The sequence below is a fragment of the Haemaphysalis longicornis genome, unplaced genomic scaffold, assembly GCF_048455015.1.
Source record: "Haemaphysalis longicornis isolate Haplotype H1 unplaced genomic scaffold, Haemaphysalis longicornis Haplotype H1 scaffold_2, whole genome shotgun sequence".
Lineage (NCBI taxonomy): Eukaryota > Metazoa > Arthropoda > Arachnida > Ixodida > Ixodidae > Haemaphysalis > Haemaphysalis longicornis.
The window spans coordinates 73300928-73445106 of NW_027526295.1; the positions used below are offsets into that span (position 1 = coordinate 73300928).

Here is a 144179-nt window from a genome sequence, read left to right on the forward strand (position 1 = left end):
TATCGAAGCGCAGCACAAGACGAGGAACAGAAACACAATATACGACACACAGAGCGCTCCTGTCTCTACATAGCTCTCTGTGTGTCGTCTTCTGTGTTTCTGTCCCTCGTCTTGTGCTGCGCTTCGATACTTCGTTACGCGAACATCATGGAAGCACTTTCGTTCGCTTGTGGAATACAGGGCCTCACGATACCATGTTCCCCTGCGCAGACGTTCATGAGCGTGCTGAAGCGCCGCTGCGTGGTGAGCAAGGAGCGGCTGGGAGTGGTGGACGACTCGCTCTACCTGCGCATGGTGCAGAACCGGAGCCTCTGGATGGGCGCCAGCGATGACCCGGACCAGCTGGGATTCGCCTGCGGAAACCTGCTCGCTGCCTAGTGCGTGCACTCGAAGAGCATCTGCGCTATGCCTGGACTGACATTGTGACCTCGCATTCGATCAATGACCACTGTAAAATTGGTTAACCAAGTTGGAACCGCTCATTGGCTAACACAAAACGTCCGACGTGGTTAGGTTATTGGAGAATCAGGAGACCAGGTCTTCGCGCTACTTAAAACAGGCTGAACAGATGAGTCAAATATTAAAAGGCAGGTCTCCTGCCCTGTGATTTCTAGTGCCTCGCAACAAGCTGTTTAAGCACTCTGATTACAGCGCGATCATGATTTTCGTTCGCTGAGGAGCTCAAGTTGGGGTAATAAAAGATCTGATATGTGGTGACTATGTGATTGCATATCGTGCCGATTGGAGTTTAACACGAAAACATTGTGCCGAGTGTGCGGAGCACTGACAAAAACAAACATGATGAAAGATTTTACATTATGACTTTTGTTCACGAGAACCTAGCACAACACACAAAATATATTGTCAATAACACAGTAACAGATTTCGGCAACGGCTAATCAGCACCTTACTACCATGCCCGCATAGAGGAAATGACTGCTTCCCCTCCTTTTAATACACTGCCTGATAATGGAGTGATACCCTGGAATAAAGTGCGCCGCTACTGACTGCTGCGGCTACTGTTATCAGTAAAGGCTTAGCATGAACGCTCACTATTCGATAGCGAAGGCCACGTACCTGGGGTGATTACACCTTGATTCTAGTGTGCTGAACCCAAACTTTGTTTTCGCGGGTCCCCGACTAATTAAATTGCGACTGCACAGCTGCCGCCAGTTCGAAATATTCAGAAAGAAACCTCCGCTCTTTTCAGAATGGGAAATGATCCGTTAGATTATTTGAACAAATTGATTGATTGTCGGTTTAACGCGCCGACGAAACGCAGGTGATCAGGCCCGCCGTAGTGGAGGGCTCCGGAATAATATTGATCACCTGGGGATCTTTATCGTCTCCCGAAATCTCGTGGACACGCGCCTTTTTGCTTCTATCCTACATCAGAAAAGAGACCGCTGTGACCGGGAATCGAACCCGTGTCCTCGTGCTCAGCAGCACAATGCCTTAGCGATTGAGCCACCGCGGCGGTTAGATTATATAAACCAGTCTATGCGAAATCAGTCGAAATCTGTACTCGTGCAGAGACTGTATTATTTCGCTCAGGTCTAATATGGCTGTAGCACAAAGACACGAACTGAAAAAAAAAAAAAAAGAAAAACAGCAAATACCCGCTTGGGTGTTACGGTTGCGGTGTTCTGTATTGTTATAAAGCCTCCCGGTTCTTGTAATCGCCTCTTTTCAACAACTGTCCTGGAGCGTACAATATAGCAGTGCGATAGGAGGAGAACCCATCAAAATTTTAAGAGTTTAGAGATGAAGCAGAGGACGTCCACAGCGCTGTGGTCGTCGTCTTCGTCTCTTGTTCATGTCGAAGTTTGCACTTCTCCTCTCCTTTTGCACCATGAACCAACCTACAAAAGCATCAACCCTCGCAATATTTATATCAATAAAGAAGGACTGAGAGGCTCTTGAAAAGTAAAAAGAAACCGTGCGAGTGATAGAGCACACATCAATACGAAATACGCGTAGAGATTACCACAGTGGTGAAAATAGCCTTAAATAACTCCGCTTACGTCCGCTTCAGGCGATAGGTGTCACACTCCAACAGTAGTATCAGACACATAATGCGCCTCTTTCTTATTGAAGTAGTCATTACCAAAATACTTCGTGTCATGTGGACATTTTTGCGCCGTGGAGGAGCCGTTCAGTGCTTTTTTTTTCAAAGGAAAGCATCAAGAATTACTCCTCATTTGCTTGCGCAGTACTTGCGATCCTGGATTTTCTTGCGTGGCTGTGGAGACGGTGGAGGAGCACCGGGTGTTCCCTTCGTACAACAACTTTGTTGACGCCCTTCTTACCACCTTCAACATATTCAGTCTCGACACCTGGGAGCAGCCGTACAACATGGTAAGGGCCATATTCTTGTCATTTGACAACGTTTAAAGAATGGTGGATAGATCGATGAAGTAAACTTGGTTCGCTGGATGGTAGTGTACAGGAGAAAACATGACGAGAATATAGAACAAGAAGGTTGATCGGGGTCAAGCCTTTTTGACGTGTTCAAATCGAAGAGAAAAAGTGAATGCGCTCACTCAGTTTTTTTAGATAACAATATTTGATGTACCATTTCATTAACAAAGTATGTTTCACAGCTTGTTAATTTCTGGAACTCACGTGCTGTTGTATTTAAAATGAAAAGCAAGACCGCAAGATTCGCTGCGAGATGACTCATCGGCCTGATGGATTTCACCCTCGGGGCGTAGTGTTCTTGTAAACACCTCCTCGTGTTCGGTGCCTCTGCGAGAAAGTTCCTACCGTTTCGTTAGGCCATCCGTAATCCCAGATGAGTCTTCTTCAGTCCGCTGCCTCGTCGTCGCAAAAACGAGGTACAGAACGTTGTCACGGTGAAAACGAAATCGTTCATGCATCCATGATGAAGCCGTTCAGGCGCAAAGTACCTAATGATTTGCAGAAAAGTGGACGTTTGCGCCCGCTGAAGGCGAATTGATGTGACCCGTATTGATTATTCTGCCGGTCCTTGTCACTTTAGTACTTGTGCTTATTCTTCATTGGTACATTGTCGTCACTGCTAGGTCTGGTAATCTTTATCATCATCGTCGCCTGTACCATCATCATCGTCACCGTGCCGCCTGAGCACCTAAAAAAGGTTGCCCCAAACAGTTGTCCTTCTCGTCTGTCTACCTTTCTGCCTCTCCCTTTGCACGCATAAATATGTAAGGGCAAGAGAATGCCTCCGCCGGAATTATTGACAGAACGTGAGCGGAGGCATTCCACACCCATGTTTGTGCACGCGTTAAGTGGATGTTAAAACTGCCACGCAACTCCAGAGGCTACGGAAAAAAAGGCACCTCACACTACACAGTTAGATGATAAGTATGAAGGGGGCTTTGGTGCAAAAGCCCGTAACGTTCAACTGCGTTTTTTAAATCAAGGAGACATATACTTAGTAATGAAGGAGAGCAAGTAATACAAGGCTTAGGTACAAGTACAAAAGCAGTATCAAGATCGTTGATAGGATCCATCCGGATACACAGTCTCCCTGCCGAGGGTGTATCCTGATGGCTGGATAATACACACGTTCGCCTCCTCACTGATAGGGAATACTTTGTCTATGTCATGATTCCTACGATGCCTGTGCCTAGAAATGATCTACGTAGGAAAAATAGGACACTAGGAACACAACCTGCAATGTAAAGCCACGAGAGCATGCCCGTCATTTTTTTTCACACCGCGCGTTAATGCCCCTCCAAAAAGAAAATTCTAGAGACTAAGCAGCATGAATTGTGAGATAAGACGTGAGTACTCTTCTGAGAATTCACCGCCACACGCACACACCCTAAAAGGGCCATGAGGACAAAATAGAAGATTGGTTCATTCGAAATATCGGCTCGTTAGGATCGCATTGACACCACTTTTAACGCACATTTCGCTTAAACAATCTACATAATTAGGAAAAAAAGGGAATGGCCATATGACCCACGAGCACATCTTCCACAACAGAACCTATGATGTCATATGAGCCTATCTGTGCGATTGGCTGAGGCCGGCAAAAGCAAACGCAAATTAGGCACGGCTTATAGGCTTGCCGAACGAAGTATTTGTGCTAAAATGCAATGGATATCCTTTTTTCAGCAGTAAAAATGGTGCGGTAAACAATGAAAGCTGCGAAAATGCCCGTAAGCATAAAAGTACCGATGTGCACTGCTGTTGGTAGTGGGCGAACTATGCTTGATTTAGCGTTACAGAACTTCGCCGCTATGAAGTTGTTTTGCAAGACACTGGCCTAATGGCGTAAGCGACGTTGTCTTACGTGACCCTGCTTGTCGAGGATACCCAAGTTTCACGGAACGATTACTTTCTACAGTAACGAAAGCAAGCCAGGTGCAAATACGCTCAAAAGCAAAGCAACGGCGGACAACGGTTCGTGGATGAGTATACTAGCGCCACCTGGGAGGGCTGACGGCAAGCAAGGCCGCAAACCCGAATGAGGCAGTGTAAGTTCAGATGAATACACGCGCTTACGACTTCATTGCTGACGTTACAAAAACACAATTTGGCGTTGAGAATCAAACTTTTGACCTAAATTGAATAATTTCTCAATGAATACGGCATCATTTTTTGTCGGACAAGCACTGGGGGTACTATAAAACGCGAAATCTTTCGAATAAAACAAACTTGCATTCTGTATTAATCGCCCCTTTAAGTAGGTTTCATTGGATTAGGCTGGCACTAGGCTTAAGTATCGTTTAATTATGCACCTTTTAATCAAATAAGCAGATATCAGCATTCAAAGATATCAGCTTAAGGGGTACCCAATACAACCCATGCACACCTACGGAGCGCATTGTGTCGCGTGATATGGATATGTTTACGGGCTGGCAGATTAACTAGGTATGGGTTCGACCAGGAAACTAGCTAAAAGAGGTTTGGAATTGGAACACCCCAACAAAAAAAAAAAACGTTTGTCAGGCAGTGCTTAAGTTAGTGCTAGCATTCCTTTTGAGGAACCTCCTCCCTTCCCATAACCATTACCCCACCCGCCGAAAACATTTCTTGCTAAGGCACGGGGTTGACTACACGCTTGCGCAGTACGAAAAAAATTGAGCGATTGCACTTTGTGCGTATAGGAAACCAACGCAGCTGTACTGAGAACTACGTGTTTTCGCGCGTATAACCGCACGGCCATATAATCTGTACTCCCAATTTCAACCCACCGGAAAACCAAAAAAATCCTCGCGTAATGCCCGCACCTTTGATACTGAAAAGGCTGCACCACAGCTACTACTCAAGCAACACCTGACATACTAAGTAGATAGAAAAAGCGTATACTTAGGATGTAGAATACACTGGCCGCAAGACGGAAGTCACAATTGACTTTGTGAATGCATAGGAGCTTCACGGCACAACACGATTGCCGTGAAGCTGCACCAAAAGGAAAAATCCTGCGTTTTATCCGCACCACTACTTTGCCACTGAAATTCTCGCATTTTTGGTGCGGGTTGTACGTGCGAAAATACGGTATATACAGGAACTCTATGAGCCGTGGACATTAAAAATTTATGGGACACTTAAGCCTGCTTAAGTGACTACGCTGGGATATTTGTTAAGAACTTTACTGCAGCATCGGGCTTGCGTCTCTTCGCTCGATTCGTTTCTTTGTCATTCGGTGGGGATCACGACTGACCAAACTTCAATCAACAGCTTTTCCATAATTACAGCTCCCGGTGAGTGGCGTGCACTTGTTTCGCTCACGTACGGTCACGTTCACTTATCACGCAGAGCGCAGTAAAATACCTCTCCTCAGCCACTGACAATGTGCCAGTATCGCTCACAACTGAAACACTGGGCCCTGAAGTAGAGACCCAAGTTCAATACTGACGCGAGCCCACGCGCCTGATTTTTTTCTTTGCTTGAGCGCTTGTCGTTTTTGCACCTATTGCTGGTAGTTTTGGCCGCTGGTAGTTGTGCCACAAACATAAAAAAATCTTTGTGAGGGTAGCCTAATACACCTCCGCTATAACATGCGCTCTTTCAATTTAGGAGTTACGATGCATTGAATGTTGCTCGTGTGTGTACACCCATGAGCTCTCTCGATATTATACTGTTTGATGTTACTTCGTTTGATGTCATATCGTTTGATATGACGCGGATCTTGCAAATGCAGGTAAAGGCTAAAAAGTGAATAAGGGCTTAATGAAAGAGAAAGGCGAGAATTCAGTGGCCTGATGATACTCTTCTGAGCTTTCGTACTCCTCAGTGGGGTTTGAAAGTTACTTTCGTGCATTCGAACATTTTAGATTGGAGTGATTCCATGATGCCAATGACCTGTGGGAACTGCGTGCGTTTTGTGGAGACCTTTGTTGAGACTTTTACGAGGAATTTTCGCTCGTGCGATCAAGTGTCCACATTTTAGCAGCAGTGCTAAAAAACCGCATGAAAGAGATAAGACGGATGGAGCGAGGTACTTGCACAAGTGAAAAATAATTGTAGAAAAGTATGTAAGTACTGCGGGTGCGTCGAGTGCCATTGTTACCTTAGGTAGCGACGTCTATAAAGCAGTGCTTTGATGAACCGTAAAGCATTACCTTGATGTGGTCCTTGGAAACATGCGCACAGCATTTAGCTCCTAAAGCGCTCTACAAAGTCAAAACTGAAACCTCCGCCGCCGTATTAGAAAAAACGTAATCATATTGAAGATATTGTTAACGTTGAGTAAGCTGAGTGGAGGAGGAGGAGGAGAGAAACGTTTATTGGAGCGGAAAGTGCTATGGTGGGTGGCCTTCCTAGTCCGGATAGCCGCGAGTCGTGGCAGCTGCTCTTGCCCGAGACACGAGGTTAACCTGCGTCTCTAGCAGGCAGCTGGTCAGCTCGCACTCCCACTGCTCCAGGGAGAGGGAGGGGATGGGATTTGGGTGGTAGGGGCAAGCCCAGACAAGGTGGTATGTGGTGTTGGGGGTTTTACAGGATGGGCATTCGTAGGGATACATGGTTGGTGATATGTTGTGTAGAATTGTTGTGTTGTAGTATGTCTGGGTTTGTAGTCGTCGCCAAGGGCGTGCGTCGTTGATGTTGAGAGATGGGTGAGGAGGAGGGTAGACGAGGCGATTTCGACGGTAGTGGTACAAGATGTCTGTGTAACGACTCGGGACTGGGGGGTGAATGAGGGATTCCGGTGGGTCTTCTCTGCCTTCAGGGAATTCCCGGGTAGTTAATTCGCGGGCAGCGGCATGTGCCGCCTCATTCCCTGGAAGGTTGGCGTGGCCTGGTGTCCACACGACGTAGATGGAGGGCAGCTTGTGTATGCGTCGTAGTATGTTGAGGGCTTGAGGCGAGAAACATCCTTTTTGATAGTGGCGGCATGCTTCCTGGGAGTCTGTGATGATGACAATGTAATGTGTCGTGGCTGTGGTTGCGGCTAGAGCTATGGCAGTTTCTTCTGCTGTCGTGGAGGTGGTAGTGGATAGCGTGGCGGACGTCAGGAGGGTTTCCTCGGTGTTGAGGGCTACAAGGGCATGAGCTTGGCGGTTATGATATGCAGCTGCGTCGGTGTATCTGGTGTCGGGGTCCTTCGAATAGCGTCTCTGGAGATAGCGGACTCGCGCTGCTCGTCGGCCTTTGTTGTAAAATGGATGCATATGGCGTGGAATAGGGGCTACTTTGATGTTGGCACGGATGTCGGGAGGGATACAGGTGGGTGCTTCTGCCGGAGTTGTGACGTGGCGGCCAAGTGTCGCGAGAAGGGTGCGGCCTGTAGGTGTTAGAGACAATCGCGTGAGTTGGTTGGCCTGTTGGGCTTCCAGTATTTCTGACAGTGTATTATGCAGGCCGAGTTTAAGGAGGTGTTCAGTCGGCGTGAAGGACGGAAGTCCGAGGGCTATTTTATATGACTTACGTATCAGAGCGTCAAGTTTGGAATGCTCTTTTGGTTTCAACTGAACATAAGGTGTCCCGTATGCTATGCGGCTTGTCAGCAGTGCTTGGACGATACAGCACGTGTCTTGTTCCTTTAGGCCATGGCGCTGGGTGCAGATGCGTCGAATTATATGAGTCAGTTGCGTAGTCGTTTGGTGTAATTGTTGTAAAAGTGCCGCCCCCGATCCATCTGTGTGAAATGGGACTCCTAGAATTCGGAGGGTTTGGACTTGTGGTACGGGAGCAGTGGAGATGGTCACGGTTGGGTCCGGCGCAGGTTTTGGGGGTCGACCCCGTGTTCTAGCCCGGAGTACGAGAAGGGCGGATTTGTTAGGGGCGCAGGTGAGTCCTCGTTGCTTCAAGTATTCGAGCGTGTCGTTGATAGCTTGTTGGAGGTTGTCTTGCTGTTGTCCAGAGGAGCCGGTTGTCGTCCACATCGTTAGGTCATCGGCGTACAAGGCATGGTGCAGGTCAGCAATGTTGGAGAGTTTGGCTGGCAGTTCAAAAATGGCGATATTAAATAGCAGAGGGGAGATTACAGATCCTTGTGGTGTTCCTTTTGCGGGAGTGGGAAAAGTGTCAGAATGGATTGGTCCGAGACATATGGTGGCTGTCCGGTTTGTGAGAAAAGTGCGAACATAGTTGTAAATTGCCTGTCCACAGTTGGTTGCTTGAAGCCCCTGAAGAATGGCTCTATGTGTAACGTTGTCAAAGGCGCCTTGCACATCAAGGGTAAGTATGCAGCTGGGCTGTGTTTTGCTGAGGTTATCAATTACTTGCTCCTTTATTTGGAAAAGGACGTCTTGAGTAGATAGGTGGTTGCGGAAACCAAACATGGTGTGGAAATACAGGTCGTTGTCCTCCAGATACGCAGTCAGGCGGTAGTGTACCATGTGCTCTAAAAGCTTACCGACGCACGACGTCAACGAAATAGGGCGGAGGTTGTCAGGAGTTGTCGGTTTGTGTGGCTTGGGTATAAGAGTTATTTCTGAATGCTTCCACTGGGGCGGAAGGGTTCCTGCTTCCCAGTGCTTGTTGTAGAGTGCGAGGAGAGAGGTGAGGGCCTGATTGTCGAGGTTGCGCAGAATCTTGTTTGTAAGCTTGTCTTTGCCAGGCGTTGTGTTTCTCGTCAGACGGGCGAGCGCTTGTTCCAGTTCCTGAATTGTGAAGGGGGCGTCGAGGTTCGGATTTGGAAGCCCCAGGTATGGGGGGGTGCAGGGGGAAGAGACTGGGAAGATGGACCAAAAAGTTTTTCGCGGACTTCCTCTAAGAGCTGTTGCGGTGGATGCTTGTAGCTGTGGATAAGCCGTCGAAGTTGCTGCTGCGTAGCTGTTTGGGTCGATTTGGAGCCCAGGAGACTGCGAAGTATGTGCCAGGTGCGCTTCGTGGTTAGCGTGCCTCCTAGTTGGTCACAGAATGAGTGCCAGGTGTGTGTTTGAAGTGTTCTGGCGTAGTTGGCTGCTTGTTGTGTGATTTCGGCGATTCGTCGTCTGAGAGAACGATTATGTTTACGTGTCTTTCATCTGTTGACTAAGCCGCGTCTTGCAGCCCACAGGTGGTCTAGGTGAGAGTCAACGGATGGGTTTTCCGGTGTAAGAGCTATGGTCTTGCTGTGTTTTTGTACTGGGCTATGAGCTCCGTGGTCCATTGGTCGAGATCTGAGTCAGCTGGGGGGAGGGAGGTAGGGTCTTCGCGAAAGGAAGGCCAATCGATGAGTGTTGCTTGTCCAATTTGGCGGCGAAGAGGGAGTTGAGGTAGAGTAATGGAAAGGATGTAGTGGTCACTTCCAAGTGTGTCTGAGAGGCGTGCCCATTGTAAGTGTGGTGCTTCTCGCGCCAACGTGAGGTCCGGGATGGTGTCTCTTGTCACGCTTGTTCCCTGTCTTGTCGGCATCGCCAAGTCGTTGCACAGAGTAAAAAGATGATGCTGGGTCGCGTGAAGCAGTGCTGTGCCTTTTTTGGAGGCAGTGGGATATCCCCAGGAATGATGCGGGGCGTTGAACTCCCCAAGCAGAATGAGTGAATTGGCGCCGGCGATCATGATGGATTCACACAGAAGGGGGTCAATTTCACGGAGAGCGTGCTGTGGAGGGCTGAATACGTTCAATATGAACAGGCTGGGCTGTCCAGGTTTTCGTGGGATCACTTCGACGAATGTATGAGCTATGGGTGATGAGATGTGATGCTGTTGAGTGGTGAGCGTTTGTGCTGTTAGGATTGCAGTCCTGTGTGTAGAGTCTTGGGTGTAGGTATCGTATCCTCGTAGTTGGGGCTTCGGTGTATCGGTTTCTTGCAAGGCGATAATATCGGGAGGCGAGGTGGAGATGTAATGCCACAGTTGGGCTTTTTTGCTTTTAAAGGACCGGCAATTCCACTGGTAGATAGTGACGGTGGAGGGGTCAACAGTCATCGATGGGTATGTGGTCATCGGTCGGTGATGCTTTGTGTTTCTTTGGCTCGGGGGGACATGTCGTTCTGTTTGTTTGCTCAAGGGCGGCTATGCGAAACGTGAGTGCCTCGGTGAGTCGTAGCAGCTTTTCGGTGGTGGCTGATATCATGTTGTGGAGCATCTCGGTGGTGGTCTTAATTTGATTGTTGATTTGGGGGAGGATTTTGGTCGTCATTGTGTTGTTGATGACAAATTCCGCGTGTTCGGCTGTTAAAGAGGTCGTAGGCGCTGTGGTTGATGCAACGGGTAGGGGCGCATTGGGGGTGGCGGGGGAGCTCTGTTGGCTCTCTCGAGGGCTTCTATTCTGGCGAGTGCGAAAATTGTTTCCGAGGCTAATACAATTTTTCATTGCTCATGCATTGTGCAAAACCGCAGTGCGCAGGGACGCAATCAAATGACATTTTCGTCTGCATCGGTACAAGACCTAAATACATGGAAGTATCGCTCCGTAACGAGGCCCTTTCCCGCACAGCTGCTGCAGGCGGTGGGTCCTGCCTGCTTCCCGTACTTCCTGTGCACGGTGATGTTCGGCTCGGCCTACCTCATCAACCTCATGCTGGCCGTCACCGTGCACACCTACGTCGAGGAGAATAGCCTGCAGCGAGCCAGGAGGACACAGGCACGCCGCTTTGATCAATCAATCAATCAATCAATCAATCAATCAATCAATCAATCAATCAATCAATCAATCAATCAATCAATCAATCAATCAATCAATCAATCAATCAATCAATTGCAGCTAAATGAATTGCGAAAAATGAAAAAAATATGGTCGAAGCTTGCACTTTGTAGCGCAGTACTCGAACTGCAGCGAAGCTGGAGGATTTGTTTCTATGTAAGCACTGAAGGACACACCACCACGCATCACATTAGTTTCGAAATTTTTATGCTCATGTTCCGTCGTCCCTTTTCATTGTGGTAGTAGTCATCGTCGTATCCATTGATATCTTCGTCTTCCTAATGCATGACTTGCATGCCCAGATCGTTTTGTCCGCAGGCTTTCACATTTTTCCTAAAGTGGAACGCGTCAGCACGCGGTAGAACCGCGGTCACCGGCTTCGCGAACTGGGCGTCGGTAGCGCGAGCTGTCTTGTACTCCCGTCTTGAGGTGCGGACGCCTGTGAACTGTTCCCTTGATATTTTTCTTCTCGCGACGCGTGCCCACGTGGGCGGTAAACGATGGAAGTAGCGATGACCAGGGATTTGCTGATGGCGCCGCACACATTACGGCCACCAACAGATCCGATGTTAAAATCACTAACCATCGCTTGCTTGATTTGTATTGCTCAACAAGCTCCCCTTTCTGCTGTGGTTCCGTTTTTGCAAGTTTCTCGGTTCGAACACTGGTGTGAGATGACTCCCGATTAGCTTTCTATTTTCAGAGGCGCGCAACACGGTGAAAGACAAAACGACTTGTGCCACTCCAGAGAAAAAACGCACACTCATATAGTTATACTGGCCCCAAGCACAATATCAAGTAGTAGCAACCTAACCTTTAATAATCATACCCAAATGTGAGTAGCCTTATAACAAATTTGAATGCGAGAAATCGTATTTGCACTTAGCTAGCCCTATTTTAGGTCACATAATCGCTACTTCCACAATTAGTCCATTGCGATGCTCTCGGCACGCACTATTCATTGTCAATGTCTTTATTTTTTCACCCGAAGAGCGTTCTTCTTTCTTTTCTCAAGAAGAAAGTTTTCGCAGTTGCGGTTTTTAATTAGTTATTTATGCAGATGCAGTTTATCTATTATGACTGGGTGCCATGAACCTGACGTACGTTTAGCATAATCTCTCACCACAGCTTTCTTTCGTTTTCGTCGCGTTTATCCGCGCTGGCAACTAACAGAGATAAATGTGGTATCAAATGATACTACTAGAAACCAGCCGGAGCAGGGGTTCTTGAGAATTCTGCTGCTGTATAACACGACACGTTTTATATCGCCACTAGCGCTACAGCAGCTCTTCATCTGATGGACGCAATGCACGAAAAAATCCACACGTATGAGTTGGTCACAGGTTAAAAGTTATCAGTGAGGCAAAACATTTATCAGCCACCGGTACGGTAAGCGTGAAATGTTATGTGTAGCTTCGTGGTTGGAAGGAAAATTCGTCATTCGTCATACGTCATACCTGGCACCACTTGTCATGCCCACAGACATTTAGTGCAATATTTTCATGACGAGGATCCTGCCAGAAGGACGATGTGCGAAGAGTAAAATTAGATGTTGAGACGAGATTTTCTTTACCTGAGGATCAAGAGATGCAAGACAATATCTTTCACCATGATGCGCCTATTTCTTATGACCGCAGTAAAAGCACAAAAACACACAACTTTTTCTTTTCTTGCTACCAAAATTGGGTGCTCAAGCTATACCCTCTAAAACTAGTGTATGAATACAAAAACTGCGCTACGCGGGTAAACGCCGGTTGTTGTGTTTTCCGCGCAGATATAACATTGACGTGCCGACGGCATAGAACACAGCACCCACAGTGTGGTGCAGATTGTGTGCCGCTGTAAAACGTGACCAAAATCGGTTATAGCACGCAGAGGATGCGATTTATTCGCCCCGTTGCTTCCTAGAGTTATTAAAAGTTATACATAAAACACAGTGAGAGCCCCTGCCCCCAAAAACCCAATTAAAACAACTATGCCTTCATCACCAGAGCAAAATGGTTTCCCATTGCAGAAGCGTCCCACGCAATCGATTTTCCCAGCTCTCCACGAGACTTTTTTTATTCCTAGAATTGTTCGCGTCATTCGGGCGCTTTCATGTCGCGCCACACCAACAAATGAAGCGCCCACTCTTCATTCCCACCAGATGGCGCAAGGGTTCAGCATGGACTTGGCATTGTTCCAAGAGATGTGCGACTTCGAGGCCAACGTGAACTACATGTACGTCCAGCCCTTGGTCAGCGAGGCGCAGATTCCCAACGAACAACAGGTGCGGCAACGCTCGTGGTGCACAATTACCGCTAGGCCTTTGTCCCCCCACACGTGGAGTTTCTTTTTCGTCGAAATGCCCTTTATGCTTTCTTTTCGCCCTACCCAAAAAGTTGTACAAGTATAGATAAAGCACGAAAGATACGTCCACGGTCGGTAATCTTCCACGGGCAGTAGACGGCACCACGGTGCTGCAGTTGGAACATAATGCACCGTCGAATGATTACAAGCAGCTTTTGTTAAAATTTCTATTGAAAGTCAAAGGTATAAGAATGACAAAGCAACTAGTTATCGCTGCAATTAAATCTTACAATTGCGTTCGAAAGAATTATTCGTATGCTTTCTAGCGCGGACCTTGGGCTTAACTCATACACATCCCCTTGATAGGTTTTGTGAACGATAGTTTGTTTCCCATTCTCCGCCGAATAGTCGTAATATAAGTTATGATTGAGGTACAGTCCTATGCTTCTGGAAAGTACCGTTACTTAGTCGAAAACGAAATATTCGTCATGCTGAGCAAAAAGCACGGCTGATTCTCTGAGAACCCGCCGTGCGCACGCTGTTGGTCGAACCAAGTGGGATGACCTAAAAAATGTTTACACTTGGCATAACCATCATTTTGACTGATGGATAACAGTAAAATATTCCACGTTGTCTGAGTGAGTTGCAACGATGCTTTAAGCAAGGTGCTCCATGAACAATGCTGACTGAGTACGGGAAGTCAGCATTGACCTGACCTGCCGTGCACGTGAATGTTCAGGTCCGGCAAGACATAAACGGGCAACGGGAGCGGTGGACAACTTGCGTCGCTGTGCCGCTTGGGAGCATCGTCGGAAACTAGAAAGCTGCGTTCGGGAAGAGAAAGAGAAATAACATTTAATCGAATGGGGCAGTGGCGGCGGCCCACAGGGGCGCCGCTTCTTCAAGGCCTCGCAAGGTGACTACCGCCTTGTCCGAGACCTCGGAGCAGCTCCGCATGGCCTGCTCCCAAGGCTGGGGGTGGTAAGGTGGATGTGGATCCATGGGGCACCTCGGAGGGAATTAAAGTGGGTGTCGAGTGCACCGCAGTGCGGGCAGTGGGGTGAGGGACACAGGTGGGGGTGAGAGTGCTAAGGTTTGTGCGATGGCGGAAGGTACGCACTTGGAGGATGCGCCACATGTGGGCCTCCTCTTGTGATAGGGTGTAGTCAAGGGGGGAGAGGTCTGACGATTCAGTCTTTGGTGTTGCGTAATGTCGGTGTTTGTGTATAGCGGGGTGGGGATGCTGTGGTTAGGAGCAAAGGAAGCAGGTGCCCGGGTAATGATTTCTCGTGCATATGAATGTGCTGCCTCATTGCATCCTAAGCCAGCGTAGGCTAAAGTCCACGGCCATAGCTTTATAGCATTCTGGGGAGGTTGTTGGAAAATGTGCAGGGAGATAAATACGACCTTTAGAGTAATTGTAGAGGGCATGCTGGGAGCCGGAGACGATGGTGGTGGGTTTGGGGGTATTAAACTATGGCGAGGGGAATCACGGCTTCCTCTGCCACCACGATAGAGGAGGGGAGGACAGGCATGGATGTGGGGTGGGGAGGGCCATGCATAGAAGTTGCGTAAATGCGATTGTTTGGTATTCGGCCGCGTCCACACAGACAGTAGTGGGCGAGGGTGGGTGGGAAATCCTATGGTGTTTGGTGCGTGCCATGCGGTGGGTGCATGGTAATAGGGTCTATGTTGCGACGAGGGCGTGTGATGGCTGTTTCGTACGGGTCCCGGGTATAGACAGTGGGGGTAAGGGCGTCGGAATAGGGTTGATATTGAGGGAGGCTAGGATGTAGTGTCCGGTGGAGGAGCGGAACGAATGGATGATTTGGGAGGGGCACTGCGTTTCGATGAGTTATTGTGCATTGTTGTGGAGTGTCATTGCTGTAAGGCGCGTGGTGGAAGTGCGGGCAGGTAAAAGCAACGCGTGGCGTAGGCTTTGCGTATGAGGCCGTCTGGCCGCGCGTGTTGGGTCTGTGTAAAGGGGGTGAAAGGCATATGGTTGGTTTATAGATGGATGAGGAACCTTTGGAGAAAACGTATGCGGTCGGTCTTTCCCGTGCCACGCTGACGATTTTCTTCCAGGCGGATAAGAGGAGGTTTGGGCCATGTATTGTTTTATGTGAAAGGAGCGACTATAGGTGATGTAGAAGCCTGCAATACAGAGATGTTTGGTTTGGGGGATGGGGGTGTCGTGTGCGAAGAGGCAGATTCTAGGTGCGGGGACATTTTGTGTGCCGGGAGGACGAATGGAACAGACGTGGTGGGGGAGCAGTGGTGAGTGGGGAGTTAGATGTGTTTGAAGGTGGCAGTGAGACCTGTCTGCAAGGTTGTCTCGGTGTGTGCATCGCTGCCCGAAGAAACCCAAGGGGTGATGTCGTCTGCATAGAGAGTGCTGAGGATGTGAGGGATAGCGTGGAGGGTTGTGGCTATGGAAATAAGTGCTATGTAAAAGTTATAATAAACAGACCCTTAAGGTATGCCGCGTCCTCGCATAGGGAAACGGGGACTGTAGGGTGCGCAGGCGTGTGGTTGGCGTTCGGGGGGAGAGGAAGTTGGGGATATCAGCGAAGTGTTAAGGCCGAGGCCGAGTGAAAGGAGTTGCCGTAGTTGGTCGGTGTGGGAAATGCTATTGAATGCGTTACGTAGATCCAGTTATAGAGGTGCCGCATTGAGATGTGTAGGTGTAACGCGTCTCACGCGGCAGAGAAATGAGGCTCGATTTGAAGCATTCGATTTCCACACAATATATTTACAACACCAAAACCTCGAACGAACGCGATCATAACGAACTCACAAGCATATCTTCACTATACACACAAAAACAAAACAAGCACAACCTCACACTATCAAAAATCTACTCCTAAAGTCACTATAACACATTAACTGTCTATGGCAAAGCAAAACGAGTCCCACCCTGTAGCACGTCGAAGCCGCTGCTATTCCGATGACGTGTCCCGCTAGGTAGGCTTGCGCGTTGCCGAGCGTCGCAGCACGTCGCGATGGCCCGTGCTGGTCGTGAATGGTCCGGATGACCGTGGTGCGATGCCACGGCTTCGCTGAGCACCGCGGCTCAGCAGAAGGCCAGCAGTGCGAAGCTGCTGGTAATAGGTGGCTCCGCGCTGCCCGCTGCCAGACGGTGCGATGCCGCTGGTGCGCTGTGGGGCACGGCCCGAACTTGCCACCGTTCCTCACAAGACCTCGTTCCACTTTCTGCGCTCCAACTTCGTCGTCCTCCTCTTCACCTCGCATTCTACCGTGTGAGACTCCCATTTGCTGGACCAGCTAACCTCCTCCTCCTCTTAATCACTCTATGTATGTTCTTCATTGGGCCCTTCCAAATCTGGTTCTGATTCTTCTTTTCCTTCGTCTTTTCTTTCATCATCTTCTCCTCGGGCCAATCCCCCTTCGGGTATGGGTTCTTCTTACCACATGACAGTAGGGTGGTAGTGTAACATATCGTGGTTGACCTGTATACAGCGTCCTGAGTTGAAAGATGCGGTCTAAATCACTGCATGTTTAAAAAAACATGCGGGAATTTTTTTTTATGTTTTGAAAAGCAAAAACATAACTTTGAAAACACAAAAAATGTATCGGCATGCAGAAACATTTTTAAATTGTTTCGGGGGGAAATGTATTCAGAGCGGGGGGATTCGGGCATGTACGACATGTTCAAGTCATTTTCCCAGGTGAGAGGTCAGAGAGATTGGACGGAGGTGCAAGATGCCGAGGGTTTTGTTAGGTTTAAGAATCAGTGTTATATCGGAGCGGTCCCATATGCTAGGGAGGGTAGTGTGATGCCAGCGTGTGTTGAGTACGGTTGTTAGCTGGTCTGTGGTGAGGTCGTCAAGGTGGTGGAGGAGTGTATTGGTGATCCCATCAGCTCCGTGTACAGTACAGCAGCGGAACATGAGCAACGCGTCTTTCATTTCATTAAACGTGATGGGTGCACCGAGTGCGTCATTTGGTGGACCAGTGTATTCGGGCTGCTCAGGTACCTCAGGAGCCTGGGAATGTAGAGTTAACTGCGCTAAGAAGTGTGTCGTGTGTCCTGATTAAGCAAGTGTATCAATTATTGTAACCTACCGTTGCCGTGGTGTTTGGAGTTTTCGGGTTATGGAGATTGCGTGGGAAGCCCCAAGTGGTTCAGTAGGAAGCGCTTTGTTGAGGGAGCCACACAGCTGGTTCCAGTTGGTGCTTGTGAGGGTTCGTGCGTGTTTCTGCATGTCGAGTTGCAGACGTGCTAGTTTACGTTTAAAGGTGCAGTTCTGTATGCCGCAGTAAGCTTCAAATACGTGTTGCACGCGGCAGTCAACGTATGGGGATAGGGTGGCAGGGTCTACCGTGTGTTCATGTTTGGTGCGGGTAGCCAGTTGTTCTCCAAGCCATTCTTCCAGTGCGTCGGCATCCGCAGATGAGGAAAACGAGAATCTGCGGCTGTCCTGCGGGAACACATCCCAGTTTGTATTGATGGTTGTTTCGATTTATGGGGCTGGTATGTTAAGGAGGAAAGGCCGAGTTCAATAATGTGGTGGTCGCGGCCTAGTGTATGTGGTAGTATTTTCCAAAGGACGAAGAAGGCGTGCCAAGAGGGGAATCATCACCATCATGAGCTAGTAGAAGAGGAAGATGTATTAAATATTCTTAGCAGTGCCATGGCTTTGGGTCCTGTTCCTCAACCGTGAGTTCTTGGTGGGTATCCCTTTGTATGCTATTGCCTATTAGAAGTGTCAATGTATATGGTGAGTGGTAGTTGTTGCGCGAGTTTCGAGAGAAGCCGGCGGACTTTGCGAGTTGTTCTCGGGTAGCCCCAAGCAAGGTTGAGGAGTTAAAGACTGCACTTATTACTATCGCGTTATTTACAGCAACCGTTTGTGCTTATTTGAAAAGTTAGGCAAAACTGGCGTGTGGGTCTTTAGAGGTGCTGTAGATGTTGGGGATGTGCATTGAGGTCTGGAAAGGTTTTGGCGGTTTGAAGGTAATGAGGAGGTGCGGAATTGGTGAGGGGAGGAAGCAAATGAACTTGCGTTTCCCACGACATATGTGTGTTACATGTCAAGAATCAGGCGGGCTTGTTGGTTTTACACACAAAAGGTTACAGCGCAGGACAACGTGAACGAAAAGGACGAACGAAATAACACGAACATTGCGTTGAAAACACCACATGTTTTGCTCAGCGCTCCTGTTGCTTCGTTGAAACGAGATGGCACTGGCTCATGGTTTGAAATGGCTTCCCCAGTGCATAATAGTGCGTAAGAGTGTTAGAGTGTCATGAGGATGTTGTGTTTCTATCATTTTACTCTTCATCCCCGCAGGTGAAGCAGCTCCGCCACCAGCAACGCCTGCGTCGCGGAGAGGGCGATGCCCTGACACACGGGCTCAACTTCGCTGCCTTCGATGTGGTGGAGGCCCCCAGGGTGCCGCAACAGGCCGCCCTGCTGGGAACCAGGCGCTCTTCCCGCCAGAGTGCAGCACACGCCGAGGCTGTCATGGCCGACGGGGTATGTGGCCCACGCCCTCAATTTGTTTCAACGGCTAGAATTTCCCGATGAGTGCTTTCATATCCTCTAGATCTAAGCTGGATGATTACTCAACGTGCATCGCTGTCCCTAAGCTAAGGCTGAACAAACAGTTGCTTCATGTTTCGACTGCACTCGAGCCTGGCTTCGATCTGTGGGACGTGGTACATGTTCTCAAGGGAATCAGCTGGCACTTAGACGAACATCAAAAAGACAAGAAATACAGAATAGGCCACTCCGGTATGTCCTGTATTACTTGGCGGCCCTTTGCTGTTTATCTATGCTCCAGCTGATTCCATTCCAAGGGCTTATCGGCGTTCCGCACAGCTTCTAAAATCTAGGAAACGTCCTCGCTTCTCTCTAGCTTCTCTGTATTCAGCATGTTGCTATGATAAATTAGCTTAAAACGCCACCTCACAATCATCGTTATTTCCTGTTTTCATATCAAGTTCTTTATTTCTATCATTCATGCTAACGCAGTTCAATGGCGACTTGATGATTTCCATGACTTGCTACTGTTTGGAATTGTTTTGTCTTAAGCTGGCCTCACGAACTTTGGTCTGTGTTCTTCCGCATGAATTGGAACATCTGTCACACACTCCGTTGAATCTAAGAAAAACAACAAAAAGGGAAATGGGCAACGGAAGAAATAGCACAAGACGGAACCAAATGCATGTTTCGCTGAGCACATATTTCTTATACGGGACTCGGCTGCAACTACAAAACATAAAAAAACGAGGTTAAAAAGAAGACATTCCCGTTGGCGTGAGCGAAAAGAACGCGCTTCACAAGCAGCAATATATACAGCTTCTTTGCGCACTCTAGCATAGCCTCCGTTATGCAAACGTTACTCTGTGCCTCACCGTTGTTTCACTATTGCGCACACTAAAAGTGACCGCACGTCGTGGAATAGTAATATCGTGTTCCCGCATGTCTTCGAGTTCGAGGAACTCGACCGTTTGCCTGAATATTCAAACTTATTAAATCCTACCAGACCTCAAATATCCCGCCGCATACCGATTGTCTTTTACCCCATTTATTAGCCGGTTCCGCTTTGCAGAATTATTACCGAGTACGGTATTTATATGAAGTCGGTGTTCATAAGAACTTTTGTCCCAGTTTCTGGGGTATTCAAAACTTAGGTGTGCGATGTTGGAAACGCTGGCACCTAAAATGTTCTTTTAACTGCGAATGCATTTCTTAGTCGGGGGTTGTCGTGCTCCGTCGGCGTGCGCCTGCATTCCTCCAGCGCGAGCGCACGTCAGCGCGCGCCTCGTAGTTCTGCCTTCGCCGTCGTCGTCGTCGTCTTTCCTCCAGCGCGAGCGCACGTGAGCGCGCGCCTGGTAGTTCTGCCTTCGTCGTCGTCGTCGTCGTCTCGGCGCGGCTTAAATGCGAATGCATTTCTTAGTCGGGGGTTGTCGTGCTCCGTCGGCGTGCGCCCGCAGGTGTTATCTCTCCGCGCTCCTCCTCGCCCCTAGCAACAGCTGTGGCGCGCCTAGCAGCCGGAGCAGGTAGTAGCTCGGGCGGGAGTAGCGGAGGGCAAGGGGAGAGTAGGAGCGCGCTTGGGCGTGTGAGGGCGCTCGCATCGCGGAGCTCGGGCGGAGTAGCGGAGAGTGAGTGGAGAGGAGGAGCGCGCTCGGGCGTGTCAGGGCGCGCGCGGAGCTCGGCGGGAGAGAGAGCTCGCGCGTGGGGCGGGCGTGTTGCGCGGGTCTCTCTCTCCTCTCCGCGTACCCTCTCTCCGCTCGCCGAGCTCGGAAAATACATATAAATGAAGTGGAGCGCACGCCTCTCTCCGTTACTGCTTGCCGCAGCGCACTCATCGGTGCACCCAATGCATTCGCATTTCCGCACGATCCCCTTCGGGGAGGTGGGGGGAGTTTTTTTAAAGTTGTGCCCGATGTGGGGAATACATATATTATCTAACATATTGGTGTTTCTAATAGCTTAAGACATATCACGAAGGAAAAGCAAAACGCCAATGTTCCCCAAAGATGTCATAAAAGAAAAGACAGAAATTCAGCAGCTTGGCCTAATGGGGTCGCTGCCTGAAGAACTGGGGCGAGAGGTTACGTGGAGAGTAATCGTTCGAGCGTCCACTTCTAACATCCGACGCGGAGTTTTTAACTTTATTGCGTACCGGCGATTAATTTGATTGATTGTAGGGTTTAAAGCGCCGGCGCGACGCAGGTGATGATGCGCGCCGTAGTGGAGGGCTCCGGACTAATTTTGACCACCAGGGGACCTTTAACGTACGCCGAAATCTCGTACACACGGGCGTTTTTGCTTTTCGCCTCCAGCAGAAAAGCGGCCGCCACGCCCTGCAATCAAACCCGCATCGTGGTGCGCAATGAGGTGGTAAATCGGCGGACTCTATTGCATTAGATTCGCTGTAGTTTAAATTCTGATAATTTGCACTTTTGGTTAATTCAAACAAAATTCACATTTTAGGTTGGCACGCTATTATTTTATTGTATTTAAAAGCAGCTTAATGAAAACTCCGTGATTTGGTTACTTGGTACTTTTAACGTGTCAATATTGGAAAATGTGTACTACTCTTTCACAACTATTTGAAAATTTGCGTGCTTATATAGTATTACAGTCTAAAAATGAAAAATAAGCGCCCCAAGCTTTCAAGGAAAAGGGCGTTGGTTACAGCGCAGATATACGAAGGACGACGAAGATAGTTACACCACAGGCGCTGACTTTCAACAACATTTACTTGCAAGGAAAAAATAGCATGTTATATAGCAAAAACCAAAGAAAACATTGATGTTGTGGAACCTTTGTCAGCTGTGAGCATTACCGAACATAGTCATGGACGCGTGCAGGGTCGCTGTAGAAACTTCAGTTTTTTTTGTCTGATAGCGCAATGGAGGAAGGTACTTACGCAGTGATTTTGCAGCCTGGCGATCTTGGTTGCCTCCATTGACTTGTTGGTTGACTTGTTAAAAGCGTGTTTGTTCCCCTCTCATGTTTTGACGGCCGTGAGTAAATTATTGGGTAAGAAAGCGAAAAAGCTTTCTTCCAAGTCTGGCAGACGAGTGGAAGAGGGGAGAAAAAATGAAAGAAGCTTACATTAAGGCGTAAAACTTCAAGGTAGCGAAGCTTTACGCAAGCTTAGCGACAATCACGATGGTTTAAGTCCACGATTACAGCCGATTTGCTTCTTCTTCGTGGCCGCAACGACCTTTACTCCATCTTTGTTGCTATAACGGCGAAGAAGACGCAAATCGAAGAAACAGAACGAACGAACGGAGAGAGAGAGAAACACTTTAATTGAGTCTTGTGGTTTAGCAATGCATGGAGGCCACCGGTTGAAGTCTGGCGGTGACGGTGGCAGCTCTTGTGACCAGGAGTGTTTGCACGTCCAGGTCCGAGCTGCCCAGCGCACGCTCCCACTGCTCATCACTGTTTAATACATGAAGGGATCTTGGGGGCATGCCCAAATGGAGTGGGCAAGTGTGGCGGGGTCGCCACAGAGGAGGCAATTCGGTGAGGGATACTGTGCGGGGTAGATGCGATGGAGTACTGCCCGAAAAGGGAGGGTATCCGTTTGCAAAAGCCGCCAGAGGCGTTCGTGATAGTTGGTGAGCCCTGGATGAGCGGTGGGATAATGGCGGCGGGCGAGGCGGTAATGCACGACGATGTCGTGATATGTGCTAAGTCGGTCCCTCGCAGATCGGGCCCCATGGTAGGGGGTGAGGCTAGCTCCGGCACGGATAGTGAGGCCTCGTGCAACATTGTGGGCCGCCTCATTGCCTTCCAGACCAGTGTGCGCCGGGGTCCAAATGAGTTCGACCGGAGAGGCCGGGGGAGTTTTGGAGAGGATTCTGGATGCCCCGAGGGAAATTGACCCACGGGCGAAATTTTGAATGGCCGTTTTCGAATCTGTGAATATAATTGTTGGAGTAGGCCGGGTCGTTAACGCAAGTGCTATTGCAGCCTCCTGCGCCATCGCTGGGGATGTGGCACGCACAATGAGCGAGGTAACAGGGTGGCTATTCGTGCTGTTGATGGCTGCGAGGGCATAGCCTTCGTGATGGCGGTATTCAGCCGCGTCGACATACATTATGTCTGGTCGGATGGGCAATTTCTTCGCCAGTGCTCGTGCTTGCTCCTCCCTGCGAACCCTATGGTACTCTGGGTGCATGTTCCGTGGGAGGGGACGAACGGAACGCGCACACTTTAACTAGGCGACCGCAGATGCAACGTGTACCGTATCACGTGTTCTTTGTCGAGTGCGTGGCCTGATTCCTCGCCCCGCAGTTACAGACGAGTGAGTAAGCCATTTGGCTCTCGGGTAAAAACGTATGGTCGTAGCCGAGGGATTGTTTGTGCCGTGGGGGTTAGACTATTTAGTATGCAAGAAGTTCGAGACAGTTGAGCATGTATTTCTAGACTGCTGGGATGGGGTTTTCTTTTGGGATGTTTTATAGTGCACGCTGAAGAAAGATTTTCCGCTGAATAGCCACGTTATTTGATACTTGGCTGTAGAAAACGAAGAAGGAGCTCCATACGATCTCATATTGCTGTTGGCCTTGCATGGTATTTGAAGGTCTCGACTGGCATTTCGCTACAGCTATGTCGACGCGAGACCCCGAAGAGAGTACTCTTTTACTCTTACGTTTGCGAAAAGTACTTACTTTTGCAAAAGCGTTCGCGTAATTGTAGAAGATTTAAGAGCACAAGCTTGTCTGCCTGACTGGTTGACTGTATTAGAGATTGTAACTAGGCTTGACACTACCAAATCATGTGCTAGTGTTTTTATTCCTGCTGTAAGCTTGTGTTCATGTTTTTTTGTTGAAGCCATGACCAAGCATCGAAGAAAAAAAAACGGCCTTAGCCGAGTGGATGAGACGACTGACTCCTTCTTCGTTTATGTAACAGACGCAGGTCCTAATCCCACCGGTGCACCTGATTTCTTTTGGTTACTTCGTTATTCTGAGTTTTGTGAAACGCGGAAATCAACGAATTGCTGGACACATTCGCTGTTAAAAAAGATTGCATGGATCCCTTACTCCGAGGATACTCGTCACAAGGGCTGAAGAGGTGGCCCAGAGATTTGATGTTAGTGTAATATTTTCTACTCCCCGTGAATTTCCGCTCTGTGCTCCCAAATCTCTCTTGCCCAGTATGATGGTCGCAATCGCAAAACGGTTCGTCAATCGAGGTTCACCACATAGGCAGCAGTTGTGGTATATCCATCTTGCGGGACAATGTTTCGGAAAAACGGGGGAGGGAGGGGGGGTTCTCAAAGAACGCCTTAGGCAGCACCGAACAACTTTTGGCGCTGGCACGGGAATCGCTTTAGCTTTGCATTTTACAAATGTAAAAATGTAAAAATTATGTCACTTGGTTTCACCTTGGCAGCACTATTGGCAGCGGGAGATTAAGCCATGAGCGGGAGCTTCTCGAAGCGTTTAATAAGACCAAATACAGTCGAACCTTGTTATAACGAAGACGTATCGGGACAGAAAATCAGTTGGTTATATCCGATATTCGTTATAACAGTTGAGGTAGAAATCGGCTGTAAAAAATCGACAATCTGGCTCGCGCAAAAATACTTGATACAAAAATGCATTTTTAGGCTTCCAGCCGGCTATAAACAACTTAACCCTTACCTCTCTCCTTGTTGCTTTTCAAGGTGAATGAGCCGTAACGTGAGTACGTGAAATTACAACAAAACAAGGTTCACATGACCAAACAGGCCTGCGCCTTTATTTATTTGATGAATCATGTGACCTTCATCTGGTGGCTACTCACAGCACTGAGCACCATGGGGTTTTCCGAAGTGCCCACGAACAAAAGGACCTTTTATAATTCTGTAGTGTCGGATGCCAGAGGGTTTTTCCTAGTAGCTTCTCAGCCTCCTGGTCAAATATTTCTTGGTTATATCTGATATCACGAGTGTCTCGCGGTTTCATTTGTGTTATTAGAGAATAAGTGCCATTGAAATAAACGTGACCAACCAAAGATCGTATTCAGTTTGCTATAGCCGATAATTCGCTATATCAGTGTTCGTTATAACGAGGTTGAACTGTAAACAGATTAGTGTCAAAGATCTGTCAGTTGTCACAACCGATAAGGAACATGTCTTTATCGCTAAGTTTATTTCTTCATGCTGGTCAAAGTGTGCGCGTGCACAGGAAAAGCACATAGATGTGCTGTTTCTCTTCAAGTAGCCAGTTGTTAGACTACCGGTGTTGCGTGTGCGCCTTCTCCTCTTGCCCTGTGCCCTTTCTGCAGGTTTCACTTTGAGTACACACTTTTGTTTTTGATTACTGGTATCTGCAACCATTTAGTGAGAAGAAATTTTCTGAACATTCGTAATACTGATTGATTGCGATGTTCAACAGGCCAACGCTTCACAGGCGATGAGGCGCGCCGTAGTGGAGGGCTCCGGATTAATTTTGACCACCTGGGGATCTTTAACGTGCGCCGAAATCTCGAACACATGGGCATTTTTTCTCTTTTCATTTCTATCAGAAAAGCGGCCGCCGCGGCCGGGTATCGAACCCTCGTCTTTGGGCTCAGCAGCACAACGCCTTAGCCACTGAGCCACAGCGGCGGGTAACATTAGAAAGAGAAACGGTGTATCGAAGGAGACGGCAACCCTTGCGCAATAAAATTAAAAGTAGTCAGATAAATGAGAAGAAAAGGAAACAAAGTTTTAAAAACCATAAATACACGCTATGCGACTCAAAATAAGCTACATAAACACAGAACACACTCACACTGCAGAGCGGTCAGTTTGCACATGATTTGGGGAGGGGCTTTCCGACTTTCATATACCAGTCTCAAGTAAGAAATACACCCTATACGCACGACCATTTTGGATTACTCTAGATCCATCCCTTTTTATTAACTATGCTGTACTCCCTGGCAGACAAACATATGTTCTCTCGCCGTGTTTTGGAGTATTTATTTGAAATTAAGCGGTAGCTTGGAAGCAGCACTTGCACCCGCTTTAGCGTCGACAGAACGTGTTTACAAAACACGCAATTCTTAGCAGGCGCTGTATTTTATTTGGCTACGACACGTTCCCTAGCGCATGTATATAGAAAATAAAACGAAAGATCTTGTCTGCAGGGATAGGGAGGCTCACGGTGCTGCAGGGAATTTGATGGCGAAGTTCTATCTTGTATGGTCTTTATGAGTTTGCTTTGTTTTTCAGACTATATATAATCAGCTAAACAGTCTACAGGTAAGCCAGGAACTCCAGTGTGTAATTAGGCAATGCTGTTGCGGTTTTCCATCTGCTCATCGGGATATGGTTAGCTACTAAAGGAAACAACAACACTCTAGATTGCACTCTTTTCAGTTCACCTTAAATATTATGCCCTCTAAGGGTCACGACATGCGCATAAGACGCAATAGGTGGGCATTCCGCTTACCTTAGTGGCTAGCAGCAGACCGTAAACGTAATAAGGGTCGACCAGAAGACTAGATTGAAGGATGCACTACAAAAATTTGGTGGGCAGACGGAGCGCTCTGCTAGCAGTCGATAGATGTGAATACAGATCTTTGAAGGGGCCTGCAGTAGACACAACCAGGTTGATAATGACGAAGATGAAGATGACGATGAAGATGGCGAGGAAGAAGAAGAAGAAGAAGAAGAAGAAGAAGAAGAAGAAGAAGAAGAAGAAGAAGAAGGAGAAGAAGAAGACGTAGAAGAAGAAGAAGAAGAACAAGAAGGGAAGGAAAATGAAAAGGAAAAGGGAAAGGGAAAGGAAATGAAAAGGAAAAAGAGAAAGAAAGAACAAGGAGAAAAAGAAAAGGAAACAGAAAAAAGAGGGGAAAGCGAAAGAAGAAAAAGAACAGGAAGAAGAAGACTCAAAGGAAAAGGAAAACGAAAAAGGAAAGGAAAAGAGAAACACAAAGAAAAAGAAGGCGAGAAAGAAAGGGAAACAGAAGAAAGAGGGAAAAGAGAAAGAAGAAAAAGAAGAGGAAGAAGAAGACTGAAAGGAAAAGGAAAAAGAAAAAGAGAAAGGAAAAGAGAAACACAAAGCAAAAAGGAGAAAGAGAAAAGGAAACAGAAGAAAGAGGGAAAGGAGAAAGAAGAGGAAGAAGGAGGAAATGATGGTGATGACGACGATGATGATGTGCATGCTGATTTGCATGGGTATGAATAACTTCGCAGCCTTTTAATACGGAGTGCCTTGTTGCTTCGGCGCGTTAGGCCTCGTGTGGAGCTATAACTTCACCAGATAATCTGACAGTACAGCGCCGATATTTATTCTATTGTACAAATCTGCTGTAACCGATGGGAGACATGGCACCTAACAGAAGGCTAACGTGGCTTGGGGATGTCACCGTACACTGTTCAGGGAAGTGTGTTCATATTTGGATTATTATGTTCACATTTTAGGGTGGTTACTGGCGTTCATGATAAGAATTGCGAGGGAGAAGTTGATGCGTAAAAATTACTTGACGAGCTACCATTTATTTCAAAAAAGATATTGAAGAAAATATAAGGGTCAATTATATTTTATGCTTGTTAGGCTATGTACGTCAGTATAGATCGGCATCCTTTAAGAAATCGTGTAACCCCCTGACGCTCGTGGCATTAAAGGTTGCGTGACCACAAACTTAGTGACAATGGCTTGTTTTGCAGAGGCCCGTCGACGCGCAGAGACCTCAAGATGGGCAAGCATTAGTGGAGTTTCGTCTCCGTGGTACGTTTCTCACGGTTCACGTCATGCTTATGTTCCCCGTGCATAAGAGACATGCGCTGCCAAAGAACAACGTTCTTACGGCACTCCGCTAACCTTCTGAGGCCCTTGCTGCAGATATTTTGTCGTTTTTAGTCCTCTGATGTACAGTGTGTTGCGACGGTAATTGGAACACTTTAAAAAATTTTCCTGAACGATCCGCCGCTCTGTTCGCGCTCAAACTTGGAAGGTCGCATTTTGTGGTCTATTTTGTTTGACACCAGAAACAACGGCGGTGCTTACCTGTTTATCCTGAAAATAAATAAAAACGAGTTTTGCCTATGGGAAAATGGCGGCGATTTGGACGTGCAAGCCCGAAAACCGGGTTTTCTGATCGTCTGTTAGCTCATTTCTAAGTACATTTTCTGATCGTCTGCAGCACCATTTGGCTCCGTACGTGAATCCCAAACGTGCGTTTCACTCTGCAGGTGGTTCCGTCGTTTTGACATCAACTTGCGCTGGCTCGCACGTCCAAATCAGCCGCCATTTTTCCATAGGCGAAAATCGTTTTTATATATTTTCAGAATACACAGGTAAGTACCATCATTTCTCCCGGTATCAAACAAAATAGACCACAAATTGCGACCTTCGTGGCAAGTTTGAGCGCGAATAGAGCGGCGGTTCGCTCAGGAAAATTTTTTAAGGTGTTCCAGTTATCGTCGCAACACCCTGTATAATTGCACTTCAATCTTCGTAGATATAATCAGAGGTTTAGAACCATCGCGGCACGTTTTGCTGAAGCCGACACTGTTCTTGAAAAGGCAACGCTGCGCTTCTTCAGTCCTAGATATGTATATAAAAAAGATGCTCAACGCAGGGATACTAAACCTCTGGGTAAGGCGGAAACACCGAAGTTCATTAAAAAACCAGTCAGTTTCGAATTTTGTGCAGATGAGAAAAATTAATCACCGTTACATGGAATAGAGCTGTCATAAACAAGCACACAACAGCTCGAGATCTAAGGTATTATCCTATTGGCAAATCCACTGACCGATATAAGGCAGTAGATTTCTATGCTTTGCACTCAAGAATTCGAAGAGAATGCTATGTGTGTTTGTAGGGCATCGGTCAATGAACGTGTGTGTTAGCCGACTTACCCTCAACGTGTGCTAAGGGCAAAGGTCAGATTGCTCATGTATGGAGCCCAGTGTTTGATTCGCACCAATATGTCCTATCGGTCGATATAACTGTCGGGTTAAATAAAATACAGTTGCTCAAAACATGAAGAGTTCAAAGCTGCTCTAAACCATTTCCCCTAAAACATCAAGTCCAATATTGAAAGCCCACTGGCAGAGCTTGCAGCGCCAATATTTCTTATTGAAGAATCAAAACTTTCTATTCCTGGCCGGTTACTGGTAAGACCGAAAGAAAAAAATGGTTGTGCTCGATCTCTTTCTAATTTTGAGTTGGATTTGAGAAAGGGGGAGAGAAAACGTTTATTCAAATATTTTATTAAATATGTTCTGTACTTTTTTTCCTTAATCGGTCAGTGCGCTCAGAAGCAAACGTATCGGAAACGTAGCGTTTAGTTCGAAGACGTCCATTCAGCGTCTCTGGAAGCTTTTCAGGGGTCATACGGCGGCTGCTAACAGACTTCGCCGTTCACGTAATAAGAGTAGGAGCAATCTTGCTGCACTATCCTTAAAAAATTGCAGCAGCTTGCACTAGTGGAAAAGGCTGTAAAATCAGCAGAACTGGCTGGCCCTCTGCTTTCGTGGAGACCCGGCTTTTCCACATCGCATGAATTAGCGAAGTGGCCGTTGAAAATTTTCCATGACTGGCAGGTCCGGATCGTTTTCTCCGCAGGCTTTCACATCTCTTTCAAAGTGGACCTCATTAGCGCGCGCTAGAACCTGCGGTAACTGGCTTCACGAGCTGGGCGTCTGTGCTTACCACTGCATGCACAAACGCACATGAACTGGAGAGGATAATAGCACCCGAAAAATCACGGCACAAACGCAATACTAGAGTAGTTGATTTCATAACGCGTGGGTTCCAGGTTAGATTCCGACCAGGGGAAGCGCCTTGTCTCCTGGTTCGTCTTTTTTTGTTGTTTCACGCGGCAGCGATCATTCTTTTCTTCTGTGCTTAATTTTAGCGTTAGTTCATTACTTTTTTGTTCTTTTTTAATTATTGACAACCTCCAAAACCCAAGTGGGCATTCACCTTCCTGTATAGGGACCGGCCAGCTGGTGTGGTGGCGCAACCACTCGGCGCTCCCCTCGTTAGTGAATGAGCCGGTCCATTCGGCTACGTGCGCAGCCTCTCGTTTTTTGCCGTGTTTGCTTTGGTGCTTTGAATGTTTTGGCTGTTCTGTGAGAGGATATGTGTGGTGCAAGGAAGCCTACACAGGTGTGTAGGGTTCTTAGATGCAATAAGGCTACGTAAACTTGTCGGATGCTTCTAAAGTTAGGTATGGGCTACAATGACGTGAGCGCTTTTTGCAGCGATCTACGCTTGGCTGTAGCCAATCTCAGTACGAATAAAACAAATATTATTATTATTCATTTCATCTTAAATGCGCTAACCGCTACGTAAACTTACTGGACGCTTCTAAGGTTTGGAGTGGACTACATTGACATGATCGCTTTTGGCAGCGCTCTGCGCCTGGCTACACGGGATCTGAGTAGGAATAGAACTATTAATATTAGTATTCACTTTTCTACCACTTTAAATTATCTTCACAAATATCAATGACTACTGTTTACACGCTAGCGGTAACGATGGGATACCTCGATACGTGTGCTTTGAAGAGAATTGCACTTACGTAAGATATCGACTAATGGGTGGCCGTGGAAACGCCACGGCAGTTTACACTTTTTTTTTGTAACCGCGAGCGTTATGCCTCCGCTTTCGGTGAGTTAGAGCAAGGATGTAGCCAGGCGGGGAGTTTGGGAGTTGAAACCACCCCCGATTTTTTTTCTGCTGAGCGCATACGCGAGACTTACTGTTCCTTTCGGCAAAACTGAGCCCTTCCCATAACTCAAAACCCCCTGCGAAAAACATGCCGGCTACGGGCATGAGTGACAGCATGGGATCCTGAGAGCACAAGCGGAACTTCCACGTTTCAAGAGCCAAAGGCATTCAACCACCCAACAGTCCAAGCTACAAAGCATCCCCCCTCGCGTTCCCATTTCACCGCCTTCGTGGAATAAAAGCGGGCTCTGATAGTTAAAAAAATGTGGCAGTGTTAACGGCAGCCTGTGGTTTTTAATGCTTAGTATTCTTTGCCGAGTAGCTTGAAAATCGTGTAATTCCTTGTGAAGAAAGCAAAAACGCGCGACTAGTTGCCTCAATTAGGGGGCATCAGCCCGAGTGCTCCAGCACAGACGCATCTTCAACATTCTAGGAGGAAGTTAGGATTTGGAGAGGAGTGCATGGAGGTGCAAAATAAACAGCCAAATCCAAATCATTTAGCCCCCCATCTAACGATGAGGATGGTTCAACGCGAAGCTTTCTTCGTGCGAAATAGAATGGGAAAGCGTCAAAGTCGAATACGCTGCCGTCAAAAGACCAAACTGCGTGGTGGTCGAATTCCAACCTAAAATAGTCCCAGTTTAAATCCAGAAGGCAATCAAGGAAAGCTACACGAGACAGCTTTGCGATAAACCATCATCGTCGTTAGACGGAGAAGTGCATGATTTTTAGAGCATAGATGGCAGCTTGTAAAACTCGATGGCAGCATTCAGTTGTGAAACTGAGGGCAGGTTTTTGGCACCCTCCTATCGTCCTTCACCTACGCAGGAATTGTTTTCTGAAAAACCATTAACCAAGTAGCCAGCAATCATTGCAAGTCTTGTAAAGCACTGCTTTTCCCCGACAACAGTATCGTTCTACTATACGGTATTTATTCTGTAAACGATTCCCTGATGACTGTAGTTCGCGTATTTCTGTTAAATTAAACACCGATGACTGTAGTAAGCGTATTTGTCTGAAATTAAACACGTTTGTTCCGAAGTTAATAAATTTACGAAGCGTCGTCCATCACAATTTCCGTTTTGGGTTAAATCTTCGAAGGCACCCTCCAACTTTGCCTTTCGCTTGTGCACGACGCGGTTTCGTCACCAACTACCAACGGCCAGCGCCGCATCATTCCTGGATCGGCTGCACACACCAGCTTTTTTGGAGCATTGAGCTTGAATATATTCCACGATACGCGAAACTGCGTGCAGGCAGCAGGCGTAAAAAATTTGCAGGAAGGAACAAACCTGCACTTCCAACTTGACTTCGACGTTGACTCATTGAGCGTCGTCTGCTATTTGTAATTACTGAGTATGGGTTGTAAATCCCACATATGGCGTGCCTCATAAAGGTAGCCTCTACTTTCAAGATTTACCCATCTGAAAGGAGTCCTTGTGGTTATTTACGCTTTACAAACTGCACCGCAGCAGAACGACAAAAAGCACTGCACAACTACGCTGCGCTGACCGCCGCCGGCATTCCACTGACGAGCGGTTTGCCACGGGCGGCGCTGTTTGCTGGAGCGACGGTGGTACCATACAACGGCCGCCCGGTCTCTATAGCCGTGAGGCGGCTGGGGAAGGCGAGATGGAATGGTTTTTGCACGATGTGCGCGCCTAAATTTCTTGTCAGGTTTATTTATTTGTTCCACTTCAAAATAACCAATTTGGCTGTAATACTAGTGAAAATTCCTATCAACCTTTTTTTGTTCTAGGTGTAGCGCACTGCGTGCCAGCACAACATTTTTTCTTTCGAATTAGCTGCACATGTTGTTGCTTTCCGCCGCTGCTAAACCCGTACCCCCGGGCCTATAGCGTGGCCCCGTTGTTAAGTTGCCAATTTTACGGCGTAAAGGTCCCGGGTTTGATTCCCGCGACCTACCAGAGCACATTTTCTTCTTGGGGCGCGCACTCCTATCCCCAGCTGATGGGCTCCTTTTCTCCTCGCCATTTTCTCTCACATTTCTTGGTCTAGCATTTTCTACCCTCTCCACTTCATCGATGATGGTAGTTTTATGGAAAACGCACCACGGCTGAACTAAAAGCTTAAACAGCCCTGCTGTTTAAAAAAATTATTGAGAGACATTGCAGCCTTCATTATGAACAATCCAGAGCGCCAACAAAAATGTGCGAACTGCGCAAAAAATTAAGAAAGCTTTTTCATCGTGCAAACATGTATCCGACTGACTTAAAGCAAGAGCAATTTCTGTCCGTTTCAGCGAATTCACTGCCAGATTTTCAAGTACATATAGCAGAATTTGAAAATCTCAAGTGAAAGCAAAAATTATATTTAAAATATGACCGTGTACGTGGTTTGGTATGTCCGAAAACCGTGAAGGAAGGATCACTTCAGGCAAGGTACGTTGGTGGGTTTATTAAAAGCCATGCTTATGGAAAGAATACATAGCTTCAGACAATCATCGAAGCATGGTAACATGTCTATGGAAATTTAAGCACAAAAAACACACCAGGGCTTACCGTTTTGTGCAGTACGCTAAGGCAACCACCTGGCGACAAATTAAAAAAAATCGCAACGAATTGGTTGTGCAGGGCAAGAGTGGTCACCGCTAAACGTCGGGGTGCATTGCACAGACAATTAGGGTAAACTCGTGGTACACTTACAGCAAGCCGCCCGCCAGGTCCCGTATGAAAAGGTGTCAAAGGAACTTTTTGTTATATGTCCCCTTGTTGTTTATGGTGCGACGAAATAAAAGATGTAAAACTGTTTGCACCCAAAAGAGTTGCAACTGGTTTGCAATCAGGTTGGGTTTGCATCGTTACGCACAGTCAAGTGTGGTGCTGTTCATGTGAGCGAGTTTGTGCATGTGGCCTGCGAGTTGGTCTACCGACCACATGGTGGAGGGCTCAATTCCTGGCCTCATAAGAACTCAAACTTGGGGTTGTTAGTACGTAAATTCAAAAGAAAGCGGCAGCGCAACAAACCAGACGAGAAGTAGACAAACACTTCGGCTTTGTTTGTCGCAAGTGTTTGTCTACTTCTCCTCCAGTGCCGTCTGTTGCGCGATCCATTTTTTCTTGGTCGCGGGAGCCTGTTGACAGATAGACGAGAAAAAAAGCTCCAAACTGGTCCGGTTTTGGTGCAGTGTAAAGAACCCGACACCATTCTTTCACCCCGCTGGTCCTAAATGTTCTCTGTCCCTGTAATGTGGCGTGCCCCGTGGCCTAATTGAAGCTTCAATGCGTCACAATCCAAATCCGAAGTTTCTTTCATTGCCTGAGTAAAACACTGCGTAGTTATTGTTTTTACTTCCCATATTGAACTGGCATTCACAACTGATAGTCTACGCATCGTCGATGTTTCACCACGACACTTATTTTAAACTATGTTGACCGCAGCGACTTTTCTACAAAGACGCTCATGTTTTTAAAGTTGGAATTGCGCGGAACAATTTAGCTGCTCAAATGAGAACTACGCTAGTATAGGTTCTTGTTTGCGGTGCCTGAACGAGATAGCTGGGCTTTCACTCCTGGCGTAGCCAACTGGGAGACGCTTCGGTTCATCTGCCGTGAAATGGCGGCCAGCCCTTTCCTGGACCTGTCCATTCATGTGCTCATCATCCTGAGCACAGTGTTCCTGGCGCTGGACGGCAGCTACGCGAACGCCGATCTCAAAAACCTAATCACCTGGGGAAACATGGTAAGTCTGCTCACGACTGGCGCATAAGGAGCGGTACGGCCACCTGCAACGGTGTTACATCCTTGAGTGGTAACCAGTGTGACGGAAGGCAGACGGCACCAAGAAAACACAGGAACGGCACTGGTCCCTTCGTTTTTTTTTGCCGTCGCCTGCGCTCCGTCACATTGGTTACCACTCAAGACAGCCACCCCAAAAACTAATTTCTTTCTCAGACAGAGTAAGCTGTAGTGCATCGAAAAGAGCAAGATATAAGGACCTAATGGAGAATGCGACTGGTGATTCGAAGATATGTAGCCGCAGAGGCGTCCACATCGCATTTTGTAATGCTATCTTAGCCTCTTGAAGCACTAAAAAAATCTTGCTCTTTGCGAAGCGTTGGTTTTCAGTTTTGTCGATCCCCACCGCTCAAGCTGAATAACTGCAATCCAGAGTTCTGGGTTTAGCAAGCATCAACCGCTTACCCTTGGATCATCACGCAGCGTCCCTGGCCAATTTCCTGTATCTTACCACCCTCCAAACGTTCATCTCTACACGAATGTATACGCGTATTTGATAGGGTCTAAAAGAGGACGAGTAATGTACAAATACTACAAGCGCCACTAGAGCGCATGTACAGGACAGATATTTTTAGTGGCGGTTCTTCATATGCTGAAACTTGCTATTGTCGATCCCTGATCTGGACACGGCGTGTCAGAAGACACATTTAAGCACGTCTTGTTGCATCACCACCGAAACTTGACATTTACTTTCCTACACAACTTAGTAGTTCGGAATTAGAGGCTACGAGTAATTACTAAAGTACCAGTTTTAATGTGAACGCCTTATATCTCTATTTCAGTGAGCTCTTAATGTACAGAGAAGCGTTGTGAGGTCTGCAAAATTGAACCGAACATCTGAGTGTGTACTGATAAAGGGAAAAGGCAGCGCCGGTGGAGGGTAGGCCACTGACGCACGTACAACACGAGCGGCCTTAAGAGGTGAAGGTTCCTACAGGGACGATGAGGTGACTCCTGGATACGGCGGGCCAATGAAATAAGCTTTGCAAGGTGCTGTGGAGTGGGCTCATCAAGTGGTGACAGGCACGGCCGCAAAGTTCAATAGGAATTTCAACAGCGGATCAATAGAATGTCCAACGAAACTTTCGCCTGCATATCGTTGGAGAGTTTTAAGCATACCCCATACTTTCTGTTTGCAAAGATTGTACGTGTTCTCTGAATAATCACTAGCGCTAGAAATTGACTCAGGAGTCTGCAACCCTGGCTGCGCGCAGGCTGCGAGCGTGGCGTTCTCGATCGAGATGGCCATCAAGCTGACGGCCCGAGGCTGGTCGTTCTTTCGCAAGACGTTCTGGGTGCTCGACCTCGGCGCTGTGCTGTGCAGCATCACTTCGGACCTGCTCGTGCTGTTCCGCTACGAAGTGGGCGTGCGCATGCGCTTTCTCCGCCTGGTAAGGAACTGGCGGGCTGGCTGATGTCGTTTAGAAAAAAAAGCGGCGGAATTGCGGGAACCAGGTTGTCGCCGCGGTTTCTTGCAACCGGCCATTTTACCCAGAAACGAGAGCGAGTCAAGCGCTCTAATACGCTCCCGTTCATCCCCAGCGCACGACCAAGAAAAACGCTATCCGAAGCAGCAGAAGGTTGATGTGGCGAATTCGTGCAAGATCCGCATACTAAAATTAACCCAATTACAGGACAGAAGAGCACAAGTCCAGCCGCCCGGTTCTAACTTCCGAATAAATTTTATTTCAAGAAGCAGATTTTATGCACTAAAATCCAACTGTACCATAGTAGCTTTCAGATTGACGCATCGAAAAGGGTATCTCCTTGTCGGCAAGTGTCACTGGCTTCTTTTGATTCTCGCGACAACGGCACGCCCTAGACGACGACCACGCCCTCCGTGTCGCGGATCAATACAAAAGTATCACCGATGAACCATTAACATCTGGATGCGTAAACGTACATGAGCAACAGCAGTTCAGGTGTGACATGCATCTATGAGGATTTTTGAGGAGCATAAGCCACTGGAGCGCTTGTATACCGGTCGTTTACAGCTCAGATGCAGGCCAACATGCCTACGCGTCAAGCTGGTGTTACCAGGGCCTGAATGTTTAAACCTCACCTTTATTTCAACAAAACACCGCCAATTGTTTATTTTGCAAAGTAGAGGACACATTACGTATCCCACTCTCTGCGAATCCTGTTACATACGCAGCTTCTATTTATAGCAACAGTGCAGCCTATAGCTTCTTTCTGCAGCAAGAAAACGGTCCCTTTTTATCAGACACGGGTGTTTGCAAGGGTGCTATTCCGGCCTGTTCTGCATGGCATAGATACCGTATTTACTCGCGTAATCAGCGCACTTTTTTTTTCCCGGAAAACGGAAGACAAGTTGGGGGTGCGTTTATTATGCGGGGTAATTTCAAAAAAAATATTCAGGAGTGACGAAAGAAGGCCACCGCAAAACAAAACAAAGGCCACCACAAAACAACCTACCTTTCGTAGTAAATATAAGCGTACACAATTGGCAAACACACAGCATTTTTATTGAACTGCACTCGTTCTCGTTTGTCAAGGCTTCACTTCGTCAATTCCGAAATTCGTCAATTCTGAGCACGGTTCCCATGCTCAACTGCGTGCTCCACAACCTTTAACTTAAAACTGGCCGTCTAACCGACATTTCGGCCCATCTCCGACTGAAAAGTGAAAGGCGAGCGGAAAAGCAAGCAAGTAAAAACGCTATCACGACAAAAAGTTGGGCTAGACGCTCAGTGGATTCAGCCGACTGAGTGTTGTGATTGACTGTCCCAAGACACTGCGCCAGAGTGTTTGTTCGCTTTTACTTCGAGAGAGGGCTCCAGGTTGCATGAGCGATCATCATCAGCGGGAGCGAGTAAAGTGAGAAAGCTGCAGTACGACAATTTGTTGGACTGCAGGGTTGATAAGTTGGGTGTGCATTTTTTTACGCGGTGAAAAAAAGAAACCTAATTTCGATGACTAAAATTCGGGGTGCGTTCATTATTCGAGTGTGTTCATTACGCGAGTAAATACGGTATTCACCTCGAATGTTCAAGCAGAGGAGTGTAGCATGCGAAAAAAATACTAATTAGAGCCACGCAAAAAAAAGACGGCTTTGTGCCAAAGCATCGTAACAGCAGTTTGACAGCGTGGTTGTCGATTGGTTTGTTTTTTAACAATATAAAAAAGATAACCCTGCAGTTCGCGGAAAAGCCTTATGACCAGAAATGACACCGTCGCTTGTTATACCATTGTGCTATAAGCACTGTCGAAAGATAACACAAAGACGCAAAATATTCTCTGTCTTGTACATGATTTATCAACAGCTGAAGTTAGCGCAGATTTCCTCCATTCAGCTCGTTTTTTTTTTCGCGTGAAAAATATTATGGGAAGGGATGTAAAATAATAATTAACTCGCTAAAATTATTACATGCCGCATTCGATTGCGTCTTAGGGCATGTCCTGATATCCACTGTCCATCGCGTTGACCTCTTGGATTTTGGAACCGAACAAACGCTGTATTTTTAACTGCTGCATTTAAAGCGGCTAAGGCGCAGCGCAATGAGGTAAAAGCAATTCGCAGGTGCACTTTGACTATGTTCTAGGTGTTGGATGCTGGAAGTACTCCGCTGAAGGAAGCCTAAGCTTTCGATAGCGCCTTCTTGGGGTTTGTTCATTGACACGTGTGTGTCGTGACGTCACCCCACCTCGTGACGACCAAGCTTTGCGTTCCTCTGAAAGTCGACCATCGCGAAATTGTGAGAACATTTCTACCTGCAGTACCTTGACATCGTGTGCTTCTTATCCGTGTGCTCCCCTTGAAGCTGTGATCGAGAGTACCTTTAAATCACTGGATGACACCACACGCGGTGTAATCATGGGCAAACTTTAGAAAAATAACGTTGCAAGGGGTCATGAGGTTTTAGCGAAGCGTGTAAGCTCTTTGCTGTCCGAGGCAGTTCTGTTCGGTGCGGGAAGGCTCAAGGCATACCGACACTCGATGTAAAGTTTGTTCGTTGTTCGAATTGCGGCTGTCAAAAACAGTGTATGCCAATGCAGAGCATACCGGCCCTCGTTACGGGTACACTGACGGAGAGATTGCGTTGGGAACGCACCTCCGAATGCTTTCACCGTAAACGAATGACGCTCATGACAGAAAGCATGTGCGCGCCAAGTGTCCTAGCCGTTACAAAAACATATTTAAAATAAATAAATTATATGGCCGAAGAACTGCGCAAGAAGCAACTAAAGCGATATTCTTGAAACCCCTTAAAATGACAAGGTCCCTAGTAGGCTAAGCTTCCTGAGAATTTTTGGTATAATAGGTAGTAAATAGTACTACCGTTTTTCATTTAACCTATTAGAGCGTTTGACGAATTCAGCCGTATGCTCAGCTTATTCAGCAATCGATGTTTAAAATACAGCTGACTTATTAGAGTAAGCCCGATTTGGTTGTGTTGAATTAGCGCTTTCTTGCCCTCCTGTGCGACCAGTTTGAAAGTAACTAAACGTACTTCTAGCAATGAACAGCCGTTAATGTGAAGTAGGTGCCGATCCTGAAGGTCATATATCGTTGCCGCTGTAGGTAGGGCGACTAAAAATACAAAATGTTGTCATTTCTTTGCACAATAAGTGTCGGCACTGCATCATACACTTGTGACTGAAGCGGCGAAAATGCCAAATTCACGACAAGGATGAGCATTGCACGCATATTTGATGACGAAAGGGGCCTGATGAGGTCGGTTTGCTGTTGACCTTTCTTACGTGCTCGCAGTTCAGGCTGGTGTACGTGGCCCGCACGTGGGACACGATGATGTACCTGCTTAACGTGCTGCTGTCTCTGCTGGAGCCCCTGTTCCACCTGCTCCTCGTCATCTTGCTCGTGGTCGTGGCCTTCGCGCTGGCGGCTGAGAACATCTTCGAGGCAGACGAGGACTCCGCTTCGCAGTCCAGGTGAGACTTCATCCACGCTGCTTCTGTCGCTCGGGGGCCTGATGTAAATATACGTCACGTGGACATTACCTGTTTATGCGGTGCAGTCACTAAGTATTTAGGATTTATGACTACATAATAAAAGTTGTATATACGACAAAGTTCCAATATTTACCCTAATGAATACACATCATGTTTTGCAGATCCTACACAATCGCAAGGAGTTGGAGTGATTTAGTAGTATCACATCACAGCCGAGGTGTAGTTTCTATGCGCATCAAAAATTGCAAACCAAAATGTGAATAAGCAATGGCGGCTCGGAGGTTGTTTTATTTTCAAAGCTGAGTGCAGCACTTCTCCTAATATAGTACAATGTAGCCTGTTCCGGAAGGTTACAGACACATTCTGATGTATGTGTGGTTGCTACGACTTCATCATGAGCTGCCGTTTTGTCACTACCAATAAAGCAATACACACACACTGAGCAATTATTCATCGTGTTCTTATAGCTATTCGTCTACAGACTCAGGCAATGCGGCCTTCCGCCATGAGACATTTACCGTCACTACTGAGGGGACGACCTCACCAAGCGAAGCGCTGGCTGCGCGCAGAGCATAGGCGTGATCGGCGTATTCTTAGGAAGACCGGAGCAGGCTACCTGTCGAGTATTATCAGTTCACGCATACGGCTCGCGTCGCGTTTCACCATAAAGAAATCATTGCTTGATTGTACACTCTTAGCCAAAAAGGACTAACGGGGCATCGGCGTTAGTCCTTTTGGGGACTAAAATGTGTTGCCACTAGCATTAGTCCTTTTTGGGAGTAACGGCAAGGGTACCAACTGATAGTCCATCTACAATTAGTCCCTTGATGGTTTCAAAGTTGGTCCACCATAAGGACTAACTGTTGGTCTCTTGCAGATCAACTGTTAGTGTCCCCTGTTAGTCCACTGGAGACCAACTGTTGGTCATCGGAGTGTCAATCGTCAATCTTTCCGATTACTGCCCCTAGACCAATTGATGCTTTTAAGACTAAATGTTCATTCCTGCAAATGCTCTCCTCTAAATTACCCGTGCATACTAAAAGACGATGTGTTGGCTCGTGCAAATACTCCATGGGGAGTGACTGTCTTTCCATTAGACCGACACTTCAGAAAGCAGGAGTATACAGACCAGAAACAGTATTTTTTGGCCACTTAAAATATTCACGACAAAGAAAATGTCACTTTCAAGCTTTTATTTCAACACTGTGTAAGCAATATACACAACACAAGTAAACCGTACTCCAGTCTGTATTTCAGAGTCTCTATTTCGAAGGCCTGTTTGGCACACTTTGTCAAGGCGATGCGCCCAGTATTTGGATATTCCGGGTATACATGGCTGCTGTCCTTGGCGCAAACTTGCTCCACTTGCACGAGGTACTTGTCCGTTGAGAGGAGACAACTATCCTCCGTGCCGCTGTTGGCAAGGGGCGCATGTCGTCACGCTCCTACAAGAATGAAATTGGGCAAGAAAACAAGTGTTATTTGTGGTAGGATAACATTCGTGGTAGGACGCAAAAATAACAAAAACACAGTTTCCAGCAGCCCTAACAAGCATCCGTAAATATATCCTAAACAGCAAAAAGATAAAAGAAAAATCAACGCTTTATGTAGTCCAGCCAAACGTGGCCTGTGAAGTGCACTGAGTACAAGACTACGGATTAATTAAGACCATGGCCACGGTCGTTAACATGCGAAACTGAGGCATTGTTGTTTTTCCTACTCCAGCAGAAAAGACGCCACTCAAACCAGCAACAGATCCTGGGGACTCATGCTCCCTAACTGAACGCATTGAACCACTGTATCAGGACAACAGAAAATGTAGAGATTGCTCATTATTCCCGTAAAAATTCGCTTTATGCTCAGAGGCTTACGTAGCACAAAACAAGGGCCCCTTCCCTCCCTTTCACGAGGCATGTAAGGAAAGAGACGCTTCCTGTCAGCACCAGCTCTAAACCAAATGGTTTGACTGCAATCAAAAATAAAAAAACAAGAAATATTTAGTTATTTGAACAAAAACCTGCTTTCCTGCGCTTATGGTGCAGGTTTGTAGAACAAGGTCATTATTGATTTTTGGCTGTGGTGTCGGTGTCGAAGAATGCGTTTTTATCTAAAAAATGTAATAAGTGCCAAATTTTCTCAATGTTTAACAAATAGCCTAGGGCGAAACAATCAAAAGGGCGTCCCCTCAGCTTGCTATGGGGAGTGGCTATGGCTGTACGTTTTTATATCCTCTTTGCGGACAGTTCACAGTGAGTTCGTACGTGCACACAAAAAAGGCTTTCAAAGGAAAGGGGTAAAAATGTTTGAGGCTGACCACGCTGCCAGCGCAAGGCTACCAGTCAGGAAGCAACGAAAATGACAAAAAGTGAAGGAAGCTATCAGCCACTGTAGATTAGTCACGCGAGCGGTCGCCTGCTACTGTGAAGTTCATGTGAAAGGCGCCGGTGACGGGTGGGTGCGGGAAGGACTGCAGGACGAGAATGTTTCGTGCACGAGTTCTTCGAAAGCCAAACAATCATTGGGGGGCGCCTTACTGCCAGTTTAGTTTCACCGTGGCGGCGACTAGGAGGACTGGAACTGGAAAAGGGGCCATAAGATAACACTGTATTCTGAACAGAAAAAGCTCGCCGGGAGGTGCAGAAAGATACTACGGTTCTGTTGCGGGCTTTTATTAGGGTGGTCAGACCACGCCTTCGAGGAAAACTTCATTTTGCCATTCTGCTGTGGTCCGGCAGATTACAAGTTTTGGTTCCGCAAAATATGGAGAAAAATGCCGTATTCAGCCAATCTACATTCGATTTTAACCGTTATTTTCTAGTTTTATTCTGGACGTAGTTGCGGTTACGAAGGTGCAACTATTTTTGCCCTAGTCAGCCTCAGAGTGTACGCGTCCCTTGCAGATCCGGCGTTTTGCCAGACTTGTTTTAATTTTTCTGCTTAAGATATCACGTTTTCATTTGAACTTTAATATTTCTGCGAGTAATTCTTGTACCCTAACCGCACTATGTTGTTATTTTAGTGTTCATGTGTTTGCCTAAAAAGTGAGAGCCCTTCAAGAGTCTCGACCACGTGTTAACCACGCTTTATGACATTTCTGGCTATAAATTAATTTAAACTGCAATTTCAAAAGAAAAATTCCCCGCATTTCCCCGAGGGGAAGAATGCGAAAGTGCGAATGCACGAGTTGAATTTGCGCGGGTCGGTAATGTTCGCGAAAGAGCGATCACACACACACACACAACTACAAAGAAAGAAAGATGCATTTATTCACAGACACCTATTTGTGTTGTCGTTGTACTTGATTGCTAGAGCGGATCTCAGCTTTGAAATTTCGTGTCAGTACTCCTTTAAGCGGGTGCATTAGCCCTTCTCACGCCAGATTCCTGGCCAATCCCCCACGTGGGTACGTGACATGTCAGCGGCCAGGCAGCGCGCGCCCATCTCCCCCCGTTGCCAAGGAAGACGAGGAGCACGCGCACCCGCAGCTGTTGCTATGCGGACGGCGGCGGACGCTTCAGGCTCGCTTAAGAAGTGCATTCGCACTTAAAAAAGTTAGTGGTTAGGTTCCTTTTTGTACGCTGCTCCTGCTGGGGCGGTTATGTATGCGGTTGGGCCGCTCGTTTGAAGAAAAATTGCGTTTTTACTATTTTAAGGTTAAGTAAAAAATTAGGTAAATATTGACCGAAACAAATAAAAATTAGGTCGTTGTCAGCAGTAACGCACAGCGAATGGACTGGCGTTGGTTTTAAAAACAACTGACACTCTGACGCTGAGGTACATGCTCACAAAAAAAAAAAAAACGAATGGGGAAAAGCCCCCGCCGCCGCAACTGACCTTTCGCATGTCCGTCCCCGCTGGCCGCCGAACAAGTAGAAACAAGTCGGAGGGCCGCCGCCAGGGGGAGCAACAGCAACGTTGCGGGGGCAAAGGGTGCTGTTAGTCTTTCCCTTCGTCCCATTCGCGTCGAGGGTACAACATTTGGCCCCTTAATTTTTCACATGGCCCTAATCTTGGCGCGTTTGGTCTCTAGGGGACTAAATGTTCTTCGCGAGGCATAAATGCTGTGGTTCGTCTTATTTTCTCCCATTTTGGCTAAGAGTTTAACATACCGACAGAGGAGCAAAGAACTGAATAGGGAAGGGCCGTATGTTTGGGGCATAAAAGGGGTCAGAACAACAGAAAGTTGGGCTAGTTGGTAGGTGTTCATCTTGGTGGAAACAAAAGCGCTCAAAAAACAGGGACGAAGGAAGAAAACAGGGACGAAGGAAGACGTGCTGTCTACGTCTTCCTTCGTCCCTCTTTTTTGAGCGCTTTTGTTTCCACCAAGATGAGCATAAAAGGGTTTCCCGCCAGTCTCCGCTTTTAGAGGGCCACACAAATGGTTTTAGTTGAGTGTATATCCTCCCGCTCTATTGAAAGCCAGTGTAATATATAGCGGGCTAACGACAGGGACTTTCCAAATGAACTGGCGCAAGTAATTGTTTTGCAACTCATCTTTTTTAAATTGCAATGATGCCGGTATGGGATGTTTAAACGTAACACTACTCTTCGTATGCACATCACGTGAAATAAAAATCTCGCTTCTACCTGAAAGTTTTATAACGGTTGTACTTTTGTTCTCCGTTGTTGCAAGCAATCCTTTCGCGACGCATCCGACGTCTAGCCGGAAGGTGTTTTTCGGAGCGTGTGCTTTCTCCAACTTACTTGCTAAAATAGTAAAGATGGCTGTCGTCATATCAAAAGCAGTAAGTAAAATCCCCATGCTCTGTTTTACTTCTAGCGTTTTGTGTATTCGTTCAGCAGGCCCCTCATTCTTTATTTAATGAAGCTGCTTTAACTACTAGGGCCACTTTTCTGGCATATAAAGCATAACAAGGGTTCCCTGCAGCCGTCTGCTCTTGACAAGCTGGACTCCCTCTCACCCTGAGTTGTCCGAACAGTGCTGGCCGCTATCCCCACGAAGAGGGAGTTTTTCTACTTTACAGCGTGTTAATATATTGGAGCATGTATGACTGATACTGTACGAATCGTAGAGTTCGATGCGTTTGAAGTGGGGCTAATTGGTATTCCGAACTCGCCGCGCAGCCTACAATCCATTTTCGAGTCCGTCTGCAGGTTCTAGTGACGTCCAAAAATAGAGAGGGGACGAAAAGTCAAAAGCAAAACAGAAATGTTAGTCCTCACCCGTAAAATCGTCAATTTTAAAAGTTATAAAGCGAAAGAGGAATGTTAGTCCGCACCCGTAAAATCGTTAATTTTTGTGGGAGATGAAAAAGTTGGAGTGACAGCTTAGTAAAGCACTTCTCGGGGCTAGTTGGTTCATTTAAGACTTTGGTTAGATTAATGCGCTACTTAGGCTTACGATGCACAGACGGAGACGAAGAAACACACAACACGAATGGGAAAGCGCAACCTAGCAACTGTTTATTCTTTGGAACTCCTCCTACGGCTGCACAAAAAAAGAGAACAAACAAAAAAGGGAGCGACGGGGTAAGGGGGGCAGATAAGACGAAAAAAGAAGCAGCAATGCACAGCAATTTTAACTCTGAAGTATTCAAGTGGAATGCGCTACGGCCTAATCTTCAGAATCCTCTGCGCGCGCACATTTGCAGGGGCAAAGGTGCGTCGTTTAAAACAGCGTTTCGCAAGAACCTAAATACGAGGATGGCGTGCTCACACATTCTGCGAATGCGCCTAATACGCAGAGGCTGCTCCAGGCTGCTTGAGGCTTGATCCAGGCTGCTTGCTGTACTACTCAGTGAGTCTGTAACATGCGACTGTCCAGGGAAAAGAAAGGAAGAGCGACGTGCTTTATAAATCCCCTACCTTACTGATAATAGAACTTCATCAGCCACACCTTTATCTGATGGAGGGGAAGACATTGCGGATAGTTATCTTCTTCGTGTACGCGACATCGCTTGTACAATGCGTTTAGTGCTGGAATAGGCAAAATCCGGGCTATTTGGTTTGGTATGTCTCGAGGGCGATCCCGGAGAGGACAGGAATCAAAACCCCCCAAAAAGGGAAAGAAGAACAGAGAAACGCCAAATTAAACACCGCGCCGAAACACCGAGGCATCATGGTCAAGTATGGTAGCGCATTGGTCAGCCAACCAGAGAACACCGCGCAGGAGACCTGTGGCGTGACGATCATAATGCCGCGAACCATGCATTGGGCTTGTTTGTTGTTTTGTTTCTACTGCCCGGCCGCGCCCGGCTGTATTATCTGTATCCCAAGCAAAGCGCGTGTTCCATTCTTTATTTTTATGGCGCACGGGTTATCTCATTCGGATACCGAGAGCGTTTCGCCCTAACGGCACTAGCCTAGAATAATCTTGTTTGATTTACAATGCTCTGGATGTAAATCGACGGTTCGAGAAACACTCGCACCGAAAGATAAAAGCCTGCCGTGCATACGCCGCGGTATTCGATTCACCAACACCAGCCTGCGCACGTCTCTTTGTTGACTGCTGTTTCGCCGCCTGTGTATTCTTTGAGTGGTTCGGGGAGCACAAGTTCGCTTCAATAAGCTTGTTTTACCCGAAGACAACTGCGTCGTCTGTGGACAATATATGGACACGAAAAGGCAAAAAGGCAAGGAGCCGATAAGAGTGCGCCGCGGTCAAGCCCAGAGGGGTTAAAATCCGGCCGCACAATGAGAAGGGAGAGGCAAGAAACCAGGAGGCGGTAGAAGCACGTGAGCCGTTGAAGAGTTTGACAAAACACACACTTCCTGCACACTTTAAACACTAACGCAAAGCACTCCCGAAATCAATTGCCCACCTTCGACAATTAAAAAACCTCGAATTAAATATCCCAAAATACACTTCAAAGCAAAGTCCTACCACACAATTATACACAAGTTTCAAAGTTCAAAGCAATCCATACAATAAAGTTAAACACAATTAGTCCAAATACACTCATTACATCCAGCCATAGTTATTCTCTTTGTACCACAAGTCCCTAGTTGTCGTACGACTGCGTCCCTAATGGACTGGCCTACCCCGCTCTTGTCGGCGCTGACATGTCGCACCCTTGGGTGGCCGCGACCTTGTGGTAGCCGTCTTCGTCTTGCTTCGATGCCGGCGTTCGATGATCTCGGTTGTCGTTGGACAGCGTGGGCTCCGCGTGTCCTGGTAGCCGCTGCTGCTGGAGGTGCCAGGTAGGCTCGGCACGAACGTAGCCTTTCGGCGCCGTCGAAACCAAGATCGACGGAGCGTAGACGTTGGCCGCAAGTGCCCGACCCCGCCGCTGGGGCCACGAATACACCGGTTCGTGGTGCGTCTAGAATGCCGCAGCCGAAGCGAAGTCGACCCGCTCCTGCCCAGGCTTGGTAGGCATAGCCATTGGCATGGACACGTCTCCCTAGCTTGTTCCTTGAAGCTCACGTGCTCCGACCGCATCTCAGTTTCTTGCCTCTCCCTTCTCTTTGTGCGCCCGGCTTTTAACCCCTCTGGGCTTTATCGCGGTCCAGTCTGATAGGCTCTTGTCTTTTCATGTCCATGTATGGTCGTCACGCCACTGATCTTCTGCGCGGCGTTTTCTGATTGGCTGAACAGTGCGCTACCATACTAAAACCATGATGCCTCAGTGTTTAGGCGTGGCGTTCGCTCATTGGTGCGCTCCTGGCGCGCCGTTGAAATTTCCGTTTCTTTATTCTTTTTTCCCTTTTTGGGAGGATTTGATGTCTGCCCTCTCCGGGATTTTTCCTTGACACATGACATGGTTCACAAATCACATGGTAGACTGGTCAGCCTACACAAAGTTACACTGGCAATAAAAATACGACGACCCACACCTTTGTGTGTCCTGACATTTTTGTTGTCGACGTAACAATTACTGTTATTCCTAATTGCTTTTTGATAGTCTCATCAAACATGAGCTGGCTTCCCTGCTTCTTAGCTATCTTTAGATCCCGTGATTGGTTCTCGCAAGGATTTGACATCTCTCCAATGAATTCATATTTCGCGCTCACCCGATGTTGTGCAGATGGCACGCCCGCGACTTCCCGCACAGCGCGCTGCTCATGGTGCGGCTCTTCTGCGGCGACATCTTCGAGCCGCTAGTCGAGTGCTTCCACGGGGGCCATGGCCGGCTGCGCTGCGTAGCCTTCTACAGCGTCGTCTTCTTCGTGGGCAACTACGTTCTGCTCAACGTGTTCCTCGCCTTCCTGCTCAGCCACTTCAACGTGGACAGGATCGTCGTCAGGGTAATTATGGCTTGCCCTATAGAAGTGGACAGACTGCACATACAAATTGTAGTGTATTCAGGCAAATGGGCTATGTAAAGAAAGACAGAGTTCTGCAAGAGCATACAAGGAACGCACATTTACAGAATTGTTCGTAGCTCCTTCGTGCATAACGAGGTGGCCCCGCGGATGAATAGGGGGCCCTGCCGCAATTAATCTGGCATTTGAAGGGTAAATTCATTGTTCCTCTGCTTGTGTCGATACAGCAGTGGTCTTTCTCACCACGTGCAGTCATGCTCACGAAATTCGTGTGCGGCAGCCCTTACTCGACCACAAGAACCTAACTGTGCCATCTGCCGAGCACTCCACTGAACACCAAAGCTAGCACGTTTTGCGCGCGTGTTACAACGGGGACCTGTAATACCGAGAGACATAGCCAGGAGGTGCAAGGTGGAACTGATACTAACAATAACAGCTGGAAACCTACAAAAACTAGTCCAGATAAGGTGGTGGGTAACGGGGTGTAGGATTGGTACCAATTTCGGTATCCCCAAACAATTAAAGAGGTGTATCAGAGAATGACCAACTTTACACGCTAGTAGTGAGATTGTGCGCTTCCGATTGTTACCGTTCGAGATAACAGCAGGGCTTCGAGACTCCGGCCAACGAGAAAGCAGAATCTGCCCGTTATTGTACCTAAACCTTCTAATCGGAGTAGGCATAATTCAGGCACACAGCAACATGTTTCTAGAACATTATTTAAAAGCCTATTGGTTTCTATATGGAACCGGGTGGTGTGTGTTGATACTCACCATTTTTCCCAGTGAACATTTCTACTTCAGCTATACGAAATAGGAGTAGCTGAAGAGGGGGTCAGAGGACCGCTCATGGGGTGCTTCGTACAACCTATGTGGCTGTTCTGGACAGCGATGATTCGACAGTCATTAGATTATACGGCTTCATCAAAAAAAATTACTCCCACCTCCCTTCGCGGGAACCCCTGTGTAGATGCGACGCATAGGGGGTTCCGTTGTTGTTTCCGTTAGGTTGATTCTCCCATCGCGTGAAACGTGCCGTGAACCCTCTGCCGCGGCTATGACGCAACGTGGCGCGGCTATGACGCAACACAATCCAACACACTCCACTTTAATCCAATCCAATCCAATCCAATCCAAGCCAATCCAATCGAATCCAATCCAATGCTCCTCGTGAGAGAGTGTTCGCTATCGGAGAGGAGAGGGGGTGAGCGGCGGAGAGCGCAGCTCGCGCGGCGAGGAGAATGGGGGAGGGGTGTGGACGGACAACGACAACGCCGTATGGAGGGACAAGGTGAGTGAATGCGATGCCGTCGCATCTAAAACACGAATTAATGAAATCACCCTCAGATATTTTTTGAAACCACAGATTGCTAGGTTGTTACATTTCACTTTTATTCATTACTACCCCCGGGGTAAAATGCGACTCTGCGCGAAGAGGACTTATGTGCACCCCATTTGTCCTACTCAGTGCCGTCGAGAGGTGTTTCAATTTGAATGATTTTAAATAGCAGAACGCTACCTCCCAGCCATTGATATTTTGCGTTATTATAACATTTTAAGCGTTTACCTGCCCAGAAAATGGTTGGAGTTTCTACAATTGCGGTACCCTAAAGGCGATTTATAATGTTGAAAAATCGATAGAAAGTACGAAAACTGTGATATAGCACGGTGAGCTTTTCTCAGGATGATTTTCTATTCCCACATGTAGAAGAAAAACAAGCGTTCAAGCTGCTAACCGTTTCGTCTTGGTGGAAACAAAAGCGCTCAAAAAACAGGGACGAAGGAAGACGTAGACAGCACGGCGCTTCGTTTTTGTTTCGTGTACGAAGGCCAGATTTCCAACGGAAATAAGTGGTGGTCGTTGAAATCAGTGGCGCTTCCTCGGTGCAACCGGCATAGAATCCTTCCTAGAACATCCTCTCCATCAACTTTCCCGGACATTATATTGAAGGTTCATGAGACCGGTCAGTAGTCAACATTTTGCAATCAACTCCGGAAAACCAACACGCGGGCATGTTTCTATCAGTTAAATCAAGAAACTCATGCACCTAGAACGAATGGAACTGACATGCATTGCTTGAAGTGGTTCGGATCAGGATACCATTTCGACTATAGAAGGCTACAGGTATTCTGAACGTGTCTCAAAGCAAGCATTAGGCATTTCGACGCAGCTTGGAGTGATGTAAACGTCCAACTAATCTTAAGTGTTTATAGGTGTCTACTTGTGCTCTTCGCCTGCCGTTGGTAATGAAGAGAAGACCTTAAGCACAACGTGAATCAGGGACGAATTTTTTTTAAAAGATCTCCTTTTCCTTTTCAACTTAGAAGGCTACGTAAAGCTAAAATATGGAATAAAAATCGCTAGTTAATAGCCTAATCATCAAGAAAAACTCACGCTAGATAGAGGGAAAACAGTTATGATATTCTCTTTGACCCGCCGCCATAGCTCATTTGCTAAGGCGTTGTGCTGCTCAATGAAAGGACACCGGTTCAATCCCGGCCACGGTCGCTGCTTTTCTGATGGAGGCAAAAAATGGCTGCGGCTTAGCTCGGCTAGGCCGCATACGCAAGCGAAAGCAGCCGAAGCTAAAATTTTCCAACCGAACGAAATGGGTAGTCGATTGATTGTAGGGTTTAACGCACCGACGCAATGCAGTAGGCGATGAGGCGCGCCGTAGTGGAGGGCTCCGGAATAATTTTGACCACCTGGGGATCTTTAACGTGCGTCGAAATATCGTACACACGTGCGTTTTTGCTTTTCGCCACCTTCAGAAAAGCAGCCGCCGCGGCCGGGAATCGAACCCGCGACCTCGTGCTCAGCAGCGCAACGCCTTAGACACTGAGCCACCGCAGCGGGTGATATGGCTAGTTGAACATTCCGCACTTCGTGAACTCCCTACCGTCATTTCGTCAGTTTCCGAAGCCATCGTCGAAGTAGTGGAAGGCGAGGCATTCATTGGTGCTTTAAAGCTTGTCGCTGTCGTATTTTGTGTATCCTTCTTTCTCCGCTTAGCTTATCGAAGTTCCAGTTTTTCACTGTTTTCAGCCTGCCCCTTTGCGCGCTCGTACTCACGTTTCCGCTTCATCTCATTAGCAAGCCCAGCGAGATCTGGAGTATGGTCCGATGCAGCAGGCGGACAGATGGATTTATCAGTGATGGAAGCAGATTGCATGATCAGCCCTCGGCGCTCACGTCGGCAAGCCTCAAACATTCGTCGCCACGGGGAGTTTCTGTCTCGGCCTCGCCAGCTAATCGCTTCTCCTACTTCTCCACCTTTTGGACAGGGGCCACTAGTCGCTCTCGCGGCGGCTGCGGCGAGTCACGAGGTCAAATTCTGCCCCACGGAGACACTCGCTCAACCGGGCCAATATTGTTTCCGCAATAACAGCGAAAACACCCGTGTGTCCAAAGTTGTGCACATGTTAAAGATGCATAGGTAGTCTGAGTCCGTAGCCCTCCACTACAGCGATCCTCATAGCGCAGGTGTAGCTTCGGTGCGTTAAACGCTACAATCGATCTGCGATCTGTGCTATGCTTTGTGAGAAAAATATATGGCCGATATTGACGATAATTCTAACCCTTTAGACGCATGCCTGGGAATTCTGTCGTAAAAATGCGATTGGTTCGTCTCTTAGTGAAACTTATAACCTTAACGTGTATGGGTTATCGCTCATGTGCGCCGATCGGGTTTTCTATGTCTTCATCTCCCCCCTTTCCCTCGCTACCAAGCAAATATACACGCCAGAAAAATAAGCGACCAAAGGATCATTCCTTGCTCGGCTATGTGTCGCGCGGGTCCGTACTGCAAGCACTGATACATAATTTACTGAACATACGGTACCCACCGAGAAAACTGCGTGCATATCACTACAGAGGCTTCACACCGATTTCGAGCTGGCTGCACACTCCCTTAATTCTAGGCATTCCCTGCCACGGGTAAGAATATATGAAACTTTACCATCCCCTCATAAAGAAAGTTGAGAGAAGCGCGAAAGCTTTCTCACATTAAAACTTCGCAAAAAGCGCGTCAGAACTTCCGTTAAAAGTGCGCCCAACCTTCGCTAGAACTGCGTCAAATCGATTGTCAAACCTTGAAAGAGCCAAATTGCTAATACAGAACTTACGTATGCGACCATATTTCGTGCACTAAGCGGATCTACAAACAATCTGAATGTATACCCATAGGTGCTTATTAAGAAAACACTACACTATTGTAAGCCTTCATGATCGGTGTGCGGGCTATCTTATTTAGAAACGTTCCTTTTTCGCGAGTTTCAACTTACGTTTTGACACAAAAGCACAATAAAGACCCGATTTGACGCATGCGCTGTGTGTCTCGAGATCTTGTCAGGGCTTTTCAGTCGACGAACCGATCTGTGAAGAAATGCATTAGTTTTTTAAAACGACGCCATCGATCCAACTAAAAAATTAACAGTGGCTTAGCTCGGCTATGCCAGGATATACGTAGCGTGAAGTAAGGTTCACCTGGTTATTCTGGGGTTTCCTGGTTGTCTAGGATAAGCTGATTATCATGCCAACTGCTGCTAAAACGATTTACAATCCCATCGAATCCAATCAAATCCAATCCAATCCTATTGCGGCAGCGACGGCGGCGACGGCGCGCCAGCTGTGCACCGTGAGACGCCACTGCTCGTTGCGCATGCGCAGCACGGCTCTCCAGGAGCCACGCGAAAGTGCTCAACCTCAGCCCGTGTAGCTTACGCTACAAAAGGCTTCCGAGGGGCCACATAATCCCACAATGCAAAACAACGCGTACTACAAAGTTCCGTAGCTGCGGCAGCGAAGGAGAGGGCAGCGCCGACAAAACGATAGTGGCCAGAATGCATTGCGGGGCTGCGCAGTGAAATGCCGATCGCGGCGGCCAGCAGTTTCTTCTCCCCCCGACAGATAAAGCTAGCTTGAAGGGAACCTGTAACATTTTTTCAACTTTCTCTAAATCCTAAATGCTTTCTGAGCGTAATCAACAAACACATCCAGTAAATAGAACAAGGGGTCACAAAGTACCTGAGCCAAAACATTACTGCTCTATGTCTAACAGGCAACTTAAAAATCAGCTCAAAAGAAATTGCCGAGCGCGCGCACGTGAGCGTGGGCCTCGCGGCGACCGCATGGTAGTTAACAAAATGATGAAAATGCCTAGTGTTCGCGTGTGCGTGCCTCTCGACGACTGCTCCACGTCCCCTGCGCACGTTGGCGAAGGCAAGCATATCCACTAAGGCAGATGGGCCAAGACACTAAGGCAGATGGGCCAAGTTAAAAGAACGCAGTGTCTAGAGTGGCGTCCGAGGGCACTCTAGCTGATCGCTGCAGGCATGGATAGAGTGCCGTCCGACGACATTGAAATATATGACACTAGGCAAGCGCCGGCCAAACCGTCTGCAGTTGTAGTGTAGAGAAGTATGGTGCAAATGAGAGAACTATACAGTATACAGAGCAATCCGCCTGACTGGGTAGCGTTGTTGAATGACCCCGCTTCTTTGAAAAAAATTTAGTGTGAAAATCGTCAGCCTGGTTTCAGCTGGCGACTTTAAACCAGTGTAAGTGCCTTTTGTTTGTGTATGTCTAAACAGGCATTTAATAAAAAAAAAAGCAGTTGTAGTGTAGAGTATCCGCCTTAGCTTCTTGATCCCAAGTCGGTGGTTCATGACCGGCTTTCTTCAGTTGTATTTTTTGTTTAACTTTAAATTGAACTATATTTTTTATGGCTTAGGTTAGCTTTGGTGCTTTAAATTATTTGTGTGCGTTTAGCTTTGGTGCTTTAAATTATTTCTTTTTGTGCGTTAGGTTATCTTATGTTGTGTTTAGGTTAGGTTGCTTAGCTTTACGTTGTCTAGAGCGAAGTAGTGCCAGACGTGGCATTTTTGACACAAAACGCCGGTGGGCGTCGATATAGTGGAGTGCTTATAGTACCGTCGGCCGGCACTCCAGACACGGCCTTAAACGAAACCTAGAAAATGCCAATTGCTCGTGTGAGTTCGCCCCCCCCCCCCACGTCCTCCCCCAAAAAAAGAAGAGCTCCAGCGTTCACCGTAATCGGGCGAACAATCGCTCGGAACGAGACAATTCGTCATAGCGTACGTTTCTTCAAAGTGATGTGCAATGACTATCACTTCCAAAAAAAAAAAAAACGAAAGAAGCTCCCACTTACAGCAAAAACGATGAATTAAAGGTCTGGAAAATGGAAAAACTTAGAGCGCGATTCAACAAAGACGACAGAAAGACGACAAACACAAGCGCTCTTGTTTGCGTTTGTGCTTGAGCGCTTGTGTTTGTCGTCTATCTGTCGTTCTTGTTGAATCGCGCTCTAAGTTTTTCCATTTATGTACCAACTTGCCCAACAGCGTGTTCTACTGAAGTAGAGGCCGTTGCAGCTGCGAAGAAGAAGCAAATAGGTTGCAATAGTCGACTTAAACCTTCGTGATGGTCGTAAAGGTTGCGTGCATCTCCGCAACCTTCAAGTCTTGCGCGTTAGTGTGAGTTTTCTTCATTTTCCGGTATTTCCTCAGCCTTACCATTCTTGTAGAGTTCTAATTACGTCATTACACCAATATAGCGGGTATAGCCGTTTATATAGCCAATATAGCCGTTTCCTTTCACTTAGAGCAATAAATGCACTTGATAGCCACTTAAAAAAAAAAGCCCCAAAGCAAAGCAGAAACGGAAAGCGGGTAGTTCCACTGCGATGTGCAAATCACCCAGTGCCGCTCCGAACTGTTCATAACTATAGCTTTGGCAGAGTTACCAGACTCGAAGGAAAAAGGGAGCGTTTATGGAAAGTGTTTCTGAGTTTATTTAACCTAGGCCAAGCGCTTGTGCCGTTATCTGACCGCAATGATGTAAAAAGGGCCCAGTGTGCGCTACCAGAACACCTTGACCGCTTTGGCACCAGTTCGTACGCCTGCGCGCGTAAGTGCTCCATTTTAGTGTTCTGCGGAAAGCGAGAAAAACGACAACTTTAGTTTGAGGTTGCCGAACCTGTGAAGTTTTCCCGCCTCACGTTTTCTGAAGCTCGTAACCCTTCATGAGGCCCTGTTGTGAAACTACGTTATTCTTTCTTCAAGTTCATAAGTCGTCATGTATTTGCTTAGGAACTGTTGATGCTTAATCGGTAAAAAAATGCACCACTAAAGCCGTTGTGTGAGTACCAATAGAAAAAAAACTAGCCGCGTATCTGCTCCTTTCGTTGCAAATGTCGTCAAAAGACGATAGTCTTTGTAGGCATTTGCAAGGGAAATGCCCTCCTTTGCTTTCCTGCTCACCTCTCATGCTGTTCCTGTACCGTCGCGCTCATTCCATGGTAAACACACCAACTGTTTGCGCAAGGCGATTTGAATTCGCCGAGTTCCACTGCTACAGGCCAGGTTCCTCGATGCCAGCGCTGCAGTACGGCGGAGACACGCGTGAATGGAGGTGGCCGACTAGAAGGTTTATAGAGCCGCGTGGCCGTGCTCCACGTGCGTTTCAACCAGAACGTGAAACCTAGCTAGTGGAACCTTTCGTTGCTGTTGCCGCGTGATTTTTCATATGCCGCCAGGACGCGGCGGTTTTCTGCAGTAGATGTAGAATATCATTTGCTATCGAAAAACCAAGCATCCATGAATTTATAATAAAGGAACACTGTAAGTATCCTCTGTGTACTAATTTCCTGTCTTATATTTGCGTAATGTCTTGTTCTGGTTCAACGAAGTTGACAAGTATGAACATATAAACCGGGCTTAGACGTTTACATGTGGCTGTGAGTATATAAGACTATTGCGCAGTATCAATTTTACTTTGGCCGGGTGGCTGAATCGAGTCACAGACAGACAGACGGACAGACAGACATACATACAGACCAAAATTTATGGGTTTAAGTAGTCCAAGAAAGACTATCGTCTTTAAAAAAGAATTCGTTCATGCTCACATTGTTTTGACCATTTGCCACGCAACATGGCCACCGCTCTATATTACACTGACGATAAACTTCACATTCCAGTAATAATAATGATGATCCCTCGGCAGTTGTATGAGAGCACTGGAGCAGGCAAAAATAGCTGCATATCCCGCTTCCAGGCGCCGTACATTTTGTGGCGTTTCTTTCAAGATGACGGCTGCATTTTTCAAGTCTGTCACACGTGACCACAATGTTCGCTTCAAGCTATTTTTTATTCTACGTTATTCCCAATCATACCGCTCACACGAGAACGCCGATATGCGGCAGTGTTGCGTTTTTGGCTAGTATAACTAGGTCCATTTATACCAGTAGCAGCGACCGATTGACAAGTTGGCGTTATAAAATAATGAAAAAGAATCTCACAAGCACACAAAAGCGGACCATCAATAACAGGAAATTGTGGGTTTTTTGTGGCCGTTTAAATAAATTCATTTCATAATAAGTGCTCGTCTTGTGCAGTTCTCTTTTTAAATGGGCTACTTAAACGCAGAAATTTTGGCCTGTCTGTCTGTCTGTATGTTACTCGATTCAGCCACCCGGCCAAAGTAAAATAGGTATTGCGCAATACTCTTATAAACTCATAGCCAAATGTAAACTCCTACACCCGGTTTATATGTCCATACTTGTCAACTATTGAACAAGAACAAGACATTACGCAAATATAAGACAAGAATCTAGTACACAAGGGATATTTACAGTGTTTCTTTATTAAAAAATCTATGGATGCTTGGTTTTTCGATAGCGAATGATATTCTACATCTAGCGCAGAAAACCGCCGCCTGCTGTTGCCCGCGTCACCTCCTGGCGGCATATGAGAAATCACGCGGCAACAGCCACGAAAGGTTCCACTAGCTAGGTTCTACGTTCTGCTTGGAACGCACGTGGAGCACGGCAGCGCGGTTCTATAAAGCTTGAAGTCAGCCGCCTCGATTCACGCGCGTCTCCGCCGTACTGCAGCGCTGGCATCGAGGAACACGGCCTGTAGCCGTGGAACGCGGTAAATTCAAATCGCCTTGAGGAAACATTTAGTGTGTTCACCTTGGGATGAGCGCAACGGAACAGGAACAGCATGAGAGGTGAGCGGGCAAGCAAAGGGGGGCATTTCCTTTTCAAATGTCTACAAGGCTATCGTCTTTTGACGACATTTGCAACGAAAGGAGCGGATACGCTGCCAATTTTTTGTCTTGTGCACATTCGCGCTTCTTGTTGATTATATCAAACTTTATCTCCTGAGAAGACAGTAGAAGGATAATGCGGTGACAGAGTATCACTCAGTAGTGCAAACGTGAGACGGCTAAATGCAACAAGTCCACGTGAAACTTTTTATGCCAGGCTGCTGAATCCCGATTGTGTCGGACGAAGGCGTGTGGGACAAATTGTTGGTAACCGGCTTGACATTGGTCGAATAATTGAAATAGTGAAAAGGCTCGCGAGATTCTGGCTAATAAAAGCGCACGAACTGGGCCTCGAGCACACTGTACTGTGTCGTCCCTTTACGCAGGACTCACCCGGTGAGGTGCTGTTCGAGGAGATCATTCATAAGTGCAAGTGCTGGTACCGGGCCTTTTGGAAGCTGATATGGGTAAGTGAGCGCTCCTCGAATCACCCTGTGCAGTAAATCTAATGATTCGAACATGCTTCCAGGAGCAACTGAAGTATTTTCAAAATGCAACGTATGGGGCCGTAATGACTGCACATATATTTGCGTTGGTCATAAACTACGGTTAAAACCAAGGAGCCTGCTATACGTATACATGTGTTCGAAAATTAATCGCGCTTTTTGTTTAACTCTGTGGTATAGACGTGTCATTTTTGGTGGTGTAAAAAGACAGTCGAACAACGCGAAAGGTCGGAACGTTTCAAATGACGTTTCTTTGCGCTTCATGTACCAGCTTAAAAAAAACAAGCGCTCTTCACGACTCTTATACGAGTGCCGTTTCCCAGAGAGGCAGTTTACACAACACCGGCGACACGCAGTAGCAGCAGTTTTTACTAAGCGACAGTTTCAAGCTTTTACGTTGTGCGGATTCTTTTGATGGCGATTGCGTCCCAATGGCCGTCATAAACATTTTTGTGATTAGTATTACTTGTTATAAAGTCATTCTTATACTTGTCATTCAGACTGCGCCACTTCTATACAGTCGAAGCCGTTTCGATTTTCGACTTTGGCTTTGATTCAGTTTGCCTGGGAGAAAGCATCGCATTCTAACAACTTTTTCATACGAAACAGACTTTGATATTTTTATTTTTGTGTGTGTCTCTGTTAGCACTTTCCATCCATATATACGGTTGTGAACATAAATTTGCGTGTGCAAGAGAGGAAATTTCGTATACGGCACAAGACAGAGTCCGGTGCTGAAGTTTCCACAAGGAACTCGTATTTGTCAGAACAGCAATGGTCATCCTTTAGATGCCTTACATAGGCAAAAGGTCCTTCTGAGAAAAAACACAAGGTTTGGCGAGATAGAAGATAAGTGAGAGCACGAGTTTTTTGATAGGCCCTAGTAGGCGAGAAAGAAGCTAAATGTTGCAGTAGATACTTCTAAAAGGTGACCGTTGCAGAAAGGAAAGCCCAGTGTGGAGCAGATTATTTCAGTTCGGAGATGGGTCCAAACTTTGTCGAGTTATGACGCTGTATTACCTCGAGCAAGGCTTAGAGAACGTCAGAAAGCGGGCACGCGGGACGGGAGGTTAAGCGCCATCTTTACAAAATTCCTGCATGATAAAATAAAACCTGACCACACCAAACAGCACTGGTAAATATGAAAACGCTTCCGGGGACTTGAGTTCCGAACACGGCCACATTGAGTACAAAAACACAATGTTTGAGACGATTTGGCGGACGGAATAACGAAATGGTAACTTTCGGTGACGAGGACAGTATTTGCACCAAATTGAACGTTAAGCATTTCAACAGAAGAGGGGCAAGAAAGCCAGTGGGTTTAATAAATTACAATGGGGCATGTCTAAGCCTAACTGCATCTTTCGGTGGCAATGCCGCAGCGATTTTAAACCACCTTTTTGAACGACAATTCCAGGGGGGCGTACAACTTCGATTTTGAGAAATAATACCAATTCAGGTATTTGAGACATACGGAGATTTTCATTAGCTTGCGCTTCACATACAGCCTAATATTTTACATAGTGTAGTGAGGAAGGTTGAAATGATTCTCTACAATTATTCAGACTTTACTACGGATATAAGGAGGTCGGGTGAGCTCATACGTTTACCTGTTTCTGCACTACACAATTTAGGGCAAATGTAGCGTGCTGTCATTCAAAATAGTGTTCGAGGAAGTGTACTGGAAAGACGCATTTTACTTCGCTGCTCTTGTTAGGTGTGCTGTCTACAGAAAAGTTGGTTGGCAGATGCGTGCAGCTCTTCAGTCTGCGGTGGAAACAATCACCTATGGCGAACTTTTGTGAATGATGAAAACTGGCATGAACTAAAAAAAACTGTCTCGGCTAGCACTTGTGGTGCAAGGCTGAAAAAACGTCCTTCTCCCATGGTAGTAGACCCAGATGTGGCATTATTATCATCAGCAGCAGCAGCCCACTAGGTCCACTGCAGGACAAAGGCCTCTCCCATCGACCGCCAACAGTGTTTCTCCGATCATTACTCGTACCATGGCCTTTTGACTGTCCTGAGTTTGCTTTCAAGTTGTTTAGTAAGGCACCCCGATTTCGGCTCCACGTGTCATCACGTCACATTTATTTCCGAACTTGCCGCTGAAAGTTATCCATGACTGGCCGCACCGGATCGTTTCGTCCGCAGGTTTTCATATCTCTCACAAAGTGGACGGAGTAGTTAGTGCTGTAAGCCGAGGCCAAGTCCAAAGTAAACGCCCCCGCAAAGAACCCAAAGGAAATGCTATGCGGCCGGAATGCGATGATAGTAGAATCGTGTTGAGGCCCGGCCGGTCATTTTCTTTTCCCTGGCCCTTGCCAGCTTGTACGGCGGGTGACTTGCACGTCGGCAGGTCCTTGAGCTCATGTATCGACGCTGGCTCGTCTCCCCCTCCTCCAGCGGCGACTTCTTCCGCTTCAGCTTCATCCATGAGGTGCTGAGATTTGTCGTCACACCCCACTGGTCCGGCGACAGTGGTGTAAGTTTGCACGCACTGTGAGGCCTCGTTGTCTCCGGCGATTCTGAGCTGGTGGGGCACGTCGTCGGGGGAGACGCCTGCCTTGAGTTTCAGCGACACAAGGCGCGTTGTCGAGCCCTTGTCGCCGCACCCAGACACACGCCAACGGTCTCTTGCGTCGTCAGTCACTACGCCGTACGGCGCAAACGCGGCTCGCACCATGTCGTCGGGCACACCATAAAGAACCCAGTGCACTTTAACTCGCAGCACCTGGTTGTTCGGGTCGATGACCATGCAGCGAAGATCTTTTACTTTTTCGTCGCGGTTATATGCAGTGGGTTCAGGAAAAGATGTTCTAAAAAGAGTGAAACGAATGCCAGTACGTTCATCTGTTAAATCTTTCTTCTTTAAAGTTCATAGCGGCACGCTTCCGGCACGCTTCTGATGAACATATGACCTGGAGTCATCACGTACACTGTCTTGCTGGCAAACTTTCCCAAATCTTAGGTACACTTTTTCGACTTTGGTACCTCCCTCGCAAAATCAAATTACTGATTTACAATGCCTTATTTTTCAGTTCACTAAGTTACTGCAACCTTGTTTGGGGTACAACATCAGCAACAAACTTAAATTGTCTCTTCCTACTTCAGAAAAAAAGCAATTCCAATAATTTGCAATAAGCCGTACGATTTTCCTACAGAACAACTTTTCAGTGAGCTCAGGGTATTAAAAATTGTACAATTATTTTCTTATCGTTTGGCATTACTGTACAACAGGGAACAAAAAAATAATGTAAACTATATTTGCAATATAGCTTCTCTGGAGCGTCATAATATTTGCTACAACACACGATCTCCTGATTTCTGGCAAATACCCCAATCAAGAACTAATTATGGAGTACAAATGCGACGCCACAGATTACCAACCTTGTTAAATTATCTTATTGAGCAAAACGTAAATCCTGGACCCCAATTAAACCTACTGGAATTTTACCTTCAGCAGTAATGTATACTTCGTCATTGATTGTATTTCTTCCTAGGTATTTTTTGTAATCCTACTTCTCCCGCGTTTTTCCTGGCGCTATGTGGTGACAAAAGTGTAACTTTTTTAACCACATTATACTCGTGATTCTTGTTTTTATTTTATTTCTGTGATGACAAAGATGTCAATTTCTTTTGATTACATTGTACTGGGGGTATTTGTTTTTTTTTGTTTTTTTTTTAACTTCTCTTCTCTTCTCTTTTTTTTTGCTGCCCTGTGAAGATTCTCAATACGTAGAGGCTTGTTTGGCTTAGGAATCATTGTCACATCCGAGTGCTTCCACGTTGCCGGTAGTTCGCCTGTTTCCCAACATACGTTAAAATACTCTAGGAGCGCTTCTGTTGCGTTTGGAGGTAGGTTACGGAGGAGCTTATTGGTAATGTTGTCTTTGCCGGGTGAAGTATTCCTTGTGAGTTTGGCCAGGGCTGCCTCCATTTCAGCTTTTGTGAAGGGTCTATCGAGGTCTTCGCCCTATATCGCTGACTTCCTGCGCGGGTAAACTTCTTGAGCACATGGTCCACGATCGGCTCACGCCATATCTCGAGGACAACGGGTACATACCGGACACAATGTTTGGGTTCCGACAGCATCTGTCTACCCAAGATATCCTTCTGCTTCTGAAGGAGGACATCATAGACCGCTTGGATCGCCATCACAAGTCCTGTATACTTGCTATCGACGTCAAGGGCGCTTTTGACAATGTCAAGCATGAAAAGATCCTCGAAAATCTGCAAAGTACTAATTGCGGCCCCAAAGCTTACAATTATGTTCAAAACTTTCTCACGAATCGCACGGCAACGGTGGGCATCGGCAACCTTCGAGGCGCAAAATTCCCCCTACCAAACAAAGGCACGCCTCAAGGTTCAGTGGTCTCCCCGCTGCTTTTTAACATCGCCATGCCTGACCTGCCAAAGAAACTTCAAACTATCGAAGGACTGAGGCATGCTCTTTACGCAGACGACCTCACGCTGTGGATGAGAGCGCCTACAACTGGAAGACAACAGGATGCCCTGCAGGAGGCTATCGACGTGATAGTAAAGTACTTGGACTCTTGCGGTCTCCAGTGTGCTCCGGAGAAGTCCGAACTTCTTGTGCTGAAGGCTCGAACTCGAGGACGACCACCTAAACTTCTTGATCCAGATCCCAGCGTCACTCTTTATGGAGTGGAAATTCCCAGGGTCAAGTCCCTTCGTGTACTAGGTCTGACCATACACAAGGATGGATCGGGTGCAGCTCATCTTCCCAAGCTACAAAAAACGGTGACACAAGTCACCCACCTCGTTAAAAGAATCGCGAATCAACGAAGGGGGCTCAAAGAACAAGACACCTTGCGGATCATTCAAGCATTAATAAGCAGTAGGATCACGTATGGCACCCCATACTTAGCCTTAAAAAACGCTGAAATAAACAAATTGGACATAATTATTAGGAAAGCAACCAAGACTGCTCTACGCCTTCCTTTCATGGCATCCACCGACAAGCTCCTTAAATTAGGCGTGCATAATACGTGGGAAGAGCTGGTCGAAGCCCACAAAGCCAGCCAACGCGAACGCCTCAAGCTCACTCCTACAGGCAGAGCAGTACTCCGTTTCCTCAATTACAGTGAAACCTACATCGCGGACACCGACCAAAAGGCGAGACTACCATCGGAACTCCGAGAGACAATCTGTATAGCACGCATACCACGTAACATGCATCCCACTTACCACAAAGAAAGAAGACAGGCAAGATCGAAGGAACTCCTCCGAAAATATGAAAAGGATCCTAACACCAGATACACAGACGCTGCTCGATATCCAGACCACACTGCTTTCGCCATAAGCGTCACGGACCCACGAGGCAGGGAATTGACGTCGGCAACAATACCGGCTCGTAACCCCGAAACTGCAGAAGAAGCAGCCATCGCCTTGGCAATGACGACCTGCAGCGACCGAGCATTGATATTCACCGACTCCCAAGCGGCATGTCAGAACTTCCAGAAAGGACGCGTGTCCGCGACGGCTCTTAATATCTTAAAGACGCGCCCCCAACTTCCTGACACCTACGTCACCTAGATCCCGGGGCATGAAGGGATGGCGGGAAACGAAGCAGCGCACGCTGCAGCCCGAGAGCACACCAGCCGGGCCTTCCTGCCACCCAACATCCGTGCTGCAACGGGTGCAGCAGACGTACCCATCACCTACAGGGCCATACTTCAGCACTACCGACTTGAGCGGAGGAGATATCCCCCACCACACTCCGACCTCACCAAGGAAGAGAGCGTAATCTTTCGTCGGCTCCAAACAAACACGTACACACACGGAATAATCATGAACCGCATCTACCCCACGCAATTTTCATATCTCTACCCTTACTGCGACATACCCGACACCTTGGCACACATGATCCTGGAGTGCCCTTGCGATGACCGCCGTCCAGACCCACCTGTGGATAGCCGAGCATCCTCAACAACCCTGACTGCTGCACCACAAGATATTGCAAGCGCCCTTACCACCGGTGACCACGACATCGCTGAAAAGTGGGAGGCACTGATCGTCTACGAGGATCCGGAGAACCAGAAGAATCTGGTGAACCGGGCGAAGACGGCAGCCACCGCCAAAGGTTTCCTGGACTGAGGAGACCTACCACCTCGGACCGGCAAGGATCAAGACCTGGCTAGTCTTTTCAGCAAATAAACGTTTATTTCTCTCTCTTGCTGCCCTGTGAGTCTACCGGGCTTTTGGGCTGGCCAAGTTGCCTGCGAGCAACTTTTTCCCAAATCGTCCGTCGTACTGGTTTTGTAAGCTTTACGAGAAATAAAGTCATTCATTCATAAAACCCTGGCTGCAGGAAAAAGGACTATGTGTACACCCACGGACACTTAACTGTAGACTATGCCAAAAGCTGGAAACAATTGAGCACATCCTTCTGGACTGTTGGGATGCGGTATTTCACTGGGACATCCTCCAACGAACCCTGAAAAAAGACCTACCATTAACGCCTTATGGCATTCGCTTTTTGCCCGTAAACAATGATGGAGGCGTGCCCTGTGATATGTTCATGGCACTTAGTCTGCATTCTATGTGGAAAACTCGCATGGCGGTTCAAAATGCCGAAGAGGATGCTCGCACACTGCGAGAGTACTTCATTGAAAGCGTTGCTTATACAAGAGAAGTTTATCGAGTCATGCCGGAAGAGTCTGAGTGGTTACCCATTCTGGATGTTCTAGCGCAATTTAACATGTTTTAAGCCACTCCCTTCAGCCCATTTGTGGCTGGAGCTAGTAATTTGTGTACTGAACAGTGCGTGTTGTGTTGTCGCGAAGCAGGCAATAAAGAAAAAAAATATGATAGTAGAACCATATCGACGCCTGTTTCATAACGCGAGGGACCCAGGTTCGATTCCGACCACAGGAAGCGTTTTTATTTTTTTTCTATTGGCTGCACGTAATATTGTTCCCCACCGCTGCTAACTCGTACCTCTCGACCCTTTGGGACAGCCCAGTGGTTAAGTTGCCGGTGTCACGGCGTAAATATCCCGAGTTCGATTCCCGGAACCACGTTAACTTGACGCTCCGGAGTTTTCTGTCTACGACGGACGAAGTTGTGTCAACCTAAACAGCTGTGCTGGTAATATATCCTAGGGTCGCGCTGATCGTGTAGGTGACCGTGGCGCTTTCGCGCATCTATCTTAAGTCTATAAGTTAAAACGAAGTAGTACTTCAACAGAAGGTTGTTTTAGTTTACTGTACGGTTCGGACGCTGACGAGCAAGCAAACTACCAAAGTCCGGAACAGCAAATGATTTACTTGAGACGGCGCTTTTTGAATGATTCCTTTGAGACAACTGATATGGCGTCGGGGTGCGGACTAGGCTACTTCTCTGGAGACCAGTGTCAGAGCTTCGGGTGGGCGCAAAACAGGATGAAATTGCAATGGCGGGAAAGAAATTCCGCTGTTATTCGGCGACATGAGTTAGGGGCACCCAATGCCGCTGCTAAATCGAGCAGACATAACCACTGCCACGGTAAAAACGCAATACTCTCTTGGCACGGTGTGCGAGGAGCGGCGCCGAACACCGTACTGCAGGCATTGAAAGCCGGCGCCAGGCCTGTGCATCGGGCCGTGTCCAAGTTCATGAGAAGCATGGAACAGGTGTTCATGTATTCCGAACGTTGCACCAGGGATCTTTAATTGTTTATTTGCCGTCATGCTTGGCGAGTGCACAGGTGTCGATTATGTATTCTCTTTTAAAAAATGTGAGTCGTAAAATGATGACTTATCCCTCAATTTACTTCAAATGATTAACAGAACTACTTTTCTGCGTTGATGCGCATGATTGCAGAAACCTTTCCCGAGCGGGACAGGCGCTCTACCTGCGGCAGATGGGTGAGTTTTTCTTTTGAGGGGTGCCCTGATTTATTACATAAAAATTTTGGGCCCCTTGCGACATGAATGAAAAGAAGATATTGTAATTTAAACGCGCGCTACTTCGCACAGTTGTGTGCATGGAGTGGCTAATGGGATCTTGCGTGACTTATCTTATGACTCCTCAATGGTGTTCTTCTACTGAGTGCGGAGCAAGTGATGGTTTCTCACATCCGCGCGAAAGAAGATGCGCCTTTGAAACTTGAAGGCCAGCGCATTTTCTGAAAACAACTGGAGCGGGGTTGGATCGCATTATTAGGTGGCTGAGTGTTTGGGTGATAATCGTCAGTACGTTTCTGTCAGTGCTTGCGTTAATTATGCCGCAACACCTGTTTATTTTACTTCATTCTTCCGAAATTCTACAAATTGAAGTGTATATTTTGTGGGATCAGCACTACTTCAACGTGTGCCAGTTTTTCTGCAGTCTTTTCAACTGAGAAACAACGCATTCAAAGTTCGTAATTGCAGTATTTGCCGCTACATTTTGCTCTTATGCGGGTACCGAAACAAACCATGTGTTTCTCACCCCTGCTATACCTAAAAATTTTGATATCTGCATACGGCAATATATTCCGGTGCCTGCTGCACTTCAAAGAGCCGATGTATTTGAATGACATTTTCAGGGTGTGTGTTTTTAAACTCGCCTATTTACAAGCACAGGCTAAATTCAGAACGTTTTTCTTGTGTATAACTCCTTATTGCTCAACTAGAAATAATTGCTCCGAGTGTCACCAGCTGCGAGGCATATAATCGCGAAATCCGATGGTGCCTTTATAATAAGAAACTGCTTCGGGATAATATTATGTCAGCAAGCTCCACATATGAATAAACATTCTTGGAGCTGTTTTGCATGCATTTTCGGACGCTGCTTTTGGAGAACCCGCTACACGTAGAGCAAATGAAACGATCTGCGCAGTTTCCTGGGACGCTGCAACACTTTCGATACGCGTTTTCACTCTTTCCTGCGAAAGCTAGTTATCGCCAGCACGAAGCGGCACTGCGGGATTTTCTCGTCGCACCAGATACGCCTTCCATTTCAGCTTTGTTTTTGCAGCTTTTTTAAACAGTCACTATCGAAAAAAGTTCATTGCGACAACTGAAGGAAAACCGTCCAAAAGCTGCTCATGGCTTTAGTGACGTAATTCGAGCCGTTGAAGAACGTCCAGACCGGGGAATAGACAGAAATCTTTTGAGAGAGTTTACAAGTTATCTGATGGGTATAGAGCAGTTTTTGTGGCTGAGGTACTTTGCGACCCCCTAATCAAAGCAGTGGGTGTGCTGGGTGACTACATTCTGGAAGCATTTAAATTTTGAAGAAACTTGAAAAAAGTGTTGCACGGTCCCTTTAAGACGGAAGCACCGGCACAGCGGTAAACATCGCGCTATTTTCGTATGTTGTTGCTGAAGCGACGGCGCATCGCTATGCCAACTCTTTTCAAGTAGGCGACGCGATGAGTGGGTGTTTCGACAGCCCGACAATTCATGTTTCTCATGCCTGCTAGCGCCGAACAACTTACGCGTATCCTATTCAAGGGTGAGGCGTTCACCATTTCTTTGTCACGTATGTTTTTCATCTAAGCCATTTTTAGCGTATTTTACATCCCGAAACTGGTGAGGCAATTTCCGGGCCACCTCGAATGGGGGGGAACGGCAAAGAACAACTGGGGCTTTTCTACTCTGTCTGAAGCACCCCGAGTAGACAGTATGGATATCATTGGCGAGCGCGCGCTCTTTTGACCTCCTCATCTAAATCGCCAAACACAGGAATACCAACATATAATGGGAGCTGATATCAGGTTTCGCCAGTAAAACATGCAATCACTCGTTTGACAAAGCAAGTTAGATATAAGTATTTGTAGTTGGATTGGAAATGTTTCGTATTATCTGTAGAGTCCACCTGGTTCAGAGAGGGGGCGAATAGTTCACTTTGTTCGTTCAGACGAACTTTCATCGCACGTTGTACGAGTGAGCTATGAAGAAGACATTGATTCAGTATTGTTTAGCAGGACCGATAGCTCTTCAAAACTAGTGATTCGTTAAATGCAGACTGCCTTTTATGTCGACTGTCAGCTCTTCGTTCGGTTTTGTGTTCTCTCAAGAACGCACGTTAGGATTAGTGCGTTTGAAAACAGGGATTTGCAATTTAAAGGTAACGAAATGTTGTGCATGTTACAATTCAAGAAATATGGACCTTACCCAAGTCATAAGACAGGTGTTGTGAAAAAAAAAAGAGGAGACGTGTTATAACTGATTGGTTGTGACCCGCTTTGACGGAAAAAGACGCTTGTCGCCACCCGTATGTTTACCGTGTTTTCCCAACGAAGGTCGCATAGCCACACGACGAAAAACGACTTTTGAATAGAAACTTCGGAGGCACGGCCAAGGTACGTGAATATTTCGAAGTTTCTACAGTGCCATTCGTATCAACATTATCGAGGATAGGCCAGTACCTATTGTATACGTAACTATTTGCCGGACTGGGCGGGTGACATTTGCAGGCGGACCGGCATAGCGGCCCTTGCCTGGCTGAAGGCGCAGGGTAAGGCACGAACCTTCACGGAGCACCGGGCCTACCGGTTACTGGTGGCGCTTCTCATCGTACTCAGCAGCGTTGTGCTGGTGAGAGCCCCCTCGCGTCAGCCTATTAGTGTTACTGCTCTGAACGCTACTGTAATATTGCTGCTTACCCAATTTAGGCATAGTGTACTGTTACGTCTTGATGGACGAAGTGTTAAACCGTAGACGGATGAAAGGCGAGCCGAACATATTTATTAGTCGAAGCGCATGATTGAAGACCAAGGGCAGAGGTGGCATTTAGAAGGAGGCCTCCGAAGATGGAGGGCATACCCAGACACGCGAGGACAGGAGCTCAAGCGCTAACGCCGTCGTTTTCATTACATGAGGCTGTCAATCGCACATGGCGCACTACTCCCAAAGGGTATACTGTACAAAGTTAATAACATTTACTGAAGCGTGGTACATGCCTCAAGAAGGCGATTGTACCGGTATCATCGCGACAGTACCATTAGCCAGGTAAGCCCGGTTAACGTTAATAATAATAAAGAGTTATTTTTTTCTGAAGTTTGAGACGGCTTGATATACAAACGCAAATTAATAACGCAGTGAATTCCGTTTCTTTCTGAAGGATATAGAAGCACACCACTAGTGTCACGTTTCCAAGTCAAGTCAAGTTTATTCGACATCAAAATACAGATATCTCTAGGGATCATAATACAGACGTCAGGAGCGCGGATAAAAAGCCAAGAGAAGCGGCTTGACGAAGTCCGTGCCCCCTAATTGATTTATAAAACAAATGTATACACTTATACAAAAGCAAAACCAAAAATATATAGGTGAGTCAATGTAGTACAAAAAATTTAGAGTCCATGGCAGCAACACAATCAATTCATGTTAAAACCAAACTCAATAGCACACTTCAGCAAGACAGTTGCACAGAATGAATAAGGTACACCACAAAAAATAAAAAAAATCAATAATACAAAAACAACGTTGTTCATTGATTACGTGAGCTTAACAGGCATGGCAAGGTGTAGCACAATTGTTCTCCGTAAGTGGTACGTGGGTAGGGCAGAAACCATGCTTCTGGATGACGTCTGTTATAAATGTTATGATGTGGAGTCAGGTTCGAGTTTTCTATTTGTTCTTGTTTCTCTGTTGTAGCTCTTAATAAGTTTTTCTTCATGCAGTACTGGAATGGGACGAAGCCCGAGGTTTTCGAAAGTGGGTTGGGTGTGCCATCATAAGCCGAATTAGATGCAGATAGCGCGGCTTTTTTTGTGGTAGATGTAGTTTAGTAATATTTGTGGCGGTCGTACGTCCCCAAACTAAAAGGCAATAATTAAAGTGAGAGAGGCTTTTCTCCCCTTCCGAACAGTGTTGGCCCATAGCGCTTAGAGGGAGGGCTGCGTATTTCCGGCCAATGGTCTCAGTGGATCAGCAGAGCCTTGCATCCACGCAGTCCCTCGAGAGCAGCCAGACCGGCGGCAAGGTGCGCGGCCGGCTACAGTTGTCCAGCTCGCTGCTCACCGTGCTTCTCAGCGTCGACGTGGTGCTTGTGCTTGTCGCGAAGGGCCCGCACGCCTACTTCTCGTCCGGATGGCACCTGTTGGACTTCCTCGTTCAAGCGGTAAGCTACTGGGGGGCTGTTTTGTCCCGTGCCATTCGTTATTTCAATGGCGATAGTCTTGAGTAGCGCCTGGTGGCGGTATGGTTGGTTATACATCGTTGGTTCGATTGCGCTCGGTATAGCAGAAGACGGACTAGAAAGGACACATACGCTTGACGTATAGACTGCGCACCGACAACTGTTTCTAGAAATAGAAATGACAACACTTATACACAAGAAAAGCAAACTAAATATAATGGAAATAAACTTTTCTTGTATATCAGCGTTCTCATTTCAATTGCAATAAACAGTTGTCAGTGCGGAGTCTATACGGCAAGTGTATTTTGTAGTCCGTCTTCTGTTTTAACCAGCGCCGTCGAACCGACGACGATAGTCTTCCTTGGGCTGCTTAAAGTCAGTTTTGGCCTTCTGTCTGTCTGTCTGTCTGTCTGTCTGTCTGTCTGTCTGTCTGTCTGTCTGTCTGTCTGTCTGTCTGTCTGTCTGTCTGTCTGTCTGTCTGTTGATACTTCCTACGGGCCAATGTTTGACCAAATTGCAACACAACACATTTACACAGGAAGAATCGTTCTAAACTACTTAAGTTGCTCTGACATGTCAAATATGTCTCTTTCATTAAGCGCAAAGGAACCCTGACGCAGATTTGAGGCAAAATTTGTGCCTAAGCGGTAGTCTCAGCGTTGTTCTTTTATGTAGGAACACGTTAGGGTTAGTTTTTACGACAGCAAATGAAAAAAAAACAGGTGAAGAGTTAAAAATGGCGCTGAAGGGTTCCAGCTGGTAGATAAAAGCGAGCAGAAAAAGGACAGGGCTGCCGCTCATACAGTTCCAGTCAGAACAGGAAAAACATTTACGCATCTCCACGAAGTGGGCGAAGCACTGGGTACCGTTCTTACCGTAAATCATCCGTGGCATTGCCCACTGGCGCATATAAATGAGTGACAACGTCTGTGCGCATTATGTAAAATTTCAATATTATTCAATCCGATACAATTCAATTTAATCTAATTCAATCCAAATCAAATCCAATCCAATGCTCCTGGCGCATGCACAACACTGTGTACACCTACGCCAAGCCCCGGAAAAAGCGAGGTAATAAGGTGCTCAAAAATAGAGGAAATGATTGGCACTGCGCCAGACGATGGGGATCGAGCACTGCGAAGGCGGGAAAATTGAACTGCATTATACAAACCAGTGTTGAATTCACCACGAGAGGAGCGAGAGAAAAGGGGAAGAGCATGAGGGCTGGTAGCGGAGAGCCGAAAACAGGTTACGTGGCGGAGGAGGCAGACGACTATCGTCTTTAAACGATATTTGGAGTGAAGCAAGCAGATGCGCGGCTAATTTTATCTAGTGCATTACGTTTGCAAGCTGATTCACAATCTGATACAGCCTCTGGTTTTTTCACAATACCATGGAAAGTGCGGCACCTCAGTCCACCCGTTTTTTAGGCCGCTGAAAGTTGGGTTAACCTGTATGCGGGGTACAGACGTTCCATTTTGTGGCCAACTAGATTTATTTTCCTGTTATTGTTTGGAACACTTCTGCATATTTACTTCTTTGCATTTGTCATCAGCGATTATTAAAGCACTGAAAATGCGCCGGTGCTGCTGTACTCTACGTTCGAAAACGAGGGTGCAAACAGCAGTGTAATGACAAAACTATGGAAAATTTGATAACTATTCAACGGTTGTAATCATATACCCTCTTTGTAGCGCAGATTCAGGCATTTGTTGTGACGGCTTGCCGTTGGGATTTGTACTTGGCTGCATAATGACGAAAACATGAATGCCGTCCTTCGACCTTGAGAAAGCGCCATACCTATAGCGCACGCGTGAAAACTGGAGCCGAGCGTTTCAGTTTAGCAAATTTACTCTCAAATTCAGTTCTAGCTACTGTTGGCTGTCCTCATTATCGGGGAGGCAGAGCGTTTTCAGGTGGGAACACGGGTTTAAAATACGGGTTTCTGCGGCTGCTCTTTGTACATATCTGGCGGAAAACGTTACGTCGGGCAAAAACACTACACATGCATTTTTCAATCTAGGCTGCTACGTGGAAGTCGACATTCGCAAAATTAAAAAATGACAATTGCGCACGTTGTTGTTGTTATTTCGCTACTTTCTGGCAATGGCCCTGCCGGTTTTGGCTTATAACCTACGAAAAATGTTTCAAAGAGCATGTTGTTATAGACTCCGATCAGTACAGACTCGTGAAAAGCTTGTGAACTGCTCGGCGTAGCCGTGGTCTGTCTAAGGCAAGGTTCAAGCTACTTTCTAGATGGCTGAAAAGCGTGACATCAACAAGTGCAGAGGCGAAATAACACTCTTTAGAAAAAAAAACTATCAATAAATGTGACGTGTGTGGCATGAAAACACCACCATTAGCGTGTTTCTGTGAATAGCCTCACCACCGGACCTACCTTGGGATGGCCGAATGGTGTCTTTGGGCCCAAATTTCTTGAATTAATCATTTTTATCAAATTGTTTCCCCTAATATACCCGTCGCGACTGATGTTAGCCCCCTTAGTATGAATTGCTGGGCCCAAGGGGGCGGGTTTCATCCCACACGCAATGGTTGTTTTTCTGATGAAGGCGGAAAGCGAAAGCGCTGGTGTGTCTAGATTTAGGAAGACGTTAAGGACGTCCAGGTGGTATAAGTTAATCCGGAACCCTCCACCACGGTGCGCCTCATAGCCGATGTATAGCTCCACCGCGTTAAACCCCACAAACAATCCCTTTAGTATTAACCGGATGGTTGAATTGTTGTGACTTTTCCGCAGTACTTGCCGATCCATATCCCCTTCTCTGTTTTAGTGTTTGGCTATGACCACCGAGCTCGCTATCCCGAGTTGCCTAATTCCACCGTGGTTTTTACCTTACTAAAGAGGCTTGTTTCCAATTTCTAATTTCTGCTCGAACAGTTATTTTTCCCAGTGATCGTGAGGCCGACGAAAATTTTTTTCTTCAACAAAATTTGGAGCGCCCAGTATCTGCCCCCAAAATAATCTTCGGTGGTACGGAGTTTTACACTACTCTATTCAATGCGATATATTGCCTACTGTTCATTCGTCGGGGGTGTTGCCCAACAACCTACACAGGCGACACTAATTCTACACTGAATTTCTTTCTCAATGTTTCTATAAACACTCAAAACGTATCGAAGGTTATATAGTTATCTCAGTTTTTAAGAAATTCGTTACGCAGGTTAAAGGTGTGGATCGGAATATAGGGCTCTGGATACGAATCCCCCATCACCCTAGCCACGCACAATAATTCATGCGCCCAGGTGCACCCACAAACAACAGCGGGGCTGGCATTCCATACAACAGAATGCGCATCAGGCGGTATTATTACCAGTGGTTTGATATGCCAATAACTAGTGGCGATATCAAACGGTCTTTCCACCCCCGTGCTCGTTTCTAAGGTTCTGTGTGGCTGCGCGGCTGTAAAGAATTAGGTCCACTCTAGGGTGTCCTCCGCGTTGATAACACGGGAGCGAAGTGTTTGTCCTTGAAGTGCCTTAAATAAGGGCATCCCGGTCTTTGCACTTCTCTATTAACGCAATCTAATACCAGTAGAACCTGCCACATTCTGTGAAGTGACGTAATTTCAAGCCAACAGCGACGTATTCTACGTGGTTATTTTCATTGCAGACATCGCTACTCTACGAGATTTTGGACATGGTGGGATTCCAGGGCTCTCTGATCGACGTACTGCGCGCGACCAGGGCGCTGAGGCCCGTGAGAATCGTGGCACTGCGGCCGGGAATGAAGGTACGGCTCCTATTCAACTTCAACCAATCTGGTATGCTCTTTTAATCTCCAAACAAATTCGTTGTGCTATTAAATTGGCTGATTTACGGGCTCGTTCCGCATTAAAATCAATTAAGATGTTTCAACAGGATGTCAAGAGGAGGACAATGAAGGGGATGTTTCATGTTTTCCATGCCCAACTCTTGATTCGATGGTCTGCTCAGCCAAATACACAACTTGTTGTAATTAGTGTCGTTTATGAATTACGTCTGAACGTTTGACCCAGACGGACACGGTGACCCAGACCTGAGAAATACAAACGTCTCCCACGCACCACGCTCAAAATATGTAACTATTTCGCTCGTTGTCTTTTGTTTTTATTGATATCTCCGGAGATCTAAAAAGAGCAGAGAAGCAGCTATCCTAAAAGAAGAAAATAATTCAGATTATTTTGAACAGGACCTACATTTTCTATTCACATCTTGGTCTTATATTTGGCAAGGGAATCTTGTTTAACTTTCCCGCCTAATTATCGCAATAGAACCGAGAAGACATGATGCCAGTTTTTATCATTCGGAAGTTTCTGCCAATATGCCACGCACAATTATGCAAATTTTAGCGCAAACTTAAGAAGCTCGTCCAAAGAATGAGCGAAAAAAAAAAAGAAAGTAGCGTTGTTGCCTTAGCAACTTGCTCACCCAGCACCTTGTATCGTCACAGGCATTTGTGCGATTCCCAACAGCGACCAAGGCCACAGCAACAAAAAACGACCACGTGATGTTGGTGGTGTGTCTAGTTGCGCTTGATCGCACCGCTTGCACGCTATTAGGTTTACACACTCAGTTTTCTGTGTTCGATGTTTCCGCTGTTACATCCTTGCTGACGCGGAAGTAAACGTTTAATACAGCGTAGCAGTATATGTCTACCCCTCCCCAAGGTTTAATTCTGCTGAAGCTGCTTTACTCTCACGAACGCCGACCAATCTTTCGCGACTGTGATTTGCTGGTGTCTTTCCCGTCTAAGCACGCGCACATAAGCGATTGGCGGTGTATGCGTGCACAGTGCGCGAAGCTATAGATTTCATGGCCTCACTGATGACATGTCCGTTGTGCTGATGGGAGGCTTACACGTGGACATCAAACAGCCGAATGCGACCTGTCTGGGGTGCTCACTAGTCGAGCGGACTGGGTTGTGTGTCACGACGACAGTAAGATGCCTACGAGGCGGGGGGGGGGGGGGGGGAACGGACATCCTCCTGCTTGTTCGCTACGATAGATTCAGTCCTTACAAGTTTCATTCACCTGAATGGTTAGGACGTATACTGAATCGTAAATGACAAACATATGGGGTTTGTTTCGTGCATTCGGTGGAGTGCATGCATCTTTACAGAATGGAAGGACACTAATTTTTTAATTCGTAGCATTGTTTGTCGAGGTACCCCCACAGTCAGGACCGTGTAACGCCCTGCATTTCCACAAAAATGCAGATATCGCGGAAATTCCACCTGTAATCGCTAATCACTATAGTACCGTAAATGGAGATAAGTGGGCGCAACAAATTTTGAAAAACCAAAAATAAGAAAAATATAAAATAATTACGGAAACTAGCGAACCGCGCAATGCCCTGCATTTACACTATAGTGCAGATTGCTTAGGAAATTTACAAATGTAGTCGTTATAATAACGTAAATGAAACGAATTAGTCAGAAGAAATTTTAAAAAATTAAAAATCACAAAATTTTAAGCAAAATACGGAAAATTGCACAGCGTATAACGTATGGCCTTTCCACAATAATACAGATTTCGCGAAAGTTGCAGCTATAATTGTTATATAATAGCATAAATGGAACTTATTGTTCGGACGAAATTTTGAAAAACTAAAAAAAATAAGAAAAATGTAAAATAACTACGGAAACTGGCGAATCGTGTAACGCCCTGCATTTCGGCAATAATACAGATTTGGGGAAAGTTTTAGATGTAATCGTGATGATAATGCAGATTGAGATAATTGGTCGGACGAAATTTTTGAAACTAATAAATAAGAACAATATTAAAAAATTACGGAAAATCGCAAAAAGCGTAACGCGTGGCATTAATTTCGCCAATATTACACTTCTACTCGTTATAATAGCATAAATGGAGATAATTGGTCGGACAGGATTTAGAAAAAACTAAAACTTTGTTTATAAAAAACGCGCACTCAATGCAAGCGGCATAATAATTCTGCGCATTAAAAAATAATTCTCTCAATTTCTGCCAAATTTTAAAAAATAATTTTTATCTTGGGTAAAAACAACGGCCTTCCGGAATTAACAATACAAATTTCTTTAATAAACAAAAAAAATGTGGCATGGGGTTATGCAGTATTGTCGTGAGTTGGGTGGAGCAATCTTAAGAGCAATAAGAACAAAGCAATAAGAATGATGGGACAAACAGTGGAAGTTACGAAAGCACATGTAAACATAGAAGTACTGATGCGTTCTGCTGTTCGTACTGCGCACAGCATGCTTGGTTTAGCTGCACAGCACTACGGGGCTTGGGGTTGTCTCAGACGACACTGGCCGATTGACGCAAGCAACGGTGTCTTACGTGACCCCATTTGTCGAGCGAGCACTGTTTCAGGGAACGAATATTTTCTCCCAGAACAAGAACAAGCCAGGTTTAAATGCGGGCAAAAACAAACCAAGCGCTTGCCACGGTATGGTGGCGCCATCTAGGTTACGGAACGTAAAGAAACGCGGGTACAAACCAACACCGCTGTACAGGGTGGAGACAACCTTTGAACGGTCCCGTGCCGCCGCAATTGGGCCAACGGGCTCAACGCGTTATTCTTTTTGTTTCCCACGAGACCTAGCAACGCAAAACAGACAATATGATTCAAACTTCTTCAGTAAAGCGCGTTGCGGCGATAATTTTAGCGCGGTTTTGACACAATGACTTCCTTCGGCGGCGAGCGAGCAACCGAAAATGGCGGCGCCAGCGTATACGTGTCTCTACCCTGTACGGCGGATGCGTGAATGAAGGTATTCTAGGCTGCAGAGCGGTGGGTTCCTGTGATGTCATTTGGGACCACGAAAACGCACGATTGAGCGGGAAAATCAAAATTTTAACCTAAATTGTTTAATTTCTCAGTGAATAAAGCACCGTTTGTATCCGGACAAGCGCTGGGGGCACTATAAAACACGAAATCTTTCGAATAAAACCAACTTGCATTTTCTCTTCATGGCTCCTTTAAGCTAAAATAATGACTCTCGCGCCAAAACGTATGTTCGAACGACGTTTGCAATGATATCATAAAAGCAGGTCTTTCAGCTCAACTTGGTCTGGAGCGGCATGGCCTCCGCGATCACCCCGCGCGCGTTTTGCTCCGGCCGTCCCAATCGGCCGGAGAGAGCGTAAGTTGAAAAGGGGGCGTGGCCGCGTCTTCCGCCGCACCGTGGCGCTCGCCAACTATGCATCAACTATTACACTGCGGCTTGGCACAAGCGAGGAAGCGCGCGTTTTCGCAGCGAGCAATCAAATTGAGTTCAGCAGCCAGCTTTAAAATGGCGGGTACAAGACAATAACCAACAAATTTATTATGGTTAACTTAATAATATGAGGAGCCAAGTACAAAGTTTCAGGAGCAATCATACGAGCGAAGCGCAGTCGGTTCTGGCACTCTCTGCTGCGGTTTCGCGTCCCTATTTTGATTTTTAAATGCAGAGCATTTCTTTAACTCACGATGTTATGCGTCCGTAAGTCGGCGTCCGCAGCCAGCCAGCACGTGCGCCCCTCCCCCGCTCCTCCTCGCTCTCAACAACAGGTGCGGGCGTGCATGCGCGTGCTTCGGCGCTGAAAGAGGCGTTGCAGCAGCAGGTGCTACCTCCTCTCCCTCTACTGCGCGGGCTACGAATATACTCGTTGCCCGAGCGAAGGATCCGCGGCCCGACGTTGATGTGTGGCCGCGGATTCTCGTGCACGAAGTTCGGCGTCGGCAGCGCGCTTCAGACGCTTGCGTTCGGCGTCGGCAGCGCGCCGTCTCGATCCAACCGATTGCCCCGCAGAGAGGGTGGGGTGCAAACGATGGCAATAAATAACACGTTACGTACTTACGTCTCCCGTCTCTCTCTCTCTCTCTCTCTCTCTCTCTCTCTCTCTCTCTCTCGTCTCGCAACCCAACTACCCAACCCCTACGACAACAACAACTACAACTACCACCGCCAACTACCACAACCTACGCCACGTGACCACCCCCAATGCTCTGCATTTACTGGTGTCCCTTGCGCGGGGGCATGCGACGGAGGATTTTTTTTTTATATTTGTCGATGTGTACTTACACGCGGTGCCAGTGCAAAACCCCTCACGTCTTCACCCAACATCATTTTACAAGAGTGGCGACTTGTATGAGCATCTGTCGCATAAGGCAATATTAAATATTAAGATTGTTTCTGATTGGTATGCATGTCATGATAGATTTGTTGCCGCGGCTTTTTAAGGCACTCTTAGAAAATCGTAAGCACGCAAGTCCGACACTAACCAACGGTGTTACATTCAGACACCACCGTCCATCGCAATCCAGTGCCAGTGAGTATTTGCGAGGTTTTAGTAAGCGCTTTGTGAATTAATATAGCGCATTTGCGCGGCAGTTCGGAAAAGCTAATCGTGATCTGTAAAAACTGCACGATACATCGTAGCATCTAGAGCTGCATAATTATCGCGGGATGTGCGACTTATTATTTGTCTTTGTTTACAATTGAGAATGCTTTTTGCTTGTATACCTGTACGCGCAGATGGCTCAGCTAGATTGGTGGTTTAAATTCAACAATAATAACAATAAGATATGTATTTTTATTGGTGTGCATATTATGTTTTATTGTTTGTTGCCTTATTTTATATGTATTTGCATGTACTTACCTGTAGCCACCCTGCAAAAGTCTCGAGAGAGACTGCAGTATTTAAAAATAAATAAATAAATAAATAAACACTAAAATATACTAACTCCGCTATTATTTTTATTTTGTAAGATCACATTGAAAATGTTTTTTTTATTATTGTTGTCTTTTCTGTTTTCAAGTTCCATTCAATTAGCTCCATTTACGCATTTTTTAGTATATTAAACATCTTATCATGCGAATTATGCACTTCTATGCAAAGGCAGGGGTTTACACGGTTGGCCGTTCTCACGATATTTTTGTACAGCCGGTAAAAGGCTTGTCTATAACACAGCGTTCGTACTCTCAGCCTTATCCTGGCCCGCCGGAGCGGGATTTGAATAAAACTACTGCGGAACTCTGAAGTCTTAGCCCTTCGCTTTTGCCTCCGACATGTTAGGAACGAGTATGTTTCGGCAGTTTTCGGATGTAGCTGGGTGAAGTTGAAATCGCTGTTATAGACAAGCGTTTTACCGGCTGTACATGCTTCCGTAGTTCTTTTCAGTGCTTTTTTTATTTTTGTCTTTTTTTGGAGAAGGTGTATGAATGCGCATTTAGTTTATTTCGTAAGCTAGATTATATAATAATGATTTTCTGCTTTTGGTTTTTAAAGATTCCGCAGGAACATTCGTCTTCGTTCACACTATTATAACGGTTAATTGCACATGTTAACTCTGCCATTTGTAGATTTTGTGGGGAAAGGCAGGGCATTACACTTTGGTCAGTTTTCGTGATTTTTTTATTCTTGCCTATTCCGTCGTTAATTCTTGTCAGCGCTTTTCATTTTTTTCGTCACTTTTCGCGGGAGATGTATAGAAATCTAATGTTTGAATTCGTAAGTTCACTTTTATAATTTCGGTCTAGGTTTTGTATTTTTGTTTTGAAGATTCCGTTAGATCAACTATCTCTATGCGCGCTTTTGTGCATTTCTGTGCAAATGCAGGGCGTTACAAGGTTATAAATGGTCTGTTCGCGACAATTTTTTATTCACGCTTTTGTCATTATTTTTACTGCTCCTTTAGTCTTGTTTGTTTTCTGGAGGAGCTGTATAAGATTTATATTTTTGGATTTGTTAATATTACTTCTATATTCCTGATTTTCTTTCTGTATTTTTGTTTTCTTTTTCTAAATTACGTTCGACTAATTATCTTCATCCACGATTTGTAGTGATCAAATTTATTAACTCTGCCAATTTACGTTTCTGCGGAAATGCTGGGCTGCACATTTGGTGCCGTACGTGGGGTACTCGACGGTTGTGTATGCGTTCGCTCCGGAACCATCCAACAACGATAGGCTACTCTTTTTCTAAATGCGATTGTATGCCTGATGGCATAAAACGTATATTACAGTTCTATGTTTACTTTCGCTCCGCGGAGGAGCGCGACGGAGCAGTGATGGGGTCCCTTTATGAATCAATGAAGACCGGGGGGCTCGACCTGCACGTGTGAAGGCCTTTGCCTCGAAGGTGTCGAGTTCTCGGCTGTTCCAGTGAAGGACACATCCATTACAGGTGTTCGGTGTAAGAATCTTCGGCAGGAGCTGAGAATAAATGCGGCCAGTAAACTCGCAAATTTATACTCGTGCCAAGACCAGAGAAACTGCAGCGTTGACATGCCCCGAAATGCCGCATAAACAGCGGCACAATGGGCTGAACGATGCATTCGATGCATAGGTGCGCACTGCTGCCTGGCGGTGCGCGGGGGAACTAGCGCTCTTACAAAATTTGGCTGGGGCGCGCGTTGATTGGGACGGCCGGAGCAAAGCGCGCGGGCGAATCTCGGAGGCCATGGGAGCGGAGACTTGCTTACTGTTAGTCGACCTAGATGGCGCCACCACACCGTAGCAAGCCGTTTTCTCCCTTTGGTTTGTTTGTGACTGTATCTAAACCTGGCTTGTTTTTGGTCGTGGAGAAAATAATCGTTTCGCGAAACATGGTGATCGTTCGACAAATATGGTCACGTAAGACACCGTCGCTTGCGTCAATCGGCCAGTGTCGTCTGAGACAACTCGAAAGCCCCGCAGTGCTGTGCATCTGAACGAAGCATAGTGCGCGCAGTACCAACAACAGTACGCATCCGTACTTCTATGTTTACGTGTGCTTTCGTAACTTCCACTGTTTGTCCCACCATTCTTACTGATACAAAAAGAATGTGCCCTAAACTTAAGCGCAAATAGCTCGTTCGGCAAGCTTATCAGCTCTGCCTAATTTGTGTTTGCTTTTTCTGGCCTCCGCCAATCGCAGAGCTGGCTGGTATGACATCATAGGTTCTGTTGCGGAAAATGAGTTAGTGGGTCGCATGTCCATTCTCTTTTTTCCTATTTATACAGCTTACTTGAGCGAAGTTTACGTTAAAAGTGGTGGCAGCATGATTCGAACGCGGCAATCTTTTGAATGAACCAAACTTGCATTTTGCCTTCGTGGCCCCTTTAACGGCCTCACGCGAATGGCGCAGCTGTTGGTGGACGCCCTGATGTCGTCGGTGCCGTCCATCGGCCACGTGCTCGTCATGTGCGCGTTCATCTGGGTCATCTGCGGCGTGGTCGGGGTGAGCATGTTCGCGGGCCGCCTGTGGCGCTGCCTCGACTCCCGCGGCAACCAGCTCGACCCGAAGCTGGTGCCGGACCGCGCCACCTGCCACATGCTCGGCTTCGCGTGGATGAACCGGCCCATCAACTTCGACAACCTGGCCGAGGCCTCGCTGGCGCTGCTACAGGTACGTATTGGTGTTCCTGGAGACGTCTTACAGGGTCTAGTCAGCAAACAAACTGAAAAAAAAATGTCATTGTCTCGGAAGAAGTATTATCCGTAATCCTTTTTGAAACGAAATAATTTGCGTACACGGTTCTCGTTTCAATCGTAAAGCTCAGGTGAAGCCCGTTCGTACTGCTCTCGTCCACCTTCTCTTCTCCCCCCTTTACTCGTAGCTGTATAAGGGAAGGTGTTGCCATGTTTGTGAGTGTCAGCGTGCCTGCCGCCGATTCAGGACACAGAAGAGGCGCGACACGACACGACACGAGCACAACACTACACGACAGGACACAGAGGAGGCGGCACGAAAGGAAGAGGACAAACATCTTTATTGGAAAAAGTTGCGTGGACTCTTCAGGAGGTTACGTCCTCAGTCCAGGACCCCGTATGCCGTGCCAGCAGCTACAGACCGCTCCACCAGCCGAAGGTAGTCGGACAGGCATGAACTGGACAGGGCGCGCCTCTAGAGCTCGGGAGAGTTGTAAGGATTCGGCTTGGAGAGAGAGTGATAGGGGCATCCACAAACCATGTGAAAAAGAGTGCAGTCTGCTCCACAGAGGGGCAACTAGGAAACTTAATTTGTTGGGAGTAGTGGCAGACTCTTTTTGGGTGGGGAAAGGCGTTTGTTTGGTAGTGGTGCGCCTGTTCAATACATAGGTGTCGGTGGGGTGGGGGAACGGTGCGCTGGCCCAGACGTACATGTGTAATTTCTGTGTATGGAGAAGTAAATCTCTCTGAGGCACATTTTCTTCACTCCTCGTGCGTCGTACTATTTCTCGTGCGAGGTCGTGCGCCATCCCATTCCCTTTCACTCCCACATGGGCTAGAGTCCATATGATCTGGATCTGTCACTGCGGTAGGTGGCGGAGTAGCATTGCGCGGGACGCAGCGTGAGCTGTTCCAGCCTGAAAGGGCCGGCAGGCCTGTTGGCTGTCCGTCCCTACAGTGACTGGGTGGTGTCTCGTGTAGCCTCCTCTGTCGATAGCGCCCAGTGTCGTGTCGCCTCCCCTATAGAGCGCTGTTATCAAACTATGTACCAACAAGCACGTACTCGCGCCATTTCGCGCTATCGAAGCCTTCCAGCACACGCATTAAATTAAGTTGCGCTGTTATTTTCCCTGGCAAGCTACATCTTGTCCTGTAGGAGTAAAAAGACCTGGCGTATGAAGGTTATTAAAGTTAGATGTAGGGCGTGAAGTGGTGGTTACTTGGGAGTGGAGCAACCAGTTTACACTCCTACGCAGTGGCGTTTCAATCTTCCGATTCAAAGCGTGTAGCAAAAGTTTAGCTCTTCCTTGCTCTTGACGTTGCTATCGAACCGCATTGATAGGTAAAAAAGAAGGCAAGAAACAGAGGCATCCCCTGAAAAAAGAGAACGAGGCTCCTGAGAGGCTCGAACCCCCTACCTCAAATACATAGGCTAAAAAAGGGAAGCAGCCGATGTCATACCCACTTTTCCAACCAGAGGATTAGGAAGTATAGCAAGAAGTTTTTTTAACGTTTATAACCATTTATGTCACATAAAGCTTACAAACACTGGTTGGACCCATAGCCTCAGGCTAGCGCAGGGTCCGATGAGAAACGTAATGTACAGATCGATAAATATTGGTGACCGGGAGTATATTGTAATCAATAACTTAATATGCACGCTTACAGAGTAGAGAAGTCTTTTTTCCCTTCTTTTGATTATCAAGCTTTTAGGCAGCAAATATAATTAGGTTGATTATATTTTTGCGTATTTCAGAAATTCTGGCGAGGATAACGCTTTTTCCACACTCTATAACCCCTGTGCAAACACTGTGACCGACGCGCTACTCCCTATCACATGTTCTGGTAGTACCGGAATAGCCAGGACTTGAATCCGGTTCCTACTCCTACCTGCGAGCTGTGGGAGCGTGAACTTGTCAGCTCTGACCCGAGTAACCAGCTACGGCTGACAGAAAAGGTGCACACGGCGGGTAGAACCAACGAAGTCCTGCATTAAGGACGCCGCCCCTCTATCAGCTCTTCAGCCGAATAAAATTATTCCTCCTCCTCCTCTTCACGTGCAGATCACGCCGACGATGCCTATTATTCTAATACTCGACGAAATGCAGCGACAACCCTCATAATTATCTCATCAAAAGCATCACACATCACTGACCGCCCGAACGCAAGCAATGGCAGACACGAATGGAATTCGTTGCACCACTGGTATTAAGCACACATAGCATGATTGCAATTTGTCTCAGTGTAGCCGATTGCTGCTAGGGAAAGTAATTTTTCGGGAACACGGAACGGCACAATGAAATTTTAGAACAGGTCGCTAAGCGTCCACGGTCGCCAAACCTGAAGGACTGCAAACCGGGAAGATTCCTTCCGCTTTGAGGTGCTAGCTCGCCGCGTCATTTTTGCATTCGGCGATGCAATCTGCCGAGAGTAGGCATCGTACGCGAACGCGCAAGCGTAGATGCATTGCGCGTCGCGCAATGGTGCGCCCTGCCTACGTGTGATATTGCTCAAAAATATGGCCGATGGAAGCGGAAGGAAGGCGACATTCCGGGTGCGGGGAAATCAAAAAGGAGCGTTGGCGGAAGTCAAACTAAGGGAGCCGCAGTTCAAAGGATGGTCCTACTTCAAAAAGCGGTCGTGCACCTGATGAAGGGGCTTTAAGCCCAGGTGCTAATGCTAAATTTTAAATCTGAGCTTTCGTGAAGTGTAATAAACATGTGTGTTGTATTTTTAGTTAGAACAAAGTACTCAACCGCAGTGCTGAGCCTTTTTCTCAGCTTTAAAACTCGCCCTAAGCATTATTAAATAGCAGTCTATGTACTTGTTCCCGTACTGAGGGAGAGAGAGAGAGAAACAACTTTTATTGAACCGAGCTACTACGACGTCTTCTTAGACGCCGTCGATGGAAGTGGTTCCCTCTTCACGGGACCCATATGCTTCTCTAGCCGCCTGGCCCCTGGAGATCAGGACGAGCTGGTCTTCCAGGGCGGGGCTGGTTAACCAGGTCTCCCATCGCTGGGTAAGGGTGGATAATGGATCGGGCTGGGTAGTGGGAAAGGTAAGAGGTGGGGGAATTGGCTTGTAGAAATCGCATACTCCAATGACGTGTTGGAGCGCGCCCAACTGAATTTTGCAAAAATTGCATTCTTTGTCGTACCTTTCCGGGTACATCTCGTGTTGAAGGTAAGGGTGCGGGAAGGATCCTGCTTACATCTGCCTGTAAATCGCTTGCTGCTCTCTGCTAAGCGATTTGTGAGGGTCGGGGTAACGTCGCCTCTCCGTCATTCTGTTATCCGAAAGCAATCTTGACACCATAATCATGCCGAATAAGTGTCCGATTGATCGAGTTAACATATGTATTTGTTACGATAGCGTAAATTAGGATTACTAACTATTTCCAAATTTCGGAAATTAGCTCTGAAGCGGAAATTGGGCTGTGGGCAACGCAGTAGTGGGTTGATTAATTATGATGTTTAATGCGCCGACGCTATACAGGTGATGGGGAGCGCCGTATTGAAGAACTACGCATTAATTTTGACAACCTCCGGATCTTTTAAGGGGGGAGGCTGGTCTTAGACAAACGTTTTTATTTTTCAAGCTATTGAGATGAAAACTTCCAAACGGATGTATTTCAGCATTCTGATTTCAAATATCAATTTAGATTTTGGATATCACAAGTAGTTCTAATTTCATACAGATTTCATTGTTAAAAGCCTATCCCCAATTTAAAAAAAAATCTGCTTTAATGATGCTTCTAAACTGCACTTCATTGCATTGCTTAGCAACCAGGGAGTGCAATAAAAGTATTCCCATGCTTATAGCCTTCCTACAACCCATCGTATGAGGGTTCAAACTTCGTTGTTTGAACAAACTTCGTTGTATGAGGGTTCAAACTTTGTTGTTTGAACCCTCATACAATTAGTTGTAGGAAGGCTAGAAGCATGGGAATACTTTTATTGCACTCCCTGGTTGCTAAGCAATGCAATGAAGTGCAGTTTAGAAGCATCATTAAAGCAGATTTTTTTTTAATTGGGGATAGGCTTTTAACAATGAAATCTGTATGATATTTGAACTACTTGCGATATCCAAAATCTAAATTAATATTTGAAATCAGAATGCTGAAATACACCTGTTTGGAAGTTTTCATCACAATAGCTTGAAAAATAAAAAAAGTTTTGCCTAAGACCAGGCGCCCCCCTTAACGTGCGCTGAAGTCTTGAACACACGAGCGTTTTCGCTTTTCGCCTCCATCAGAAAAGCGGCCGCAGCGGCCGAAAATCCCACCCGCGAACTTGGGCTCAGCAGCGCCGTAGTGTAGAGCTCAGGCTTAATTTCGACCACCTGGAGACATCTAACGGGCGCCGAAATATTGAAGACACGGGTGTTTTCTGCTGTTCGTTTTTTCGCGCTTTTTGATTTTTCTTTTTGAACAGCAGCCGCTGTGGTTGGAAATCGAACCCGCGCCCTTTCTCAATGTTGGTGACGGTGAGCTACCGATTCAAAAAGGAGGAATTGAAAAAAATACCAGGCCACTTAAGCACGTCTTATGATGCAGTAAAAGTGAAAGCGTAAGATTCCAATTGTGAATTGTGTCCTCTCATTAGGTAATCACGTTTTTTTCTTAGTGTTCTTTCTTACTGTCCGTCAGCTGAGCACCGTGCGCAATCGCCCTTCTTAACCCTATGTCCTGGAATAACGTCCCGCAGTCGGAACGCCGAACTTCACGACGCGCCTAAATAAGTGAAACACGATGTATGCGTCAAGGACCGCGAGCAGGTTGGGAACGTCAATGAGTTCAAATCGTAACGTTGGACCCAATGTCCAGCAGGGGAAAACCCGGCGTTTTCCCTGCTCATGTTCCACCTCCTTGGGAGCGCCGTAAAATCTCTCTAGATTCCCCGTTCTCGCACTACCAAGTCTTGCGGGACTTTCCCGCAAATAACCGCAAATAGGGCATTTAGCGTGAACGTATTTGGTCGCAGCGTGATTGCTACTTCTGAAATGAGAAAGCTCAAAGTACACATGTCGTCCCAAGACGAATACTGCACACGTTCCTGGGTCGTGGGATGCAACGGATTCGACCGGCCGCCTTTTGCCAGACGTAGGTTAAGTGAGAGGAGTAGGCGTAGGGTGTTCATGCTGATCTTGTAATCCGCAGGCCCTCGGTTCAATTGCATCCACGAACAAACTTACTAAAATGTCCATTCAAATAATTACTTGTGGGCTCTCTGCGTCGTCGGTCGTTTTCCCTGTCGTATATCTGTACACGCTAAGTTTTTGACCTAGCGATTCAGGTAATGCTTTAAAGTGCAGAACACTTCAGGGGCCCGGCTTGTCGTCGTAGCTCGTTCGCTGTCACGCTATCCAGCTACCGCAGTCACGCGGCGTAACGGAACCAAGCAGGGCCCGGGAGCGTCACGCACCAAAACGGCGGCTTCGAGAAGACGCCCGCATGTGCCTCGATCCAGCATTGTGGCCAAGAGTTAACAGCATACTTGAACAAGCGGCTTATAACCAAACCGTTAAAAACTCCTGAACTGCTGGCACTCGTCACACGTGTCCCCATTATTTAGCGCAAAAAAAAAAAGAAACTGCTGGTACATTTGAGGCAAAATATATGTAATTATCCGGCAGCCCCTGCGTCCATTTAGTTAGAAACGCTCGCTGGGTCGGTTTTTCGATAGTCAGGGAAAAACTGGCCGCGAAATACAAAATTGGCCGCGTATCTGCTCCTTTCATTGCAAATGTCGTCAAAAGACGATAGTCTTTATCGGCTTTTGCGAAGTAAATTCCTCCCTTCGCTTTCCCGCTCACCTCTCATGTTGTTCCTCTTGCGTCGCGCTCCTCCCAAGGTGAAGACGTCAAAGGTTTGCTTAAATCATTTTAAATTTCCCGCGTTCCACTGCTCCAAACCGGGTGTCTCGATGCGAACGCTGCCGTACGGCGAAGACGCGCGTTAATCGAGGCGCCCTACTTCAACGTTTATAGAACCGCGTTTCCCTACTCCACGTGCGTTGCAAGAAGAACGCGGAACCTATCTAGTGGAACCTTTCGTAATTGTTGCCGGTTGATTTCTTAAAATGGCGCCAGTAGCTATAGTGGCGCGGTCGACAGCAGGCGACGGCGGAGTGAAATTTTTTTCTGCAGTTGATGAAGTATTTAATTTCGCGAAAATCAAGCATGTACGATTTTTTATAAAGTATTAGTGCAAATATCACTTCTGTATTAATCTGTTGTCTTATATTGGCGTAATGTCTTGTTCTTCTTCAACACTGTTGTCAAGTATGAACATTACACCGGGCTTAGATGGGTAGATTTAGCTGTGACTATATAAGACTATTGCGCAGGCATTCTTTTGCTTTGGCCGGGTGGCTGAATCGAGTCACAGACAGACAGACGGACAGACATACAGACATACAGACAGACCAAAATTTCTGGGTTTAAGTAGCCCAAGAAAGACTATCGTCTTTAAAAAAAGACGCGCTCAAAACTGCGCAGTAAGGCTCCGTCAAGTGCGATATGAAAGCAAGCAGATAAAGAAAAGAACTCCCGCTCGCGGGCGCGCGAGCACTGCGAAGCCGGGAAATTGGAATTGCATTGGACAAAACCTTTGTTCAATTCATCAAGAGAGGCGAGAGACAGGGAGGGGAACAGCGTGAGGGGTGGTAGCAATGAGCGGGAAATGGCACCACACTCCCGCTGGGGAATCCCTGCTCTGCACTTCCGACAGCTTTGACGTGGAGTGGAACTACTTCAATTTTTTTACTGAAAAGCGTGAAAATATCCTCCAGCAATATATCTGTGAATACTTGCAAAGGTGACTTCAAATGGAGATTGGTGCCAAGCGAACCGAAGGACTGCATGAGGCGTTCATACTGTCATACAAGACTAGCTCGATTGCCGCTGATAAATTTTATTCTCGGAGTTACATTTTTACACTGTTAGAGCCGGCTTCAAATGATGGGAGCGTGGAGGTCTATGAGTGACGCATGGGACATTCGTGCTTTGACTTACCGTGCTTGAATTGATCGTTCATGAAATGTTTTCCCTGCAAATGCTTTTGTGCGTAGAAGTGGAGTCGACGTAGGCGCATGTCGGTGTGAGCACCTCTTAGCCTAACACGGGGCCTACATAATTCACGTGACCTGCGCCCGTGCGGTAAAATATCTAAAATATCTAAAATAAAAAAAAGAATTAGAGAAATTAGAGAAATTAGAGAATTAGAGAAATTCTCTAATTAGAGAAACGCACTGTCCATGGTACGATCTCGTGCAGCCCAACATTGAAGCGGATGGGCGCATATTGAATAAAGCATTTACGGTATGTCCTAGAACGGGTCTCGTAAAACGTCTTATCTGTTTTGTCCCACCCATCAGGTGGCAACGTTTGAAGGCTGGGTGGAGGTGATTGAGAACGTGATGGACATCGCCGGCATAGACCTGCAGCCGCGGCCAGAGGCCAATCCCTGGTCCCTGTTATACTTCGTCATCTTTCTCGTCATCGGAGCTTTTCTTGTTTTCAACCTGTTCGTCACCATGGTCATCGACAAGTTCTACGCGAAGACCCGTCAGGTACGTCTCCTCTTTATAGTTGGTTGGCTGCGCGTGTAGGCATTTACAGGAAGTATACGGGATGCTATCCTTCTTCTAGCGTGGGTCAGCAAGAGTGGATTAAGGACTAATTAGCACCCAACAGAAGTTATTAGGACTGTGCCATGCCATGCGAACGCTGCTGCGGTGCACAGAATTCCGTCTACTAGCGTCCAGCGTCCTACGTACCGGCTTGCCATGCAAGAACAGCTGCACACCGGCATGCAGAGAGGTCACCATGCTTGTTTAAAAGACAAACGACGAGCTTTCCGCTCCTGCGTTGCGTGGTTTGTGGCTAAGTGTTGAGTATCAAAAATTTTAATTCTATATTTTTGTTACTCAGTCGCCTCAAAAGAAGTAACACTTGCCCTCCTCATCGCTCCGCCTTAGAAGACTTTTATCTTTGTACAGGATGTGCGCCCCACTTAGGGAGATAAATACAGTAAAAGCTCGTTAATTCCAACTCGAAGGGGACCACAAAAATGTTCGAATTAAGCGGAGTTCGAACTAACGGGGGAGGGGGGGGGGCGAGGAAGGGGGGCGCTAGAAGGAATAGACATCAAGCCACACTGCGCAGGCAGACCACAAAGGAGGCACCTCAGGTCGAAATTAGGCGCTGTTACACGTTTGGGGCAGGTGATTTCGTAAATAATGTTCACGCAGCTCGAGCAGCGAATGGAATTAATTGATCGCTCAGTTATACGCCAGAAACAGGCACCGGCCCGCAGTCGTGTGAGCAGCGAGCTCTTATTTTTCTGCTTCGTTGTTTTGCATCTCTAATAAATTTGGTTTGGTTCGGATTCGTATCACTTTGTAACCACTCTGACCCGACTTCTTCTCCGAAGAGCGATGGATATCAGGGGACCGCAGTTCGAATTAACCGTTCTTTATACCAACGTGTTCGAATTATCGGGAGGTTTCCCCCACAAAAATATACAGGATATTTTTCGGGACCAGGGCGTCAGTTCAAATTAACTGATTTTGAATCAACGAGTTTTTGCTGTACAGTCGGCAGAAAGCTTGTCTAAAACGCGCGAGCGGCGTCCTCTGGACGGCGCGGGAGACATATAGCAATAACGCCTTCTTTGAGACCGGTAGACTGTGAAAATGCGAGACTTGCATCAGCGCGATGACTCTTCTTTCCCTTATCGCTATGCCCGTCACCTTGTCTTTCGTACGTTCCTTCGCCGTGAGAAGCGCTGCCTGCGGTGCCGGACCCGGAAAGAAAACTGCAGATTAGCGATTGTTAAGCGTTGGCTGCATTTAAGTACGTGCAACGCCACTTAATTTTCGCAGCACCATGCGGAATTTCATATTTTTCATATTTTAATATTTCACATTTCATATTTCACTCATGTTTCATGTTTTCAAGTTTCATGTTTTTAGATTACAATCGCACTGCCAGCATATCTGCAATGAAAACTATTCTATCATTGCCTACTTTGTCGTCTCGAAGAAAAGTGTCCCGCCTATCAACCTTTCATGAATTGTACCATTATTCTATCTTGCACAACGAACTTATTCCACAGCCCCAGTATTTTTTTCATCGCCTCGATCATCGTCACAAGGTTGGCATTATCACCTATCATACTAATGCAGCTGCACAGTCGTTCTTGCCTCGTTCTTCCCGTGAATGGAATCACCTTGCTCCTGAAATCGTGTCTATTTATGATAAACATCTTCGTGAAACACTAGATAGAGCTGTACACTCAGGATCTGCTTAACATATTTTTGGTCTTTGCAAGCTGACATTTTGATTGTAATCGTGCTACGCTGTATTGGGTTTCTTTCTGTTCACCATGCACCACGTCTTCCAATGTAAACCGCTCCCCTCTTCTGTAATGCCATTTGGCCCTGAGGGTATAATAAATAAATAAATAAATAAATAAATAAATAAATAAATAAATAAATAAATAAATAAATAAATAAATAAATAAATAAATAAATAAATAAATAAATAAATAAATAAATAAATAAATAAATAAATAAATAAATAAATAAATAAATAAATAAATAAATAAATAAATAAATAAATAAATAAATAAATAAATAAATAAATAAATAAATAAATAAATAAATAAATAAATAAATAAATAAATAAATAAATAAATAAATAAATAAATAAATAAATAAATAAATAAATAAATAAATAAATAAATAAATAAATAAATAAATAAATAAATAAATAAATAAATAAATAAATAAATAAATAAATAAATAAATAAATAAATAAATAAATAAATAAATAAATAAATAAATAAATAAATAAATAAATAAATTGAGACAGGAGTTGTTTTTTCTGTACTAGAGAAAACGAACAACATTCGCCGAAAAGGCAAGGCTGCCGGTGTTCTAGAGTGACTACACAGTAAATGAAAACAAGCCGGATGGAACGTTTGCTCCGGTAAATCCTGTAAAGCACAACGCTTACTCCGTACTGCGGAGTTTACAAAACACTATACGCCTAAACACTCCGTCAACCAAGTGACGGTGTAAATACGCAGCGGTAACATACCCTTGCTCCGACTGAGGACAGAGTTAAGCACATAACGTGCAAAAAAAAAAAAAAAAAAAACTCCGGCTGGGGAGATTCATGCCCAGAAAAGCTTCATCCATAAGCGGAGTTACAGGTCAAGCCTCTCGCAAGGTCTCGGCACAAACGAGAGAGAAGTCGTCAAGATGGCCGCTGCTCTCGGTGGACGTGAATCGAGACAGCGAGCTCCGATATAAAAAGCGTTGCATCTCGCGTGCATTTTCCAAAAAGAGGCGACCTTGCCGCTTGAACGGCACACAAGACAGGAATGCATGAGCAAGGTCAGCCATGACTGTTCCCGACGTATTGTGTGGTGCGCGAGTTCACTTCGCGGTAGTGGAATGTAGCGGTGGGTCCGTGCGGGAGGACGAACAGGATACTTCAAGTGTTATCTGATCAACAACCAGCGTAGGACTCGTCCACGCACAAAAATGTTGTGTTGTGAAAGCAACCAATCTTCCTACACAGCCAGGTGAAGGTCGAAAACTAGGGAGGCTGGCCTATACTTTGTACTTTGGTTGGTGCATACTCGATATAGTCTTTAGGTGACAAAATGCTCCGCCGGATGCCTACACGCGCCCTCCTTTTGGGATGTTCGTAATTACATAAAATACTCCGCTAAATGCCACAAAAACTCATTTCTTCAACGGAGTAATGAAAAGCACGAAGTACCTGGCTAAATTCCGCCAAAAGCTCCCCTCCCCAGCGGTGTAATAAGAGCGAAAACACTTCGCTAAAAACCTGAAAGAGAGCCGTCTCTTGGGGGAGTGTATGAGATACTCCCTCTTTTGCGGAGTGAATAAAACTGTATACGAAGCACGCTAGAAGACATGCGATGTACTCTCTATCCGGAGTATTTCCGTTTAGAGTGTAGATATCGGTCCGTGATCGCTTGCTCAGTGCATTAAGTATTGGGGCGTTAGCCCATCAGCAATGACTTGCAAAGGCAAACGCAGAAACCGGATAGTGGTGCACGCGGTGCTAATGGTGCGTACTGGCGTATTGGCAGAGCGATGGCACAATGAACAGCTGTGCGCCAAAGCCAATGCAGCAGCGTGCCCTAGCGCGGGTAATATCCGCTTTCGTTTCCCGGCTCAACAGCGCAGACATGCAGCGCTTTTCACGCCGAAAGAAGGTGTGGAAGCCACGGCGACACGCACAATGAGGAAGAACAGAGCCATCGCGATGATACGGGCCGCGCATGCTCACATTCTACCTATCTCAAACCAGGCCTTATCACTAGGCGTCTCTCGCGCAGTACGGAGCACGCCGCTCGAGTGTTAGAGACAAGCCTTTTGCCGACCGTACAGCGAACGCCCCATCGCAACAGCTGAAAGCCAGTCTTAGATTTAAGTGCGCCGCTTACACATAAACGGATACTGTCGTGCACTTATACATGGTTGCTTTATTTTAGCAGTAGATAATTACAATTGAGTACTGTATTCTGTAGGGAAACGTTCTGAGTACGACTGTTGTTCCTTCCGCCACGACGTTGCAAACATCGAGCTACGAGCACTAAAAGCTACGTTTTAGCTACGTTGCAGTAAAATTCTACGTCTGCTGGTTCACTGCATATTCATGCACTAAAAACCCGTTAGGCTCCTACAGCAGCCGCAGTTGTGTACTCGACTCTTGGTGACGTCAAAAGCTTTCATCGCCGCGTCGGCATTTTAAAATCTGGCATATTGACTGGATAATAAATTTCACGCATTACGCGCTTATTGAAATTGCGTGACAGGGCATCGACTTCACACTTCCCGCCGTCAACTCGACTATGGCGCCGCCTCCAAGGGGGCAACCAGTTTTCTCACCAACTGGCCCTCGTACTAACCCACCGCACCCCGCGCTAGAGCCTATCCCGCTAACTACATATCAATAGATTAGTCACACTTGAAGCTTAGTAGGAAAACCTTCCTACTCCCATATACAAAACTAACAAGGCATCAATAAGCGACCCTTGTAATTCAGTAAAACACGTTCCTTCATCCAGCCCGACTTAACCTTATGTTCCATATGCAATATTCAGCCTGATGCAAAATCTTCCAGCAGCAAGAGACAGGAAGCCACATTGTCGGTGAATGCAGAGTTACTGCAGGACTGCCACTCTCCCACCCACAATGACAGTTGGAAACACTGCTGTCTAGCCCCTCAATCCCAGACCGGCTAACCCTCGTTGAGAGAGCCACCGCGGTACTGACGGCACACATATCCCAGTGAAGATGGAGCCGCTTGCACATGATCATCTGATCAATGCTCGTAATAAAGTTGTGTTCTCTTTGCAGCAGCGTACGACGTGGAGGTGTAACTTGGGTTTTAGGAGCCGGATAGCTGCATGTTGAAGAATGCCCGGCATGAGTTCCTACGTGGTTTGCTGTTCGGTACGAAAAAAAAACTGCCAGTTAAAAACCTATTTGACGCCTAATAATTTTTTGAGCTACGAATACGAAAGTGGTAATTCCTATTAAACTCCGCGGAGTGCACACGAATTAAATATAATGAACAAGGTTTATACGGCAGTAGAGTCACGATACACAATCATGATACAGCAGTGCATTTGCAGCAGCGAAACACAGACCTCCGGTTAGCTTGTTTATAATGTTGATTTTACAGTCACTAATACTGGATACACGTCTCCCCCGTAACTCGGGCAGAGGATGGGTTCACATCTTGCGCAGAATGCGAATGTCTAACCCACAAATGCTGCAAAGCTGTACTCAGAAAATATCACAGCATTTGTTTGTTCTGTATCGCATGGTTTAGCAGCGCCCCGAAACCGTACAGTGCTCAGCAGCGCATCCTCTGCCACCTCTGGTGGGCGCAGTTGGAAGAGGACCAGAGCGACGCCAGCCCACGTGAGAGCCAGCAGCGGCGCTACGCCAAGTCCCTGCGCCGCCTGCTCGCCCAAAAGCCCGTCAGGCTGCTGGTCAGGCCAGCCGGAAGAGTGCGGGGCTTCCTGTATGACCTGGCTGCCAGCAAGGAGTGAGCTGCTTGTTTGTCCTCTTTACAGGCATCCACACGATCTGTTCTGTACGGTTGAAATGCAGTAATGCTCCAGCTGCACAAGATATCAGGGCATGGCTTTTGGAGGCAATAAAACATATTCCCTGTGACGAAAATTTAAAAACCTGAAGTGTTCTTTGTTAGTTAGAACAGGGAAGAGCTTCTGCAGCCATTTACAAGTGTGCAGTCGTTTCCCATATTACTTCAGCGTGAATGCAATTTGACCAGAATTCCATAAACTATACCAAGACACAGTCTATAAAAGACTCAGTCCAATGTATTGTAAAAACAAGAAAAGAAAATTAGCAGTCTTCAACAAATTCATACGCTCAGTGATTGAATCTAGCTGTTCTCAACTGCGGCTGCATGCCACCGGCTTATGCAATACGAGTAACGATTAGAGATTCTACCTTGGATAGAGCAGCACCAGTTGAAAATTTTTCCACTGAGCAACACCCTGTAGGTGTTGTGTTCGAAGTCACCAGTTCCCGAATTGACGAATTACTGCTTTGGTACTTAACAAGGGACCCTGCAACACTTTTTTCAACTTTTCTTGAAATCCTAAATTCTTGCAGAACGTAGTCACCGGACACACCCTGTACTTATATTAGGGGGTCGAAAGTACCTCAGACACAACTTTCTTGACTGTGGCCATCAGATAACTTGGAAACTCGCTCAAAAAAGTTTTCGCTTTTTCCCCGTCTTGGCGCTCTTCGACTGCTTGAATTACGTCACTAAGGCCACGTAGTGCTGGTGGCCGGTTTTCCTTCAGTTACAGCAATGAACGTATTCTATAGCAACGTTAAAAATAAAGCCACAAAAACAAGCAGATACGGGTGGCGTATCTGCTGGGACGAGCAAATCGCGCAGTGCTGTTCCGTGCTCTCGACAACTGTAGCTTTCGCGGTGCTTCCAGACGCGAAGGAAAGAAGGAAAGTGTTTTGTGTTGCAGGGTTCCTTTAAAGAGTTGTCGATCCCGAAAGAAGGTTTGTTGCATTCTCTACGGTCCCGCCGTGAAACAACCTCTTGACCTTCCTTTGACTGTCCCGCGAAAGCGATTTCCTAAAATTACCTCAACCGCTGCAGGCTGGCGCTCTTGTCGGCTTCCTTGGCCTTGCTTAATGGCGTCCTCTTGGCCTCGGAACGCCACGAGTGGAGTCCCACACAGCGGGGGGCTCTTGGCCACACGCACCTCGTCTTCCTCACGGCGTACGCCTTCGAGCTTCTGGTGCGCGCCGTGGGCACGGGCACCGCTTTTTTTACGGCAAGGTGGAACCAGTTCGAGCTGTGCACACTCATACTGTCGCTCATTGGTGAGTTCAAGGGAACAGCGAGAGCACAGCACCAAGTCAGAGTTAACGTACACGACATCACATTGGGCCTCGCTGAATACCTCCATTAGTTACAACTTAGCGGTTTGTGCTTTTAAACCATGCGGTATCTTCACATGAAACGGTGATAGTGCCGCACGTAGGGAACTTTACAACACAACCAGATTGTCCCGGAAATATCTCCGAAGTAGGCTAGGAACTTGACTCCGGTTCTGCGTAGTATACGGTAAAAGACGGCTGGGCTTGCCGCCGCAAACAAACGGCGTTCTGGCTATTTACACGGGCTTCTCAACGAGCTAAGTGGTGGAACTGACACCTCACTTCACTGCTGATCTGGGCATTGTCCTTGGAGGTAGAGATAAAGAGTGGGAGCTCGATAAATAATTTACTAACCAATATTACGCCAAACCAATTATTACTAACCAATATAACCAATATATATATACAATATAACAAATGTATAACCAATAACCAACATAACAAATATATATAACCAAAATATATAATATTACTATTAATAACCAATATAACCAAGATTGTCCTGTTCTGGGCATTGTCCTTGGCAGGTAGAGATAAGTAGTGGGAGCTCAATAAATAATTTACTAACCAATATTACGCCTACAAAACGTTTGAAAAATCTCGAAGAACCTAAACAAGCTGAAAGTTATTTCTCTCGTGCACCTGTGGAATGGTGAAAGCTAAAGTACCATGCTTCATTTTAATCCCTGGAGACCATATCCTCGCGGAAAGAATTTGGCAGCATGATTGCGTGGCACCTCGAATCGAGGTTTCCATCTTCTGAGTGAGCGTGGAGCTCCCGACAAAAGGCAGACTGAACACTGGAAACCCCTTTTGAGGAGAATGTTACGACCTTCCGGTTGGATGGAGACAATGGTGTCATAATCTCAGTCATTTCTACATGTAATGAAGAGCGCTTTTGCAACCTGGTTCCTCCCGCAGCTTGTATAAAGTGCGATTGCATAGCACTACACCGCACAAATGTGACGTTGATCCGAATACTCATTCTGGAACTTAACTTCGGTGAGCAGCGGGATATCTTCCATCTAGAGAAGATACCGCCATTGTTGTATCTATGACAATGCGCCGTACTATTGGCACTTAGTGAGAAAATTTTCGGATAAGTCAAACTCTAAATTCAACGACTGCATAACTAAAAAGCATGCAACACAGTGGCATAGGGTGGATTCACAGCAATTTTATGCTGCAGCGTAACTCCTCAACAGCCTTCAAAACATTTTTGCTTTAGGTGCTACTCTTTAGCAGCACAGCGCAACATGCAAGAAAAGGCTCGGCGGAGATAACGTGTGGTGTTACGAGCATACTTCGCACTCAGCGAAAAATGGAACGCGCTCAATTACAAAACCGTACGCGATATGACCCGGCGTGGCTCACAAAATGTAGGCACATATGGTTTAGCGCGACATTCGTAAGAGTATTTTCTTGTAAATTAAGAACAACTCTTTATACCTTGCGTTTTTTGCTAACGAGACAGTTTAAAAGAGATGTAACAGCGCCAGTCAATCTGTCGAGTATAACTGCCAGCACGAACCTAACACGCGTTAGAGCTTTGAATTACCGCGCGGTCACTATAAACTAAAGCACGGATCTGAGATGTTAACATGGAAGATGCCGCGGTAAAGAACGTACTTTGGCGTGTGCATACCACGGGTAAAACTGAGAGCGAGCGAGGTCCGCTTTTTATGAGCTTTGGGTTCACTCACAATAAATTTTATCTCTCACCCTCTGGGAAATTTCGTTACTGAAGTGCAGCTACATTCCTGACGCCCCCTCGCAGGCGCGCTGGCCCTGCCCAGCGTGTCACCTTCCAAGCCCGCCTGGGTGATCCTTCGGGGCCTGCGGTCGCTGGCCGTGCTCCGCATGTTCCGCAGCGTCGTGTCACTTCGCGGGGTACGCCAGCTGGTGCTCATCTTCGCCTCCTCGGTGCCGGCCTTCATCAACATCGCGCTGCTCCTGTTCCTGGTCATGTTCGTGTACGCCGTGCTGGGAGTCTCGCTCTTCGGAAACCTCCGCTCCGACGACAGCTACAGGTTGTTACCACGCTGAGTCAACGCTTGTTTTACAGCACGGCTGATTGGGGCTAGGGTCCATTGATTGCCCTTTATGTGTGTGTGTACATCAACAAATCTTGCTCGGCAAAAGAGTCTCGGGGCCGAGTCAAACTTATCGCAAACGAACCTCTAGAAATGGCTTTAGTCTCTTTTTATCAAAGCGTTCCGATAGAGCGAATAAATGAAAACTGGCCGCTTAGACTACGTTACACCAATTCAATGTACTAGCATTCATTAGCTGGTTCACAGTGAAGATCTTAACTTTCCAAAATTGCCGTCCGTTGTAAAGAGATCCTACGGGATAGGGAAACACACGGCCACGTGTTTGTCTGCTAGAATAAAACTCTTGTCTTTTGAAGCTTCACCGAGTAATCACAGGGTCATAGTCACTGCCATTAGCAAAAGACGAGGAAAATTAATACGTGTGCACTCTGTAACCATTTGTGTGATGCCTATTTCATACAGATTTGCTGGTTATCCACCTCCACAGAAGTGGAATGGTTGCTCAATTTTTGCCAGACCTCCACTCCAACAAGATAAACTTCTTTTGCCAATAAAAACGCGCTTCGCAATGGGACTCGAAATAACTTCAATCACACAATCCTGTTTGTTCGTTAAGCACAAACTACATAAAGCATTTTCATTCGGGATACGTGCGCAGTGGCCTCGTCAACTTCGGCCACATGTGGCGCGCCATGCTCCTCCTATTCCGGCTGTCGACGTCGAGCGCGTGGAACGAGGTTCTCGACTGGCTTCTGCCTGCGGGCAAGAGCCTGGCCGTCGCCTACCTTGTCTCCTACATCTTTATCTCGAACTTCATCATCTTCAACTCGTACGTCGCCGTACTGCTTGCCGGATACGAACAGGTGAGCAGTTCACCACGCGGCATTGCCAAGTAAGGTATGAATTATTTCCCTGGCTTCAAACAAGCTCGGTAGGTGCAAAACTGAATGACCAGGACTGCATGAAGAGCGTTATCAGACGTTATTGCTCGTGTTCTTAGTTTCAGTTATTTTGCTGTTCATTTCTGACGTAAAATTGTGGTGTTTCTGCAAAATTTTGGGACGTCTTTTATGTACTTTTGCAGCAGTGAGAAACATTTATATTTAAGAGTTTAGGTTCCTTTAAAAAGACAGTAGAGGGGGGCAGCTATACAGTGTACAGTAGTGGCAGTTACTTGTGAAAAGCACCATTTTACAAACACAGTCTGTAACAATGTAGACATAATCGACAGTGTAAGTCCATTGAAGTGCGAAGGCCTCACCCATAGACCTCTTGCCGCTTCTGCCATGCGCGGCCCGGTGAAGTTGTCCTCCCGACTGTCTAGTGCGGAGCGTTGCCAGCGGCGGTAAAAGGGTTAGCCTCAAGCTTGCCGCATCACGGCTGAACGCGGCCGCTTCTGAACAGAACAAGTGCATGCTAGTCACTGAAAAATATTACGCTGTGGAAGCTGGGGCGACATGTGTCACCAGTCTGCCTCTTGCAGTAATTTGCGCTGTAAGACGGAGAACGAAACCGAAGAGAAACTCTACGTAGTTGCGAAGGGGTCGTTGATAAGCATTGCACTGGGGAAGCCATATGTGTTCTCTCCCGCACAGCGTTTAGCAGGTTGAAGTGCCTCGAGAAACGTGCGTAGATAATTCCTCGGTAGAAGTAACGGTCTGTTCTAACTTCTAGTCCCGTATATCGGTAGCTGTTTTGTTATCTTGGCTACCCACCGCTCGTCATTTGGCCCCACATGCCCAGCAGTATTTTCTTTCTTTTTATGAATTTGAGCCATGATGTAAGCGCTATCGGTAAATATCATCACGAGGATACGCGAGGACGCAGAGGAGAACAAGACTTCAGGTTGTTTGCTAGAGAATATGCTACTTCACTTCTTCATTAAGCACTTCTGTTGCATGCCGCCATCGGTCTCGCTCGCCTCAACTATTATATCTATAATCCTGTCAGACAACATCGGTTTTCTTTTCAGGGGCTTGCGGAAGCACCAAGGTGCTCTCCCATGTGTTGGGTGCCACTATTTTCAGTTATAGATGAAGTGAAAGGGGTATCTTTTGTTATTTCAAAGGGCTTACCGAATGCACCCCAGCCCATTCCTATTGGGAGCCAGATTTTCTTCTCGTAGTCGGCGTCAGCTCTAACAGCCTTTCTTTCGATTTATAGACATTGATTCAGGTTAGGCTGCACTTTACCATTTGTTGTTTCACAGGATAACGTCAGCATAAGGTAGGGATGCCATTGGCTTTGCTTAAAAAATGGAAAAATTTCGTCCTCATAGCTTTTTGCCGAAAGAAATTGCGACCGTAAAGTTAAGCAATTAGAAATCGCAAGCGAAACATTTCGTTGCGGCTAATCTTCCGCGTATGCTGCAGAACTGCTCAACAAACAAGTCGCCATTGTTCCGAAATATCCGGCATTATTATACATATCAGTAAATTTCTGAAACATTCACAAAGTGCACCCTAGTAATTTAAAGGGCAATACAATGCGGCGAACGATGCCGTGCTACAACCGAGACTTCTAATGAGCACGTGCACGAGCACCCTTGTTTTTAGCGTTTTCTGGCGTTCCCACAGAAACCCGGCATCTTCGCGCCACTCGGCAGCATTAGCAGGCTCCAAACAGCACATTCGAGTTCTACCGATATCATGAAACATGCACCCTGCTCGTCGCAAGGCACGTCGAATCGCTTGAGCTAAAGCAATAAATGCACAGTATCAAAATAACGACATGGTGCATCGATGGAGCTGCATCTATAAATCAGCCAGCTAACATAGCCTGCGTTGTTAATGCGGCGGGTCAAGAAATGACAGCTCTGGCTGCACCCACAACCTCAACCGGAGCTGCAGAGGAGCTGCGATTGCCCTTGCTGCCACGACCAGCAAGGACTTCATCACAATACCAACTGACTCTCAAGCCGGATGTCGCAGTTATCAACGGGGCGCATTACTACACCAGCACTGAACATTCTGAAAACAATTGCAGGGCTACCTGTGATGCACCTTGTCTGGGCTTTTGGGCATAAATCCATCGACGGTATTGGGGCAGTTGACGCCGCTGCCCGCGCGTATACATACACCGGGCCATTACCCGAGACGGAACGTTCTCCGCTACCGTCAGAAAGGACCCACTTCTGTGGTATTCAGATGGCTTGGCACATTATAGTGTCTGCTCAAGAAAATTCCCACCACCTCATCGGGGGACGCCACCAGGTGGCCGACCATAGCAGACTCGGTTTCGCTGCGCTCCTGCTTCGGAAGCTGTATGAGCCTACCACAGAGTGCCAACCACCCAAACCCTGCTCCACGATCTTCTTCTAGACGTTCGCTTTCACCTGAAACCATTCAAGGTGATCCCAGATCACCCACGTTGATTCCACCAGATTCCTGTGGGACCAGGTTTTCGCCTTACGCTAAGCCTAACGCTCCCCGCGAACGTCTGGCTCGCCAGCAGCGGCGGCGTCTGCCGCCCCAGCTGTGCTCGCCATTTTGCCGCGCTCTGTCGATATTTACTACTTCGCCGGCACTAAGCTGTGAAGCCAGCGCCGCAGCTTTTGCTATGTTTGCTGCTGGTTTGCACGTTATCTCCCGTTTGCAACAGCTGTTATATGGGACGCTGTTTTTTGAACTCGTCGGCGGCACTGCCGCCTGGCTAGCTGCCGGTGGCCATCGCTGCTAATATACCTCACGTCTTTGATGGCTCCACCGGAGCACTCGGTGCTCCCAAACGATGTGCCACTGCCCGAGGTTATGGACCTGCAGTCTCCAAACAACCTGACTGCCTCGTGCACGCCGCTTACTTCAACGAAAAAGTCAGCGGCGTGAACGAGGCCGCCGCTGAAGGCCGCCGCTGCCGTGCCTTCAAGAATGCTGCTGCAGCCGGACACCAATCCATTCACTCCACTCCTGGAGCTTGAGGAGCATAACGGCACTGAAGGCAAGCCTCACAATGCTTCCCATCAAGTTAGCATTATTTCTACCGCCCCGAACGGAGAAAAACGCGCGCAAGGCTCGCTCTTGTTGACACCCGTGTGACAGTACACATACATGCACAGTGATTACCCTCATGCGAGCAGCACACCTCACATGCCCCCTCGTTCTGTTCACCGCCAGCACGAGGAGGACGGTTGGATACCAGTAAGCTATCGACGTAAACAGCAGAACCGTGCAATGGTGGCGACGACTCCGAGCCTATGTGCTCCACGCAAATATCAACACACCGTCATCCTGCGGCCTAAGCAACCGTGCCGCATCATGGATGAGCAGTTCATACGATAAGACAGAATCATAACGCACCACATTTCGGCTCACCTCAATCTCTCTGGGGAAGACCCACTGCCGAAGTTGATGGTTCGCTATTTAGGCCATAGCAACCAGCTCGCTGTTGACTCGACGGATCCCGAGGTGCGCGACGCCCTTCTCACGATAGCGTCTTTGCCAATCAGCGGAAAGGACGTGCCCTTTCAAGCGTATGGGGCCGTTGGTCGCAACCAAATCAGAGGCACTATTCAAAACGCTGGGGACATGACTTCCGAGGAACTAATGAACTCATTGCACTGTCGCAAGTGCAAAATCCTGCAGGCACGCACACTTGGTGACAAGGGAACTGTCATGGACACATTTGAAGGTAAGAGCTGACCATATAAGGTAGGCCTGGGGTCATTTATCATCCGTGTTTTTCCGTACCGTGCGCGAGTGGCTGTCTGTGATATATGCCACAAAATTGGCCATTACAAGCAGCAGTGCCCCAATACTTTGGCAGCACGATGCCCTCAATGCGGTCTGCGGCACCACGAAGACACAATGTCCGGCCACACAACGGAAGTGCCGCAAATGTGGTGGTTCACATTAGGCCACAGCCACCAACTGCCCAAAAAGACGACAACTAAACCAACCAGAAAATTGAACAAAACGCAAGTCGGCTGCCGAAAGGCAACGCAGGAAAAGGAAGGCGCAGGGGCGCCAGCGCCGCAACCCCGAGGCAGAACAAGGTCTTTCCAGACCCATGATCAAGGCAACACGCCAGAGTTTCTACACCGGGCCAACGGTACCCCCAGCTGCACATCCTGAGGACAGCGAGAGAATCACCTTCGCGGATGTAGCTAAACAGGCAAACGCGCGCCGAACAATCCGTTCTAGCATCGGCGCACCGCGTCCATCAAGCTCAACACTAGCTCCCTCTACGCCGCAACCTGCACCGGGTGGAGGGGCGAAGCTTTCTGGAAGGAACTCAGCTCATTCAACAGCGCTCCCGCCTCCAGGTGACCACTCACGTCCGCCCGCCACTACGACACTCCAGGATCTCGAACGGCGTCAGGTATGGCGGAAATCCTCGGTATTCAATGGCGTGGAATGCATGCAGGCAACCAAGACCAAGAGTGCTCGCCATATCTGTGACCAAGCCAGCCAAGCGTTTGTTGCTAGGCCCGCAATTCAGGCACCCCTCTTCTCAATGCAACTAATGCAACCGTGTGAGTGCGCCGTCACTCGTTACGTCGGGCTACGCGGGATGGCGGCACTCGTCCGTGCTAAGCACGACTGTGAAACACATGACTGTGTTTCACGTTACGAACTCTTCGCCGAACACGAAGTATTGCGTCGAGTTCACTGCGAGTGTGATTAATAACATCTCTGTTGGCACCACAGTTTAGAATCCGATTGGAACGGAGCAGATGACGCACGCCGGTGTCTTTTTTTTCTTCGGCGTGCGGCCGCAGTGGCCCAGGCTGCGCCCTGTCTGTGGCGCATCGGCCATATCTGTGGCCGTTTCTAGTGTTGCCAAGCGAAAAAATTGACCGCTAAACTTTTCAACGAATACCATCTATAGAGAAATTAATCCATGCACAGTTTGACCATCTCATTACCCCGGCCATAGAGAAATGCGTCCACACCACCATGGAGCGTATTACACTTTCCGGCATGCTCCCTTTTCGCACAACTCTTCCGACAACCGTAAGAGCACATGTGATGCGTACGCGTTGGGCACCATCAAACTTCATTGCTCCTTACGCTACAACGCCCTCCATGGCTAGCTTTTCAAAATCATCGCAATAGACAACTGTCTTGCAGTGGAATTGCCGCTCGCTTCATAGCAAAAGGGCTGACATGACTACCCGGTTCATCAGCAAGCAAGACAACAGTCCAGTGATCATTGCCCTTCAAGAAATCAACGGCTCTGTGCTGAAAATAGTGGGCTATGACGGCTACGCCCCGTCAGAAGACCTAGCTGCACCCACGAAGACGTCACTGTACGTGCGACGGGCAACTACATACGTGCAATTCGTTACGCAACCGTGGTGCAGCAGTACTCATAGCGTTGTTGGTTGCCGGTTACAAGTCTCATCACAGCGTACAATCCTCGTCTTCTGTGTGTACGTTGTTCCCAAAAACACAATAAAAAGAGGCAATAAGGCGCCCATTGATCTCAGTTTCGTCACACCCTTCAAGAAGCTGTATCCATATTGCTGTGCGGGGACTTCAACTCTCAGTACGTCGCCTGGGGATACCACAAATGCAGTCCGCGCGCCAGGCGCATCCTGCAAGATGCCTCGAAGTACGGGCTGACACTTCTCAATACGCCCTAAACACACACGAGACTGGGACAGACAGTTCACCATGCAGACACGTCACCAGATCTCACTTGGAGCACCCGCCCACAGCTGTTTCAGTGGGAGGTGCTGGATGATTGCATGGGAAGCGACCACTTTCCGATACTCATACGTTTTCGTACAAGCCCCACCAATACAAAGGTTAAGTCAGGCGCCACTACACGACTAAGCCATGTCACACACTGGGACAAATACCGTGAGTTATTACAGCAGCAGCCTCTGGCCAATAACATTGACCATCTGGTATCACAGCTATGTGCAGCAAAGCGGAAAGCCATCAAGAACCTACGGGTTCCGTCTGAATATCCAGAACCGGATAGACATCTGCTCACCTTATGGAATAGAAGGCTCCGGATTCTCGCTCAATACCGGCGGTCCGGCCACGCTGCGCGCCACAACGCACGGTTGCGCAAAATACAGCGTTCCATTGAAGAGTACACGACTACGCTCGCGTCAGACTGCTGGATGGGAATTTGTGAATCTATCAATGGGCATACTCACACGTCCAAGGTATGGGCCATACTGCGCTCTCTCCTCGGTCAGCGCAAGATTTACAACGGCGCGGCTCGTGTGGCCCTCCGAGAAGTCATTAGCGCTCAGGAGCTCGCCGAACAGGCCGCTAAAGTGTTTTTCCTTCAGATGTCTCGCTTTACAGACACCACGTAACAGAAGGATGCAAGTTCTGAAGACAGCGAGCCATTTAATAGTCCCTTACCATGCTCGAGCTGGAGCATGCCTTGCAGCATGCTAACGCACGTAGTACTCGACTAGCCGATGGAATGTGCATTGCTCATCTACGCAATATGCCCTACGAGTACGAGCGCGCTCTTCCCATGGAGTTCAACCGTGTTTGGGAAACAGGGGTACTGCCATCCGCATGGACGTTTTCTGTGGTCAAACCCATTCCGCAGCCTGGTAAGCCACCGCATACCTTATGAAACCTCCGTCCGATCTCTTTAACTTCATGTGTAATGGAGAGCATGGTCAACACACGCTTGCTGTGGTACCTTGAAGATCCCGACATTTTGGCTCCTACAATGTACGGATTACGCCCTGGGCTATCAACACAGGATGTGCTCCTCCGACTAAAAGAGGATGTTCTCGACTCTAATTCAGTCCACCCTCAAGCTGCTGTTGGAATGGACATACGCAAGGCATTTGATGGCGTTCCACACAGTACCATCATGACGAAAGCACCTGCCCTTGGCATCAGAGGGAAAATGTACAACTTCACAGCGGGCTTTCTAGAAGGGCGAAGCTACCAAGTCGAAATTGGCAAAGACGCCAGTGCTGTACTATTCAACCAGGTAGGCCTTCCGCAAGGCTCATTTATATCACCGACCCTGTTTAATATAGCTATGCATCAGCTGCCAAGATGCCTTGCGGACGTACCGGGCCTGAAACACGCGGTGTATGCTGACGATGTCACTGTGTGGACGCATCAAGGATCCATCTATGAGCGCGAGGACGTCTTAAAAAGAGCCCTCAACATTATTCACGACTACGCGACGGAAACAGGTATACACACCGCGCCAGACAAAACTGAGTTCATGGTGGCCGACACACCCCTCTCAAACAGGAAGAAAAATGATCTTTTAAACTTTACATCGGTGATCGACCCATAACTCGGAAATCTACTATCCGAATACTCGGTATGCACCTTGACGAGAACTGCACAGCGAGCACTTGGTTCCAACGGGCTACGAGGACCAGCAAACAAATCCTGCACACTTTACGCAGAATCTCTAACCGCACTCGTGGAATAAACGAACGTGAAATGCAACAGTTTGCTCAAGCTTTTCACGTTTCCCGTATCATATATGGACTTCCGTATCATCCGGTATACCGCAGGCAAATGCTCGCGCTCGATCGGCTACTTAACGACGCCAAACGCGTTGTCGCTGGCCTTCCAAGGTACACACGCCTCGATGCTCTCAAGAGCTGTAGCAAGCTCAACAACCTTTCTGAGCTCGTCGACAAGGCTTCGCGCGAGAAATGCGACACGCTCATGCTCCTCGGGTATGGCCTCCACACATTGCCCGCACTGCCCAACAAACCACCGCCGTGGGAAGTCACTGCACTCACCGATGGCAAGCCACTTCCGCTTAATATGGACCCCACTCAGCGAGTGCGTCGCCTTGCTTATGCCAAGAGGCATGCTAAGGCTACGAGCTCCCTTCCCTTCACTGAACGCATCGTATACATGGACGCTGCACTTCCGGTAGATGGTACCTGCAACACTTGCTATGCCACTGCGTGGTGCGACCAGACAAATGGATGCCAGAACCGACGCCATAATGCATCAACAGAGGCGATGTGCAGCACCCGCACAGAGTTGATGGCCATTCTAGATTATTTGGAGTGGGCCCTCGAAACTTCATCTGAAACTGACCCGTTCACCATCGTGTGTACACTGATTCTCAGGCTGCCCATCGAGCATGCGCTAGTTTTTACACAGATAATGTGCTGCAGAAGATCCGACACCAGGCGTGCCTACTCCGTGAACGCGGTCACGATGTTACCATCCTCTGGGTCCCCGCGCATTGTGGTATCCCCGGAAACGAGAAGACTCATAGATTAGCGCGCACTCACCTTTACACCGCGCTAGCCAGAACTTCCGAACTCCTTTTCCTCTCCTTGCTACCCCACGCGAGCGAGCAGATCCGATGGCCGACAACTATTTGACAAAACAACAACGTGCGGCCTACCTCACAGCAGTTGGCAATCCACTCTTGATACCACCGCTCCCCTCGAAGATATTCACACGGCGAGAGTCTGTCCTGCTTCGAAGATTTCAGACAGGCACACTCCTTACTTCTTTTTTGCTGAACCGTTTCCACAGAGGTGACACACCACCGCCTCTAACTGGCACCTGCTTCACGTGCAACTGCCGCGCTGATCTCGACCACCTGTGTTGGGAGTGCCCCCTCTACATTCCAGCTAGGCTTCGTGCCGTAGCCACTATAAAACGGGGACCCTGGCCTTCTCTCCGGACATGTGCCTGTCCGGATCCCAAGCCTCCGGATCAAGCCACCGAGCTCTGGCGAGCACTCCTCCTGTTTCTTCAAGACCCGGTGGAGCCACCGGTTGGGGATCGGCTCCTCGACAGCGACAAGATTCAAGCGGCCCCCACTTAGCTGCCTCCATTCCGTCCGTTAAAGAAACGGAGGCAGCCCAACCCTTTCCTTCTTCTATAACACCGTAGTGCTTTCCACCGCCGCTCTCTCGGCACATTATAATGTGGAATAAACGTGGTGTCATTCATTTATTCACCACCTCATCTTCGGTTAACCAGACAAGAAGCAACTACTTTTCGGTGATTGCAGACAAATTTTGGTCCCCACAGCAGCCTCCTCCATTCTATCTAGCCCACTCAATATTCCGCCTTTAGCAATTTCGGTCCAACGCCCGCACCCTGCACCACCAGGTATTGGAGTGCCAACAAACTCTAAACCTGCCCCCTATCCCCTTCCCATGGATGGCTCGTCTGGCCTATCCGTACTTTGGACCCGAGCAAGACTTGGTAAATAGGGCTGGGGCGGCAAGTCACAGCCTGGGTATCCCGGAATTGGGATGTCCTCCTCCGGGCGAGTGCCCTGCCATCAGCACTTACGCTCACCAATACATGTTTATATATCAGTTTCTCTGTCGACTAGTTATAACTTCCCTGAAGCACGGCAGGAAGCTATGAAATCCATGAAGAGGCGCTATGAAAGAGATAGGTGTTGGGCTGACACAAAAGTGCTACCTATATGAAACAAACATAATGCACGCTCCCCAGCGCCCTAGCTATTTCTACACTTTCTTATGGTGTGTTTTTAGGAAGCACTGAACGAGTTGTTTCGTTCGGGTATTTCGCCACGTGCTCAGTGCGCTCATTTCGGACTGACAACGCGAAGAACAATGAACACTCGGTCATTAAAGTGTTTACAATCTACGCGTGCCCACAGGCTTTGCGGTGAGGCCCCAAGAGTGGCGGAAGTCGCAGCGAGATTAGGGTTTTCTCAGAAGTTTTGAACTTTTTCAGGGGCCACCGCCCGGCTTGTGCGGCCTGGCGTGTGGGAAGCTCATTAAGCAGTTGGTTAAAGTTACCGTTTCTCGGCCTTTTGGCATGTTTCTTTTTGGAATAATTCTTCTCTTTGAATCGTCAAAGCTTCACTACTCGTCCAAACAAGCTAGGATGCCTCGATTCATTCGTCCGCTGTACAAGGTGGAGACACGTATGCGTTCACGCGCCATTTTGGGTTACTCGCTCGCCGGCGCAGAGAGTCATTATATCAAAACCGCGCCATAATTATCGCCGCAACGCGGTTTACTCGCGAAGTTTGAATCACCTTATCCGTTTCGCGTTGCTGGGTCTTGAGGGAAGCGAAAAGAGCAGCGCGTTCAGCATTTAGACCCAAAAGCGGCGGCACGGGGCCATTCAAAGGCTGTTTCTACCCTATACGGCGGCGCTGGCATCCAGGCACGCCTCAGCAAACGACCGAGTGAGCCACCCCGCGACGCGTTCCCAAAGCCGTGATTGCACTACTTTTATCGCACCTCCGGCAGGTGGCAACACGAGTCCAGCCCGAGCGTGGAGAGACAAAGGTGCGGTGCCGGCGCGCGTAATGACGTCATCGCTCTGCGAGGTATTCCTGTCCACATTCGCGGGCCCAACTGCTAACTTAAAGGGGCACTGACACAACAATTTTGCATCTTGTTTTTTTGTTGCGATAAGTAGGTAGTGACCTACTTATAACCTGTAGAAACCTCATTTGCTTCAGCGTGCGACGGTTGTTTAATTAGAGGCATTTTCAATGCGGCCAGTCGCAGTTTCGGTTTCAGCGAGTGCCGCGAAACGATGGATTTTGTGTGAACAAAGCTGACCACGTGACCGTCGGAGGGATAATATCACAGAGCAGAGCCGCCGTAGCACTGTCGAATCCGCATCGACGGCAGTTTCTGCGAATGCCCCCACGTAGTGATCTCGTGAGGCGCCTAATTAAAAAGCGACCGTGGATGTGACGCAGGCGCTGCGAGTGCAAATGCTACCGCGGCTAAGGAACGACGCGCGACGCTCGAGACGGTGGGTGGCAAGACGCGCGCTGGGAGCAGCCGGCCGGTCTGCCTACAGGTCCGCCTACAGATGTGTTCGGCTCAGCACTGCGGCGGATATTCGAGTGCCCCTCTCGTAAGCGGTGCAGATGACAATTTTTAATGCAACCCGCCATCGCATCATTAACTCCTTTCTCATGTAAGCCACCATGGTCGGGACTTGGGGACAATTTCGTGCAGCGGTAACAATTAAGCTATCACTCGAGCTACCTGCGCCGGCCTGGGCCACTTCGCGGCCGTGGCCGCCGCCTGCACAGCGACCGTGCGGCTAGCTCAGTGAGCTTTTCGTGCCTCCGGCGCGTTTTCGCATCCAATGGTAATAAACAGTAATAGAAACAGAGTGCCTGGAATCGCTGTAGAACTTTGGTCGCGGCCAGCTGCCCGATTAGCTGACGAAATCACGGCGCCTCCGCCGCCAACGATCGGGTCGTTCGTTCTCGAGAGCAGAAGCTCCGCCCTCCGGCCCTCCGATTGGAGCGGCGAGCCGGGCGAGCCGGCGAAAAACGCTGGTAGTGCGGAAGCGGCAAACACAACTCGTGACGTGTTTGGATGTTGTTTATTTACAATTGCGCCTGGTCCTCTGGTGGCTGCTCGGTTGCGTTTCGCACACTTCAAAATTGATTTTAAATATGTTCTAGGCTGTATTCGCCGCTCATATTTTGCAGATGATGTATATGTGTTCTCACCAATCTATCTTCGAAGCTATCTCGCCTTCAAAATTTTGTGTCAGTGCCCCTTTAAACAGTAATACGCCTCGAGCGCGGCCTGTAGGGGCTAAGGTCCCTAAAATTACTAAGGTAGCGCCAACTGCTCCCTCCTTCTCCGCTGCCCTCCTCTTTTTTCTTTCCCCTCACCCGCGGCGCCGCGCTCCCTTTAACTCCATGCCGTTGCCGCCATATTTGTTGGCCACTTGAGAGCAGGCGCCATCGCTACGCTTCAGCGCGCTCGCTGCAGTTTGATCTTGTTTTTGCGCCGAAATCGCTTTTTGGTAGCATTTATAGGATTTCTAGAGCCCCGTTTTACCAATACGCACTGAGTGATAGTGTTTTGTTTTATATTTTTGTCTACAAGCGGATATTTGCGGGGCGGATGCCGCTGGCGCACACGCACAGCGCGGTTTTTGTTTACGTGTGCGGCATTCTGTAACACCTCAGGATAGCTCGTGAATGCGAAAGGATCGAGCGTGGACATTTCAAACTGCTCTGTTACGGTAGTTCCGTTCTTGCATTCGCGTGACTGTGGTCGTGCAATCACTGCACAGAGGTCTTGCGCACGGTTCGCGGCAGTATACAGAGCGCTTCATTCGCAAATGCCGTAGTTCGAGCGCTGCGCTGGGGTCCTTGCACTCGCTTTTCTTGCGATAATTGTGAATCCTCAGCGGCGTTCACTCTGCGCCCGCTTTTACTAACGACCTACATCCACCTTAATTCCGCGCAGTTTATAGTGCTTTGCCGTTTTTGTAGAAATGTTTCCTTCACCTTCATGTCGTTATAGGCTCCTGTGAGTAGATTAAAAAGATACACATGCTGTTGTGCGTGTGTGTACGTACAGCGACGTGAAAAGCCCCTGCTTCCCCGACTTTGGAGCCGGATACACTAAACTGCACTCGCGGCCGTACGTTCATGTGCGAACCGAGTGAAAAACGCAGACTTGTAATTCTGGGAATACGCGCCAGAGAAGACTGCGATCAATCGATCGGGTAAACTGAAATTACAGATTTGTGGCCTCTTATTTCTCATACGAACCAGAGACCGAGTCCCTCTAGGTACAAATTATGTTACTAGTTACTGCAGTTAATTAATCATGCAATACGTTTTTTCACCGGGCGCGGTCGTTTACAGCCGTTATTAATGGAGGCGCTTGGACAGAATTGTTTTATGCTGGGATATATTCTGGCATATTTGTACATTGCACTAACACAGGGATACACCCGAAAGAAATTCAGAAGAGGACCAATGTCACGATGATTATCAAGAGAAAACAATAAATCACAAAAATGAATTGGTGCCACCAAATAGATATTTTATTGGAACAAACGTCCGTATTGACGTCGTGCAGGTGGCTTGTGCTGCTGACGTGGCTTCCCGTGAGAAAAAAATGTTGGGAGTGGCATTTGGGTTTAGTTTTTTTAACGCCAAGCCTCTCCAATATCCGTTGCTCAAATTGATCCGTGAAATAATCCTATTGAGAAGGGAAAAAAATGTCGCCACCGAATTTGAGATGCGCCACAAACACTCCGCAAATATAGGCAATAATGCATTGCAGAAGGGAGTTAGTGACCGTTCTACCGTAGCATGGTCAAATTCGTGTTCGCGCATCTGCTCAGTGCCGCGTCCGCTCAACTCGCTACACTAAACCCGTTTAGCAAGCGCTTTGCTGGACAAAAATACGTCTGCTGAAAATAATATAGTCGCCTTGAAGTGCTCATTCAAACGTGCGCGAATTTAATAAAGCGATAACAGAAATTGCGAATCAAACGTACGTCAACGGCGCGGTCACTATATTAGCTGGCCTTAAATTGTTTTACCTAGCCGCAATTTTTTTTTCTCGCAACAGCCTCAATTTGCGCCGCACCGACCAAGCCCATATTACGCAGCAAATCACTCCAATGTCATAACAACGGGATTATAATACCACCCGGGTCGCTAACACACAAAACAAGACTTCACGCCAAAAAGAGCGTACACGCACTCGGCACGCACACGATACATGGTCAGACGCAAGCTGCCGTCGGCCAAAACAAGCATGAATTCAGGTGAACAATTTTCGCGTCACGGAAACCTTACGACAACTGACTGAACATGCTACGCCGCTGATATTGATGCTGGAAGTTAAGCGCGCACATGACAAATACACGGCCTCTTATCCAAGCAAATCTTACAACGGGACGTACTCGGCGCTGCGCGCAATGCCTACTCAGAACAAAACGTGGACGACGGTCGCGAAGGGAATACGCATTTCTTCGTAAGTGACCGCTCAAGCTCGCGCAGAATTTAACAGAGAAAGAACAAACATTCAGAAACTCACCTCGCTAAAGAGTGATGGCAGCGTCGGCCTGAAGTATGCCTGTTCAAATCTATGCAACCAAACTTTTCTCCTTTCTGCGTCGCGTTTCCCGGACGGAATAACGAAGTCTTGTGCCCTGCCTGACGATATTCGCGCTGCCTAAGGCACAACACATCGGCACCGAGAAGCAACATAAAACGACACCGGTGCGACGTTTTTTCAAAACGAGCAGCTAATTCTTACTTTGCTATTAGCTGGCGCCTACGATAAAGCCGGTACTGAAGCTCGGTGGCTCGGAAGCCAGCAATGGCGTCGCAGCGGCGGCGTTGCGCAATGTCCCAGCCGGCGAGGCGAGCCGGCGGCGGAGCAAAAAAAACAAAAACCACGTGACTTTTCCCTTGGCCAATGCCGCGCGGCGTTCGCCGGCTAAAAAGAAAATGACAAAAAACGAAGTAGGAAAGGAGCGCGGGCGAGGGCGAAAGGCGGCGAGATCTAAAGATGGCGCTACCTTAGTAATTTCAGGGACCTTAGTAGGGGCGCCACTGAAATCCCCCTAGCGGCCCGTTTCGAAAGCAGGCGCGGGAGTCCGCGCCCCGCTCCCCAGTGCCGCCGGTGCTTTTGCGGCACGTTCACGACTGAGATTTACCATTTGCGGGCGTTTCAAATCCATTTTTATGTGGAGCAGTCACTGTTCGCAAATAGGGTGTGTTTACGAGAGTGTAAATGTTTCTGACGCGATCTTAGTGGGGTATACTCGGTCTGTATAAGCGCCAGGTGTGTGTCACAGGCCAGCGTCGCTGAACCGGCGTATGATGGAGCCGATTGCAGTTACACTGACCTGAATTTACGAGCCGTGTCTCCGTAACCACCGGTTCCTCAGGTGTTCATGCTACAGCTATACGCTACGATTTAAATCGGTTTTGTGCGCTTACATATTCAGCGGAGCACTCATTCCTGACCGCACGCCATTTACGTTTTCCCATATTATACCTCACATATTGACCACCACCATTTACAAGCCAGTCTGTGTTAATTTCGGGAATAGTGAACAAAGGTACGATGGACAATGCATAATTATACTCGGGGATGAGCACACGACCGAGTCGTCTTGTCGTGAGGTGAGCGCCCGCAAACATTCATCTGCTACATATATCCTCTGCGAGCAGCGCGGAGACGGTCTTACAATATAATCCGCATCCACTACTAAATGCTTCTTCGAAATATCGTCATATTGCACAGGGAGCCTGCAGAATATAGCAGAAACTGAAATCAGAAGTCCTTATCACATACCACACTCTTCCAACGACACCTTTCATCGCTTGTTGAACAGCCTACCCTGTATACTTCCAAAAATGCGTCCACCGTACGATCAGCTCTTCGTTGAAGTAGAAAAACAAAAGGAAAGTGAAAGAGAAATTGTGTGTGGGATTACTGAAACGTTCATTGCTTGATTCCGCTCCGCATTTGTACACAGCGTCCCCCTCCCTTCCCCACCCCACCGATGTCTCGCGAAATGTCTCACGTATAGTTGGTCTAGTGAACCCTACCTGGCTTAAGTTTCGACGAACGACTTTAGCATGTCAGAAGCTTCACTGCTTTTCTTTTTTCCGTTAGAGCTATCATGTTTCTTAATTCCGCACTTGCACAGTATTTATTTTTCCGTGGTTTCATTAATTTGCCTTAGTTCTTGCTATATGGCGTGTGTGGGGACATGTTTAACGACGCACAGGCTTGGAATATACTTAACATTTTCGCATGGTTTATATTCTTATAAAAGGCATACGTTATTGTCCGGCATTGAGTAACCACATCCACGAAACATATTTTTCTGTGACGTATATATTCGAAACGAAGCCGCATTAGTTGTCCACGCTGCAAAGTGAAGCCAACCTCTCATTGTGCCAGTATCAGGTCTAAACGAGGCGACAGCAGACTGCATTTGTGCCTGATGTTTTGGAATTGACATGGGTGATATGTTGCTGCCGTCGCCGGCGCCCGGAAGAGCGGCGACGAAGCGCGCAGAACCGCGTCCCCGGGTAGCTCGTGCAGGCGATCGCGTACTCTACGAAGACGCAGCTGCTTATTAAGTGACATAAACGTACTCTTTGCCTATAGACGTCACCATAGCGAGTTTTTTAGGGCGCGGAAAGGCGAAAAGAAGCGAAACAGAACAAAACACTGCACGAGCCCCTATCAGCCACGCAGCGCAAATCCCGTCAAAGCCCCGGAGAAGCGGCGGCAGGCGGCTCAGCGATCGCGAAGCTCGAGGCGTATGCTGGAAAGGACACAGAGGAGTTAATTTAAGTTATTGAAATAATAGCTCAGAAGGAGAACATGGCAAAGTTAGGAGTTCTCGTTGAGGCTCACACACACACTGGCCGGTGCCTATAGCAACGACATTGGAGCAGTGAAAGGGGGCAACATATATAGAGCAACTGCACGACTGAGGCTTGAAATTTTGGTTTGGGCATGGGTACGAGTCAAATTTGCTGATACAATTCTGATTTTTAAACAATGCATATATAATATGTACGCCGCCGTCTAAAGATCTCTTAGCAGCACATAGACCAGTCTAGGCACTTCTTCCCGCAAACGCAGGCTTTGAACACGGACTTAAGCGGCATGTCGGACGCAGACCTGGTGGACTTCGCTGAGGCCTGGGCACGGCTGGACGTGCGCGCTCGCAGAGTGCTGCCCCTGAGCGCGTTGCCGGCGCTTCTGGACTCGCTGCCGGGCTCGCTTCGCCTCAAAAGCCCCAACACGCTGCCGCTGGCCATCATGGACGTGCCTCTGCTCAGCGGAGATCGGGTGAGTGAACTCCACCGCATATGTACCACAGTGCTCTTGGTGTAGCGCTTCCTTTAAATATTCAGGCATAATAATAGCGTGTTCACTAGTTCAAGACCGATTGGCCTATCTTTATTTTGCGTGGAGGCTCTTTCTGCGTGGAGGCTATTTTAACAACGGAGCTGTTTAGGCTCTCGCAATGTCCGTTGATGCTCGTGAAGCCACGTGAAGGTACGCCGCTTGGCCAGCATATGGCGCCACCGCCCTGGGGGCCATCCAGTGCGCGATCCCGGCTTTTGCACCGGTGCACGCGGCGCACAAAATACAGACATCTGTGGGTCAGCTTCGACCACGTACACTAGTCCACAATCTTTTCTGGAGCGAAGCTTTACGCACTTATCGTCGTCTCCTGCTTTGATGTAAGGACAATTAGCAACGACTACGTCATTGCTGTCAAGTTTCAGGGCTAACGTAAATCCTACACATTCGTGTGAACAGCGTTTCTTAGGAATTCTCGAGATATACCACGTTAAAATCGCATCTGGTGGTCCAGTTAAGCCCGTGGACTTCCATACTTACCGCGACAGTACTTACCGGGGTATGTACTGTCGCCTGTGGACGACAGTACATACCGCGGCGAGTGGCGTTGTGAGCCACCCCAGCATCTGTTGGAGGTGTCCGTATGCGTGCCGAAGTAAGCTCCGCCATTTCAGCAGATCTCGCAGGCGTTGAACTAACTGTAATGTTGCTTCGAAGACGCTTAATTACGCATGTGAGTATTTCCTGCGAGCAGCTGAACGTTGTTTGTTACCTCTACCTCTAGCTGCAGGAGGCTTTTACTTTTCCGCTTTCCTGTAGGCACTCCAGTTATTTGTTACACTAGGAACAGTGAAACTTCCCGAAAATTATTGCAAGTGCTGTTTGTATTACAATGCAATTTGCTTTTGAATGTTTGCGGTCTCTTTCACTTGGTGTTTGCTGAGGTCCAAACCACATGATGAGAAAACGATCCAAGCTAGTTACCTTGATTTCACCGCCAATGAGCAACAACGGGCTGTGTAAAGCAGAGAACCCACGGTGAAGATTGTTTTAGCCCCGGGGAACCACGGAGACCGGTCGACCCACCCAAGATGCCTAGCGTAGGTCATCCGCGATGAGTAAAGGCGGAGCCAGCAGGGATCTCGGAAGTCTTTGTTGCAATCACGTGAATGAAACTAGGTTGTCTGCCCAACTGCCGTCAGCGTTTCTTGGGGTGTGGGGGTCGAATCCACAAGTGGGAATTTGCACTTACCCGAAGCGCTAACCTGTTCATTGGATCCCACCTGCCGAATCACAAAGACAATGAAAATTCCATAGTCACCACTCGAGAAACACAGAGTGCTAACGTGCTCCTTGTACACTTTCCGACACTATGCCTTATACCACCATATCTACCATATCTGACTTTATTCGGAGACTACTTAACTTCACCTCAAAGAGAACATTTGTTAGATTAAATCCACCTTGAGTACGAAATTAAGGCGAAGGAAGGGGTGGTGGCGTAAAATACTTAGGGGCCATGCAGACGAAATGCAAGTTTGTTTTATTCTGGAGATTGTGTTTATTAGGGTCCTCAACGCTTGTCCGGAAGCAAACGATGCTTTATTCACTAAGAAATTAAACACGTTAAGCAAAAATTTCAATTCTCCCGGTAAATCTTGCGTTTTCGTGACATCGACAATGGCGTATCCAGAGCAGGGCGTTAAAACTAAAGATTGCCTGCTGACCAGGGCTGCACCATTTTACAGACGGCCGTATGGTTACCTTTTTCATAGCCGCCTTTCATAGATGGCGCTGCCATACCTCTGAAGTGGTAGTGTTCGCACCTTGCTTGTGGCCGGACTTCCATACCTGTCGGATTTTTAGTACTGTTCATACTAATCGTATCCTAAAGCATAAGCTATGACTCGACAATCATGGTCATGTAATTGAGCGTGCCAGATAAGTCCAATGCGTCTGACGGCTGTGTTAGGTGGTGTCAGCCGGCAATGGACCTTTTTCCAGTAGCACGCTGCGCATGCGCTACTCTCGCTCCCAGCGACAGATCCGCCATTATTGGGGGGCAAAATGCAAACTAAATGAAGGCATATTGGATTAGCCAGTTGCGAACGCCGAGCCAGCTAAGTGCTGCTCCGTTTTATGAGTACTGAAAGCGGCCGACAGGTAGGCGCTACGGCTGCCATCGAAACTTCTCTGCCACCGGAACCATGTGTGGCGCCTGGGACGGCTTCCTTAACAGCGCAGGGCAGGCGGAAAAAAAAAGGGGGCGTGTTCTTCTATAATCCCCCAAGCGTGGTTCCGGCTGCCGCCGCAAAAGGGCTACGCTACTGGAAAAAGGTCCATTGCCGCACTAACTGCATCGGTATCTACGTGTTCGTTCGTAACGTTATTGTTCACCTCACAAATCTTGCAATAAAAATACCGTGCCCTATACTTAATCGCAAATAGCTCGGTGGGCAAGCTTATAAGCCCTGCGTGATTTGCGATTGTTTTTTCCTGCCTTAGACAATCGCCTAGCGGCGCATATGACATCATAGGTTCTGTTGTGGGAAATGAGCTTGTTTGTCGCATGGCCAATCCTTTTTTTCATAATTATATTGCTTATTTGAGCGACGCTTCCGTTGAAAGTCGTGTCAGTATAATTCGAACGAACCAATCTTTGGAATGAACCAAACTTGTGTGTTGTCTGCATGTCCTCTTTGGGCAAGCGTACAAAAAACCTCTTGACAATGGCATGACCTTGAGTTGAACCTGCAACCATTGTCCGTGTGTGGCGCAGCAGGCTTGTGGCAACGGAAGGGGACGTGTGCAGGTCCACTACGCGCACCTTCTGCAGTCCCTGCTGCGGGTGCGGATGAACATGTGGGAGCCGCTCTCGCCGGCGCTGCGGCAGAGCCTGGAGGCGCACGCTGCGGCCGCGTACCCCGAGCTGCGGCAGCCCGATATGCAGCCGGTGTCGGGCACCATGCAGCGGCTGCGCCGGCAGCGGGCCGCCCGCGTTCTCAGCCAGTTCTTCATTCACGGCTGCGAGCGGCTTCGCATGGAGCGCGCGGCCCGGAGGCTGCAGAAGGCGTTTCGGGCGCATCGCTTCCGGCGCACCGCCACGCTGGCCAACAGACTGGCGCCGTTCCCGACGTTCCTGCTGACACACACCAATCTGCAGTACTGGTGACGCAGCTGAGGGAACTTTTATTGTGGGATATTAGTTAGCCATATTGCAAAGAAAGCGCCTGGGACGACATTGCAAAGCCGAATATTGGCTCCGCGGTGCCGCGATGGTTTTATGTTTCCGTGAATTGTAGGGCATCAGACAGTCGCGTTTAATTTCCGTTCCTTGCATTTCCACACATTTAGGTAGATGTCTTGTTTAATAAAAAGTGATTTGCTCTGTGTGCGCTGTTTTCCTTGTCAACAATCGTTGAGGCCACGTTGTCAGCCTGTAAAAATAGTCCCTTAGACCCGCCGTGACCGTAGAATGCGGGTGAGCCGGCGTTTCGTCTTGTACTCTCCAGGCATTGCTTCCTGCACTGCTGTGACTTCATCAAGCTAACTGCGGTGATACGATGGAGTTTAGTCTAACCCGAAGTGACACTTCAGCAACATGTGTTTAACCCCAATAATCAATTTTTAGGCTGTCAACTGTGCGCGTATTTTCCTTTCAGCGTATGTCGGTTGGACACAACGACCAGAAAAAAAAGTTGCACATGACATCTACATTAAGTCTTAAGGGGACAGATAACCGATTGTTGTCGAGTTTATTTTCTTCGTACTAAACGAAAGGGCATCACTTTAAACACCTCAACCAGAAACTAATTTGCTTATAGCGCCCTAGAAATTTTGAAATCGCCATTTTTCGATCTGCCAGCAGTGCGCGGCCCACCAAAAGGAAGGCTGCCTACAATGACTGTGAGATGTGCTCCAACATACTTTTAAATGCACATGAGATTAAAAGAGGCGTTTAAAAACTTTCCCCCGCCTAAAAAAATAATGTTCAACCTTTCCTATTCCTTCATGCGGTTTTTGAACCATGCGTTAAAATCAACGGAATTGTTTGGACACGTAAGGTAGTGATACGTTTAGGCACAACGTGTCGGCATCATTCAGACTTCGGAAATTTTAATGCCGGATTAGAATTATTTCCGCCTGTTTATTTGGAAGTACCTCGCGGTTACCCTAGTATAGAAAACCCTGGTTTTCACATGAGCTGAAGGAAATTCACTCCACAAAAAATCGTTGACCGTCCCTTTAACATGTGCGACGCGGTTGCGTTACTTCGGCGCCGAGCGGGCATTTTGGACCGAACATGCCGCATTTACCATTTATTTTTTCCAAGCACTGAAGCAAAGAAACGAGGATTGTGTTCCTAGGCGCAGGGTAAGAAGCTTTTCATAATTTTCGAAGAGGGGCGTGTGGTAGCCCTGGTCAAAAAGAGCACGGAAGTCGTGTTTGCGTGATTCTTGGTCGGCTGCGTCATTCCCTTCCACACTCTAAGAAAAAAGGGTGTGATAGTTTCTCCCTTAAGGGTGGAACAGAAATGTATCATATATTGCTCCCTAAAAGGTTGAAAGATTACTCCTTTAAGAGGGGAGAGCGCGTTTCTACCATAAGAGTGGAGAAAAATTTCCTCCTTTCGTGAGCTAATCAAATCAAATCAAATCACTTTATTCAAACATCCTAGGATGCTTAGGGGCACGGACAAAAAGCCCAAAAAAAGGCTTGACAGGGGTCCGTGCCCCCTACAAGGCATACAGTAAAAGCGGAGCACTAAAGAAAACAAAAAACACTTAGTGGATTTGAATTTGCAGACGAAGGTGCTTGTGGACACAAATGTACACACAAAGATTGCGATATAAATAACAGAGTTAAACAATATCAGGATGACAGAACAAGAATAATCTGACGCACATAATATGCGTAAGATTAAAAGAAGCATAAAAGAAAACGGTAGGACAATGCGCGTTACACCCGAGGAGGTTAAAAAAATTGGCAATTTTTTTAACCTCCTTGTTACACCAAATGGAGGAGCGTTCCTCCCATGGCAGCGTTATCAGAGCAAGGCTTGTTATGCTCGAAAGGCCAAGCGAGCTGATTGGTTTGATGATCGAGGAAGTACAAATAGGTAGGTTGCTGTGGTTGTGTGCGCATATAATGCACTAAAATAACCAAAAAACTTCCTACCGAGCATCATAACTGCGCTTCGCAAGCCATGTCGCCAATCGTATATGAGCTACTTCGTGCATTCGTCTCGCTGAGCGCCCCGCCTACGCATTTAGCGCGAACGCGCCGCTGTAAACAGAGTACAAGTCTTAACGATTGCTTTGCAAATGCCGACTTTATTTACGAAAGGCTTCTAACCCCGCCGTTTATCGCACATGAGATCACAATCGTCCAATGCGGCAGTTTGAGAACAACCAGTTGTTGTTAGTCGCCTTACCTTGCTACAACCAATGCACCAAAACGCGGATCATGTGCAATCGTAAATCTCAGCGCAAAGGCAATGCAGGCTGCACGAAAAACGGATCCACCGCATCCGTCCGAGCGAGGAGACGACAATGCTCGCCCTCTAGCGGGCTCGAAGTAAACAATCGTGGACGTTTTAAAATGACCGTTTCGTCGAGACCTCTCGCCTTCACCGTTTGCTTTAATTCCACACCCCATTGGATGTACCACTCTACGTTTTCCCCAACTCCCATTACCTAATCCCTCTGCCCGAGACACCCAAATTCGCAAAAGCGTAACATGGCGTCTTTGTATCCCTTGTACATAAAATAAATGCGTGTTACCACCACCTCCAATAGATGACGCAAAAAAGTGGGGGTGGAGAGGGGCAGCTACTAGGCATCTGTGACGGTCGGCTGCCGCGGACAACACGTGCTCACACAAAAACGTGCTCCCGCGTGGAAATATCACGCGCGGGGGCAAACACGTGCTGCCACGAGGAAAGACCACGCGCGCGCGGAACATGCGCCCCCCGCGGGTTCGGAAATGTAGACCTTTAAGCTCCCGGAAGGCTTGCAGGGTGGCGTGCCCGCACGCTGGGCGATGACCGGCCGGTCCTCAGCATTCCCCAACGCATCCGACTAAAACCTGACCACAACCGCCGCCAAATCGGCCTAAAGGCACCCAGCTATGCTGGCAACGCTGTCTTTTTGGCCTCAAAATCTCTCCAACTTCGGTGTGAAAAATCGAGGGGCTTTGGCCATGCTGACAACGCTGACGACGTTGTTTTGTGCAATTCTTGATTCTTGTTCGTCTGTCCGTGCTTTTGCGGCACCGTTTCAACTGAACGGACGGACGGCTTGTACGCTGTTGTGTTTTGAAATGGCAGCTGTTATTCCAGCTGACGTTCCGAGGGTGCTACCGAGCCTAACGTCAGTCTGCGCCTCAACTTCAAACATTCAGCTTCGACGACGCAAAGTCGGAGACTTAGCGAGCTCGATTTTGTGGCCGTCTACGTGGGTGGTAGCGACAAGCTCGTCAGGAGGTAAGTGTTTAGTCATGTGATATTGCGCTTTTTATACCCCGAAGAAAACACACAAGGTTTTGCTGGATTAAGGGCTCGTGGTAGAAGTGTAGGCTCATTTTAAACTGGGTAAGCTACGTGCCATATTTCTTGCGAACGGGCACCCGAAAGCAAAGCGTCGTGATTTTTTTTTCTTTCGGGCTCATATGCGTAACTGAGCTCGAATCTGCTAGCTATGGTGTCACTATGCTTACTACTGGTGAGTTATTACACCGAGGTGAACGTTCAAAGCCTCAAGTAAGCAGAACAGGGGTTCTGGGTTGCATGCACAAATGCAAAGCGGGCACAGTTTCGGAGGTATTTATTTCGGTATCGTATGTCATCGAGACGTCGCTCACTGCTTCCATTACAGGGGCTGGTCGAAAATTTCCACTACAGCCGGTGCACGTGTACGAGTGGCCGACGGGTGACCTGCGCTGTTTCTAAAGAGAGACAGACCTACCTCAAGAGACTGCTTGTCGATGCCTTGGGCTAAGGGCGTCGCTGTTCTCGTTGCGGGTGTAATGTATTTCGCAAAGTCTGCGTTTCACAGTCTGTCTTTCGTAGAGACAGTGCAGTGAAAGTATATTCCTGTTGAGAAGCTGGATTATATAAGCGTGCGTGCATGCGTCCGTGCGTGCGTGCGTGCGTGTGTGTGCGTGTGTGTGTGTGTGTGTGTGTGTGTGTGTGTGTGTGTGTAAAAATACAATTTGCACCTGTCACCACAATTTATGTTGTAATTTTTTAGGAAACATAATTGAGAATTCCTAGCGCTCGCATGCAGGAGTTAGCAGATGGAATGGATTCCACAGGATACATGCCGCGACTTATTCTGTTCAGGGGAAAGTGAAATGGAGACACTCGATGCTAACAATGAACAAATACTGCGTACCATGTGATGCACCCACCTAATGCATTGACAGTTGGTGCCCAAACATTGGTGTTGAGTGCATTCAAAGCTGCTGTTTCTTTTTTTTATCGCTAACACTGCACTACAGAGGTTGCTGTACATGGTCGTTTTAGAAGTCAGTTATTTATTCAATTTACTAATGAAATTGCGTTTCGGCAAAAATTTCCTCAAGCAATGCAAGTGGGGTTTTAAGAGTAAAGTAGCCTCAGGTAATCGAAGAATAGGTAGCCATCGCTACTTTTTTGCTGACACGGGGCACTTCTTGACCGGTCCCACATTGCCAGACGAGAATAGTTCTCACATTGCTCATGCCGTAGTCATCATCATAAGTCTATTTGTGTACACTCCAGAACAGAGGCCAGTCTGCTCCATTTCCGATTTCTCCTATCCTGCTTTATCCAAATCCATCTGTTGCCCATAGGTTTTCCTCTCACACTCATCCACCGAGTGTTCCGTTTTATTCAGGCCTCTCGTTCCTTGATTGCAACCTTATAGGTGTGTTCAAGTTTTCATGTAACAAAAGGTGCTTTTAAACGAGTAGTGATGCCAAATTGCTTGATGAAAAATTAATCATAATGTTTGACTTCGATCTCTACGTACAGTGCTCAGCAATTGAAACGCGATACTCTGAGCGCGTGGCTGCCGGTGCTTGTTGCGCCACAGGTGAGCGCTTGTGAAAGCGAGCTGATGCATTGTGGTATACGATGAGGGTGAGAGCGTTCGTGACGCATGCTTAGTGCATCCGGGAGACAGCCCTTCAGTGTGTAGTTCTTGGCGGCGCCATAGGGGTGCTACATGCCATGGCTCCAAAACGCTGTGCCTGCGTGCTGCGCCGCGCCGTGCGAAGCTGGGCGAGCGGGCACCGCGCGCATTATGAAGAATTTTAATGCACATTTATCGCGATGTGCTATTGTGGCCCGGCGCAGCACGAAGGCGCAGCGTTTTGAAGCCATGGCATGTAGCACCCCTATGGCGCCGTCAAGAACCACACACTGAAGGGCTGTCTCCCAGATGCACTAAGCATGCGTCACAAATGCTCTCACCCTCACCGTATACCACAATGCGTCAGCTCGCTTTCACAAGCACTCACCTGTAACTAAACAAGCACCGGCAGCCACGCGCTCCGAGTATCGCGTTTCAATCGCCGAGCGCTGTACACGGTCACTGGCCAATTTCTTTGGAATGTCCAATAATTTGAAAGCATCAGTGGCACTGCCATCTACCTGGTTGTGCCAGTGTATAACGACGTCTGAAATTTCATACGGTGAAGTTATGCGCCATCTGATTTTTCTATTTGTTTGCCGCGACGAGAGGTGCAAAATGGCCGTTATCGCAGCAGCCCCAATTCTGTTCCCTTTATCCCACAGCCTTTAACTACAATTTTCACGTTCCACCCTTGGCCAACTTCTTTTTCTGAGCAGCTCTTTCTCTTCCTTTACATGCAGAATTACAAGTTTCTTCATTGTGGGTTACTACCAGTGAGATTGCGTTATTCGCGCACATTTGTTTTTTCAATTGCTTTCACATTCTCTTTTTTTATGCTAAGTAACTTCAAATTAACCAATATATTGGGTTTTAGCTTTGAGTTATCAAGCGATTTCTTCTACTGAATTACATGTAAAATTACTGGGACCTGAACATCACTTACAATTAACTGAAAATTCTAATTGGGTGACTTGAAATCATCAAGAGTCGACTGCATTTGAGTGGCTGGCTCCAGGGATTTAAAAGAGGTGAGGTACGCTACTGATTGGTATGACCTTTACTTTAATGTAAGGATTTCAGCAAGTAATAATTCTTGCTTTCTTACTCATACCACCACATTGATGGGAAAGTTCTTTCCAGATTATAAATTTTGCACAGGTAGCATTGCACTTCAGCCAACATTGGCTGCAAGAGTTCCACTTTTGTGCAAGGCTTTGGTGGTACGCTTTCTTGCATGGCTTTGGTAAAAAACCCACCCCAAGAAACAAGCCATGCAGTGAGGCTTGAAAGTTTGCAAGTTGTGCGGCTGAGTCAACTTTTATTTCGGTAATAATAAGCTTAAAATCAGACCTTGAAGTGAACCAGAGAACAGTAAGCCGTTTGCCCTTAGGAGCGCATGGAAAAACAACTAACGAAGCATTGCAGAGAGGAATGGCCTGAGCGGCATTTCCAGTTCGAGAAGCTCAGAGTAAAATATGTTTTGAGAGGAGGCTGAGAGCAATGGATCGACGTAGGTGGACAGCTACGGTTTTCAGGTACATATACATGAAAAGCGTGGACACGCAGTGGTTAAGGAGGACTAGATGAAATGCAGAAACAACAGTGGAGAAGCTAAGACAGCCAAAGCAACCAAAAGGAGGCAAGGCAGATAGAAATGAATAAATGGAGAGAAGAAATGGAAGCTAAAACGTCGTTAGAAATGTACAGGGCTGAAAAATTGGACAATTGAAAGGAAAATTTCTACGATAATTCTAAGGTAAGCATTTTGCTTCTCGAGGCTAGGACAGATTGCTTGCGAACTAAGAGCTTTGTGGGAAAGTATACGCAAAGTGATGGGGTATGCGCCGTCTGCGAAAAAAAAACAAACTATGCGGCACATAGTGTTTGAATTCGAGGGTATCCATTAAACCTAGAGGGAAATGTTTGGCTTCCAGAAGCCGCAGGGTTTCAGGGTAGCACAGAGGAAGTAACTTCAGGGCTGTCGAGGCGACAAATAGAAGATATTCTAATAGAATGCTGGTGGATGAAAAGCAGACGGGAATATTGCCTAGGATAGCTACCACGTGTAACAGAAAGAATAAGTATTCTGTGCCTAATAATTTTTTTTGTGCCTGCCGTAAGAGCAGAGCTAATATTAAATACGTGTAAAACACAGGTATATTAGTTGGTTTTTTTTTGGTAAGATGACATGTCATCACCCCGCTACAAAAGGGATACCAGTATCAGTCATCATCATCATTATTAATGAGGTGCAAGTCTATCTGCTCCATGATGCGAAATATTTAGTGTTATAAGCAGTGAATGGCCCTGATATTTATCAGGTACGCGTGGAGCATGGCTAATGAACAAAAGTGCGCTGAAAGGAGAAATAACATAAAAAACGAGAGCAAGTCCTTGGTGGCTCTTACAAGACTGCGTGGCTCAATAACCTCCCATCTGGAGCCATTAGATTGCCTGGTATTTGTCGGAGCTGTTGGGGGACTGCATAATTGTGCCTCAATAGCACGCCAGGGCCTCAATAGGACGCCAGGCGAACCTATCAGTTTACGTGATGTTTCTCAAAGGTATTGGAGTTACTAGCACCGTGTCTTGGTATGGAATGTGCTTGACGTCGGGTGTACTGCTAGATTCTGCACCAGCTAAATTTGGTCGACCAGGCAAGTACAGTGACAAGACCAAAGTGCAGGAAGCATATAATGCCAGCTGAAGCCACAACGCTTGTTATTTAAAAACCACATAAGCAGACTAAGTGCCCCAAGGAATTTTTGTAAATTATAAATGCTTCAAACAGTAAACAATGTTGCAAATTGAATTACTACCAAACACTAATCATGAAGAATATTAATTTTCCCACCTTTAACATAACATATAAATAGACATTTCATCTTGTCCTTAAAATATTTATTGCCTTGGTGGACTTGCCTATTTTACCAACTTTTTAAATGAAAAACTGATGCTTCACTTAATTATTCTTTTGCTTCGGTTAAAGTGAAGCAGGAAATTTGTAATGCAAGTTAACGGTGCAATGTCCCTACAACTTTTCATGTGAAACACATATAAACATTTTTTCTTGCATGCTCATGCTCCCAGCGCTGCTGGATAAGCAAAAAAAAGTACGGAAAGAACAGAAAAAACACTTTAAAAATGAACAAGGGCTGGCGTTAAACAGCTGTATATCTGCTTTTCCTGACTGGGGTAAATTGAACAATGCCAACTGTTCAGCTACAAGGTTAGGACAGGTTATGTATAAAAAAATTTCATTGCAACACAGCTTTCTAAGGCAATCTGCTTGCCATTTCTTATTTAGAGGGCACCCATTAAGTGCCCGCTTCGCTTCTGTGGTTTCACGTCGCTGTCGGCTTCGGTGTAACCGAATAAAGAGGGCACCAGAGATAAATGAGATTGAGCAATCAGGGAGGTGGAGGATCACATCACTGTCGGCTTCGGTGTAACCGAATGAAGAAGAGGGCACCATAGATAAATGAGATAGAGCAAACAGGAAGGTGGAGGAGGAAAGTATGGTGAAAGTGTGAGGGGGAGGGCAGTAAGCAGAGGCCGCGCGAGACATGCTCGGCGGCAGTGAGGCACTGTGATAAAACACCAGAGTTGCGCCCGCTGTCGTGTGTTCACTGATGACGCGGTCACTTCTGAGACACAGCAGCTACGCGCCGTCACCGAGAAGACTGCAGTTTGCACTGTGCTCCGATTTTGCATTGGGGGTATCGTAATCTTGAGCAACCTTTTTTTCCCCTTTCTTTTTATACTCTTTTTTTTCCTTTTGAGAATTACTTCTAGCTCAGTGTTCAGAGAGGTTCACAGTATACTAGTTACACATTATCATGTTTGCGATTTCTTTTAGTGCAGCCAGGGGTGAGCAAATTCAGTGTCAGATATTCTGCTACCAATCATATCAAAATAACTCTGTACAAACTGCAATGGAGGACAAAACACGCATGGACTGCCGACAGAGCTTAGAACATATATTTTGCATTCCAACTTTTTAAATGCTACTTTATACGCACAGTGGGCAATGGTATCATCATGCTGGACTCCAATGTGCTAGTGTATTTGTCCAACAATGCTCAAACCATCGAAGAAATCATTGTTTCTGAAATAAACCAAACAGAAGAAGCTATTCTTAGTTGAACGCCAGTTTTCTTGTGTGAGCCATGAATCTGGCGGAAAATCCAGCTTGTTCTATTTCAGACATCTGGAGAATGTAGAAATGTGTGGAAGCTTACCTCAGATGCCACACACACCTAATTGAACAAAGCTTGCAGCATATAGAAAAAACAGTGAAAACATGTCTGTTACTGGTGGCTGGTCACAGAAAAGAACGAATAAATGCCAGACTTTTTTGAAAGACAACTCTAGCAGCAAGCCACACGGTCCGCAGAAGCAGCGCGACACAGGACAGTGAGCGTGCTCACCCACTGAAAGACAGCATAACCAAATAAAAATACCTTGTATGCATTAAAAATTTCTGCCAATCCATTATGGTGCCAAAATTGCTACAAGCGCATTCTCATTGCACCATAATTTGTAACAGCGAATTTTGTGTTTTGTGGATGAATACTATGCTACTTTACTTTGTTTTTAAGCTTAATGAGTACCCAAAATCGCAATATAGGAAGTGGACTCTCAATTTAGCGAAATGTCGATGCTCGTCTGGTAACATTGATGTAAACAAACTTCCAAGATGGGGGCGCCCATGTCTGTTTACAGCAAGTGAGTTCTCGAACTCAAATACCGCTTAATAATTATTTACGGTCTATATTACGAGGTTTTCGAGCTTAAGTGACGCACCCGAAGCCCAAATAGCTTCGAAGCCTAGCGATTCTCAACTGTTAAGCTGTGTATAGTACAAATACCAGTGGATTGGGCCGACCTGCTTACCGGCGTTGTTGCACGTCCCGTGACTGTAACTTGGTTGCTTCATTGTTTGCGGCGGCGCCGTTTTTTTGACAGTACTCCTTTGATGTTCAGGCATGATTTGCCGTGAATAAAACCTGTCTAGTTGCATCAATATCGTTGAAAACCGCGAAGAATGACCGTTACGATTTGCCGATCTTCGCTTCGAGAACTTGTGACGATGCGATGACGATTAGATGTCTTGCGAGTGAGAGAGTGCGAATCATTCAGTGATCGAACATTCTTTTGAAAACATTTAAATATGATGAAATCTGATTTTTAGGGGGTTGAAATTTACGGGTAAGTTTGTCCGCAGGTGACGCTCACAAATGTTGCACACATCGGTGGCGCAGCTGCGCGTATTGCGGACGTTCAATGGGAATACGTAGCGAAAATCAGAAGTTGAATAAACACTGAAAGCGTGCATAATAATCGAACATAATAGACAGGACGAGATTGCAATAGACGTTTCCATGTTTTGGAACATGCAGTGAGCACCTTGATTACACGTTGGTTGACTTCGATGGCCAAACAATTATGGTGCTTTTTGCTTCAGCTATCAAATATTACCCCACAATGGAGTAAGCTGGAATGCTATCCCCATACACTGCAGGGTGTCGTTACGTCCCAATGTCCATGCAATGCATCCAGTACTGTGGCCCCACTGTCGCTCAGCTGAATGCTGGGGAGTGCCACATTTTATCAGAAAATGTGGTGTGTGCCTGACTGTATCAAAATTTGCCCGGATCCACAGTACAAACGTCAGGAGTTACTCCACCACAATTTAATCTGGCTGGTGTTGTAGTGGCCGAGGCCAAAAGGTGTTGGCTAAGAAGCTATACACAAGTTTATGCATCTTGCCTATGCCACGAGTGCGTATGTATACAAAATATGCGGGCACACATATATGCTTACAGAATGCAATGCATGCTAGATGAAAAAAAATTGTTTACCTAATGTCAAAGGGTGTGGCAGTGCTTGAACCGACACTAAGCACTGCTTAGTGACTGTTACTTGTTTTGTGTGACTAGTTCAGCCACTATTCTGGGTTCGACAGAGCATGATGACCTTGGCATTGTTTATGCTGTGAAGGTCTAAAAGCGTGTGGCTAACGCGTTGTGCTGCTGAACACGAGATCGCGGGTTCGATTCCCGGCCACGGCGGCCGCTTTTCTAATCGAGACGGAAAGCAAAATCGCCCATGTGTACGAGGTTGCGGCGTACGTTAAAGATCCCCAGGTGGTCAACATTTATCCGGAGCCCTCTACTATGGTGTGCCTCATCACCTGCGTTGCGTCGGCGCATTAAACCCTACAATCAACCAATCAAGTTCTAAAAGCGTTATTATGAACACAATATCAGCTGAATTGCATGGCCTGTTTCTTTGAAACTATTGGACGGTAGAAGAGAAAATGTTTGGGCAGGTTGGTTCATACTCACACGAGAAACATAGTGCAGTAAAAACACAAGTCGAGGACGGGACAAGTGCAAAGATTCAACAAATTCTTTATTGCAGGACCAGCGCATATAAACACATCTGGCTCGTAAGGGGAGAAAAAGAAACAAAAACAAACAGCAAAAGATCATAGACGAAAACCGCCTCGCGGTTTGCAGGGCGGGAAAACAAGACGTACAAACCACATACAGACATCTGGCCACTAGAGAAACGCTACTTTTTGCGCACTACTTGCCATGAATGGGGCTCCATTTTTCAAATCCAATTCGGTTGTGTTTTAAGAAATATTACAAAAGGCAAAAGTAGCAACTGGTCCTGATAAATAGTGATTATAAAAGTTCCCTCAGCTTTCTTGCAATTCTCAAACTTACTAAACTTTAAATTGGTATAAATTGGAATCACTAACCTCACATGCCAAATTGTTTCGGTGTCTGCGCTTGTGTCACGCAGTGGTGTAGCCCCAAGCTAGCACATCAGGATGGCTAGGTTCTGCTGTCTCACCCTTCGGAAGACGCTCCTCTCCGTTTTCTTTATGCCGACGCACGGGCAGGCTATGGCGGCAGCGTCCACCACTCTAGCCAGGCCGTGGCCAACGCTGCAGCGTTCGGGACGCCGCCCCCGCGGATTTCAAGTAACGGCTGGCAGAATCTCTGGTTTTACTCGTTGCAGAGCGACGTGTGAGAGGAATTCAAGGGATATCCCATGGGCAATTGTCGTGGGCGTCGTTTAAAGCTTTGCTTTCCAACAAATTTTCGTTTTGATGTTTTTCTCTCTTTCTCTCCCATTACAAGCCAGATGTGTTTATAAATGCTGGTCCTACAGTAAAGCATTTATCGAAAGTTAGCTCTTGTCCCGTCCTCACCCCATCCTTTGCTTCTACTGTGCTGGTTTCTGTGTGGTCTAACATTGTTACACTCTTTCTTTTTTTTATTTCTTGCACGCATATTTCGGCAGGCATCACAGGTTGAGAAAATGACAGATGCAATGCAATAAGGTAGGGCACCTAGCAAACTTATACTAAAATTTATCTGCACTACTTGCATCACTACACACTGTCACAGCCATCACTAACTCGGGGGAGGAGCCGCACCCCACTAATGAGAGGGTGGGGAATGATGAGTGGGATCACAACTGTGCTTACAAGAAGCAGATGTGGTCCACACTAGTGTAACAAAGTCATGGAAGCGTGATGCAGCTTCTTATGTGCGACAGTTACGAACGAGTAGAATGCCGCTGTCTCCCTTCCGCATCATCATTCCTTCTCTCGGTCTTGCTATCTTTGACATGGTGGCCACGTCATCCAGCAAGATGAAGAGCATAACACTGCCCCTTCCAAAGGGGCAGTGTTATGTCACCCTTGCCTCATTGACATGGAGCCTCCTTTAAGGAGTGCGTGTGTGTTTGCTCATGCATATATGTCAAATTGCATTGTGCCATATAATCCTGTAAAAGGAGAAATTGATTTTTTTTCTCCTTGCAATCATTTGCTTAACTGTTACTGCCCATTTTTTGCCAGGACCTGTTACTCCCAGGGAGCCACAAGCCAGGACGCAACAAACGTGGTGTAAACGTGGCACCACAAGTGTTACGTTGCTGGAGCCCAACTTCTGTTCATGGTCAGCGGAGTAGGGTGCCTCATCTGTTTGAGGTGCGTGTTAGAGCCAGGACACTTGCGGAGCAAGAAGAAAGTGATTGCTGTGGAGTGATTCAGTGATTTTGTTGCTCATGCGCTGCCAAAGTGCAAAAAGAATAATTTTGCAAAGAATTATTAACACTGCTAAACTTTTTTTTTGCGTGCGACATGGCCAGCAGCGACATGGCCAAAGCATTTTTCATTTTGGTTCCTATCGCTTTGGTACGAGGGCGTGGCTCGAAAAGATATCCTGAAGATAACTACATGTACGGTTCTCATTGTCGGCCTTGACCGGGGTCAACGGCTGTATACCCAACTTGGCCACTTGTAGGGCTGGCAAGCCACCTTGAGGAAGGTGCTACAAGAGGGGGCGCAGCTTATCTGAAAGCGCCACAGCCCCTGAAGAAATGTTTGTCGAGTAGTGCTCCTGCTACTGCAAAACATTATGCTTCCGCGCAAGAATGACGGCGTTGCCACGCTTGAAATGGCCAAGTTGGAACTGTTTTGCACACACTCAAGCGTTTCCGCAAGTGCGCAAACGAGCGTCATGCCAAACAAAGCTTCTACATGTAAAGACAAAGTTGGTAAAGGTTCTGAACGTTTGAATGAATGGGTATGCTCAAAAATTATTAATGGTAGTCAAGCAGGCAGATATAGTACCTGTATGGTTTAGTTGTGCACTTTGACTTCTGCATAGGTGAGAATCGGGTCCGGCTGACTGATGCTGACTTGTGACTAAGTGCTGAATTCGAGGTGCAGACTGGTGATATACATACTGACTGGAACGGTCGGTACTGATTGTTACAGCCACTACATCTTGAGCCAGCAGTCACACTGTGAGAAAAGCGAAGCTGGTGAGGTTGGAGGTTATTTAGCCCCTCCTGACGGGGCGTGCCGCTCCTACCCAGCAATGTTTTGGCACACTGGCCCCCATTGTCGCTGGCTGCCATGGGTAGGTCACTATCTATGAAGCCAGTCGTGGTTTTAGCCACGGCAAAGTAAAAAAAACAGCGGATATGGATAGATCCTGTCTTTCATACTCTTCAGGTGACTATACACATAATCCACATGGATTGTTTATAGATTGTTGTGCAGTTGCAGCATGCCAGAATATAATTTTCAATGGGTAGGTGTGCCTTTCATGGCCATTGCTATTGTTTTTGGTGCTTACAGTTTTGTACACCTCAATGTAAGCACACAAATGACACAAATATATTTGTTAATTGCACTTGTACGCCTTATAGCATAAAACCTGCATTACAAGTGTATGTGGGCGTATATATTTGTGTGGATTGTTATGAATAAAATTTATTTTCCAGTGTGATTCCTTTTCTTGTGTTGCATCTTGTCATTATAGTTTGTATCTGCTTTTCCAAGTGTCAGTTCTACCCGCCGCGGTGGCTCAGTGGCTAAGGCGTTGTGTTGCTGAGCACGATGTCGCGGGTTCGATTCCCGGCAGCGGCGGCCGCTTTTCTGACGGAGGCGAAAAGCAACAACGCCCGTGTGTACGAGAGTTCGGCGCACGTTAAAGATCCCCAGGTGGTCAAAATTAATCTGGAGCCCTCCACTACGGTGCACCTCATCGCCTGCATTGCGTCGCCGTGTTAAACCCTAAAATCAATCAATCAACAAGTAACCTTGACTGCCAGGTCCTGCTTAACAGATTGAAATGAAAATATGGCAGCAAAGCAAGCCATAAATCATACTTTATTTTTCACTAAGTGCAGACAAAATTTTTACTAAAGAGTTTTCAGTTCGTCTGTGTACGCTAGCTGGCAGGAAAGGCCTCCATGTGACTATTACAAATTTAAAAGTTCCCAGTCATAACATGAATGGGATGACAACTTGACCAAAATGTTTAGAGGTGGCACAACTTTTCACTGCGACCGATAGCATTATCTACCTGTCTGCTCTTGCCTGAAGTGGCAATATCTGGTGTACACCATGGTTTTCTCACTGTTAAAAGAAATACTCTAAATTCTGAAGGGCTGCGATAAAACACCGGTCTGTCAAGGGAGCACCAACTTTGTAAGTCAATACAAAATCTGAAAGTAAAGGCCCCCATTAGTCTAATGTAGTTAAGTGACCTCAACAGCTGAAATATGCATCCTTTTTGCAGGAGGAGGGGAGGAGGATTTGTTTTACGTGCCGAAGCTGCACATGCTCCTTGAAGGACACCACATTAGGAGCTATGCATCAAGTTGGACCACTTGGGGCCTTGAAATGTGCAACGAAGTCTCTATACAGAGGTTTTCTATTCCACCTCTACCATTAAAATGGCTGCCACAGCTGGGATTGAACCCACGTCTTCGATGATAGCAGCAAAACATCCTAGTTGCTGGGCAGTTACAGTGGGTTACCGCAAGACACGCCTGCTTAGGTCGGCTTTATTGCACGACACCCACGCCATGCAAGAAAGCCTAATGCATGCAAATGTGCCCAAAGCCAATTTGTTCACTCTGGTGTACATTAGATGAAGTGGAATGTTACCAGTACAGAGTTTGAACTGGGAAGAACCATCTACTCAAGAGAACGGCATGAGCAAGACATTGAGTTATTACTTGTTGGCAATGCCTGCAGTAACATCCTGGTCCTAGTACGCATGCATAGCAAGGGCCTCTTTTGAATGACTGGAAGGACTGCATCCAGTCAAATATATACTGCTATTCACAGCATGTTGAAGAACCACATCCATGTGTGCCAAATTTTGTTCACTGCTCCGCTGTCTTTTCTTCACCTTTTTTTGTACCATTTTCTAATCAGTGCACACACTCTCATGTTAGGTCGCGATTGCCCAAGTTATCTTTGACCTCAGCTTTCAAAGCTGTTACACTAAACCAATGGTATTCATATTCGAACATAAATTATTATATTTGCAGTTACTTTTTCTACTTTCACGTAATTTGCAGTAGCGAATTTTATCATTTTATCATTGTACACAATGTACACATTGTACACAATTGTACACAATAACACAATGTTTTTGTTTTCTCAGTCTGATGTAGCATGCACAGTCGGCGCTTGCTACATCAGACTGCGTCAGACTACATGAGACTTGCTACATCAGACTACATCATTTTCATTGTTTTCCGTGAACTACATGTCCTCCATTATAAAGAAGAGTTTGGAAGTCATTTGACTACAGGAAGTGCAAGTAGGAGCGCTTGAGTGGAGGAAGCACAGCTTGGTCATCGTTCTGATTCGTTTTTTGTTCAGTACGACGACTGTGTGTGACACTGAGCTTCGATATCAGTTGAAATAGTTGGCCGGTCCTTCCGCCAGTGGAGCCTGTGGGGCCAATACACTGCACAAGCATGAGGCAATAAAGCCACACAGGCCAGAATCCGGATATATATACATTGTAAGAAAACTGCGCCTCTCTAACAAAGCCATGTTGATTCCCCGAGCTGGGGCTCCCCGCTTTTTCCGCCCCTCCAAGTTGGTGGCTGCCCTCTTTCCTGTCGTAGTAAATTGACCACTGGCCATGCTCAGCTCCTTTTTACCAAGGCTTCACACCTCTAGAAGTACCAGAGTCCGCTTAAGATGAACTCCATGTGCCATGATTAAGATGAACAACACTTTTTTTAACTTGTAACATCCACAACGCAATAACGTCCGCTTAAGACGAATTTCTGGTAATACAAATTTTCGCCGTCCCCTCGAGTTTGTCTTAGTGTATATATATGCAATGCTAACCGTCTCTCCATACTATTGTCAGCTGCGCATCCTGTGCAGCTACAGCACTCACTAAGTGGGTCCAGATAGACCCTCCTCCAAGTGCTTCCACACTATAACAGTACCCTGTCCTTGCCAATCCCTGAGAGAGCATGCGCCACTATTCAGGGCGCACACAGGCCTGAATGACAGGCTTCACTCAACAGCGGGCACAACACTACAAAGTGGGGAACCTAGTGCTCCCGCATAAAAACAGTGCAGGTGGAAACGTTATCTGTTCTGTAGTCCTCTAAACATCTTGGCTGTGACTCTTATAAGGCAAAAGCTGTGTCACCAACGGCTACTGCAGACCATTCTTGAAATAAAACTTTTTCCAAGACCATACCAAGGTCACACCGAAATGTGCACAACTTTAAAAAGGTCGCCTCCAGATTAAATCTTCCGACAGTGTTTTCGGTACCTTTAAAGTGTGCCATGCTTTGTACAACAACACAAGGAAAGATGCACAAAATTTGTAGTAAGAAGCATGCGAAGCTCCTTGTTGGTTGTGTGATGAGACACCTTTGACTTGACATAAAGCTTTCATTGGCCAAATCAGCTGATGTATCAGGGACCACTTAAAAATGTGCACCTTTGGTAGAAAATTACACTGGCCGTTTGAGTGCAACGTTGTAATTGTGCATCCAAGTTGAGAAAAAGAAAAATAGTGGAAGAAAGCACGGATGTAATGGCACATCATGTAACAAACGTTTTGTATCAAATGAAAGAACAATTTGTGAGTCAGCCCCCTCTTTATCAATCTACTCCAAGGAATGTGCTCTTGCCAAACGCCTGTGACCTTTTTATGCTTCTTATACCTGATCCTTCGACTTTTTTTTATGCTTCTTATACCTGATCGACATACCCTAAATAAATCGGTTGCAAGTAGCACCCGTCCTGTCTGTTCAATGTCCTTGTGGTCTTCGCACCTAGAACTGATGCACGTACCAATGAGCTCTTGAAGAGTGGTTGGGAAGTAAAAGTGGCTTTGGTGCAGCTGTTCCACTAGTAGAAACAGAAAATCCGGGGTGATTGGGTATAAAACAGATTTTCACCTAAAGGCCAAATTGGGCATAAAACAGCACATCATCCTATCCTAACGCCGAATGCAAACACAAAACAGTGTGGCACTTTTCTGCTGTACATGTGGCAATTATTTGGAAGCAGTCTGTACCTGCCTTGCTGACATAAATATAAGCGAAGCAGGCATCATAAGTGGGTAGCAGAGATCGAAGCTGTAACTAGAGCTTCTATGTACAGTTAAAAAGCATTGTACGTTTCGTTGTTCGCCCTTCGCACAAACTTAAGACTACATGCTCAATAAATTCTTCTGAACGGAACATAAATATACCAACACACGTCAAAATTTGCGACTACAGATCCCACAGGCTAGAATACACTACTAACATACTGAAGCGGAGCTTGCACGCTCTAGTAGAATGTAAAACCATGTTAAAGCACAATAGGTTATCTAGAACTTCTGAGTTATTAGTCACTACTGCTAGGCATATTCCATCACAACTATGAGATAAAAGTGACGGCCCGAAGCACCCCGGGCAACACACGAAGCAGCACAGGCACCAATGTCGAAAGCTTGCAGGAAGCGTAACGCTCGCCTTCCACTCTCAGAGTACTTGGCACAAACAAACGGGTGCTGCTGCTGCACCAAATGCACCACGGTGAGCCAACTTCACACAAGGATAGCACAGAAAACACTCAGCAGCAGTTTGAAGAAAGCAACCAGCAAGAAGGGCACATTGCAGGAGCTTCCAATAAATCTGGGCTACTGATTCACTGTAGCTCGGCAGACGCGTCCTGTAGGCGATGGGCAGCGTAGCTGAGCGAAGCGACTAAAACCTGACCGCAACACGGTCGTCGTTCAGTGCGCGTTGCAACACTTCACACAAGGATCGCACGGAGAGCACTCAGTAGCAGTTTGAAGAAAGCAACCAGCAAGAAGGGCACATTGCAGGAGCTTCCAAATAAAGCTGGGCTACTGATTCACTGTAGCTCGTTAGACGCGTCCTGTAGGCGGTGGGCAGCACAGCTGAGCGAAGCGACTAAAACCTGACCGCAACACGGACGTTGTTCAGTGCGCGTTGCAAGTGTTGCCAGCGTAGCCGTGAGGGGCAGCGTTCAGCGTCGGTTGCGGTCAGGACAAAGCAGTGCTGCCAGCACGCGTTTGTACATTATGCTCGCAACAACGTCCGTGTTCCAGTCCGGTTTTAGTCGCTTCTTTCCCCAACGAGCTCGCCCTTGCCCTCCCTGTACGCAACCCAACGGGGGTATAAGAAGGCGAGCGAACGAGGCCCCCGGCACTCTCTCCCGAATAGGCACCCTCCGGCCAGGCCGAACGAGGAAGCCGCCCGTAGGAGTCATCCGATCGCGCGCTCCCTCCACAACCCGGGCCGAAATTGCGACGAGGGGACCTACGGCTTCTGATTATCCCGAACTTGGTTGACCAGCCAGCCAACGGCATCATCTCGGGAGGCGCTATTGGTCGAAAAGCCGGATGGGTCGTACCGCTTCGTCGTCAATTAACGCGACTTGAACCGCGTGACTCGCGTCGACCCTTGCCCACTCCCGAACATTTTGGAGACATTGTCACAGCTGGGTTCTGGGAGATTTTTCGCGGTAGTGGACATGGCCTCCGGGTATTGGCAGATTGAGATGCATGAGCATGACAAAAAAAAAGACGGGGTTTAATACGCCTTCAGGGCATTACCAGTGGCGACGCATGCCTATAGGCCTCGTAAACATAAACAGCGCAGCGGTATGGCAGCCCACGGGAGACATAATCCTCGCCGGTCTTTTGGGGAAAGTGTGTCATGTATTTCTGGACGACATCGTGTATAGCCGCTCATTCGAGGACCATCTAAACGACCTGCGTAACGTTTTCTAGAGAGTGCATGCAGCCGGTCTGAAACTGTAACCATCCAAATGTCAATTCCTGCGCCCCGAGTAAATGCCTAGGACACATTGTATCAGCGGAGAGAGTACGACCAGACCCGTCCAAAATACAATGCGTTGAGGAGTTTCTAAAGCCCAGAACAAAAAACCGCAGTCAGGCAATTTCTGCGTCTTCTGTCCTATTACCGGCAACATATTCCCCAGTTTGCTGAACAGGCGCGCCCTCTAACTCAGCTCACAACCAAGAAACCATTCAGCTGGGGGGAGGAGGAACAAGCAGCTTTCTCGGCCATGAAGCGCAAGCTGACCGAGACTCCCTTGCGGAAATTTCCGGATTTCAGCAGACCGTTCACACTTGCGACAGATGCCTCCAAGGTGGCGGTAGGGGCGGTGTTATTACAGGAGTTCTATGGGAAGGAACACCCCGTGGCGTACGCGAGTCGGCAGCTGAACTGCGCGGAGCAGAAATATGGTGCTACCGAGCAGGAGTGCCTTGCCGTAGTTAGGTCTGTGCGCCACTTCCGGTGTTTACTATACGGACGGCACTTTAAGATTGTCACCGACTGCCAGCCGCTCAAGTGGCTCACGAACGCTCGCGAACCCAGCTCGAGGCTGGCAAGGTGGAACCTCCTTCTTCAGGAGTACGACTATGAAGTCGTCCACAGGGCGGGTAAAACGAATCAGAACGCGGAGTCCATGAGCGGGTCCCGCCAGTCCGGGCACTCGACATTTTTGTGCCATCGGTGGAGGAGGCCCGCATGAAGCGGGAGCAGCTCGACAATCCCGGCCTTCAGAAAACTGTCAAATCACTTAAAGCAGGCGACAGTGAGGAACAATATTATGTGGACGACGGGGGTCTGCTGAGGTTCAGGGAAATGGCGGGGGGAGGTACAGGGTGTTTAGTAGTGCCTGCCTCAATGAAAGGCGAGCTCCTACGTGTACATCACGATGCTACGTACGGTGGCCACCCGGGGGCACGTGAAACCCGCCAGAGGATAGGCATGACGTACTTTCGGCCGGGAATGCGGAAAGACGTGCTGGATTATTGTCGGAAGTGCCCCTCTTGCGGTCTCCATAGAATGCGTAGGAACCGAAAGCGTGCTCCTTTGCAGGTGTTCGAGGAACTTAGCGCGCCTTTCCAGCGCACCGCGATGGATATAGTGGGGCTGCTACCAACTACGACTGCCGGAAGCAAGTAGATACTTGTTTTTGTATACCATCTGAGCCGTTACGCCAAAGCCTTCCCGCTTGCTGACCAGAAGGCGGAAACCGTAGCCAGCGTTTTCGTCGAAGGGGTGGTACTGAGACACGGCGTCTTTGAGCAACATCTAACCGATCAGGGCACCAACGTCTTCTCTCGGGTGATGAAAGAGGTGAACGACCTCTTGGGGATAAGAAAATTGCAAACGACCGGGTATCATCCGGAGTGTAACGGTGCAGTAGACAGGCTGAATCAAACCCTGGTGACCATGTTATCTCATTACGTAGCACACGACCAACGAGATTGGGATAAGTGGCTACTTTTCGCTATGCATGCCTACAACACCGCAGTCCACGAGGGCACAAATGAAACCCCGTTTTTCCTCCTTCACGGACGCAATGCGGCACTCCTGAGCATTGTCGGTGACACTCCCAGAATGCACTATAAGCCCAGGGAGGACTACCACGCGGAGCTGGCTCAACGCCTCTCAATCTCGCACAAGCTAGCGTATGAAGCACTGAACAAAGCGGCGGAGAAGAGAAAGTCGCGTCTTGATAAAAGGAGCCAGGACGCCGGCTTTCAGATAGGCGACAGGGTCTACGTCAAAGTCGAAAGCCAGGCCCGCGGCCTGGCTAAAAAGCTTGCGCCGAAATGGAAAGGTCCTTTCCGGGTTGTCGAAAAGCTGTCCGACGTCACATGCCGAATCAGAGGGATTCGAATGAAAGACGAGAAAATTGTAAACGTAAACAATCTGAAAATTGGTTTGGGTGAAGTAGAGGACGAGCTGAGACTTCCCAGGGTGAGCGTTGGTACAGGCAGGCACCGTCCTTCGTCCCCGGAACGTAGTGGCCCACCTACGAGCCCGTTCACGGACGCTTCAGATGGAGCCGTGCTCGATAAAATCATTCAAAATTCTCAACTCCCCGCGGCGAACAGCCTCCCTCAGCCGACGAACAGTTATGCACTACGAAGTCGAGGGGCAGCACCGTAGCATATTTGACAGGCGTTCGTCCTGTGTATCTGAAGGGCAAAATTCCAAATTTCAGGGTTCATGTTTTGAGCCCGTAAAACCTGTATATTGACATTCCCTTGGCCCATGTACATAGAAATTCCTAGGATGTTTATGATTAATGTTTAGTGGTGCCGACGCGTCTCGCCGTGTGACCTTGCTGACTGCATTCAGTGTGGTGTCGTGATAGTGCGGTGCGGTGTGTTTTGCATCAGACGTTGTGGCCCCACCATAAGCCTTTTTGAGAACGAGACTTTTGCAGTGACAAAAGTCTCCTCTGGGGATGGGCGGGTGTGGCGGTCGGCTGCCGCGGACAACACGTGCTCACACAAAAACGTCCTCCCACGTGGAAAGACCACGTGCGCGGGCAAACACGTGCTACCACGAGGAAAGACCACGCGCGCGCGGATCATGCGCCCCCCGCGTGTTCGGAAATGTTGACCTTGAAGCGCCCGGAAAGCTTGCAGGGTGGCGCGCTCGCACGCGGGACGATGACCGGCCGGTCCTCAGCATTCCCCAACGAGCTCGCCCTTCCCTGCACGCAACCCAAGGGGTGTATAAGAAGGCAAGCGAACGAGGAACCCGACACTCTCTCCCCAACCCGGGCAGAAATTGCGACAAGGGGACCTCCGGCTTCTGAACCTCCCGAACTTCGTTGACGAGCCAGCCAACGGCATCATCTCGGGACTGCGTCCACGGTCCAGCGGAGTACGGACCACCTGCGCTACCCGGCACGAGAGTTTCGGCACCCCCCTAACGGCCCAGCGGAGCACGTGCACAGCGCAACGTCGCATATGACAGAGTTACCGGCTCCATTACCCGGCGTCAGCCGCCCACCTGACCACCCTCCACCGACTCCCAGCCTCTCAACGGGTGAGCGCACCGGCACCAGCACTAATTATTGTTGAATAAATAGTATATTTACGCCTGCGTCGTCTCATTTCCCCTCAACTCTGCGTGGACCCACATAGTTGGTAGCGTGACGCCATCTCCATTTCGGGGAGCGTCACACATCACTATCACTGGGCGCTTACATGAAGACGTGTTCTTTATGGCTTTAAGTATAATACGGCCAACATTACAGAGGCTGCACGTTGCCGGACACATATTGGGAAGAAACAGCGCAACAAAGCGACATGCACTTATACAGGTATTGCCAAAGCACAATACACGCAACAGACAACATCGCAACTATAATACACGTATACGTATACACCACAACATATAGCACACCTTTTTCATGTCCGCGTGATCACAAAACACAACTTAACATCAAACGGCGGAAAGTATTTATAACCCTGATCGCCGAGAATGCAAGTAGGAACACTGAGCTTGTTGCTTGTTTTGATAACCCACGGCAGTGCGTAAGCCTCAGCTGGGTTTTGTTATTTCGTCAAATGTAACCCGCGCAATTGCATCCTTTTATTATTTTCAGGTTTTGTAAGAAGCAATAAAATAGCTAAATGAAAAAAAAACGTGTAACGAAACAGTACAGCAGGTATGTTTGGGTAATGACACTCATTTCCTCGCCTTCGCTCGTTCCGCGAACCGCACACCGCTGGTATGGCAACCATTCAGCCAACATGTTACCGAATGGGGGCCTTTTGTTGTTGGTAATTGATGCGTCAATAGGCTGCGCTTGCCCTCGTTAAAGAATGAAGGGGCAGTTTACTATCATCGCTGACCTCTTTTATCATTGCGCGTCAGTAGCAAACGTCCAGAAATGCAGTGCTAACGTTGAACAGGGCCAGGCAAGTCGCACACAGCAAGCATGCAACGGTGCCCACAGAATGTGCTTCAAACACATGGCTGGCGAGCCGTGCGTTAGCGTTGCAAGCACATTGTAATAAAAAAAAGACAGCGAGAAAGCAAGGAAGCAGCACACCGCAGAGGCGGTGTTGCACATAGTGGTCGTATACGCCCCATACGCGAAAGCCACCGGGCAACGAAGAACGGCTTCGTTTCCGGCGTTGGCACCGACGGCAGATTGCAGACGACAGGAGGGAATATTTCCTGCCCGGTATCGGTCCTTAGCCACTATATCTACTTACTACTTAGGCGAAGTTGTGACCCCGGATCGCAACCATGAGGCACAGCTAATTAGAAGGACAAGAATGGGGTTGAGTGCCTACGGCAGGCATTCCCAGATAATGAATGGCAGCCCACCATTGTCCCTGAAGAAGAAACTGTATGACAGCTGCATGTTACCGCTAGTCACGTACGGGACAGAAACTGGGAGGCGCAGTAAAAGGGTTCATCTTAAAATGAGAACTCAGCGGGAAATGGAGCGAGAGATGATAGGTGTAACATTAAGGGGCAATAAGAGTGGGTCAGGGTACAAAAGGAGTGAGTCAGGGGACAAATATCGGAGTGGGTCAGGGGACAAACGCGTGTTAAGGACATATTAGTAGAAATTAAGAAGAAGAAATGGACGTGGGCAGGACATGTAATGGGAAGGCAAGATAACCATTGGCCATTAAGGCTAACAGAGCGGATCCCTAGAGAAGGCAAGCGTTGCAGGGGGCGGCAGAGATGGGCAGATGAAATGAAGAAGTTTGCGGGGATATATTGGTCGCAGTTAGCACAGGACCGGGATAATTCGAGAATAATTGGAGAGGCCTTTGCCCTGCAGTGGGCGTAGATAGGTTGGTGATGATGATCGGTGTTTCGTAGAGGCCGTAGAGAGGGCGCTACGTGCAATGAGCTCAATGGAGAAACGCGCTGGTTCGACCAGATGCTTCATCCTTCTGGTTAAGGATGCCCATGTGCTCAACCGCCCAGAAGGCTTGCAGCTGTAGTTTCTTCTGGACTGTTGACCAGTCCAATGCGATTTCTATCGCCTCCTCCCTGCTGCGAACTTTCTTCTTCAGGAAGTCTAGAAGCGCTGAAAATGTGCTATGAGTGTCAGCTTCCTCAGGCTTCTATTGACAGTACCGAAGTACAAGCTCGTGAGGTAGTCGCTTCTCGATAGCCACCCTGAGCAGAGCACTTTAGTGCTTCTGCTTCACCCCTACTGCTTCAAGGCTTCTGACGTTTTTTACCACGTCGTCGTATAGACGTCGCAGTGCCCCAGCGTCTTGCCCTGAATCAACAGCCTGCAGTTGTAGGAGGCGAGTCATGTGGTCGTTGATCGCAAGGTCCTTCTGTCTAAAGCGTTCCTCCAGTAGATCTATGGCTATCTGGTAGTTGCTTTCAGTAAGGGAACGTCCACTGATCTTATCTTGTGCCGTACCAACAAGGTAGCCTTTAAGATATTTAAACTTGTCAATGGTCGACAGCTACGAGTTCCGGTGTATGGCTGCCTCATACTGGTCCCAAAAGGAACGCCAGCCTTGAATGATTCAGTCAAATTTGCCAAGTTCCAGTCGAGGTAGCTTGAGAGAGGCGCTTGAGTGCACACAAACTGCGCTCAATGGCTCTACGTTGTTTATTGGGCTGTTTGATACGTGTGGGCGCAGAATTTCTTCGATTCTTGGGGATGGTTTGGATTTTGCCACACATATCTAAACGTAATACCCTTACGCAGCTTCCCACTCTTGTTCTAAATTCTGCTCAACAGCGGTGTCTTCAATTTGTTTGTGTATGTCTCGAAGTGCTGATTCCTTCATAATGAGAAAATTCAAAATGTCCTGCAGCTCGCCGATAGACACAGCCTGGGAGTCCAACAAAACGTTGCTGTCGCTAATGGTCTTCGTCACGCCAGCTCGAAGGGTGGCCCGCTTGCGCTTGTGTCGATCCATTCTGTGGAAGGCTTTGGCGTGGAATCGACTCCGCGTAATCAGAAACGGCGTAGCACACCACTGCGTTGAGGCAGTGGCGGCGGGAGGCTTGAGGGCAGCTAGAAGCGTCGGGTCGGGACTGAAAACATTTTAGAAGCACCGTTTGTCGCTTCAGTCGTACAGGCTGCTTTTTCAGTGGTCTTCAGGGGAGGTTTCGTCGAGTCTTTAGGGGGATTTCGGCACCAATCTTTTGCGAAAAGACCAGAGTCCAACACCCGTCGAACAGTCTCATTGAACATGAGGTGTTTATTTTACACACATCTAAAAGAAAAGAAGAAGAAGGTCGTGCGCCCGTTCAGACTAATTTGGTAGGAAACCTGTTGTCCGATCTCTGTGCAGATATGTGCCTGATTTGAAGCCACCAACCGCACTACATTTTCTAACACACGTTTTCAATGTGTGGGGTGCAGGATTCACGAGGATGTTGCACTCGCCCATCGAGTTTCCTCTTCGCGCTGTCTGAACGACATGTTGACGGTCCGTAAAACTGGTGGGGCTTAGTGACGATATCGGTACAGTCGGGGATTGTATGCTGGGGAAGAGAGAAGTGTAGGCCAACCCCGTTGATCATGTATCACGAAATAAATCAATACTATAAGGTAGAACGTGTCATCTATCCAGCACCGCATGAGCATCTAACGAAAGAAGAGGAACCGCAGCTTCGTTCACTCCACACGAACACATTTCCCCATACTACTCAATGCCATGTATTGCACCCCACAGTAAATTCTGCGGTATGCCGCTTCGCCGAAGCCTCCGGGACGTTCTTTCATAAGGTACGGGGCTGCACCAACGCCGCACTACATTCGCCCAATCCCTAGGTTTTTACTAACGAGCTTTGGGACAGACCTCTGACGTGCTGCGACTTCAGTGATGAGCGCCTGCTGGTGTTGAGGGCGGTTGAGGCTGGGAAAGCTCGAGGGATCTTGGACGGAGGACGCGTCCTTATTGCTTTTCTCAATAAGCACGTTTAC

The 144179-nt window shown here is 47.4% G+C and overlaps 2 protein-coding genes across 2 annotated transcripts; both read left to right on the forward strand.

Annotated features, from left to right (window-relative positions):
* The first annotated feature begins 34022 nt into the window (after positions 1-34022).
* On the forward strand, positions 34023-88153 carry LOC144168069 (sodium channel protein type 4 subunit alpha B-like). Its single transcript, XM_077697153.1, has 12 exons — positions 34023-34148; positions 35419-35595; positions 38937-39115; positions 47125-47344; positions 56818-56898; positions 59297-59439; positions 67346-67466; positions 68827-68994; positions 72644-72763; positions 80108-80368; positions 87771-87965; positions 88139-88153. The coding sequence occupies exons 1-12, from the start codon at positions 34023-34025 to the stop codon at positions 88151-88153; spliced, it is 1806 nt and encodes a 601-aa protein (XP_077553279.1).
* An 8334-nt stretch (positions 88154-96487) lies between these two features.
* On the forward strand, positions 96488-117820 carry LOC144168070 (sodium channel protein 1 brain-like). The gene is made up of 5 exons (XM_077697154.1): positions 96488-96557; positions 96664-96916; positions 97599-97803; positions 114249-114458; positions 117289-117820. The coding sequence occupies exons 1-5, from the start codon at positions 96488-96490 to the stop codon at positions 117646-117648; spliced, it is 1098 nt and encodes a 365-aa protein (XP_077553280.1). The 3' UTR covers positions 117649-117820.
* The last annotated feature ends 26359 nt before the right edge of the window (positions 117821-144179 follow it).

What these genes read in the sequence shown, in the direction of transcription:
- LOC144168069 (XM_077697153.1), top strand. Translation starts at nt 34,023, where the DNA reads ATGGCGGCCAGCCCTTTCCTGGACCTGTCCATTCATGTGCTCATCATC. An exon ending in CACTGCGGCCGGGAATGAAG is followed by an intron (nt 72,764 to 80,107) that starts GTACGGCTCCTA and finishes CGAATGGCGCAG; the next exon opens with CTGTTGGTGGACGCCCTGAT. An exon ending in CCTCGCTGGCGCTGCTACAG is followed by an intron (nt 80,369 to 87,770) that starts GTACGTATTGGT and finishes CCCACCCATCAG; the next exon opens with GTGGCAACGTTTGAAGGCTG.
- LOC144168070 (XM_077697154.1), top strand. Translation starts at nt 96,488, where the DNA reads ATGGAAGATGCCGCGGTAAAGAACGTACTTTGGCGTGTGCATACCACG. An exon ending in TAAAACTGAGAGCGAGCGAG is followed by an intron (nt 96,558 to 96,663) that starts GTCCGCTTTTTA and finishes GCCCCCTCGCAG; the next exon opens with GCGCGCTGGCCCTGCCCAGC. An exon ending in CGCTCCGACGACAGCTACAG is followed by an intron (nt 96,917 to 97,598) that starts GTTGTTACCACG and finishes ATACGTGCGCAG; the next exon opens with TGGCCTCGTCAACTTCGGCC.